This window comes from Pezoporus occidentalis, unplaced genomic scaffold (assembly GCF_034315485.1).
Source record: "Pezoporus occidentalis ecotype Australia unplaced genomic scaffold, CSIRO_AGI_Poc_V1 ctg34, whole genome shotgun sequence".
In the NCBI taxonomy this organism is placed as follows: Eukaryota; Metazoa; Chordata; class Aves; order Psittaciformes; family Psittacidae; genus Pezoporus; species Pezoporus occidentalis.
In genome coordinates this window covers 4,220,526-4,364,704 of record NW_026915376.1, presented here as the reverse complement: position 1 = coordinate 4,364,704, position 144,179 = coordinate 4,220,526, and the positions used below count along the sequence as shown (strand labels likewise).

Below are 144,179 nucleotides of genomic sequence, written 5' to 3'. Positions count from 1 at the left end.
CTCTGTTTGAACATACTTAGCCTTTCAGTGGTCTGGCTACGTTGTGCAAATATGGTTGCTGACTTGGCATTGTGACTAGTTACCAAATTCCCAAGGAGCGGAAAAGGAAGAAAACTTTCTTCAAAAGTTTCTTGTTATTGGAGAAAATAACAAACAAAAGAAAAAAAAATCTGGCAGAATAAAGCTGGCTTCAGCAACAAGCACATAGGCTTGAGCCAGAAACCTCTATTAACCTGTATTAACAGCAGGTTGAGGTCCACAGTGCAGAAAGAGTATGGCTTCCCAGTTCACCTGACGGGTTTAAGAGCAAGATTTGTTTCCCTTACAGGAATACTGTCTTGGATAGCAACAGGGACCAGTACATGGATAGTGTACGAAGCCACTACAGTAGGTCCTGGTATGACTTTAAAGCAAGGAAATATTTTCAGGTTTCCAGTGTCCCCACACATTCCAGGTTAAATGAGGCTGAGGAACCTCCCTCATACTTCTCTCTGCCAGTCCCAGGGCTTTCTAGTCTGTGCATATGACACCCCAGCATGAGAGCCATCACCAATGCACTGCCATGGACTCTTCCACATTGTCTCTGATCTTTCTTGCTGCCATAGAGAGGAAAAGACTTCAGAGAGGAAAAGACTTCTACTCCTCCTTTTCCCAAGGGTCAAGCCTAATGTCTTTGCTGTGATACCGAATGTATGAATGAACCAGTCCTACCAATTCAGCCTAAGAGATCAATCACTTTTGCCACTGTTAAAAAGTGAAAAGCAAACCTCACAAGACAGTTGTGAGGATACTGAGCTATGGGAGAAGAAAGATCAAGTGATGTTTCTTCTCCCCAGAGCCATAAACAACAGCAGCTGACACCAGAGCTCAGCCCTGGAAAAGACAACTTTTGTCCGTGCAGCCACCCTCAAGTTTGCAGGCTCAGCTCTCAAGAAGGAAAGTTCTTTGCAGTTATTGAAACAGATTTCTTTTTTCTGTCTCTTTGACAGGGTTGTCGTAAATAAAAGATCTTGGTGAAAGGGGCTGACTTGCAGAAAAAGATGCAAAGTGAAACTGAAAGTCCCCCTGTTTGAGTGAAAGCAGCATGGAGATACTGTACCAGACTTCAGAACATTTGAAGCTGGGCAAAAGATGTGTCCCATTACAAGAAAAATAAGAGTGTCTGAGTAAGATCAGGTAATAAGAGCTTAAAAACTTCTTGTATTCCCTCAGATCAGCCCTTACTCTATGCTTCTTTTTCCACCATCCTGCCCTTTCCATCATATGGGACCACTTTTTATTTCTGAATAGCTGAAATTTGGCCAGGTATACCAATAAAAAGTGAACTGCAGGGGTTTATGCACTATCTACTTCTTTAGTCAAGCTCTTTTCTGCAATCCTAGAAAGAGGCCTGAAGGGAAATGAGACTCCTTCCAGAGTCCAGCAAGGGGAGGGAAATAAAGCAATGTTTCTTCTAAGGGCTGACAGCAGGATGCTGTGCTCGGGAGATACCTTGGAAGCCGCTCTGCAGCTTTGCACATCTGTCATTCTGCTCCTGGCCAAAGAACAGAGCCATGGAAAATGCTTCCTTAACCAAACCCTAGATGGGCTGGAAAATCAAACTAATGCTGGTTTGATTTTCCACGAGAACCTAGAAAATCTGATCCCAAGCCCCATAGCATGTTCGAGACCATGCTATTTTTTAATACCACTTTTGGCAGCACATCAGGTGAACGGCAGATTCCATGCCGCGTCTCATTCTGCTTATAACTTCCAAGTCATCGATGTCACGGACATGGTGCCTGTCTCAGCTTTTCAGCTGCATGTTGATCCCACCATTTTCAATGCAGAAATTTACATCTTCATTTTGCCCTGCATGTGTCAGCAGCTGCGTGACCAGACCTCCTGCTGCTTGCAGCCAGCTTCCCATACACACATGAACAAATCTCTATACTCCCTGGAAAAGGTAAGGGCACCTTTCACAAGTTGGTCCTCAGCATCTTTCTCTCACCTAAAAATGGACGGTACCATGCTAAAAAGGCTGAGTGTGTGTCCATGAGGTACTCCACAAAACCCATCAGCAGTCTACTACCTTCAGTTTTGCAATGCCAGGTGTAAGCAGCTGGTTGCCTCTGTCTTCAATTCCTGATTCCTCAGCAAGTAAGTGATTTCTTGTACTTCCGTGGCCTCTGTGCAAGGACTGCAGTGGAAGAGTTCGCGCATGTTTGAGGGACCTTGCAGTTCATCTTGGTCTGAGCGCTCTGACGGGATCTTCTACGAGCAGAAATGCAATTCCCCTTCCCCTGATACATGTACACACACTGCAACAGTATGAGTTGGATCCTATTACTCCACTGAAATCTTATATCAGGCATCACAAACTGAACGAGTAATTACATGACTGGCATTTTAAACATCCCCTGATGAGTTTTTTATGACTGAGAAAGGCAGTAAAAGGGAAGAGGAGCTATAGTAAGTTTTACTTTTTGGCTTTCATGTTACTCAATTCTTCTCCACAGCCTTCAGCTTCCCTGTTTCCACAGCTTCTCTTACTTCAGCCAGATGGACCTCATCTACAGCTCCCTGATGCCAAGAAAAAACTCTGTCCAGGCATCCTGGGGGACACCCTCCCAGCACCATGCTGGGCAGGGTCTAGGAGCAAGGGAACACACCGAACAGATATCTTCAGACTGGTTTATAGTTTTTTACCCATTGCACAGAGGCTGGAGGCAGGATAAAACCTGGATCTAGAAGGAGGAGAGAGTTGCTTCTGCTCTGGACCTCTCCAGCTGTGGCAGCATTGTTCAGTGAAACATGTTCACAGAAGAGCCATGAAGTTTTCCTGTCTGGGCTGTGGCATTTGGTGAAAAGCAAGTCCTGATCCCAGAGAGACATTCTACCCATCTCTGCAGAGCCCCTGGTTATGGAAGTTAGCGGGCACCTTTGCCCTTGGCACCATCCAAATATCCCTGAGGTGTTTGAAGCACCACAACCACCCCATTTCCCAGCTCTTGCCTTCAGACAGAGGTGGCCTGCTTGCTGTTTGCCACCCACCACACATCCACACTGCTTTCCCAGGGTGGCATTTGTTGGCTTTGCCTCTCAGCATGTAATGTCTCACAGTGAGTCATCACCCCAGGGAGGCTGTGGTTTGTGCACAGACCTCAGGAGCTCCAGGATCTGCTCTTGGTAAGGTCAAGACATGGGCAGTGGGGAAAGACCCTCTACCTTCTGCTTTACGTATGGGGCTTCCCTCAGGTAGGGCAGGCTGCCTACCAGCACACCCTGAGTGCCTAGCAATGCTTTGGTCAATCCGTTCAAAGACAGGCAGCAGAAACTTAAAGGGCTTTCCCACCTCTGTGGGGGAAGTCTGCTTGCCTTTCATCCCACATGCAGGGGGAAGGTTTCAGGCAGCAAACATCAGGGCAAATTTTGGTTTCTTTCTTTAGTATTGTCCCAGACATGATGAGAACCACATCTGCTAGATGTGTGGGCTTAGCTGTTTATTTGAAAGAATGATTCTTTTCTATTTGACCACAGTTCCTTTTTAAAACCGTTTAAAACAAGAGCTTATCCTTATGAGTAATAAATACGTGATAACAGTTTCTTCAGCCTGGGATCTGTGCCCTTTCTGATAGGTGCTTTATATAACATTTATGTATTCAACCTAATATGTATAATCTAATACAATCAAATATATATTTACAATGTGCATTCAAAATTACGCTGATCTTTCTTCATGCCTTAATATTAAACTCTACTTTCCTCTTCTGTTTACCAGAATGAGTCAGTCAATAAATAATGGATGGCTGAAGGCATAAAGTATTATTTTTAGAGCATTTTAAAACTTATTGTAATTCATATTGCAGTAGGAGTGAAGCATCCACTGCTGTAATGTACCGTTTTCCATTCAAAACCTCCCCACAATGTTGGGGACCAGACAGCCAGTTACTTATGTAGACCAAAGCTAGATCAACGCTTCACCCAAAGCACAAAGGCTGCTCACAGGGTGATGCATGGCTGTAAAGGCAGCACTTTGTGATGAATATATTCCCTCCAACCAGTTCCTTCTCTTGCATGCATTTTGCTTGCTTATTTTAAAATCTTCATCAAAATAATTTTTAGCTTGGTACCCTGATGGAACAAGGTTCATGCAGCTATGGTGCCCAGCAAACCCACACCCTCCCAGCTTCTGAAGCCATCAGTGAAGGAGCAGGAGCTTTGAGGGATATTTAATTTATACCTGCTTTGTAAAAATTGCCATCTAGTTAAGGGAGAGAGAATAAAACTTCTCACCTCTCTCAATGTAAAGGTCCTGAGGGGATCCTGGACATGTTAAACATCAAAGAGTTCACAATGGACAGAGACATAGGAGAGGGACTAACAAATTCTACTGCTTACATAATTACTTGACCTTGGTTCTATCACTTTCAATGTCTTCAAGTTGCAGAGCCCTATGGAATCACCCTGCTGGCAGCTAGCACCCACCTCAAAACACTGAAGGTAGAAGAGCTGCTGAAAGGCCACATGCCAGTGCTGTGCTCAGAGGACACCTGTCTTCAGCTCCTCACTTCATCATGGGCTTTTTGCATCACCTCAGTGAAGAGGTGTTTCTCTTCCTGTCTGCTCCTCAGCACTCAGGTACGAGATAATAAATTTGCTTCTCACCCACCCCATGAGAGGCTTATCAGGACAACTGCTTTTTTTTGAAAGGTTTGGGAGCAGGAAGGATGACTTAAATACTGCTGGTGAGGTTATGGAGCACAATGGGAGCCAGAGTGCAAAAGAGATGCTGAGAAGAACATGGATCTCAGGTGAGCCTGCCCCTGCCCTGGGAGGAAGGCAGCAAGCAGAGTTCAAAGGCAAGGAAGCCATACGAGGAGTTGGGAAAGCAAGGAAAGGCACTGGGGTTTCTGGGGTCCTTTGGTGCTTCATTTTCATTTACTCAGCTAGCAACTAGCAGCTAGCATGGTAAGCTGTGCTCCCTCAGCTGCAAAGTAAACACGTGTGAGAGAACAACAGGATTGTGTTTACTATATGTAGCCAAGTACAGTAGACTTCAGAGGATAAAAATACCCAGTGGAAAAACACATGGGCTTAAGTAAAACTTTAACCGACAGGGGCTGCCTAGCCAGCAACATGTGTATCCTTCACAGGCTCTCCCGCTTGCAGAGAGCTTTGAAGCTCCCTAGGAAAACTGCAGATCTTTTTGATTAGTGACTTCACCCCAACCCTTGATAATTACACCACAGCTCTGCTTCAGATTATAAACTCATTCAATGCATAAAGGCGAAAGGGAGTGTGGACAGCCTGTGATGTAGGGAGAGCCCGTGACACCCCCTGCACAATCCATTGCCCCTAGACCTCAGCAGGTTCCTGCTCACCGTGGGCACTTGCTGATAAAAATTTAGGCAAGAGCAAAGGTCAGCAGAGGGCATGCCCATCCTTCCAGCCCAAAAGAGCCCAGAGAAAGGGCAAGGCTAGCAGGTGATGCATAGCATTATGCAGCCCAAAGGAGCTACTGCATAATGTCTGAACTCTGCAACTGGGCAGCACGGCAAGGCCCTGGCACTCACCTTCGACTTTGGGCAGCAGTTGCAGACTGAAAGCAACAGCTACAGCCCGGAGTCACTCTGGGCCAGGGCTCCCACTGGCATTACTGAAATGAATGGAATTGCACCCGCCAAATTACACCCACTCGAGCTGCAATGGATTGAGGCCCTGGTTGAACAAAACACTTAAGCACGTGCTTAAATTGAAGCACATGAGCAAACAATTTCGGGACAAATACTTACATGCTTGAGTGCTTTGCCAGGGAGGTGCTGTGCTCAGCAGCACACACCTGGGGGGAAGCAGTGCCATTTTCTAACATGGTCACTTTTCTGACTATATCCAGGTGAGAAAGGAAACTTTCCGCTGGCTCTGGGCCAGGAGGCACTTCAGGTATGTGTCAGGTCTTAAAAAACAAAAAAGAAAAAAAGAAGTTTTTTTAATCTTATCTGTCTCATTATCACCCTGACATTTGCTTTGGCTTTGAGTTCAATTACCTCTTGAATTGAACAAAGGTTCAGATAGGGCTGAGATAATAAGAAGTCAGTAAAGCCGATGTATATAGGAAATGGGGCCTCCCAGAAGGTGTTAGCCCATGCAAGCTGACCCCCAGTTATGAGTAAGAAAAGCTGATAAGGGAGAAAGCTATTAATCAATCATCCAGGAAACCCAGAGATGTGTAAAGAGGTGTCTGATGTTTGCATCTTACATGCCACCTGGGCTGGTACAAATACAGCAGACCCCACTTAGGTAAATACCTGTGCATCAGAGCACAACCAAGCAAACAAAGGGAAACCCTGGGTGGGAAAAAAAATAATGAAATAAACAAGGGAAATAAATATATCACCATGAAAGCCAATATTCAGAGTAGGAAACTGCACAATAGGAAGGACACATTACCAGTGACCAGAATCAGGGAGCAAGACCCCCATGACGCTCCAGGTGCTTTGTACACAAAGTAATTAAGTCTCAGTCTCAAAGACCCTTCAGTCCAACTAGACAAAGGTGGGGATAGGAAAGCAGGCCTAACATCTGCCTAACATCGTGTGTGAGCAGCAAGGGCTAGGAATAGAATTGAGAGACTGTGAGTTCTGGATGCCGCATGAATAAAGGATGGATCAGACTTGCAGCCACACAGACCACATCTGCACCACAGGCCTTTTATGGAGACCTTGCTGTTCCAGGACAATTTTATTCCATACCTTGGAGGGTCCCTGCCCCAGCAGGTCATAATCCCAGTTTTTCAGGAGCTCTTTCTTCTCAGACTGTTTTTGGAGTGGGCTCCTGCTGTGTAAAAACCAGAAGTGACGGGTGATTAGGAACTATGGCATCAGAAGGGGGCACAGGTCAAAGTATGACACTGGATCCACAAGGCAAGACCGTACTTTTGCAAAAAAAAGCTCTTTGGTAAAGCTGAAAAAGAGATAAGTAGAGTCCTCAGCAAATCAGGGACTGAACTGTTACTCTGAGGTGCATCTACAGCATTCCCACTGTGATCTGAGCACCAAACAAGGTTATGGTGCCCATTCAAAATCCACACCTGAATGAGAAAATGTAATTTTGAGACTGCACTTTGGAAAAATCCTGCTGACATTTTTGTTTTGGCTTTGTCAAACAAATGGAACAGAAACACAATCCTGTCAAAATAAAACATTAATTTCATTTTGATTTCATCAGCTTGACCCGTGTTATAGCATGCTCTAGAGTCAAAATAGTAAGACTGTTATGCCACAGCCTGTCATAATATTATGGCATGGCAATTGAATAGACAAAACTTTAAGACTTTTATACTATGTTATAAGAGTCAAAACAAATGTTTCAATAAGCCGGAAAGACTTGTACCTTCTTTGAAAACACTGTGAGAACTGATACCTTCCCGCAGACCGTATCCAGGGTATTGAAGTACTGCTTTCCCATGGAGGGGCACTCAATGGCCAACAATAACCAGGTCTGACTGTCACACGTCTCCAGCAGCTCCGCAGGGCATAATACTGGTGGAGCCACAATTCTTGCTGGTCTTTGCCTCCTCCCCGGACCTGTATTCCCAGAGATACAGCATATGTGTAGCCATTGCTTTTAACACGCAAGATACAGATGCATCTCACAAGAGCTTTTTGTGGGACAGTAAAGCTTGGGCAGGACCTTTCGCACCTGCTTTGCTGTCACAACCCAGTATATTTATATGTTCTTTGGGGAAAATCTCACAGAGATTAGAGCTACTAAGAGAAGTCTGCTGATTCAGGCACATGCTAATATCCCTGCTAATATCTCCCACTCAGCCATAGAGTTTGCTCCTACTAGCACCACACTGCTGCTCTTGCCTGGATAGCAGGGACAGCTTGATGCCCACTCTTGTACAAACACATTCGCAGACGTACTGTAAAAAGCATGTGGTTTTAAACAATTTAAGTTTCATCACTTTCACTGCCCTTCAGACTTCACCACACAAAAAGTTGAAGTCTCTGTTGCCTGTGGACTGCAGAGGTATTCTACAGTAAGCTGGCAAGCCTAACAGGTGAATGAAACGCAGCAAGCATCAAGAGAGATGTTCACCTGCAAGAATAATAGTAGGTGTTGAACACAGTTCTCAGAAGACAGTATGACTCTGAAGGGCTAGAAACAATGGCTTATTCTGTCTAGAAAACATAGTAAAGGATGAGCTTTAAGGAAGGACTGGGATAATTGTCCTCCAGATATATTTCACCTTGCAGCTGAGGTGGGAAAAGCTGCGATTACCAGAGATGCCCTGAGAATGAGCAGAAATAATACTCATTCATTGAAAGGGTGTTACATGATTGTGAGTCTTTGGGCAATTCCACCTTACCAACTTAATAACAGCATTTATGGTTATATTTCTTGGAATGGATTAGCACTCCCCTTTCTGAGACAGTATCTGCAAAACAGGAGCACAGCACAAAGCGGGGACAGGTTTAGAAGACCCCTGTGCTGCCACTGGATTTTTTTCCAGCACAGCCATTGATTCTGGATAGAACTTCCACATGGAAATTGGGAAGTAGGAATCCAGCACAAGGGAAGCAACAAGCAAAATCTGATTTTAAGAAGGAATATCTTAAACAAGTGAAGCCAAAAGATGGAAGAGGCAGGAAAGATTTGCCGTCTGCCAGGAACATTGACTTAACTCCAAAGATTTACAAGACCAGCAAGGTCCTCATAGAAACAGAAGAATCCCTTCAGAGTGATTGCCGTTTTGCCTGGCTGTATTGGCCACTTCTACTCCTCTGGAGTATCAGTTTGCCTGTAGAGCCTGTGCTTCTTGACTTACTAGAAAGGTGTCCTAAAAAAGAGAAATCATTGCTTCCTTGTCTACGCTCTGAAGACTGTTTTATAACCTGGCAAATCTAACCCCTTGGGCTGCAGTCTGTTCTTGGTCACCTTATTTAATGAGAGCAACTCAAGAAGAGGGTGTAGGTTGGCTGAATTCCTCTGGTAGCAACATCTCATTGCCAGATGCCATTTTCTGGGGCAGGACACTAGGGCTGTTTGTGCCGGAGGCTGGTCCTTCTTCATGGTATTAAGGGGTCAGAGGTCCCTGGGAAAGATGTATGGAAATGAGCTGATCCGCCTTGCAGATCAGAAAGGGACTGGATGCCTTCTTGTCATCCCTTGCTATTTTCTATGGTTGTCAAAAGTTATTAGGTGCACCAGATGAAGCTGGAGAGTCATTTACCCCAGTCATCATTTTCTGCCTAGTAGGAAATGCTTAGCTGAAAGCATATTAGACATAGACCAAAAAAGAGTCATCTTTCCATTCAAACATTCTTCCTGTTTTCAGCAAAGAGCACCAAAGGGGGTTCCCGAGTCTGCAATGCACCGAGTGCCTTGTGGTGTCTCCCACCAAGTGCCTCCTGACATCCTCTGAACCTTCAGCCTTCCATGATTCCCCACAGCAAGCTCCACCTCAGGCTGAGAGGACTCTGGCAGCATCCCAGGAGAGCACTGAAGGCTGCACAGTTCTGCCCTATGGAAATTTGTGGGACCCTGCTGAACCCTGTGGTGCCAGCTTCCTCTGCGGAGAGCACCTCTCCTTGCTGCCTTTGATCCCCTTGCATTGCTGCACATAGAAGGGCTGGGGTGGAGGACATGGCTTCTTACCTGTTTGTTTCCTCTCTCCGGTGCTGAGAGACCAACCATCCATCCCCATCAAACCTCAGTATCTGAGACATGATTTCCATTAGAAGTACTGTTTTCCAGCACTTTGTTATTTGTGGGTTTTGTTTATTTGTTTGCTGTACTTTGTTTCTGATGCCTAGTGTGCTTTGCACAATAAAATAAAATAAAATTAAAAAAGAGACTGTGCACAAACCCTGGCTTTTCCATCCCATTGCTCCTTGCAGTGGTACCAGATGTTGTCCCACAGCAGTCTCCTGGCTGCTGGTTCTAGGCATGACTGTCGCCTCCCATTCCAGTCTACTTCAGGCACAGCTCAGTTGCTGGCTCTCAAGACATAGGGCTGGTACATCTCCTAATTTCCACTTTGGAGCGAATAGCCCATGGCAGTACTGTAAGGCACACAGAAAAAAAAAAAAAAAAAGAAAAAAAAAAGAAAAGGAGCAGAGAAAATAATAGGTAAAATATTTTAAAGAGTATGAGTAATATAATGAAGAAATTTTTAAGAGCGGGAGGCAGTTTTATTGTAACTCTTCTCCATTATTCTGAACTACTCTTAAAAAGCACTGCATTGCTAAAAGCTTGTACAGGCCTGCCAAAGAAAATGGCTCAGATTCAGTCCTTCAGGATGGAGCCACGTTTGTGGATCCATCCAACATTTGTCCAAGCAGGTAGGTTGGAGGCATTTCTCATGGCTTGAGAGCCCTCTGAATTAGGCATTTCATAATGGTGTTGTTGAACCCTGAGCAGAAATGGGAGCAGTGATCTCAGGCTGATCTTCCCTGGTCACATGCAGGTGCTCTTAGTCATACGAATTGCAGGTTAACTGCTGGTAAGTAAGGGTATCCTTCTCCCCTGGTCACCTACCCTCTTTGAACAACACCAGCCATTTCCTGCAGGGTCGCCACAATCTTCACAGAAATGCAGACCCAAAGCTATGCATTTTATTTTGTCTTTTTTATTTCCCTCCATTTTTGCTTTTCTGCATATTGTTTCTCCTGGCTGCTGTCTGGCTTGCAGGTTGAGTAATACTGCTCCAGACCACACAGGGCCCTGGAGAGATCTTCCCTATTGTCCCAGGGCTGAAGGAAGTGGGTTTTACTCATGAATGCACTTAAAGCATCCTGGTGGTTGGAACAAGCAAACCATCCAGCTATACTAAAATAAAACTTAGGGAGTATTTTTGCTTCTAGAATTCCTTAGCTCAGATTTTAAGGAATAGTTTATCTTTGAGCACCTTTTTCCTGGGAAGTGAAACGTGCTTTAAACTGCATTTGCAACATATAGCTTAAATTGTACCATTGCTGCACAGCCTGGAAAGAGATATAATCCCCTTCAGGTTTTCATCACAGTCTTTTGGATGGAAATTAGAGTCTGCAGCTCCTAGTCTTTCAGTGTTATTCCCTGGGAAAGCAGATGCAGGTATCCATGCAGTGAGGACTAGCTACAGAGGACTGTGAACACCAAGGATTAAGCACCCCCACTGACCCCCACTTGTCTGGGTTATTGGAGCAGAAACGTGACTGGATGCAGCCTATATCATAGTGGAACTGACCAACTTATATATATATATATGTATGAATGTATTTATAATGAGATGGTAGTAAAGAACATACACATCAGGGTATTTTAGGCAACAAGGAGGCTAATTTGATAAACCAGATACTCTGTGCAGGCAGGATCTCCTTGCCTCAGACACCTTCTGCCTTCCTGTCATTCACATACCAAGAAACACAAGCTATAAACAAGTTCAGTTGCTACGGCTCATGCCTCCTTCTCCCTTTGGAGTGATCCATGCTCTTTGACTCAGGTCCAATTGCCCTCCTGCCTCCGGCTGCCCTGGCACTTGGGGCAGTCTGTCAAGGTCACCTCCCCATTGCTGGGCCAGACGCTGTGAGTGCTTGCAGCCATCCTCCTCATTCTGAGCATGCTGACCAACCCCTGGCAGGTCAGGCATCCGACAAGCCAAGAAGATCTTAGCCCAGCCGAGCTGGACTGTATCTGTCTGGATTCCTCCTGCGTCTCTTGTTTCTGGTCTCCTTCCTCCACTCTTCCTCCAGCCGCGATGCCCCTAGTCTGCCTAGGAACAGCAGAAGGTGACATTGCTGTTGGTCAAATATAAACCCAGAGTTGCACTCTGGAGGCACTCTCCACGGCTTTCTCTTGGAAGCAGCGCTTCGCAACGTGCCTCCGTGTACTCGGTCAAGCAGAGCTGAGGAGAAGACCCCGTGCATGAGCAGGTTTAGCAATACTGGTCATAGACACTGTAAGGTGCACTTTGCTTTGCCTTGCCGCATTTTGGCGTCAGAAGTTGAATTTAGCTGTGGGAAGTGTGTCAGTGTTTATCCTGCTTCACTGAAAAGCTGAGTTAATATTGTCTCTGATTACAGACAATTACACATTATTGTTTTAGTCTGGTTTTTCAAACTGCCTTTTGGTCCCTGCAGCAAGGTTTGGAGGGGCCAGTAGCAGCTTTTATTGGACCAACAGGTAGAGGCAGAAAAAACAGGCAAGCTTTCAGACACCCCCAAAAGGGGACATATATGGACAAAAATTCACCCATAATGTCTGATTCAGTAAAAGCTGTTGCTCTCCCTATGTCTCCCTCCTGAGTTATATCCAAAATACACCACACCACGACAGCTCCCAACTCCCAAGAGATACCCGAAGTCTGCTGTGCTAGAGTGAGTTACTTACCCTTTTGCAGGACTGCAGGATCTAACACGGGTTTCATCAGGACTCCTTGCACACAGCCTCACATCTGGCCTGGGGAGAGGCTTCCCAGGACACAAGCACTTGGAGAAAGAGTGATTAGCCAGGAGCCCACCTCCACCTCCTGTGCACAGGGAATCAGGCCACCTCAAAGGATGTGTACTGATGCTGCTCTTCCCTGGCATGTGTGGTTACCTCTGCCTTTGGCAATGGTCTTGCTTGTGCTTGGAGTGTCTCCTGGTTTGATTGTCTGTGGGAAGCCCAAAAGCAACCTCAGACCATGTAAAGACTGGACAAAGCCACATTGACTAGTCTGCCCCTGACTACTGAGCATGCTGTTGAAAGGTCAGCAGCCAAGGAATGAAAGGTGATGTGACAAAGCTTTGACAGAAGCCTCACCACGCATCTGTGCTGAATAAATCACCACCTCTTGGTCAAATCAGCCACCACTCTTGATGCTACTTCTAGAACCTCTTTGCAACCCAAGGTACACTGTTCTCTATTCTGTCCTGGCCCTTAAAACACCCTGTTGCAGCCCAGCCTCCCACCTGTAAAGCGCAACAACACCTTCCCAGGACTAGTTCACCAAGCCATGACACTCTTGTCTTTTCCCAGCTCCTTGTTTCTACACCAAGACACAGAAGTGCCTCAAACATGCCCACACTGGCAAGCAAAGACATCTGTGAGCTGACTCTGTCCATGCAGACTCCAGAAGCCCATGGGGCAGGGCATGTGAGCATGGACGTGGTGGGAAAGCCAACCCAACCAGCTGCTCTGGGTCTGGCCCCGAGCTCACAGCTGGCTCACAGATCTGTGTTGCACCAAGCAGGTAGGAACACAGCGCCCTTCGCTCCTCACTGCCTGGAGACGTCCTAGCTGCCCCCGCTGACTCAGCTTACCCAGAGTGCCCATTCATAGGTGTCTGTCGAGGCAGGGAGCTGCCTGAACGCCCGTGACCCCTCTACCTCACTGCAGACCAAGCCCACGCATAAAAACAACTTTGCTGCTTATAGCTCTGTGCACCACCTGGGCTTGGGGCTTCCTGACCGGCTGAGACGCGCCGGCACCACTGCTATTCAGGTCTCCTGTGGAGAAGCATGGAGGCAGGGGAAGAGGTGTTGGGGCCCCATGAGCTGCATCCCAGCCTATGCATCAGTCTGCACATGTTGTTCTTCTATAAAACAATCTTGTTCTATTATAAAAAGAAACAAGATGTCCATCCCCAACACAGCACCCTTCCTACTAAATTATAATGTAGATCAATGTAAAAGAAATTTCAATTTACATTTGACATTTATGCCCAAATTAAACTTTTTCTACAGAATTGGCTCAGTGACTCGGTGCAGAGCTGCTCCTTGGCTATGTATTTCCCAGTCTTCACTAGTTAGGTTACTAAAAAGAAAAAAAAAGATATTTAAATTCCTCTACCATTTTATTTAGAAGGCGGCTAAAAAGCTCCAGACTTTATGGATCCATTCTCCTCCTGGGGTCAGGAGGTGTTCTGTCTGGTCCTTTATAGATCATACTCACAAACCATCAAGTGAAGAGGAAAACATTCCCCACCGGCAATTGCCACTCGCATTGCCTTGAACTGAGAGTGGGGCCAGACAGGGCATAGTCTTCAATGACTGTCCTGAGAGCTTTTTCTAACTTAGAGAGCACTTTCTGTCTGTGAGCAAGACCTCAATCTCGGCAGCCTCCTCCCAAAACACCTCAGAAAACATGCTTAGAACTGTCTTTTGGAGAGGGAAATTTTGCATCCTCTGTGGAGTTTTATACATCACACCCTTCTTTACTTGCACAAACACAAAAAATAGCTCTCCACCATCAAACCTGTTTGGGCTTTTTTTTTCAGATCTCCAGCTCAAAATAAGCAAAACAATGCATGGGTTTTTTTAATGTCAGAAAAAGAAATATATATGACCCAAGGCTGAGGCTCTTTGCTAAGAACAGTTTTGAAAAAGGATAGTTCTAAAGGTCCAAAAATAGATTTTTATAATTGGAAGTGCCTGCAAGGGCCTAAGTATAGAAGGCTTTATTACTTCTCTGCTACTAGGTACTTAGGTGCTTCTCAGAACCTGCCATTAGCCAGGTCTGTTGAACAGGCCACACAATTATTTTTTTCATGAAAACGCTGGCACGAGCTCACACGCAGGGAAGGTGCTGAGCCTTTGATCCCGAGCGCCAGGCACATCCTTGAAAATGTCACAGAGTGACTCATGTGCCCAAGAAAATGGAGATCTGCTGAAGAAAAGCAGGTGTGAGACTGCTTCTAGCCGGGCTTTGTGCCGGTGGAGCAGAGCCGCCAGGGTAGGGGTGCTGGGAGAAGAGCCCAGCAGGGCAGGATGCTCAGCTCCTGCCGTGGTGGCAGAGATCAACTAGCCAAAGCTTGCTCAGTCTCTGCATTGGCCTTCTCCTTCATGCAGTAAACAGGACATTCTTCACCTGGGGTTTGCAAGTGCCATTTTGACAGGAGACTGAGTGACTGAGGACAGAAATAGTCCATACGCAAAAGGTGGGAAAAGGCGGAAAAAAAAGACAAATTCTTTGATTTGCCTGTTTTAACATGGCTGGTGTGCTTGAATAGGTGGTAGGACACCAGAATAGAAGGGATAATAGTGTGTCACCGTGCAGAAATACTTTGGGCTCAGAACATAAAGGCCAGAATTTTCAAAGTGAGGATCTAAAGTTAGGAACCTAAATCTGTCCAGGAGCACCATTAAGACTCCTGCCAAAGCCTGGAGAGTTTCAGTGCTTGTGAAGCACCCAGCCACTGATTTAAGAGACTGAGAACTTCCACTCTGAGCTGTAGGCCTAATCCTGCTGGGGGGCTCTGCCAAAAATCCCAGCACCACTACCTGGGTTTGAGCATCCAGATATAAGCAGGCTCAGCTGAGGGCAAAACAAAGTGGAGCACAATCTCGCTTTGAAGAGACACTGCTTCTAAATCTGCCTCTTCGGGGCGGAGGCTGCCTGGAGTATAAATCAATGGCCACGCTGCATATGTGTGTTGTAAATAAGCGCTGGAGAGCATCCAAGGGAGCCAGCTTCCTGGCTGAGGCGCCAAGAGTTGAACCCAGGCTCTCCGAAGGCTAAAGCATGAGATAAGATAGCTTGGGTTAAAAAGCTAACCATCTGTAGCTGGGGGCTGCAGTGACCCGTAGCTTCTACCTTCAGGCCATGGAGGGTTAGCAACATTTTCTTGCTGGTTTGGGGGACAGCTGTGTCTTTAAAAGGCTCCAGCCTAAACCCGTTGGAAATAAGGTTGAAAATGCCAGACCTCTGCCATGCTCCCTGAAAACCTCCCAGCCCTTGTTCACAGTCAGCTCTGCAGCCACTGACAAAGCCCCTAAAATTAGCTCCCAGGACCGCAGAGATCTCCCTGTAGGCAGAGGAGGGGACATGATGGGCACTGAGCTTTCTGCAGAAGCTGTGTTTGGAGAACATGTGGGGTTCATGGCTCTCTTACCTTCTGTTTAGCAATACTGCATCTTTCTGTGTGTGCAGCAGGGTCCAGGGAGCTCCACACAGGTCAAACTGCTCCTTGTGGGTGTGCCGGTGGAGGACTGCAAGAGGGAAGATGATGCAATGGGGTACAAATAAATGAAGCAAAAAAACAAAATACCACAAAAACCGACAACCAAAAGCCAAAGCTCCTATCTCACATTTTTGCCCTGTAAATACATCCGTGCTTAACATCACTATAGAGAGCAACTCATTTCCAGACAGCTGAGCATGGCAGATCTTTCCTAGTCCTCTGTCTGGTACCTGTCACCGTAAAAAGAGTCTCCCCTTATGGCCTCACGACTGCTTAGCCTCCAGTGTAGCCACCACAAAGCACTGTCTCTGGGTGGGGGAGTTAAATATATTACCCTCCCTGACACCCCTCATCTCCTGCTTTCCTGCCGTACTTTGCAAGGGCCATACTCAGCATCTGCTGCTTCTTTCTGGATGTGCATCCCCAGTTCCTCACATCCCCAAGCCCTCCCGGGGGGGCTGCTGCTGGGAGCCCCAGGACACACCACCAAGCACACCCCTGCAAGGGAAAAGGGTGGGGAAAGCCACCCCAGGAGCTGCATTTAGAGCTAAGATGCAGAACTGAAGGACACCTCCTCCTCCAGCTGGGAAGGGCTTGAGGAAGAGCAAGTGCTGGCGCCGCTTGCCGGGCCCTGGCTGCGAGCGGCAGAAGTCTGTGGCCACTGGATGCCTCTTAACATATTCCAGTGCCCTCAAGACAAGGTAAATTGGTGGTTGAGGCAAAACTCAGTCTTGTGTGCAGTTATACTGCGCTCCCTGAATTCTTGGTCAACCAATTTTTGTTTGTTTGTGTTATACACTCATTTCCCTTCCCACTTTAAAGGCCATTTTATACTGGCAGAAGGTGCCATGCTGGCAGCTCTGGTTGACCCAAAAGTTAGTTTAAGCCCTCAGACAGGTAGAGCAGAATCAGTGGCTCTTTTTCCCCCTTGCCCACCATGGCAGTGGCCCTGGGCTCTGCCTTCCCTAGGCCAGCCCAGAGGGTGCCTCTCCAAGTGGCTGTTTGCCCTGAAGCCTGTCTGCCAGCACTTATGCCAGAAGGAGCCAGCAACAGTTTGTATCACCATGGGTAGCTTCCTATTAGGTGAGGAACCTGACCCTGCCTGGACACAAATTGAATGCAGGGAGCAATACCCAATACCAAGCTCCATTTGACTCCAAATACGGACCAAATCTCCCAGGTGTGAGCGTCCTTCCTGCCCCAAAGGACAGTACAACAACCCTAACGGTAGGCAGCAGTGAGATACCTGCCTTTTAATTTCTAATGCAGACAGGCTTAGGCCCCAAAGCAAGGGGCTTTTTGTATCTTTCAACAGCTTTCCTACTTTTCTGGGTTTAACAATTGCTACCGTATCTTCACCTATTCACATTACTTACACTGACATCCAGCAATCCAATCTGCTAAGCAAGGGGTGACCCCTGGGACTCACTGTCAGAAGTAACTGTGTACCGACATTCTTTTTCACTATATTACATATTTTTTTGTTTTTCACATTCCTCGAGTATGCCCTTTTCCCTGTGTTCTGATTCAGCACAAAGACTGCTAGACCTTGTTTGTATCTATTAATCAGACTTCTCTCTCAGGCTACATCCATCCATGACTTTGCACTCTGCCCAGGCACTGAGTAAGCATGATCAAGACCTGTCTGTGTGCAGAGCTGAAAGGAAGCTGTTTTAAAGGAGTTATCACCTTGAAAAACCCAAGCTCAGGTTACTCTAGGGTCAGTGTTATCCCATGGGGTCTGATCAGTTCAAAGTTCAGACAGTATATCTGTATCTGGCTGCAAAATACCTTGTAGGCAGGCCCATAACCACAGGTCTGATCTAATAGTAGTCATTCACCTAACATCATTACAGTTTTTATTTTTTCCCTGACAGGTTTTTGTTAGTAAGCTTTGACAATCCCTTAATGAATCATTTCAATCAGTTCAGCTACCAGTTTGCTGCCTCATTTGGAGGCTTTCTGGCAGACTGACAAGGTTTAGCTTCCCCTTGTGAAGACTGGGTTCTTTGAAACCCACCCTGTTGCAATCACTTAGGCAATTAATAGTTCTGGTTTTCATTAATTGTCAGTTGATCCCATGCCCTTTATGCATGACATGTTCATCTAGTTCCCACTGTTCCTATGCTGCTGGTCCCTCCCTGTTGTTTGAAAGCAGCAGATAAAGTCATTTTCACGTTTTCAGCCCCCTTCATTATCCAGCTGGCTCCCCACACAGGGACTCGGAGGTCTCAGCTCTTATAAAGAGATGACAAAGTGCTCATGTTGAAAACTACCCTAGAGGAGAGTGTGAGCTCCAGGGTGAGCATGGGAGAGGGGAAAGCTGTGCCTTGTGGCACTGGTGAAGGAAAGCACAAGCAGTGTTGGACCATGCTCAGCTGCTTGCCTGCTGCAGGATGGACACTTGCCACCAAAGTATTGACACCTCCTTGGGGTTAAACAAGGTTGTACCCCATCCGCAGAGTGGTGCTCTGCTGGGTGCTCTAGGTAGGAACTCAGCCACTAATTTGCCCCAGAGTGGTTCAGATACTTCTGCCTAGCCCTTGGTAGAATATTTACTATGCCTTCTTATCACTTCCCTAGAAGTTTTTGTTGGAGCTGACTGATGCATTAATTCCTTCAGAATCTAACTTGGGGTTTTTCTACACAGTCCTGGAACATGTCCAACAGCATTAAGAAAAAGTCCCTTCCTTTCTCAGTCTGTTCTTTTGGGAAGAATTTAACCTAAAACCTGCACTCCACCTGGCACCGAGATGGCTGCACAGAGCCACCCTACTCTCTCCTGAGGATGGCTGGCAACTGTTGGGTTTTTTATGCAGGCAAAAGCATCCCCTGATTAGCTAATTGTCACATCTCCAGGAGCTTAAGTAGAATGAGGGAGAGCCAAGTTAGAGACTTGGGAGTGCTTTCTAATGCACAGGGTGTGAGGCTGTGGCACAGAGTGCCCAGGAAGGCCACAGGGCATGTTTAAGAGGAAGTGATGCACATAGCTGTACAGGGCCTGAGCCCAAGTGCCAGGGCCTGGCAGCACTAAGAGCACTCTAAGGTTTCTTCTGCCCCTGGTTTGCGGTGATGCTGCCCACCTTCATCCCAGTCTTACCACAAACGCTTTGCACCAGCTTGTTGCTTCCTGTTATGCCTTCTAAAAAATTCCCTTTCCTCCCTTCCAAGGTTGCATGCTTTGTTCTTTACCATACCTCTCACTGTAATTATATGTGTTTTGCCCATCCCTTCATTTTCTTGATATCCTCATATGGGAAGATGCTTACAGTGCAGCTGTGATTGGGTTATTTGTTAGTGCTTTCCTGGCTTAATCACATCTCTGCTGTAATTTCAACTTGACACTCCAAAGAGTTCAGCAAGGTGCTATCGATGCTGGATCTCATCCAGCCATGCAAACAAGCAAGCCTTCACTCAGGATTATCACCAAGAAATTCCTTCCTAGGATAAATGAATGGCTGAGGATGATGAACAGATATAGCTTGCCATTGTCTCGTGGTGTTTGGTAGCTATCAGAAAGTTTCTATTTCATTTAAATAGAATTTCTTATGAAAAAGCCCTTGTGAGCCAAAGCATTAGACAAAGGCCACATTCAGTTCCTCCAAAATGTACATGAAAATTGAATTAACTTCCTGTATGTTATATACAGTACCTGCACAGCGGAGTGACTCCCAGGAGGGCTAAGACAAGAACAATGTCATTGTTTGTTCCCCAGAGACCCCCTCTGAAAGTACCACCTGTGTGATGAGACCCAACATTCACCGCAGGACAGACCGGCTATGGCATGAGGCACAGGCTGAATCCAGGAAGCCCTTACTGCCTTGACAGCCTAAATCATGTGAACCCAACACAAAAACCTCAGAGCTGATGTCTGAAATCTCCATTTTGTGCTCTAATTGGCACACTTCTATCTCTGCCCCTGGATCCTGGGACCTCACTCTCCTCTCCCTCTCTCAACCAGAGTGAAGCAGTGGTCATTGACTTCTCCATACTTAATCTCACATGCGCCTCAATCCATAACAGATCTGCACATGCTTATCTGCAATATGGATGATTGTAGAATCCCATTCAGTTACTCCCCTCGTGATGTAAGGAAGCAGAAGGAGATGTCTGCATTGTTTGAACTGAACAATGTTCTTTCCACGCCTGTATCAGAAATGAGACCTCAGTCAGCACAGAGGCAACCCCTTGGTGGCTGGGAGGGACAGGAGGTGGGATGGAAGCAGGAAGAAGAGCAGAAGTCCTCTCTGCATTTTTCTTGGCTGCCCACTTGGGGTCTTCTCAGGTGGTGAGGTGCCATTTTTCCTTCACCTTATCGTCCTCCTGCTCCAGCAGCCTAACCAAAGGGTGAGGTGGTGATAGTGGTGGGCTGGGGCAGGGTGGCAGAGGCAAGGGAATAAGAGGACAGAGCTGCCCGAGGCCTTTTTGCCCTGAGGTCCTTGCTGCTTGCTCAGGGCACCATCTGCTACATCCTTGCTCACCCCTGTGTTTTTTTTGTTTGCTTTTAATTATAAAACTCAACAGCTCAACCAGCCTGTTGTCCAGATGCTAACTATCGTATTTGGCTGTAGAAGTAGAGGTTTATAATCAGTGCTGCATTCATGTGCAGCTATCCCACTCAAAGATTAGCTAATAATTGCAGTAACACATAACCCAGGCAGTGCTCCCTGCCCTGGGAAGCGGGCAGTCTGGCCTTGAGACAATATATCTCACAGGTGAGTAAACAAAAGGGAGGAAGAGCCAGACAGGAAGGCAGGGACCAAGGAGAGGAGAGTGATGCAAACACCTAAGTCCAGACACAGCAACCTCAGCAGCCAGAGGTGGAAACCACAATCTGGAGTCATCTCCTTATCCAGGAGCACCCCACATCCTCACTGCCTGAGCCTTGTCTGGTAGCACTCCTATGTCTTTCACTGTCCCAGGTTTTTCTAGGAACTCCCCCAGGTCTCTATCTGACCAGAGCTTGGAGCAGGAAAAGCTAGTACTAGAAAGTGTCTTTTTTTTTCATAGGGCATTTGGGAACCCAGCTTAGTCTGGCCTTTGTAAAATAATCCCAGGGATCTTCCATTCTTGCCACCACCTGCTAGCAAGGCAGGCACCTATCACATAGGCCAAGGTGTCAGTGTTTGGTAAATCCCACTGTTTGTCAGTGCATCCATGTGCCTACCACCCACTGGAGTCCTATTAGGTCTTTTGTTCTGAAAAGGCAGTGTTTGGAAACGAGAAGAAACACAAAACATTACTTACCAAAACAGACATTTTCTGCAAGAATAATTTACCATTAAAGTTTTGGGGTTTTTTTTTAAGGTGTGAGGAAAAATTTTTTTTGTGAAAATAGATGCTCCCCCCTACAATGGCAACACAGCAGCAAAATCTGCTGTCAGGATTAAGCTACTTTCAAGCAGGGCCATGGAACAGACAAGGAACATTTTTTCCTTCCTCCTGTGCTGTTTCATTCCACAGTTGGACAAGTGAGTTGTTGAGCAATCTGAAAACACTTTCTTCTGGAATATCGAATGCTTCCCAGGCTTGGAAGACTGAGTCTCTAGCCATGACAACTGTGTTTGGAGGACTGACTGACCATAGTAGACTTCCCAGAGGAGGTCTCCAGGCACATTAAGGTGTCTTTGCAGAGCTTTTCTGGCAGCCCAGCAGCAGGATAGAAAAATAATATTTCCCCAAGTAAAAACTACACCAGCTGTGGTGGGATATGTTTCAGAAAATACCATGGAAGTGAGAATGCAACTGTGGAAAACAGGAAGCTTGGGTGACCTCAGATTTCAGGGCTGATAGGGAATCCTTGTGGAGGAAGGGTAAGGTCTGTCTAACACTTAGGTTTCGTAAAGAGGGACTGGGTTTGGGAACATTTGTGTTTGTGAGAGAAAATTATTTTTGCATGCAGAACAGATAAGAATCCAAACAAACGGGGCTAATCCAAACCTTGCAGAAATGTTCGATATTCACCACCCTTTTGAGGGACTAAATTTAATCTCTGGCTTGTTTCATCCAGATAAAGCTGGCGTTCATGCTGTAGCAGAAAACAAGACTGCCTCCCCAACCTCTTTTTCTTTTTTCTTTTTTTTCTTCTCTGTTTGAAATGTTGTAGCTGAATGAATGTTTTTGGGTCAGGACACATTTTCAAATGCAAACAGAAGACAGCACACCCATTCCCAGTGAAAGACTGTGCAAGTTATGTACCTACCAAACTTTTTTTCTTAAAAGCTATCCTGCCTATAACCAGTAAAACATCCTTTGTGTTACTTTCATGCGAGTGCTCCTCTAGCTCTTTGCTGGCTGAACGAGGACTACGCACCATCGAAGCTGTTTGGAAGAATATAGTCCATGGAGTGTCAGGTCCCAGCTGTGACACAAAACAGCATTTGCGTCATTGAGAAGGAACATAACATAAAACTCTCAGTTTAATCAAAAGTTACATATAGGTAAAAGAATTAAAGTGCCACACTCTGGAAATGTCATCTGGCAAACAGTCACCTCTTCTGGTGCCTTTCAGGACCTTCTGGTGTGCCACAGACTAAAAAGATTGCTTTCATTTATTCCATGCCAGATAATAAAAAGTCAAATATGTGCACACCAAAAGACATGTATGCAATTTAAAAATTATTCCATCCTTACATGGTGTAAATCTGCATGGCTACGACTTTCACAAGTGGGCTGTCACTTAAGGTAACACCCCATTTCTACCCATAACCCACTCTCTATGAAAGTTTTGTGATTCTCCTTTTGGGACCCTTCCCAGAAGTTGAACGCATTGGTCATACATAACAGTAATAATTCCTCAGAGCTGTGGTACCCCTCAGTCAGACTCCTTTTTCTTCCAGATGGGCACAGAACAAAATGCAGCCACCTGAGCTGCTGAGCAATACCTTCTTGCTTCCAGTGTTGCAAATAGGAATACCCATTCCCAAGTACCAGCCTTTCTTCCCAGCCAGCAGCCCGATTTCTGCTTGAAAGCCTTACAATTGGATGTTTTCTAGGTGGATGAAGTCTTGAAACTGCCTTGGGGTTAAGCCTTCTGATTTAGGAATGGCTGCGTTAGATGCTATAGGGTTTATAGCCCCTTCCAATACATAGTCTTCCAGTCATTCGCATCTCAAGTCTTGCAGTTCACATCAGTACCAGAACTGTGAGCTGCTTTTAGCAATTCTCCACAATTTGTGGTTTGCTTGCGTACTGTGTCATGGGGTTTTACACAACAATTCCATCAGGAATCACAGACTTGTCACTTTTTCTCAGTTTGAAGATGGAAGAGTTGAGTTTAACTTCCCCGCCTCATTCTTCATCCTCTAATCTCTCTCCATGCCTTTTTTCTTGGTTTCCTCTATAATCTTGTTTTTACCTGTGCAGTTTTCCCTGATAAGAAACATTAAGTCATCTATAAATATACGTATTTATATATTTACTCATTTCAGAAACATAAAAGTGATCTAACCTCTCAAGAAAAGCCACACACACAACTTTTTTTGGCTCCATTTTTACTCAACTTTGTCTTGGTTGTAGTTAGTGGTTTGGCAGATCTTTGTGTATTTTTGGATCAAACACTTGCGCCAGGGAACACAAAGGGTCCTGGTATGAAATTCAGAGGAAGACCTCAAAGAGGAGTATTTATTTTTGTTAAAAATAGTTCAGCCCATCTCTATCTGTATTGAAATTGGCAAAAGAATGGGTATGATTTTCATTTTTTTGCAATGTTTCATTTTAAGCATTTGATAAAAATAGTCAATAACAAAAATGCCAGTTTATTTTTACTGCAATGCAAATTTTTTCTCTGCTGTTCAAGTCCTAGATGACAAATATAGGCCATGGGGATAGCATGCTAAGAGGAAAAGCAGAAGACTTTTCCTTCTCATTTCCACTAAACTGAGCATGCAACCAAAAGCCTGCTAAACCCTTCAACTGAGATCTTTGTCTTTCTCTTGCTTATACACCACCCCCTGACCCATCTTTGTATATTTCCGTGCTCATATATGTGCTGGTAACTTTTGCAATTATTCTGTTTCTCTCAGGAAGAAGTTTCTCTTTGAGAGGGAGCTTTGCTTGCCCAGTAGCTACCATCCCACCAAACAATATAGCCCAAGACATCATTTAAGAGGGGCACCTCTCAAGTTTTTAATGTACTCCTAGATCACATTCTCGTTTGCTTAATGTTCTGCCTTTGAAAATGTCGGCCTGTGTTAAGATGTGCTCGCCATCATGCTGCTTCACCTGTGAGGAAGGTGGAAGGCTAACCCTCCTGGATGCAGGCATCAGCTGTCAAAAAAACACTTAGGCCCACAAAGGAGCCATGTGGCCATGCAGATTTACACCTCTTGGGGACAAAAGCAACTACCCAAAATGAGATGGCATTTTAATATGGTGCATAGCTTTCAGGTCATCCATATCTGGCCTCAGATCCATGAGAACTGAGCAGCTCTGTCAGGAACATCTAAGGAACTCAAGCTCTGTAATCAGCTGTGACCAGGAGCAGCAGCCCTTCTGAGGACTGTGAAGGGCTGTGCTAAATACGACCATACAAAATTGTGTTTGGTGCCATACAAACACAGCAGAACAAAAGTTAATCCTTACCCTAAAGGGTTTTGATGAAAGAAGAAAAGATTCTTTGCAAAAAAAGCCTCACCCCAGACATTCAAGTGTAGAGGAATGAGTCATCTGGTCATCATGTTGTAGTAGTACCTGAGAAAGGGGTGATTTCTCAGGACTGTGGCAAAATCCCTCCTGCTACAGACCATTTAATGTGCTCAAACTGCACTGAAGCAGATCTTACATTAAAAAAATTACTCCAAATGTGTTTTTTTTTCCCTAGCAGACTGCTGTAGGCAGCATCTTGTGCCATGACCAGCACATTAGCACTGTACTGGTGGGTGTGGAGGACATCAGGAAATCACTGTGTGTATTTTTAGGCCACTTGAGTTCTGGCAGTATATACCCAGGGATTTCAGCTCTGTCAACTTCCAGCTATACCATCTTAAGCCATGTTGAAGGGAATGGATATAGTCTCCCATTTGATACTTTTCGCAATAAAGCCAGGGAATTCCTCATCAGTCACATTCTTGCTAGAGCAAACTGAGGTTGGGGAAGGGATAATGGCAACAATTTTGATTTATTTTTCTTCACCCAGCTAACATTTCTGATCTTCACAAAAGGGCTTCAAAACTGCAAAAATTTTTCCATAACGTAATGCAGTCATCCAGAAACCAGACAAATGAAAACCACAGGTTCAGCTGAAAGACTTTGCCTTTCTCCACTGTGAAGAGGGTTATTTCTTCTTCCCAGGAAGCATATTCAAGAGTAGACCATGCACACCACACAAAGGGAAGATCACATTTCCTTCCCAGGTTCCTTTTGTTAATAATAGTTATAAGCCAACACTTAGCCTTGGAGTCACATGTCTACTGGTGAGAGATGGGCTCTGTCTCTAATCCTAGTCCTCCTCTCCCATTATTGTTTCAATGACTACTATTGACTTTATAGTGCGGCTGGAATCTAGAAATGAATGGGAGAATTGCAATGGCAAAACTGGTGGGGCAGGTTTCCCTGGCCAATGTTGCAACAGGCAGAAAACCAAATAAATAAATTAAATAATGCCATTTATCAACAGCCAGGATCCAGGTCCTTCTAGGGTCACTGTGCACATGTGTTGCAGCTTCAAGACAATAGCCTCAAAGACCTATTGAAGTCTTGGAAGTGCAATTACGTTTCCACAGTCTCATTCCACACCTGAGGCTAGGCCAGTCTTACACACCCTCTAGATTCACCAGCAAATGCCCAGTTGAAACAAACTCAGCTTCAAATCTAGTTTATTTGGGTTTTTTTTTTGTTTTTTCTTTTCCAAAATCAGACTTTTTTCAAATTAGACCTTCAGATCATATCCTCAGATGCCACTAATTCAGCAGGACAGTGAAAGGATACCTTCAGGAGGGACTTCCTGACATGAGGGAGTTATTGTCATGTTACATTCTGGAGAGGAGAGCCAGAATGAGACAAACTACCTCATACTGTTATCTTGCTACCAACATCCAAGGGGCCAGATTCTCAATCTGCATGAATGGGTCCTTCGTATTACAGTCGTTTAAATGCATGAGCTGAGATTCTGTCCCAGGATCTTCCTCAGCTGATTCAGTGCTCCATCCTTATCATGATTTACTACATTCCCATCACATGAAGGGATTAGATTCTGCAAGGAGAGAATACAGCAAAGTAATGTGCGTGCATCTTGATCATCACTGGCTTTGCTCCTCTACGGGATAGGAAAGCTGCCCCAGAGAAGTATAGGGTCTCTTGTGCTGAGACTTCAAAGAAAGGTCTGAACTATCCTCTCTACCTCCTTGATACAGGCAGCAGCCACCCCAAACCACCTAATGGTTTACTCCAAGGATAGAGTGGGGCTGAGGACTTTTTCCCTATTTGGTCTGGGGATGCCTGGGTCTGGATCAGCGAATGAAGGGAGATGGAGACAAAAAAACAGCTTCTCTGACTGAAAAGGAAGGGATCCAGAAGGTACTCAGCCCCTTCCCATGTGGGTGGAGTTTCATGTGTGGTGCTGGGTAGGTAGGCAAGAGGAGTAACCATTCAGTCAAACTGGCCACGGACACTACAGCTCTCAGGAGAGGCAGCAGTCCAGTGATGAGTGTGATGATACAGCTTTTAACAAATGGTTCAGGAAACAACTCTGAATTTAAACAAACACTCTAGCCAGACCAGACAAAAACTGCTGCCAGCACAACTTAGTTCTGCTGCACTCTGGAAATGGCACCTCCTTAAAAGCAACTGGAGCCACTTACCCAAAATGAGCTTGCCTAAATTTTCTTTTGAGATGTTAGTAACCAGTTATCCCAGCAAGCGTTTTGGGATACTTCAATCAGAAAGACATAAGGTGCTAGTCTTAATATACCGTTATCCATGCACTGTTCAGAACTACAAGTGAAAATCTCTCAATTCAGAAATTTTTGCATGCTTTATAAAGTAATTTCATATATTACCTGATCTCAACAAAGAAGAACTGATCAGTGACCGTACTAGTGGTTCCCTGCATCCAAATAATCACGATTTGACTGTACTTTCTAAGTTTACACAAATTAAATCCAAGCTCAGTCCTACATGTGGATGGCATGAAGTACTGTGCGTGGATACTTACAACAAGTTCCATGAAACTGAGGGTGTTGAGAAGAAAGAATTTCAAACAAAAAAAAATAATAGTCAGGAACTTGTTCAGGGACATACTGACAGTAACTGCAAAATGAACTAAGAAGGATTCTTGAACTCACCAAGGAAATCAAATTGCGAAATGGATGAAGACATTGGCATGAAGAAAATGAGGTGGTAAGTCATATCCCTGGAGAAAATAACAGGGATAACTGCAGAATAGGTACTGGATTGTGCATTCTACTAGCAAGTCTCATTGATGACTGTAAATGGGGAAATTCCTAATTCAACGTCACATGGAGCAGCGCAGATAGCAGAAGATTTGAGGGACTCAAAGAAGACCCGGTTCAAATAACCTACTGACAATCCCATTAGCCCTGTCAGTGACAGAATGCAAGGTTGAACTGACTACTGTTTAGCTGAGCGAGGTGACGCTGAATGTCTGGGCTTTGCAGGGCACTAGGTTACATCCCCTCTATAAACAGGATGACATGCGTATTGCTGGTGAGGAGGGAGAACTAATCTTCCTAGCCTGAGTCTAGCAGCAGTCAAGGCGTTACACAATGCAAGAACTGTGGGTTAAAGAACTACAAACAAGCTTGGCATGTTGCAAAATGATTTAATCATGTGACAAAGAATGTGGAGAGAAGAAGGCTTCCATTTGTTTTTATGTAGCCATTAAGAGTCTGGGCAGCAGGCAAAAGGAATTGGAAATTCTCATTAGTAAGAAGAAATGTGATATAATCAACATTACTCAAATCTGCTGGTTCCAATTTGCATGATTGAAATGTTAAAATTACTGGTTCTAACTTGCTTAGGAAAGATAGAGTCCATGGAATAGGAATTAATGTACAGCCTCTGTGAGAAATGCATGGAAAGAAACACGGTGTTGCAGGGGACTTCCATATACTGGAAGCTCCAGGCAGCCACTGGAAAGCATCCTGATTTAGGGAAAACTATAGGCTGTTTTCTAACACAAGGAGCCATCATGTGGTAACTCTTCTGGACTTCATTCTGACAAAGATGAACTAATTACTGGGCTGAGAGTTGACAGTTGTCAAGGGAACAGTGAGGATGACCTGATTATATTCAATATTGGCAAACAGAGGGCTGCCCCTAACAGTTAAATGTGCACCCAGACTTCAAAAGAACTATTTTCTCAAACCCAGATTAAATTAGGAATTAACCTGCTTGTGAGAAAAAACTGAGACAGAAAAAAACGTGAATGAAAGTAAGAATGTCCAGGAAATTTGTATTAGATGGCCAACAGCTGCAAGCCCGCAAAAAAGAACGAGTGCAACATTTGACAAAAGCTTTGTAGCAAAGATGAGAGTAGTAATAAATAATAAAAATTAAAAAAAAACCCTCAATAAACAGGTGAGAAAATAATAGATTTCTTTTACACTTCAGAGTTTAAAAGTGAAGGGTTTAGACTGTGAATACCTAGGGGAAAATACAAGGCCAGGGGGACCCAAGGCAACTAGAAGGACATTTTCAGAAGACTATTCAGAACAAAGGAAACTGCAGTAATCACTTAGGTTTATTACTGGATGAAGATAGAAAAGCAGGAATGATAACATGAAGAGGCAGGAGTGGTTCAGTAAGTATTCCTGCTTTGGTGTTAAACCTCTTTGGAAGTCAAATGCCTGTTAAAGACAAAGCATTTCTAAACAAGCAGACCCAAATAATCTGCATTCAGGAATAATAAAATTGTTAGCTGAGGCCCATTGGGATTAATTTTGAAAGTTTCTTGTGAAACAGGAGATTCCAGAAAATGGAAGGGACATTAATGTGATGCCAGTTCAAACAGGGCAAGCTGGATGAGCAAGATATCTGTAGATCACTTACCCAAACACCAGTCCAAGCAAAATGGAAAAACTGACATGGGACTCAACTGATAAAGAATAAAAGGCCAAAAAAAAAAACCCAAAACCAAACAATTACTTCCCATAGCATGGCATTGTGGAATGTATGTCTCATTATATAAATGTAATAGGGCTGTTTTGATGAGTTTACAGGAATGGCCAGTAAAGTCACTAGTCAACTGCTATATGATAGTCCTTGATGAAGTATCTCCCTTAGCACCACATAACAGCCTGATTATGAATTAGCATAACCAAACATCAGGAAAGCTCAGGTGAAATGGCATGAAGAACAAAATGACTGACAGATTTAAAGCAGCTGTCAACAGAGAGCTCTTGCTGAAGGAGGATGTGCTGCTGGTGAGAGTGGTAGTAGGCTCTGGGCTCATCAACATTTTCATCAATGAGGAACGAGCTCAAAATTACCACTGGTAATCATTTGCTGATGACACAAAGGTTGGCACATGGGTAAAGAGTGTTGAAGGCATGGCAATCATACTGCCTGACTGTATTGCTTGATAAATTAGGCCCTTCAAACAGCACATATTTAATGAAGCAAATGCTAATAATACATACAAATATCTTAAGGGTGTGTGTCAAGCTGATGGGGCCAGACTGTTTTCAGTGATGCTCAGAGACAGGATAAGGGGCAACAGGTACAAACAGAAACACAGGAAATTCCATCTGAAAATGGAGCAAACCTCTTGAGGGTGACAGAGCACTGGAACAAGCTGTCCAGAAAGGTTGTGGAGTCTCCTTTTCTGGAGATATTAAAAACCTGCCTGGCCACGATCCTGTGAAACCTGCTCTACATAAGGTTTGAAAATCTCCAGTGCTTTACCACTTTCCACAGTGAAAACTTTATGTCCAGTGAGAAAATGCCCTTTCTGTAATTCATGGCCACTGCTTCTCATTCGTTCACAGTGACCCTTCATGAGAAGCCTGTCTCCACCACCTATTACGCAGTGGAAAACAGCAAGCAGCTTCCCCTTAGCCTTCAATTCTCCAGGCTGAGCAATCCCAGTTCCCTCAACCTCTCTTCACACACTGTATATGTGCCAGCTGCCAGCTATTTTAGTGGTCCTCTGATGGATTCTTGCCAGGTTATCAGTATCTTTCTTATGGAGCTCTATTTGTTTTTCCTATCTAAAGCCAGAGTGAAAGAAGATTTAAAGACATGAGGCCTCTGTAAGCCAGAAGGAAAGGAAGATCAAGGATCTACAACTGAAAGCTGAAGCCAGATAAATTGGATTACAGAGCGGGTGCTTAGCTACTACGCAGCCAGTGCAGGTGCTCTGTCTCTTGATGTCTTCAAATCAAGGCCAGATGCTTGTCTGGACATTATTCTTCGACCTAAGAGCACAATCTTGCCTGGGCTCAAGGCAAGGCTAACAAGATGTGAAATTGTGAGTTGGTGATATGTAGACTGCAGGACCCAACTGTGTCCAAACTATGAATTATTTTCAGAATAGTGCGTTCAAGGTCCTCACCACTGTAAAGTCACAAAACATGCCCAGACTGACTCATGGGAGAAATACGATAAGCCAAGAAGAAACCAAATACACTGTATATTAGATAGGAGAAAGAAGTTTGTAATAGTGAATGTCCCTGATTGAGTTTTCCCTGGTTGGACACGCATTGGCCTTCTGGGGCCTGTTTCTCAGGATGCTTTCTTGGACTCTCAGAAGAAGATCTTGCAACTGAATAACCTTTGGCCCTAAGAACCAGATGTTCAAAACATTCCAGTTCCTTAAAAATACGGTCTTCTGTAATCAGAAGCTTTTGATTGACTTGATGCCACAGTTTATTTTTTCATGAATATGTACAACATTTAAGTACACAGAGGTGTGCTTTGCACAGAATGTTTGAACACTGTTAATCAAAGGGTAGAGGTGGCATAGCCAGTCCTCAGAAGACAACTTCCTGAAAGGAGCTCCTTCTCTTGCTGCTCACTCACAGGGCCATGAGAAGAATCTGTGTCAGGTTAAACTGTACTCTCAGATTTAGGAGATTTACAGACTCAGACAGTGGAAGGAAGAGTTGATGTGATTTCCTTAAGCTTCTGTGATGCATTTGGCTTGGTATCACACAATATTTTTATTAAGGAAATATGTAGTACTAGGCACCCTTTAAACGATTAACAGGCCACTAATAGGTAGATTTTCATGGATTGCCACAAAAAAAAAAAAAAAGAAAAAAAAGAAAGGGATGTTTTGATCAACATCTTTAGAAATTTGACAGTTATCCACTAGACTGAAAAGCATGTGAAGACAAAGATCTTATATCTGGCAAGGAAAGAGGCAAGCTAAAGGCAAGGCAGCAGTCAGTGAGCTACTGGGGCAATGTACTGAGGGCTGTGATGAGTTCTCTGCCATGGAAAATCTTCAGTCAAGGCTGTCTGTTACATAAAAGCTCCACTGTAATCCAAGGAAGTGCAAATTCAAGGTTGCTCAGTAGCTTGTGGCATGTGTGAGATAAAACTAAATGATTCCCTTCTAACCTTAAAAACCTGAGTCTCTCTATTTCAAAGCTCTGCAGTTCTTAGCTTTGGAAGGGTTCTCCTTCTGCTGCAGTTTTTACTGAAGAGGTGATTGTGTAACTACCTGGTTCTCATGATCTGGCAAGCAAAGAACTCTTTATGGCTCTGAAGAGGGATCTTTTTGTTTAGTGATAGTGACTAGAAGCAGAGATGGCTGTATAAACACAACAGTTTGACATTGCTTGTAATATGATTTTCAGTTTGACATTTTTGAGACAAAGTTGTACCTGCCTTGGCTGGCAGATTGCTATGTGGGAAAGGGGAATTGGAGACTCATCAAACTGTAGAGCAACAAGCACCCAAGCCAAAATGCAGGATGAAGGCATGGTAGGAGGAAGCTGGGTATTTCATGTGAAAGTTTAGAACTCTTCTGATTGATTGTGTGGCCTTGCTCTCACTACTCAACAGACAGGTGGCTGTAAGGACTCTTGCAGCTAAGGCTCACTGCAGGGGTTTGGTACAACTCTCTAGGAGAAAGGTTGAGCATTACTGAAGTTTTACTTAACAAGTCCCTTGCTAGTGCAAGAGGATAGAGAATGAGCCTTACACAAGCTCTTCCACAAGTCTTGCTTTCTTGTACTTTGTGCTTGTGCCTTTTGGTCCTTCTTTACATTAGTTACGGACCCTTTTCTGAAAGCTATTTTCAGGACGTTAGAAGGTGTCCCACAGCCATACTACGTCTTATGTCTGGTGGTGCACAGGGTATACGTGTTCCTGCTGGAGAAGGCAACTGTTGTCTAGCTGTTTAATGGTAGGCTTGATGACCAGAAAGATACTATTATGCTCCTCAAGAGACACACTCTCAGGAGGGCCCCCCTTCCCAGGGCTGGCATTCCAGGCTGCAATCTGACTTTCCCTGCCAGGGCAATTGCTGAACCAGATCTTATCTCAGACACACTATGGTATGCTGCAGAATCAAATATATCAGACAAATTCAATCAGCTAGAACAAAAGGTTTGCACTGCTAGCTCAAACCTGCGTGCTGGGAAGCAGTGATTCATTCACATATTATGGAGAATCATGCAAGGAAACCAGTACCCATGCTTTATTACACATTAGGACTAGCCACATGCACCTTATACGTTAAAATTCAGCCTTCCTTCTACGAGAACAAGCATATGCATTCTTACTCTGTCATGGCCACTCCACTAGGCTATTCAGCAGGACAGATTCAGAATAGTAATAGCTGGAAAATAACCATTATATCCTGGATTTGCACAAAACTGTAAGCTCACTCTGCAAAGAGGTGACTTTGTTTTCCCCTCAATCTGGTTTTGATGTTCTCTTTTCTTTCCTTTTATGCAAAGCTCTCCACCCCAGAAGGCAGGCAAGCAGCCAATCCACCTCTCTGCCCCACTCCAAAATAAATGTTAGATGCTAAAGAATGCACAAAAGGGAACTGTGAAAGGATTTGTAAAAGGGTTGCTGTTTCAATTTTTTTTTCTTCTGATTTTGAGAGCATTTTTGTGTTTTTCACGGTGCGCTCTGTTGCACTGGAGTTCCTAAACTGTGGCTCAGCTTGACTGTCTGACAGGTCAGAGGACATCTGCCACACAGACCTACTAAAAATGCCACATGCCTTTCCTCTTGCTGCATTCCTCCTCTGATGAAAACAGCATACCACATGCCGATAAAATGAGCACTGCATTGAGACATTTCTCAAAAATATTGGATACCTCTGTGGTAGACCTGAAACACTGCTTGTTAGATGCATATCCAGGGTGATGCAGGTCTGGCATAGCTCCACCCAAGACGAGATTCTCATCTGGAAAAAATCCCTTGACTGCAGCAAAGCTGACAAGGTTTACAGTAGCTGGGGATATAAGCCTACAACGCACAAAATAGTTTGCGGATGCACTGGATGCTCTGCTTGCCCTGTGCAGTGCAGGGAGTCTTTGCTTGGTGGCAGCTCTATACTGGCCACTTTTCCTTTCTCTGAATGGGTACATCCCACCTTCTGTGTTCCAGGTTTAACCATTATAAGAAGACTTGGAGCTAATAGGGTTGAGTGGACATTGTTACTACTCTGTAAGAGATGCAGCCTAAAAAGCCACAATAGGAACATCAGCCTCTCAGCTAAGCAAGCACCATCTCAATGCACAGCCAGGAGAAGATGTGTAAGCCCCGTAGCACAGCATGTTTCCCATTGCGCTCTACAGAGATGCCTTTAAGCCTATGGTGTGGAGTCTGCAGTTTGGAGTGGGAGGTATGTGCTCCACACAGCTTCTCAGAGCTCAGAGAGGCTCTTGCAGTGCTGACGGTACAGTTTCATCTGTGGATGGGCAGTGCCTGAATGGCTCAGATCCAGGCTCCCTCACAAATAAAGCATGTGGAGATACTGAAACTCCAGCTGTTGTGCCCAAATTCCACTGTCTGCTGCAAGGAAAGACAGATCGCTCACAAAAGGGCAAGTGTGAAAGACTGGCCACAGAGATCTGTTCTTCCAAATCCATCAAATATTTCCATGTGCTCCATTCCAAAATATTGATGTGCTGAGCCTTGGGAGCTTTATATTTAGCAAGGAGCATAAATCACAGATGCAGGGAGCAGCTTCTGTAATGTTTCCCAGCTTATCGACTGTACTACTAATAGCTCAGAGGGGCTTGTAAATTGGACTGTGAACTCCACAGTGCAAACAGGAAAAAAAACTCCACTTACCTCTGGCATAGGCTGGGAAGTGCTTTCTAGTGACAGGTCCTCTGGACACTGTCAGGAACCTCCTGGAAAGGTTCCCAAGGAGCTGTGAAGTGTCAGTGAAACAAACGGGACCCCATCAACTCACAAAGATGAGGGCGACTCTGTTGCGTGGATATCCCTGATTGTGCCACTGGAGATCTGGGCGTAGGGTCCCTGTTACTGCTGCATCCCAAGAGGAGCCATTGAGCAGAAGAGTGGGGTAAGATAGAGGGGGAAGAAGGTGGTGAAGGGGGCTCCTAGCATTGTTTCTGGAGTCACAGCAGATGCACAGGAGAGCTAAGAAAACCCAGAAGTACACAGAGGTTTGACATATCCTTTTAAAGACCACAGCACATTTCCTAAGGCATTCTTTTCTATTTGTTTTGTTTGTTTTCTCAGCTAAGGAGCCTCACACAGACACGGATCCTATTCTTTTCATTGGAGAGTGTCTTGTAAATTTAGCATTTTGGATAAATAGCCCAAGAGCTCAGGAACATATACATGAACTAGATCAGCCTTCCCCTGGCTGAGAAGGTCATCAGCTTTCCAAGGGCATTCAAAAGTGAGGCACTGGTGTGCTGTTGCAAGGAAGGTCTGAGGCCTCCCCCTTTGTAATCCCTTGGTTTATGCCTCTGAATAACTCAGTGTTTTGTTTAATAATAATGCTTTGTATTCCTGTAGTTCCATCCTTCTAAGGACCAAGAACTGGTTTACCAACATCAAAGCATCTGTCCTTTTGCATTGAATTTTGGCATCAACTGATTCTCTTAAAATCAGCATTCTGACAGATTTTCCCTCTAGCAGCTTGTCGTGGCCTTTAAAATTTCTTTTAATCAGAATCTGAGAATGGGTTTCCTGCTTTTCTCTTGAGTTCACAGCAAAACTTGCCAAAAGGGAGAAAGTGTGCATCCAAAACGGCCACAGTAATACACACAAGGTCCTGCCAAATGCAAGGAGTGAACAGCCTGAAGGAGATCACCAAATACTTGCTTATTCACAGAGCTTCTTCGCTAGCAGCCAGATTATAATTTTAGCAATAGGAGGTACCCGGCTTTGGACAGATGGGATCTGTGAGCTGGCATGTCCCTCCCAGAGCTTCATTGTGACCCCATGCAGAGAGGCACTCGCATCGCTGAAGCAAACACAACTGTGCCCAGCCTGAGGATCTCCCTGCTGGGCTGGCTTCACAGGAGCTGCACTGTGGGGATACAATGCCATGATGTTACTGCATTCAATTATCTCAGATTTAAGCAAAGGCTCAGTTCTCTTGAAGTCCTTTGGGAAAACTGCCTCTCCATAATTTCCCAAGTCTCTGGAGTTTTTCTGATTTCTTCTTCTTGCCTAAGCTCTGTTTCACCCATAGTCCAGCCAGGATGGTCAGTGGAGCTTTTCCAGGTATTAATGCATGGATGTCCTTTTGCAACTGAGTGCAATAATCCCCCTGGACCTGAGAAAACTTGCCTGTAGTCTGTTACAGTAAGGGTTTTGTCAAGCCCTTTTTCCTTTGTTTCTTTAATTGTGCCCAGCCGTTACGTTATTTTAGAGCTGGCTACCCAAGCAGCAGCAGCATCCACAGTACAAATGTCTATAGGGCATAGCTTCTTTGTAACATACCCAAAGCTGACACTGTTGGCAGGCTGACAGGACTGCGCACTCTGGATACCCTTCTATTGTGCAATGGGATTTTACTCCATCTACTTTCCGTGAACTCTGTTAACATTGTGCAGGGCTCTGTTTGTGCTCCTGTGTCTATTTTAAAATGACACACCTTGTGGACTTCTGTCATTCAGAATTTTACAAATACTTCACCCTTTTTATGACATGTTGACTGTCAAAGCTAACAAAACCACTTTGTCATGGTTTTCTCCTTCTCTGTTGCCTCTGGTGGAGCTTATTTAACTCTTTCTGTGGTAATTAATCTCTACTCTGCAGACTTTCCTTACCACAGATCTAGAAAGACATCTACCACACACCTATGATCTTAACACACCTATGATCTTCTAAAGCTTGCTGTTCTAATCCTTCTTCACTGCAGCCACGGTTTTGCCACCAATGTCTTTTGTGTGGCACCAGCTTTCCTGGATATTATACTCTCAGCCCACTAGGCAGGGTTTCTTATATGTATTATTGCTGTGAAAGAAACCTTAGGAGTTTGGCCTCCCTGGTGCTGAGACCTGCAAAAAAAAAACCAGTCTGGTACAATAGTCCCTGATCCAAGATAGCTAACAAATCCTTTTCGGCTCATGTTATGTTTTAATGCTTTAACGTGACTTAAAAAAAATTACGGTGACCAGACCAAAAGCTTCCACTAGAGGCATTTCTCTGGGCACCTCCTGTCTGTATTTATTAGAGAGCACAGTTTCATAGCCCTGAATGTCATGGGGCTGTCGGGAGAAAAACCTGTCATTCACAGCCTAACAAAAGGAAGAAACTTCTCCTCCTACCCTGTATTAAATGATATTCTGTGTTTACAAGCACTTTCCAGGGCAATCACATAATGGAGAAGGTTATTCTCTGTCTGTTGAGAATTCTTTCCTGGGAATCTGTGCTCCTGCCACCCACAAACATCTAAAAAGCACAGCTCACGCACCCAAAAGCCAAAGTCTGGGCAGAAATCACAAGACTTCAAAAATACGTTTGGAAGGGAAGAATTATTTTCATTTTGATGCGGATATCAAGCATTCAGGCTCATCAGGTTGAAAGTATTAAACTTGCTTCTGGTGCTTCAAGCACCAGAAATATGCATTTAAGTTGAGGTAATCTTATAATTTAGCTAAACAGTTGCCTGATAATATATACATTGCCTCTTGATGATGCACCCATTGCCTTTTGATGGTATAAAAGGAACTGCTGGAGGGACGGAAGAGGGTGCTGTCAGCCTCGGGTAAAATGCATTTAACAAAGCTGATAATAACCCAGACACTGTAGACAAAATCTCTCTTGAGGGCTGGGGGAAAGGAAACGGAACAAGTCAGCTCAGCCCCAAAGCAGGTAGCAAGGCAGAAGAATATCTTCCAATTACCTGCCCACAGTGACTTAGCTCTAGCTCCATGGACATGTTACCTCCCCAAGAGATCTGGGTCTCGCTTGGAATACCCTCAGGCAAAGGAAATGGTGGTCATTGGATATAATCACCAACAAGATGTTTAAAAGCCAGAGGTGACCCCACAACCTCATGCAGGACCTTGCTAGCGTGCACAGAGGAACCCACAGGCAAGGCACAGCAGGAAATCTTTGGATAGGGGAGGCTGCTTGTCCCACCCTGGCTCCCTGTTCCAAATTCTTCACTATGTAGCACCTGGCCCTGGGCTGAAGGCCTTGCTTGGCATCAGATGCCCAGAGGCACTGCATGGCATATTAAACGTCATGTAGGCATGTGATCCTAAGTTGCTGGCAGCATCCCAGCAGAGTCATATTCCCATTGCATTCCTTGGATATCTCCCAGCCGCTGGCTTGAGAAAGTCACTAACCTTAGTATGCTTCATTGTTCTGGCGGGGTGTCTCAGTCCAGAGGGTGTCTTGTGATGCCTACTGACCACTGTGTGTGCACTGGCTCAGGTCATCCCAGAACCAGCTGAGCAGGTCGATAGGTTTCTGTGGCATGCACCGGTCCCTAGCACCCACCGCCAGGAAACGGAGTTGCCATGTGGCCAGGTGAGTATTTCCAGCCACAGCATCTCATCCTCACTCCCACTAACACCTTCTCTCAGGAGTGAGGAGAGGGGCCGTGGGCAGTCTAACAGTGTTTGAGCCCTAGCAAGGGCAGATTGGAGAACAGATTGCTTGGGGAATTAAAGGCATGGGAGCATGGTAGCAGGAGCTGGCTGACAGGCAAATCATTCTCTCCTCAGAGCAAGCACTGTTTATTCCCCATGCTGTCTGCAGCCCTCTACCTCTGAAGGCATAATGTGCCTGGGTACCATGGTGAGCACAGTGACAATACAACCGAGACATGATTTCTCCTCCTTGGCTCCCCTGCCAGCAGGGCTGGCCTGGTAATGTGGACACATAGCCAGAATGCTTTTTAGGGTCTGTTTGCCTTGGACTCAAAGCCACAAACACTGTTTGTAGCCTGTGGCTCTGCCACACAACAGTCCACACGCTTTTTCTCCCTGGGAAACTGGGCTGCTGATGTATCCAAGATCCTTTCCCAGATGTCTTGCCAGCAGCCACACCCTGTGCCAGAGCACTTATTCAAATAGGAAATAATCAGGCATGGGTCCTGGGCTGCTGCCAAGGCACAGGTCTGCCATTCTGCAGAGAGGGCCTGAGGGTTTCTCTGAAACACAGCTGCATAGGAACGAAATACCCAAGCTCTGGTCCTCTCGTCTTTTCTCCTCCTTCCCTCTGGCTCTGAAAGCAACCGAGCTGATTCTTTCATCAGATCAAATAGGCCAGTGCTAGGGGATATCCTCTGTGCTAGAAGATACCTCTGAGGATGGGAGAAAGAGAGCAGAACAAGCAAGCCCAGTCCCAAAGCAGGCAGCAGGGCTCAGAGATGAGCATGGCCAAGGTACTTGTGCTCAGCATCTCACCAGATGGGAAGATGGATCACTTTTAGCTCTATGTCAATTTTATTTGTACTGACTTGGGTTAGGAAATCCGGAAATGCTTCTTTTATTCAAGCATTATTGCATTTTTATGAGTTATTAATGAAACAACTGTAGGCTCCCAGGTATCTGATGTTACTAAAATCTTCATAAGCTTGGAGAAGCGGGACAAGGTTCAGTGACATTCAGACTACAGGTGGTAGCAGAGATTTCTCCTTTGCCTCTTTTTTAATGTACAATAAATAGATGTTACAATTACAAGATGGATGGAAAATATCCAGGACACTTGCAGAAAGCAGGTCCAGTTTAATTTTATCAAACTGTTTGACACAAAATGAAACTCAAATATACTGATGATATATATTGCTAGACAATTTTCCAGCTTAAATGAAATTACAAAGATATCATCGGAATATCATTGGTTGAAGAGGCTCTGCGCTGTCTTTGAAAATATGCAGAGAGGGAGACTGGCATCTTCTGTTTCCTGAAAGACATGGATTGGTAAAGTCAATATAAACTCCAGACTGTTTCTTTCAAGCAGTAAAGCAGAGGTTGAGATAGAACTAACAAAACAGCAAGTAGCCAACAAGCCAATCCAGAGGCACAAGGGGGGTTAGGACCAATTATTAAATACAGAACAGGGCATCTTGATTAAGGATTTTCATTATGAAGACATTTATTTATCCTGTGATTTAAGTAACGTTGAAACCCAAAGCACATGAGGTAGGGAGGAGACATAGGGAAGATGTTCAGCTGGTGGGAAAGACAATATCCTTCCAGTACTGGAGGTCTACCCCTTGTCCACTTCAAGTTTTCCAAACAAACAACTACAGTAAACAAACATGCATCCAGTGAATGATGTGAAGTCTACAGACTTCATGTTGCCTCTGCAATCTATATTCACAACCCTGAGCATATGGCACTGTACAGCACTTAATTTCACGAACACGTACTCTTTTTCCACAGGGCTTCCTCTGCTTTAACTGTATGCACAGTCACTCAAGTCAGCTATTTGCCTTCCTTACCCGGTGCGTGGTGTGCAGGCCTGTTTTCCAGAAGCAGCTCTGTAAACATCATTACTGCATTTCCTTGTGGTCTTACTCTCAAGTCAGAGAACTTCAAAAAATCAATGCATGTTTCTTCATAGCATGCATAGGAAAGGGGACGGTGCTGCCCCATAATAAAAGAGAAAGATCAAAGTTGCCAAAAGTTCCTTGCTATTTGTGGGTGCCAAAATGAATTTCCCAAAGCTGTTGGCAAGCTTACAGCATTTTAGACATTCAGTGTGCAGCTCCCGCTGATTTCCCCTCCAGGTGCGCATGCTCAGCACTGCAACAAATATTATCTACAGGAAAAAACACGGCACACAGTGAGTGATAGAGAAAGTCTGAGTGGACTCTACTGCTGCCTAGACAGGGAGGAGACAGTGTGTTTCTCCAGCAGAGCATCCCTCTGCCTCACCTATCAGACACTCCTCACTACTCTAGACAGGCACATCAGTGACACTGGTGGCACTCAGGGTAGTTGACCCAGAGTAGGTTCCTTTTCTGCAGCCCAAGTCCTACTTGGATTGGCCAGCCCTATGTGCTGAAGGAGGCAAAAGTCATACCAAAATATAGTATATGCTCATGTAACCAGAGAGCTGCCTTGAACACAAGGCAGAGACATTCTTCATGCTTCGCATCTCCTAACCGAGTGACCAGCCTTACAACTTTAACACAAAGTACTGCAACAAAACCCCAAATCTTTCAAATAAAAAATTGGAAAAAGTATTTTGTCAAATGGGTTTGTATTGATCATCCATTTTGTCTGCCATGGAAAAGTTACTAGTTTCAGTTAAGTAATAAATGTCTGCTGTCCAGATATGCTGGGTTAAACAAGCTTCTCTTTTCTTCATAGAACAGCCGCTGGTTAAAGGAAAGGCAGGGAGGGAGCAGGACACCCATTTTGTCTGGGACTTCCACAGCTATTTGCAGACAACAGATGAGCAGGAAGACTGAGGTGTCATGGGTTCAGTTCCTGGGTGCAGGCAGTCATCAGGACAAGCAGTTGCACACCATTCTGCTGTTACATGTTCCCTCAATTCTTTGCTTCTGTAGACAAAAGAAAAGATAAAAAGTATTAATAACAATCAAGTCCCACCTCCATATAAGTCCACAAACGATAAGAAACCGGAAGAGTCCAGTACCTCTTCTGGACAGATCACGTTACGTATATTTGCAGTGTGAGTCTGGCTATTTAATCTTGTAACAAAAGTGTCTGAAGAAAGGTCGGTTGCATTGTAGGTTTAAACAGTAGCTGATACTCATGGCATGAGTTTGATGCGCGGTCATGGAAAGTAGAAATTGCAATTGATTTTGCTAAGCAGCCATTTCAGCGTGATAGAGGTCTTTCCCGCACTCTCTGGGAAGCATCCGTTTCAGAATGCCTTGGAGACGTTACCTCATTAATTTTAATGAGCAGCCCAGACGTGCGTCTGACACAACCATAAATTGTTATTTCTGTGCGTGCATGTATGTATGCGTTTAAAAGAGCTCCCTGTGTTACCCCATGAAGGACCTGACTGTGTTGCGTGCTGACGTCCGCTATTTAAGCACACGTCACCTTGGCTCCGCCACACAGCTCCCTTTTATGCTTTGGCCACCCTTTGCAAATTACCTTCGTGCCTCTCCCTGCCATGCCCTGCACGCACAGACCTTCTTCCGTGTCTCAGAGAGGAGCCGGAGCTCCTCCCACTCCAGACACCACTCCAGACTGAGGCCACGCCATCACCCTCAAAATACCCTTGCTCAGGCACAGACCTGACAGCCATATATTCACATCAGTTCCACCCCATGCCCCCCACTGTCCTGTTTAAGCCCTGCAGTCCCCCAGAAGCCCCCTCAAAACCTCTCACAAGGGACAAGCTTAAGGTTGGCCCCGCACTGCAGGGCTGAGAGTGAACAATGACACTGTCAGCCCTAGGAAGGGGACAAATAAGGTGAAATATGACAGCTTACTCTCCTGTTTTCCCCGTCTGACTGCCCACCCTGCTCTGTGGCTGACCTTGGAGGCACAAGCCACCAAAGGAACCCATTGCTGAGGGAAAACCCCTCACTCAGAATATCTGTCGTGGGAGGGATCTGGCTTTGTACCTCCTGCAAATGAGCATCACGTAAAACTGGTGTCCTCAATGCAACCCATTCACCAGTGACCATGAGCTCAAATCCCAAGTGTCTGCTGCGGGCAGCGGTTGCTGGCTACTTAAGTGGCATTGCCACACAGTACAAAAGCCGTTTGTCCCTGCAGTGATGCCATTTTGTCTTACATAAGAAGCAGAAAGAACAGCAAAAGGTCACCTCCCATGGTACCTGTGCTCCTAAAATGCCTCCCTCCCACGTCTGCATTTCAAAGGTGACCCATTTCCCCTTCCTCTCTTTGCACAATTACCTTACCTCATGAGGTGCTTACTTGCTCTGGGGAGCAGCTTTGCAGCGTTTCTCATAGAGGTTCTCTGCCATTCCCTTTTCTCAGCTACTTGCTAGGCATTATACCACCACATCCAGCTATGGGCTGTTTTCAGCCCATATTTCTGACCCTATTCTGATCATCTCAGACTTGTGAGGAGATGTTTGATTTGGTTTTTGCAGGTTTCACTTTGTCCAGCTGCTGTCTGTTCATGCAGTGAATACCCCAAACTATGGAAAACTTTACCACTTCTCTCTGTCCTCGTAGGACAATTCTTGCACAGTTTGACAGTCACTTGGGTATTCCCACGCTATATATTTATGGGTATATTTATGTTGGTTTTAATCTATCTCATTAAAGGCCACCCACCAGCTCTTTTAAAAGAAAGGCTGCATCTGTTCAATGAACAAGTTACAGATCTACATTTGTAAACTTCGATTCAACTCAGATACTCGTGTGACTTGGGCTTCCTCCACTCTCTGTATCCTGGGTAGCATCTGCCCTTTTGTAAACATCCCAGGTAGTTTGGCAACACAGAATCTTTGTATCTTGTGTGACTGCATATGAGTGCATTGCCATTTTGTCTTACTTGTAAATATAGGAAGTCTCCTCTATTACTGACAGTATTTCAGAATTCGAGGGTGTCCAACTCATCCCAAAGACACAAAGCAGCCTCCTCTCCAGCCTGACTGGGTACGTGTAAATGGAAACCTGAAAAGCCACAGTTTTTGTCTCATCGTCAAACCTAGCAGTTTAAAGTCATTGTCCCCTCAACCATACGTGCATAAATGTACTTTGGGTTTGTATGGTTTTGCTGCTTGCCAAAAGCAACATATTTTGTTAAATGGAAAGTTTTTATTGAAAGTTTGTAACTAAATCTCCTTTGTCAGACTCATTGTTTTCTGTTGCAATTGCTTCCATGTTTATTGCAAACTAATCTGTTCTCTGCTTTCTGTTTACCCTGGCACTGTTTTTTTGTGCCCTGGTATGCATCTTTAAGTAGATTCACTACCACTGGCCCACTGCTTGTTAACACTTCCAAGTGCTGGTTTCACTAGATGCACGAGTCTCTGGTCCTTGTCAACTCAAGTCCATTTCAGCAGTAACCTCCTCTTGTGGTCAGACACCAAAAATCACCTGCTCTGAGGTCAGCTGCTGAACAACCATTAATGAGCAAGGTTTAGTTTCAGCCAGCAAAACTATAAAAAGGGTCAACAGCATCTCCTGACAGGAGGTCTCTTGTACAGTTGCCTCTGGGATGTTTCTTAAGGGCCAGAGAGCAATCGTTGTCATGCTGGAACGGGCTGCTGCTTTCTCATGCCTCAGAGATAAAGCCTTCTTCTACTTTCTTGAAATACCATTTGCTTCTAGACAAGCTCAGACCTAATGCAACCCAGTTCTTCTGACTCGTCACCAGGCTTTATTTTAACCTTATTGACTCCATCTAGGTTTAACAGATTTGTTTCCTTCTGACACTGTACAAGACTGTTAGAAGATCCCTGCTGCCAGGGATCCTGGAGTGGAAGGCCAGTCGTTCTCACATGGTGCATGTTGTGTGGAAGCATGCAAGGAGCAAATACCATGTCCCATTCAGACTGCTTGTAGCCAGGGAAGCAGTGGAAAAGCTTTCTTCCTAACAACTACTCTTTCTCTGGTCTTGTTTTTCATGTTTTCCTCTTTCCTCCATCCACCAGCTCTCTGCCTCCTCCTTTTCTCCTCACAGCTTCCAGTGTGGTCTCTTTTCTTTCTGCCTTCAGCCTTGCATTTAATTTTGCCTTTGGCTGACTGTGCAAAATTACCTCCCATCCAGGGAACAGCAATTCTCTACGCTTGGTGAACAGCTAACAGGACTCTGTCAACAAAGCTCCCATATGAGCAGTATGATCTTTGCAACCCCAGCTTTTTACATCAGATGGAGGGAGCTGCATTTCACAGAATATGGACTTGCTCTGAGGCTGAGATCTACTGTTTGAGTTTCCATCCCTCGGGTGCAAGTGAATCTGAGCTTAAATGGGACATGTCCTCCAGTTCCTGCTTCTAAAAGTAGAACCCATTTAACTCAGCAGATTGCCCAGATGGAACAGGCTATTTACAGCTGTACCTGAAGCTTTGATAAGATAATGGATATGTTGTAAATACCTATCATATTATGTTGCCTTTAGTTAGTGTTTGGGGATTACATGTGAAACAAATGGCTCCAAGGATTGAATAACATCTCAGGGTTCCCCCTTGAAGTGAGGTGGGAATATCATAGGATTGAAATTTGTTTGGTTTACTGGAAATTTCCTAGAGACCTGGTAAAAATAAACTGATTGGGTGGTAAATAGCATGTGTTGCAGCTTGGTTTCAATGCAGGGAGTCAGGGTGGGCCATTTTTCCACTTCGTTCATTTCATGTACATTTCATTAAGTGAGAGTGGACCTGACATTTACTGAAACTATTAAGGACCTGGAAAAAGAGTGAAGTGGAAGAGCTTAGAATAAGGAAGCGAGCAGAAAACAAGAGTGCACATCATGGGGGGAAGGAGAATGTGTTCTTCCTTCCTTTCTCTGCCCTCTCTCCTTCCCTAAATTTAGTCTTCTTTCAGAGTAAAGAGAAGACAGGCATTAGGTTTCCCCAAAGTTCTCCCAAATTCTGCTGTTGATGATGGACGTGGGAAGAAAGTGCAGAAAATGGCTATAGGAAGAGGGTTTTTCCAGCCCAGGTAGCTCTTATAGGCAAAACCTAGATAACGGGGATGTGAGGCAGGCTGGTCCGGAAAGGAAAAGATTGGCACAGGTCATCTGTACTGTGCTGTTGTTAGAGAATAGGGAGGATATCCCTGCCCACGGCAGGGGGGCTAGAACTAGATGATCTTAAGGTCCTTTCCAACTCTAACAATTCTATGATTCTATGATTTTCCAAGGGGATTGGGTGGGGGTTAGGGTAGCTCTTGTCAAAGAGGCAGGGGAAGGACAGCAATCTCCAGCTCTTGTCTGGGGATGGACAATCAACCCTTTCACTTTCTCTGCACTTGCAGACCACTGTTGCTCTGCAGTTCCCCACATGTCAGGAAGCAGCTGAGGTGCTGCTCTCCACCAACATTCATCATGGCTGATCTCGTGTCCAGTGAAATGCTTCACAAAGCACCCCTCGAGTAGGAGACCTTATGAGACCTGCACGTCATCGTGCTCATAGACCACACAAAACCACAGCCAATGCTGGATGGTCCATTTTCTCTGTCTCCCTCTTGGAGAGAAGGGAGATCCCATTAAAAGTGAAAGTTATGCTTTGCTGTCTGCCCCAGTTTCCTGTCTACATGAGTGCTGCAAAAGCAGCTGGTTTTAACCTTTGGGGCACCAAACAGCTCATCAGCATCTGTCTTGAGGTCATTAACAACGCATACATTTTTTTGCTTGTTTTAATTTAATTAAGCAGATTTTTCTATTTAATTGCTGAACCCATCCATTGTTTGGCTGTCTGCGTCACGGTGGTTATATTCACACAGGCACTCCCAACCTGAGCTGCTGGAAAAAAGCATCCTCTGAATGATGCCTGCAGCACAGCAGAAGACGTGGCTCTTTCCCCATAGGAAACCATAATCAAGTTCATATGTATCACTTAAATCCACCATAATGTCTGTGCATCCAGTAGCACAGACATTATACACATCCCATTAGGTGGAACAACTGCAAAGTGTTCGGCTCCTCTGACGTCAGAGCTGGAAGCACAGCAGAGCTGCTTGGAAAATCAGGAATATTTATAACGGCAGCAAAAGTTAGCAGCTGGTCTGTTACTCCAGGGTTCAGGAGACATCAGTTCCCATCCAGGTTCAGCCACCGTGTCTTCATTTTCACTGCCACCTTTTGTCCATCCTCTCAGAGATACAGGCTTTCTCCCTCATTAAGAGCCCATACAGTGCCTAGCATAACAGCGCCTTGACCCTGTGCAGCCCTAGGCCCTGCCTTCATAAATCAAGTACAAGAATGGGATTACAGCACTGTCACCCGACAGTAATAACATGTGCTCCAGGTCATAGACACTGAAGGGCAAGAACTGCTCATTAAGGAAAGGAAAAATACGGGATTTTTCACTTGACATTATCAGGGAAACATGTTCATTCATGTTTACAGAGTTATTGTAAGAGCTTCCGGCAACATAGATATCCTCTGATGGCAATAGTGAAACCGTACATAGCTGCTCCAGGCTGACCTCCAAAACTGAACAAAGCCCCCAAGACAGGAGGATTTGGGGCCTGGAGGAAAGCCCCAGGCAGCACTAAACTCTTGGCTGATGGGAGGTTCTGTGCTGCCCCAACCTGCCAAGCCCTCACGTATACCTCAGGTAGACCAGAGCTGCCAGACACAAGCCTCCCAGCATTCCTGCCCTGCTGCAAGTGACTGAGGTCCTGGGGCTGGATTCACGGGCGTTTTAGCCCCACTGCCAAACACTTCTGACCTTTTCCTACTTGGCTCAAAATGCAGCTCAGGGCCAGTGGCAAACTCTGCAGCCTCTGCCAGCCTCGAAGGAATTCTGGCCAATACTGGCACCTCAGCATAGGCCCCAGGTGTCTTGGTTTCACAAAGAAAAGACTTCCTTCTGTACTTTTGCAGCCTGCCTTTTGCGTTTCTAAATAAGAGATTTTCGTTCAAGTGGAAGAGCATTTGTAACGCACTCCCCAAAATAACCCATAAGCTGCTGCTTCTTCTGCAAGAAATAAGGTTCTCTTGGACTTGCAGAGAAACTTCGAATTATACAATTATTGAAGAACCAAGAAAAGGAGAGAGGGCAGACCTTGATGTAGTTCTGCAAGTCAGGTGTACTCAGATCTAATCCTGCTTGTGTATCTGTCATCCTGGTGAGACATCTGCATGGTGACAGGTACGGGTCAGGTGAGTTCTGCAGAAAAGGGTTGTGATTCAGCCGAACCAGCCTGGCATCCTTGGAGGACTGGAAGCTGAGCCCTTCACCTTCTGAAATCTGGGATATATTTTCCTATGTCTTGTTGGGAATTTGGCGACACAAATAGCCTGGGCTTTGAACTGGGGAGACTTGGCCCTGCGGTAGAGAGGAAGGCTGCTCCTTCCCTTCACTAACCTATTTGAAAGGAAGATCCAAATTTATCAGAGCTTCAGGCAGGGAAAAGGCAAAAGCAAAAGCAGGGCCCAAAGCTCCTGCGTTAGTGAATTAATGAGGGACTTGGGAAGACCTGAGTTCAGCTTGGTCAAATCCACTGAATAGTCTGGGGATGGTCATTTCATCGTTGGTTCCCTGGTCGTAAAAGAGAAGAAAACTTCCCTACCTCAGAGTAAATCCCTTGGTTCTTGTCAAGCACTTAACTGCTACAGCAGTGAGGGCCATATAAATTATAATTACATTGAGTGCCTGGTGCTGCTGCCCGGAACTAGCACTTCATTCTTTAGTGCACCAAACTTCTTTTTGGTGGGGAAATTAGCTGCTGCTGCAACCTTAATTAGGTTCCCTGTCTTGAATGACTCATTTCAGCATATAGAAATCAGTTTTCTTTGTCTCTAAAGGAAGCTTGAAATCATGTTTTGGAATTCAAACCAGGTTATATTTGCCCATAACACACAGCCCCCAAAGTCTGGTTAGGACAGGGTGGGGAGCCAGGGGTGTTAAACTTAGAAATGGATTTAATTAACCTTTACTGTTTATTGCTTGCTTCCAGAGTTCATCCAGGTTAGGAAAAGAACAAGGAATGGGTCACTCAGTGTTTACACGGGGCTTTTGAAGAATGGCCCAGACCTTTATTTCCCACCCTTGTTTCTTTAAACATTCTGAGTTTAAAGCTGTGGCTTAATTCTGGAGCCAAGGAAGGGGGATGTTGATTCAGAGAATGGTAAATAGGTAGTTGTAGGAGGCAGTATGAACCTCTCTGTGAGACCTTTAACACCAGCATATCCTAACTCTTAAGCTTGTTTCATGCAGGAGGTGGTAGGAGAGCCTCAGCAGAAGGGTGACAATTGAATTCTATGCTTTGTAGCATTTTGGTCATCTCTCTTCATACTTCCCCTGTGGAGGATGATTTTCACTCTCTGTGTGAGCTGAGAGGATAACAAATAAACATCTTGTGACTGTTTCAGGAAATCCCAGAGGTACCTGTCCTTGTAAGGTGTTTCTTTGCATCCCCTTCCATGCAGAGCCTGCGTGCCCTGACCAGACATCCATTTCCAACAGGAATGGACAGATCTGCCACATTCAAGGCAAGAGAGTAAAGTATTAACACAGTGGGACACTTTGTTCTGGTTCTGACAAAGTCTTTCTGCTTCTTCATATTGCATCTGCATCTGCACACACATCAGTACAAGCAGAGACAGAGATGTGAAGAAGGACCTGCTGGAGAGATAGGCTCTCTAGCCCCAGAGTCCTTTTGGGTTTTACTGAGCTCAGGAAAGGGAACGAATGGCCAGCCTAACTGAAGGAGGATGCCATTTACTTCTTTTCTCCCAAATGAGTCATCCCTAAATCAATGTTTCATTTAAAATAAAGTTACTGTGCACAATATGAAAAATTGGGTTTCAGTACCTGATGAGCCTGTCCAATGGTATGGAGCAAGAATTGGCATAACCATGACAGGAAGCTCCAGCAGTGGCTCTGAAACTTAGAAGCGACAGAGGAAGGTTTGGGAAATGATTAAGCCAGCAAATTGCACTGCAAGTGGGAAAAATGAAACACAGGACTTTTTCAGCCATTGATTTTTACTTTTTTTTTTCTCCCTGACTACATAAGAGAAAAGAGGAGAGGAGAGGAAATATGAAGGAAAATAAAACATGAAATGAAACAAAGAGGTTTTTTACACGCTTCAAAAGCAGTGTTTTGAGTTCAGTATGTAACAGATTCCTTCCCTGAAGACCTTCTATTAGATTTTTGGATGGTATAAGCCAATTTACATCCGTTGACTTTGGTGAAGTCACACTTATTTACCTCAGTTTGGAATCTTATCCCATAAACTAATGAAATGAAAAAAGAAAAAAAGAACAAGGAGGTCATTTGAGATATGCAGATTACACAGGACAAGGTTTTGATTCAAATGCTGTTTGTAGTGACAGCAGAGTCAGTCTGCCATAACTCTATCAGCTTCCAACAGGAATTTCAACAACTTCGAGAGATGATCTTAGACAGGGTACTCAGTAGGGTACAGGCACAAACCCTGTTGTAAAGAAAGACATGCCCTGCCCACAGAAGGGAAACGGCTATAGCAAACAGAAGGGAAAAGAATATCAAGTATCAGAGCATGCACATGCCTTTCACAGGCTGCCAGAATGTAATTCCCTCTAACAGTCACCCAGAAGATACCCCATCGTTTTGTAATGATTGCAAGCTGTGCATTGTGCTGGAAGTAGAAAAAAGAGGGTCCTTCAGTAGGGTGGGTGTGATCCCTGCGGACATGCTTTGTCTTTTATCTTGTTTTCACAAAAAGAAAGAAAGAAACTAAAAAAAAAAAAAAAAGAGTGGATGACCTTTGTGACAACCCTAAGCCATGAAATGCTCGTGCTGATTGCCTCAAAGAGAGACAGAACAGTTTCCTGGTGAATTAAGCTCAGTGAAACAGGTTGGAAAGATGACTTTACGGTTACAAGACAACTCGGGAGATGGTAAGCCAACACTTGCTCCTTCTACAGAAACAGAAACAAGAATAGTTCATTTCTCTTTGTAGATCTGTAATGTAATGGGAGTCAAGATGGTCTCTCGTTACACTTTTGGACAGCATCTGGGAGAGTGAAACCTCAGCCATGGTAAAGCACTTCTGGAATCCAAGTGAAGACGAAGATGTCATGGAAACTTGGATCTGGATGGTCCAAAGCATTCCTCCAGACTTGCAGTGGAAGGCCATGGAGATATTGCATGACAGTAAGTGGCAGTATTTGTAAAACAGAAGGGGATGAAAGCAAGCTTGCTCCTTTCTAATTATGGAGGAGAGCATAGTTGATTCAGCCTTAAATGGCCCCTGGAAAAGGAACACACAAAGAGAAAATTTCCACTTGGACTGAAATATTGACTCTGCTGGTGGAAGCCAAATTCTTCAGCAGATTAGATAGACTGATAAGGATTTTTAGATCTCCTTTGGCATGGAAAGCCTAGGCTTGAACACCTTCAGTATACTTACTGGGCATGTTCCAAAACATTTCACTACACAGATGCTGCAGTCCCTGTAAAAATTGAAGTGTCTACTCATAATATTATTGCCTGGGACAGAACTGTCACTGAGTATCAGGAATTATTCCAACATGTGCTTACTGAAGTTGCAACTGGGGAAAGGTTTCAATTAAACAAGATGAAATTTCAATTAAAAAAAAAAAGAAAGAGAAATAAAAAGAATAAAATCTCCTAATTATTACAGATGCTGACCTTAAAATGATAAATTTAATGTACTGGCTCTCATACGTGGTGTGTTCTTAAATTCATGACAAGGTTTTCACAACCTGTATGAAATGAATTCCCAAACACTGCCAAGGCAGAGTGACAACACAGAAAGGTTAACCATTTGTAGCATGTACTAGTATTAATCCAGGTTGCATTTTTGAGGCCTATTAAAAGCACCCGAGTTCTACTCTGATGCTTCAAGTGGTGACTCCAGAGCCCCACTTCACCCAGTACATTTCATGACTCAGTAGATGCCTGTAGAGCATGCAGAAAGCAATGAAGTAAAGAAAGAAAATGCTTGTATAGCTTAAGAAAACAGTGCTAGATCTTGCACATGATTGTCCTGATTTGCCCAGGTCTCCCTGGGGTTATAAAAGATGCAAGCAGACAACAGTTCCCTCTGAAACTGCAAACGCACACTATGAGCTTTGAATTGATGACCCAGGATACGATTTAGTCACAGCAGACATGCTGTTGAAAGCATATGCTCCACTTGTCAGCACATAACCTGATGATGTGGAACAAGCAGGAACAACTCATGCAAGAATGGTAAAAGCGTTGTGTGCTGCATCTCCTGAGATAGGGGAATCATCTAAAAACAAAACAATCATAAGAATGTGCAAGCGTCAGTGCGCACAACAACTGAAAACTTATGTACAAGCTTACTCCTTGTGTGTGCATATGCTTCTGGGATGAAAGATGCAGAAAGCAGGTGAAGAAGACAAGGACGACATACATAGCTGTGTCTAGCGATTCCTGCATTCATTTGGAGCCAGGGGTCAGCTCACCCTCCGACACCAATCACCCCAGCCACACTGAAACCTAAGCCAACAAGACAGATTTTCTGCCGCTGCAAGTTGGCATCTGTCCACTGACAAAAGCAGGTCTGTCTTATCCTTGGGTGATGTGAAGCAGTGTCATCCCACTAAAGTCAGTAGACTGACAGGCTCTGGAGAAATTCAAAAGAGCAGCAGCAATAGTCACGAGCTGAGATTTTGTCCCCCTCCCTTTTGTTTTACAGTAGATTAAGAAGACAGAGATTTGTCCAAGAAGACCAGTGAGGCACCGACAGCAGAGGGGAGGGGAAGGGCAGGCAGCAAGCCAAGGTAAGGAGCTTTGCTGGGCTTATTAATGTGGGCTTCAAGCTGATACTGCCAGAGCCAGCAGTGAGACAGGCAAGAAGGATGTGGATCGAGCCTTCCAAAGTGGCTTGGGAGGCTGAGCAAGCAGCTGCCACAAAGAGGGAGAGACAGGCACCAAGGGAATGGCTGTGCGTGGGTGAGAAGATGGCAGGCCCAAGAAACAGGGCCAAGAGGAGAAGGGAGCAGGACCAGGCAGCAAGATGAGTGGTGGAAAGTCATCTGTTGTCCTCTAACACACTTGTGATGTAACAGCAACAGGAACACCATGGGGCTTTTCTCACGGCACCATTGTGCTTCTTCAGTGAATTTGTTGGTGTGTTGAATTTAGAAAAGTCATATTTAAAAAGAGAAAGAGGGAGACAAGGCTTCAGCAGAGGTGGTACCACCTAATGCTGAAGTTGCCTAATACTTCTTATTAAAAGGCTGTTTTCAGTTACTTATAACTTTGTCACACTAACCATCTGGCCTGCAATTCCCCATGCTGGGTGACTGCCTCAAGCTGAATTTGTTTTGTTCATTTGTTTTTGCTTTTCTGCTTAAGTGGTGCTGCTGTTTCTGAGAACAAGAAAAAGAAAAATGCATTGTTTCCCATATGCTGAAACATTCTTAATGGTCTGTGACTCACATGCCTCAGAGCAGGGCTGCCCTCTTATCAAGGATGTGCTCTTGGCAGCCCCATTACAATCTACACCTCTTTGGCTACCTTATAAACCTCAGAAAAGTCAATATTTGCATTTTGTCTGCAGAAGAGGCAAGACAAGCACTTGTTTTCCCTCAAGGCCCCCTGGATATCTCTCCTGGGTTTTTGCTTCATCTCTTCCAGCTCCTCTATGCCACCATGCAGGAGATGTAGGTCCACACACGTCCTGCACTGGGACATGAGGATCAAGCAGGATTGCCTCTGCCACCACTCCTGCTGAGACCTCTGGCTGAAGGATAACTGTACCCACTCTGCCTTCAAAGGCAGAGGGAAGTGGAGACACAGACTGGAAGGAGTTGGGAAGTAGGAATGAACAAAAAAAATGAGGCACCAGCCAGAGCTGTAAGGAAGCAGGATGTGAGTGAGAGAACGTACAAGACAGAGGCATGGAGTTCCATGGTTCATGGGAGTACGTCACTCAGGATCTAAGTGATAGAGCAGGAACACTGAAGCCATAGGAAGTTCTCCTTTGGAGAGTCTGCGCCAATACGCCTCAATGTCCTGTGGCAGCCCAGGCTCCAGCACCAAGCCAAGCGTGCTCCTGTCCCTGCAGCCTGTGTAGCTGGTGGGCTGCTACCTTCCTGTCACCTCAGGAGGCAGAGGGCTGCAGATGTCCAGCTCACTCTACTCTGGTGACCTGTGCCAGGGTCTTTACATTGCACACTCTCTAATGGGTAAGGGAGAAAGCTCTGAAACTTTGATGTGGTTCCCCTTCATAAACCTATGAAATAGCACATGGAGAACTGTGTTAAAGGATCAGTATCACTGCACAGCAGAGCAAGGAAATGCTGGTCTGGAGGCTTTCTATACAGCATTAATTCATCGCCTTTGTGCCTGTGTGTTATAGTACAACCTTTAATTACATGGTCACATAGTGTCTTGCTGGGTTTTCCTTTATTGCCAAGCTGGAAGGGTGTGTAGGAAATGAGGAAGGGGATTGGAGGTGGAGAAGAGATGATCTGATCATTAATGCAACTGAAAGCTGCCTAGCCCTGCTTGTACCGCTGAGTCGTTGTGTGCTACTGCAATTCACTTAAATAAGCCTTTCAAAGTTGGCCACTACCTCCTGTTCTGTTTGCCAAGCTGTGGATGCATGGGGCCAGATTGGCAACAGTGCTCAGCATTCTGCATTGCAAGCAAAGTTGCTGAGAGCTGTGCCTTCAACATAAAATCATGGAAGTCCCTGGTGCTAAAGATTCAAGAAATACTGGCCACTCTTAGAAATTCCCGGATCCACAATCCCACTCTTCAGCTGAGGATGTGCTTTTTCCCTAGAGGTGGTTCATAGCGGGTTTGCCAGTGATTCCCTTGGGGTGGCTTCAGTATCACAACCTGCCAACAGGGATCTTCTAGGGACTGCTTAGTTCACCTTTCTTCTGTTGTCTCAGCTCAGTGTCCTGCCTGAAGAGGTTCTCAAGTGCTCATTTTATTTACTCACAAACCTTCCACAATATTAGACTTTCTAATCCGCACACAATTCTCCCTCCCTGCCCTCCTCCCTGGTCCTCTCAACAGTTCTTATTTTTCTTTTTCTTGTTCTTTTCTCTCAGTAGGTGCCCAGCTGTCACAGTCATAGAAAACAATTGGTTTTGTTATATATCTGCAACTTTGTTTTTCACAACAGTCACTTGGAGGGTAAATTCTCTGCAGATTTAAGTAACATGCCAACATCTAAACATATACAGCACACACAAACAAAATAAAACAAAAACAATCCCTCAAAAGGAAACTTGTGTAGTTGTAAAATGAACAGCAAGAGTCGGTGGCCCCAACTCTAATGTCTTTACCCTCATTTAGCATCCATAAAACAGAAGCGGTACTAGCTCCTTCCTCTTATCATAAAGTCTGGGGTAAGGGGAAATCTGTTCATGTTGGTGAACTTTTCAGATTTAACTTGTCACAGGAAAACCCATGAGGAAATGTAATCAGTTTGTGTTCTAGACAGAGCTTAAGTGCTGTTTAGTAAATAAGGTCTGAGGTCAAGTGATGAGAGTAAGAAGAAACTCTGAGCAGTTACTCAGTGAGCACAGTGATGATCTGTCCTATACCGTGATGATCCTGTGACTGCAACACAATGCAGACACATATAAAAGTTTGAATTAAGGCACAAAGAGCTATCATGACTCTATCATTTCTTATTTCTGAGCATTTCATGTTTCCAGCCTTGGTGGTTTTTTAGTGTCATCATTAACAGTTCATAAGGACACTGATAATATAAAAATAAGTGCCCATCTAGCTGAAATATTATGCACATTTAGAAAATAATTACTTGGTTATCCATTTGCCCTTGCAATAGTATAGAGCTAGACTTTATAGGATACATGCCAATACCTACTTTTGAAAGGCTCAGGCAAAGAGCCTGGGGAGATCACAGAATCATAGGGTGGTTCGGGTTGGAAAGGACCTTAAGATCATCTAGTTCCAAACCCCCAGACATGGGCAGGGACACCTCCCACTAAACCAGGTTGCTCAAAGCCCCACCTAATCTGGCCTTGAACACTGCCAGGGATGGGGCATCCACAACTACTTTGATCAACCTGTTCCAGATGGAGTTTCTTTACACCATCCTCACAGTAAAGAATTTTTCCTAATGTCTAATCTCAATTTCCCCTCTTCCAGTTTAAAACCATTCCCCCTTGTCCTGTCACTACATGCCCTTTTAAAAAGTCACTTTCCAGGTTTCTTGTAAGCCCTCTTTAGATACTGGGAAGCTGCTCTAAGGTCGCCTCAGAGCCTTTTCTTCTCCAGGCTGAACAAGCCTAACTCTCTTAGCCTCTCTTTATTGGAGAGGTGCTCCAGCCCTCTGATCATCTTCATGGCCTCCTCGGACTTGCTCCAGCAGGTCCAGGTCCCTCTTATGCTGGGTGCCCCAGAGGTGGATGCAGGACTGGAGGTAGGGTCTCACAAAAGTAGAGTAGAGAGGGAGAATCACCTCCCTTGACCTGCTGACTTGTGCACGTCACTGTTTAACTTGCCCCCATAATATTCAGTTTACATTTTCCCTTAACCCAGTTTCTTCCCCTTTTTATACCTTTTCATACAAGCATGCACTCTGTTAAAGACTCATTATCCTGACTGCTCAGAAACCAGTAAGTGTGAACAGGTATTAACATGCCCCTGCAAACACAGCCAACCGATACATAGCCAAACCAAGCAGGCTTGGGTCATTCTCCCACTGCGCACTTCAAAAACCCAAACAGGCTTGAATGATTCCTCCATACCCTGAGTCCCTGCTATTTCTTTGCTTTGAAGACCATCCATCTCCCTCATATGGTAAGCCACTGATTTCAGAGCAAGATCATAACTTCCTGGCCCTGTTTAGTGTGCTCTTTGTGCCAACAAGACCAAACTCCACTGACCGTCCTTGTGTTCATTCTGCAAGCCAAAATCTTATCAAATCTGCTTCATGTTTTGGCCCATCTACATCTTCCACTTGTTGAACATCACATCTGGCTTTAACCAACACACTAGCAAGTTCTTTCAATATCACATCTGCCAAGGCTTTTCCTCCCTTCTCAGGCTATGTATTTTGTGTTGATTAATAGATGTTTGTTTTGTGGGGTTTTTTCAAGGTTTTGTTGGTTAGTTTATTGGGTTTTTTTGGCTGGCTTTCTGCTTCTCCAAAGTCACATTGTATTTGTTCTCTGCCTAAACTTGCATTTGCAATTCAGCCCTGTTAAATAGCATTTGTTAATGCCATTAATGGGCTTTTAACTCCCCGCAACCCGATTAATAGTGGAGATACTGAGTACACCCAGAAGTAGTGTTTACAAAAGCATCCACGTGATTTTAGAAGCATGAGTCCTGTCAAATGTCTCCGCGTCAGCTTTGCCTTTGAAAGTGAACTTCACAGTCTGGCATAAACCCAGAGAGCTGGGAGCATGCTCCGTTTTTTGGGGTGGGGAGGGCTCCAAGCTTATCCCTCTGTAGCAGGACATTGGGGTAGGCATCACATCAAAGTTGATTTGCGTACATTGACATTTTTCCTTCCCTCCTTGAGTGCTAGCTTGTTTTCTGCCTTACATCCTGTTTAGCCACCCTTTTTTAATCCTTGTATTTTCAAGGAAGCAATGGAGACTCTCCGTCATTTCAGGCTCCATCTCATTTATGCATGGATGAACTCTCCAGTACTACTTGTTTTCACAACCTCTCTTTCTAAAATCCTTTCATCTTTCCTTGGCAGCAAGAACTCCCTTCAAATTCCTCTTGCATGTCCCTTTCCCTGCAGCAGGTAATGACTGAGCATTCAGATTTGGTTGCCTTCCCTACAGCAATGGATATTAACATATCTAAATAAATACACCTATTTATGCAGGAGCTAGACAGGTATCCACACAGACAGTGCTTGCTGTGTCCCTCTAATCATAGAATCATAGAATCATAGAATAATTAGGGTTGGAAAGGACCTGAAGATCATAGAATCATGATCACCTAGTTCCAAGCCCCCTGCCATGGGCAGGGACACTTCACACTAAACCATGTCACCCAAGGCTGTGTCCAACCTGGCCTTGAACACTGCCAGGGATGGAGCATTCACAACTTCCTTGAGCAACCCATTCCAGTGCCTCACCACCAGTAAAGAACTTCTTCCTTATATCCAATCTAAACTTCCTCTGTGTAAGTTTTAACCCATTACCCCTTGTCCTATCACTACAGTCCCTAATGAAGAGTCCCTCCCCAGCATCCCTATAGGTCTCCTTCAGATACTGGAAGGCTGCTATGAGGTCTCCATGCAGCCTTCTCTTCTCCAGGCTGAACAGCCCCAACTTCCTCAGCCTGTCTTCATACTGGAGATGCTCCAGTCCCCTGATCATCCTCATGGCCCTCCTCTGGACTTGTTCCAACAGTTCTGATGCCCACCTTCAATGAGCCTCACAAATGCCTTATCTCAGTTGAGCCACCCTCAGTTTGCTTTCATCCCCTTGTAGGGGCCAGTCCTAATTCTGAGGGAAGAACAAGATGAGACACATAGCTTCTTTCCTGGATTCCTCCTTCACGAAGAGATTGTTTACATCTCAGTACATCTGAATGATTTCCTAGAATGGCAGATAACTACTTGGTGCTGATTCATCGCAGCAGGAGCCACACAGAGCACTCACTTCACAAAAGCACTGAAGCTCCAGGGTTCTGCATCCTGCTCCAGATGTGAGTTCTTCCCAAACACTCATAAAAGGAGGAGGGCCTACCTTTCCAGCCAGTGTGTACAGAATTAAGTTGCTGCACAGTTTCCCATTGGCATTCCCTAACCTCAGGTCAGTGCTGACTGCCTTAAAACACAAACATGACTTTTGCATCCATGCCCTTGTTGATGCCCTTCAGAAACCTTGCTCAATTACATTGCATTCACCACCTGAGATAGTGGTATGGAGCTAGTGGGCCATCCGCTGTGCTGACATACAGAGACAGTTCCCATACCAGCTCTGAATGGCCAAGTCGTATTTCTCCAAACACAGTGTTAAGCTTGAATGACATTCATCAGTGATTCAGCAGAGACTTGATAGCTTTTGGCTGCTGCTTTCTTGTTGTTTGCATGGCAAAAGAATGCCATTTATCATCGTCCAGGAGCCTTGCCCATGATGGTTTGCTCTGAGGTTTGCCTATTTGACATAAACAGAATTTTCAAGGGATGTGCTAGATGAGCACATGCTTTCAGCTCCTCATGCAGTAGGAGAGGAGTGCTTTCTTGTCTCTAAGCAAATGCACGATGTCCTAGCAGAGCTGTTTCTCTCTCCCACTGGGGAGCTGCTTTTAGTCACCAGACCACTTGCAGAGACCAAGGTACAGAAATTAAAGGAGAAGAATCTCCAAAGTTTCTCCATGGAGTAGGGGAAGGATGTGATGTGACTGGCCACTGTACCAGTTCTCTGCATTTCCCTGCTACATATAATTAGGTATATTACAGAAGAAGAATACTATTTACAAGTCACAAGTTTTCCCATTAGCTGTTCACACAGCAAGGATTGTCTTTTTAATATGTGTGCATATATATACACTATACGTCTAAAGCTCAGTGCAACTGATCTCACACAGTTCAGGACCCTCTGGGTGCAACATGGTTATAAACACTATCTCAAGCACTGTTTTACAGTAACTTGGCAGCTCTTGTGGCTCTGCAGAAAGGGAGACCACGTCAGTGAACCCTGCTTGGTGGAAATTTAATGTGTTCAGAGAAGCTTGAGGGAATGGTGATCTGGAATGGCCTGTTAGCACACAGTTAGAGGGTGGAATTAGACCTACACCCATCTCATGGTGGCTGGTGTGACGGAGAGGGGCAGAGCCGGGGGATCCTAGTGCCATTTGGTACTTAGTGAACGTGTGACATAGGCTAGTCTAAGGGGGGATGGAGAACCACAGAATGCACCCAAGGAGCAACCCTGCAGGACTGCACACTGCTTCCCCATGGGCGCCTGCCAAGCACAGCCCTGCCTGATTTTGGACACCCTGCTGTGGGTGTGTTTCTAATAAAACAAAAGAGAAAAGGCCTTTATTTCAAGAAAAAACACCCACAAAGAAATTGAATAAATGCTATTTAAATCTTGTCTCCTTTTCATAAGCTTAATACAGAACACAGGTCCATCCCAAAATCCCAGCACACCACAGAGGGCCTCTGAGACCACCTCTGTGGGAAACCTCTCTGATGTGGCCCTGTCCACAAACCCCTCTGAAGCGCTCCATACAAAGGCAAAGGCAAACCAGCAGCTGCAGCCATGGAGAAAACAGCTGGATTTGCTGAAGAAAAAAGAACTAAAAAAAGTCTGTGTTTCTCTTGCTCATTAAAGTCTTTGGATTTTGCTGAAGAGAGACTTCCAGATTTAGCAAGGGAGTGAAACATTACCTGTTCTCCTGCTCAAATGCTACACTTCTGTGGGGAAGCAGAAACCTGTTAATAGGAATGGGATTGCTCAGGGAGGGCCCAGCCTTCCTCTGCCGGAGGACACCAAGGGCACACTTGTGCACTGCAAACATGGGCTGCGGTTGGATGAGCCTGAAACCTCCAGGGCCCGCAGCTTCCCTGTCAAATTGTGGTCTGACACTTCTTCAGAGTTTGGTTCAAGGAGGGAGGAGTGCACTCTGGGAGCTCCAGGGAGCTACTCTGTCTTCTTGGAGCAGTGGGGGACCTGAAGTAAGCAGAGCAATGGATGAGGAGTTTCAGTGCAGGACCCAACAATGGAGAGCATTTCTTCTATAACCACAACCCTCCTTTCCAGGGCAGGTTTATACACTACAAAGACCTACCTACCTTTACATTTTCCCAAGTGCTATGAAGTTTATTAACATGATTGTTACTACTTTTTGAGGGCTTTGCAAGCATGAGATTTAAGATTAAACCCTAGTTGTAACAAACTCTGCATCAGCTATACAAACCTGTCCCAAAGAAGAGACAGGCACAATGGAGCAAGGGCATAAATCACAACATGGGGTCTGAGGTTGGGAGGGGGAAAATCAGGAAGGTCAGAGTGGTTGGATGATAAAAGAGTTGGCACATTGGTGTCAAGGGCACAGTTTGTCTCTGATGGTGTATAACTCATGCGTGATCTGTCCCTATGAATGACAGCTAAGCTTCACCTCTGTTGCCTTCTCGTTTCTTCACCTCTCATCATGGCACTTACTGGAAGTGAAACTCTGATCACACTAAGATCAAGAGGAAAGAGAAACTGGGACATGGGTGTTTACGGCTTATTGTGTTTGTCAGCACCATAGATTAACATCTATGTCAATGTCCTAACCAGTGGTTAGGAGAACATCTGCCGATGTGTGCAGATGCATTGAAGAAATTGGTCTGGCAAGTTGAGAGACACTTAAAAAAAAAAACACACAAGGAGATCTGTAAGCAGGAGAGCTCAGGCTGCGCCGTTAAGGTTTGGCTAGTCATTGGGAGTGCAGCAGCGACCTGATGGCCGCAGCAAGACAGATAGGAGATCATCAGCTCCTCACTTCTCCGTAGTGTGGTGAGCATGCACATCCTCTGAAAGTCAGCATTGAAGTTAGTGGGCCTGGGAAGTCTGCAGAGTGGCATTACTAGCAAGGCACAATACCCTCAGGTGGTGCAAATCAGTGCAGCTTCACTGCGAGGTTAGGTGATGATCCATCCCAAAATTAGTATCGTTTTTTTTTGGCTGGTCAGTGTTGTGAACTTTTACCACAAGCAGAACTCTACCCTGTTGTTGTTTCGATAAGCAACAGAGGGTGTTTCGCAAAACGTTGTGGCAGAACACGTAAAGCTGGCCAGAGGGCTGTCAGATTTGCAAAACTGGGTGAAATGTTGCAAACAGGCAGACTGGCGCCATTGGACAGCAATTCCGAAAAATGAACTCCTGGACACTTCCCACTTTCTGTCAGGCGCCCAAACACCCTCCAGATATGCTTGTAACAGATAATCCTGCATCCCAAATGCTGCCTAGCCTCCAGGACCTCAAAGCATTGCCCCAGCATCTGTGAACGGATATAAATAATAAATATAGAAGGTTTATAAAAAGAAAAACAAAAAACCCAAACCAACCAAAAAACCAAACCAGAAGCCAGAGGTCTGACTATAAGCATTTAAAATAAAGCATTGGCTTTGCCTTCAACAGTTCTGCAGGAAACTTGCCATCCCTCAATGCCAATGACCGAAAATGCCACCAATATCTCCCTCTTAGGGGCCACCCAAAATGCCTGAGTAAATGTCCATGCCATTGTGTGATTCCTTAAAATAAAATGACTACAATTGTGGTTAGGCTTTAGCTATCCAGGAGCCACATGAAAGAACATAAAAGCCACAGAATAACTTAGCTACATTGTCTACTGGGGCTTTGCCAGGGCTATTTCTGAGACGATGAAATCTCTATCTCTGCAGAACTTCTGCTCAGTTCCAGGTTCCCAGTTCTCTGATTTACCTTGCCTGGAAATCTGCTCTATCACCTTGATTTCACTGGTGTTTGTTCTTCCACAGCTGAATCCTATCATGGAAATGTAATTAAGGATAAGCTGTTCTCTGGCACCAATCTTGCTTCAGAGGCCCAAGTCCCACCCCAAACCCAATCCAGTCTAAAGAAGAGGCAGTCTGTTCCAGGGCATTGCAAAGAAATGCATGGCTGTCCTGCTGAGTCACCCTGGTAGAAGGAGCCTTTGCCGTGCAAAGGTACCCAGTTCCGTTTGCTTGGTGCTTCATCACATGCAAAACAAGCCAACTCACCCAAGTGCAGGAAGGAGAGGAAGATCCACACTTTGTGGGATCAGCACAAGGGGATGGCTGTGCCAGTAAAACTGTTCCAAAGTCTTTAATTATCTGCCGCCGCGTGGCTGGCACTCGACTGCTTTTCAAATAACGGAGTTGCAGCAGCAGCAGAGTTCGTAGGAATTATTACCTACAGCCACAATCTACCCATTAGGAGACACTTCTAATGCTGAGAGACCCGCAAATGAGAATAAACTTTTTGTCTTGCAAGGGCACTGGTGGAATCCCTGCATTAGGGAGGGAACTCATAAAGAAGAGACAGAGCAAAAAGCTTGGGTCTGCATGAAAGGCATTTGAGAACTTTCTTTCAGACCTTCCTTCCCCCAGAGAAAGCAAGTGACCATGAAAGAGAAGTCATTTCCAAGGGTGACAAACTGAATTAGGATTGTAAACCTGCATTTCAGAAGTGGATAATGGGGAGGGCTTTCAGCAGGAGAGCATTCTAAAGCCCATCAGGTTTGAAAATAAGTCTTGGCTCCTCAAAGGTTTGACTCTATTAAGTGTTAAAACACACTAATGTCCACTTTTCAAAGCTGCAGAAGTTCCCACTGCTGCCTCCATGTTCGCACCCTGCTCCCATTCCTGTGGTCTTGCCAGGCTGTTGCAGCAGCCTTTGTGCCCTGCTCTTTGCATATCATTCCTAAGTTATTAAAGCAAAGTCGGCCAGCAAGCAGAGTCTGTTATTAGGCTCAGAGTCGGCAAGTACAGTAGCAGTGTAAACAGCAGACACGTCCAGAAGCTACAGTGCTGTCTTCTCTGCCTCCAAGGCTCATGCTTCTCTGCTACGCTGAATTGCTGAATAGTTTCAAAACTGATGCCAGGCCTGCACTATCCGGGCAGGGCAGCTGCAACCCCTTGCTCTAACCTAGGAGTTTTGGTGGCTGGGGAAGGAGTAGCCTGCACGCTTCACCTGCCTATATCCATAGTAAAACCTTCTCAAGTTGCTCCACTGATATGTGGCCAGTGATTACAAGGAGCAGGAGAGAGGGGCTCAAAGTTCTCTACTCTACACAGGGCACATTTACATCTTCTGCTGTTTGCTTGCCCATGATAGTCCCCAGTTAGCAAATATCTAAGGTGCCGTCAGGTAAGCTTGTGTAGAAGAGTCCATGTCCTTAAAGGAGCTGTTACGGTTTCTAAGCCGTTCAAAGAGCCCGATTATATGTTTTCTCCTCTTCTCTTCCCTCTTTGTCTCTTGAATTATGCTTTTATTCCCCATTATTTGGTTTACAGGTGCTTGTGTGCTGATGTTTACATCTCTTACGCTGCCTGTCCCTGCTAAAGACATCTGGCTCATGAAAGCCCCTTGGAAAAATGTGTTCATCTGACACATTTTAACGTGTACCACACACAACCAACAGGAGAACCTGATATTACCTGACACACTGTCCCAGGCACAGAAGAGTAAGGGGGCTGGCCCCTCCAAGTTCACCCTGGCCTGATCAGGAATTACACCAACAGGCAGGCAACAGGGTCACACAGCTGGACAGCTCTGCCCACTGCTGCCCAAGGGATCTCTTTCTGCTTCCATCTCCCTTCTGCAGTGACGGATAAACATTATGGAGCAGCTGATGAGGGACCTTGCTAGTGCTCCCCTATCTGGGTGGAAGGGATATGGGTTTCCTGCCAACTCCAGTTCCACAGTCATAGAATCATAGGATGGCTAAGGTTGGAAAGGACCTTAAGATCATCTAGTTCCAACCCCATGGAGCAATTTTAACTTTTACATAAAGTAGGTTTCCAGACACCCATACTGATGAGAAGAACTTGACAACACGAAAGTTAATGGCTTCAAAACTGAAAGGCCAATACATCCCCTGTCCAAATTACCTTACTTTTTGGTGCCTGTTCTCTTTAAGGCAAACTTCCAGGAGTCTGGCCTGGGCTCATTGGACAGCTGAGGCTGGCGATAGCCCGTTAAGTGGCACTCAGGCATTGTGCTGTCCTGCACAGAGGTGAACATTCCGGCAAATAGGAAGGCAATGCATAATGTGCTGTGCTAATTATACATATGGCTGTAACCAGGGAAAGGCCTATGTACATGCCAGTGCCTGGAAGAGCTTGGAAACACAGGCATGGTATGCAAAACTGCTATTCCTCTTTTCCCTTCTCTTCCCCATTCAAGGCACTTACATAGAACACAGTTAAGGTTGGTATTTATTTATTTCTTTGAATGAAAAAGAAAAGTTGTACTTGTGATTTGTGAGGAGAGCTTCCAGAAGAGGAACTGGAGCCCTTCCAATACCTCACAGTCTAGTAGTTAAGCATTGCCTGAATTGGGCACCTGGGAATCTCGCGTCCTGCTTTCTTCCACTCACTGGTTTATAACTCTTGGCATCTACAAAGGCACCTTGTAAATATTTATTTCATTGTTCTTCAGTATGTAATTGAGTCATTTGCTGGCTTACCTTGTTTGAGAGAGGAAAGCACCCTCAAGGGGAAGTTTTCTTCCCAGCTCTTCCTTGCCTGCTGGGGTACGATGGCACCAGCAGCTCAGTGTCTTCTGCTTCCTGACAGATGCTTTCTGTCTGCCTCTGAAGGGGGGCAGGTCACCTGGAAGAGATAATCTCTGCGCTGCCAGATCTTTCCTTACCTGTAAGGCACCTGCTTCATCTTCCCGCATCAGTGGTGCTCAGCTGGCTGCTACGTCAGCCTAAGTCCCAGTCTCACCTCCTGAATGAGCCAAGCCAAGATCTTCCACATGGCTAGTTCATGTGGGGCTGGCATGGAGGTGTGGTTTCCTCCTCCCAGCCCTCCCTGCTGAGAAATGTGGTTGCTAGTCTCAGTGGTGGTGCTCTGAAATTTGCCCAGCTACTCAGCATGTCCATGCTATCTATGTGAATGTGGCATATGCATAATGCTCTCCCCAGCGTGCCTGGGGTTGACTGGCTTTCCTGCTCATGTCAGTGTGATTTTTCTTTAAAGTGTTTTCCTATGACTATTACTTGAATTTAATGCACAGGCCAAGGCTTGTTTGATGCTCTGGCAGAAGCCCTGCCTTTCTGTTATATCTTATGTACAAAGTGGAGATCTTTGCTGCATTCCAATAGGAGACTGAGCAACAGATCTTCTGGTTAATCATTTATTGCTGTGTGAACCTGCTGAATAGCAAATATGCTAGAGAGGGGAAAGGAAAGGGCATGGCAAGAGATTAACTGAGGACAGTCAAAAGTCAACCAGAAAGGAGAGGGGATGAGGCTGGAAAGGTCAGGTGGCAAACAAGAAGGCTACTGTAGTGTAAACACTGCTTCTCAGCAGCACAGGGACAGAGGTACTGTCCTGCTCCTTGTTCAGCTCTTTCTGCTCCATGACCACAGGTACTGCAGGCTGAATGAGTAGCTATTGCCTGCAGCTGAATTCGGTGGCTAGTCTGCCTAGAAGAGCCTTTTGAATCCACTAAGTTTCTGTCACTTTTCCAAGACTCCGGTCTCTGCTGTGCTTCTGACAAGTGGAGACCTGTCATGATCCCTGTAGCCAGCAAACACACACTTCCCCATGCAAAGTGCCATTCTCACCAATGGCTCTGACTGACAGACCATTCTGGGAATGGACTTCCCCAATGGACCACTGCTTCCACAGTGTGGTAGGGCTGGTGGGACACACAACATATATCTAATAGGACCATAAGCAGAGCTTAAGAAGAACAAATGTCTCTCTCCTACAAACCCATAGGGTATTCACATTAGTCCTGCAACAGCTGAAGACCAGTGGGCCGGAACAGCACATAAACCACTGCCACCCAGGCAGTCGCAGATCACCCCAGTTAGATGATAGCTAGCTAGGAAATTAGACATGGTCACATGGGCACTGGCAAGATTTGTGGTGTGCTTTTACTAATCAGAGGATGGTGGGATGCTTGGCCCCATGGCAGCCATGTCTGTGTAGCAGCAATCCCATGCAGGCTGAGACAGGGTATACCCCCACTCTAAGCTCAACTCCAGCAGGGAAGCAGATGGAAATGGCACCCCAAAACTGAGGAAAAGGCTCCATTTTTTGCCTGTTAACATAGCAGTGGTATGATGGTGTCAGCGTGCTCAGAGCATGGCAGCAAAACACTGTAAGATGGGATGTCTTCCCAGAAAGCGGGGTGTTTGTTTTGAGAAAAGCACAATACTGGGTGAATGCCACAGTTCAGAGGGGGAAGTACCTCGGCCAACATAAACAAAGCAGTTATTGATATATCTAAAGGACTGAGCTTCCTGATTTGAATTGTCACCATCCATCAGACTCAATCCCCTTTTCTTTGCTCTCCACCTCAAGCGTTTGTGTTGATCCAGACACAGAAGCAGCTCTGAGAAGTCTAGTTGATCATCACACAGCTTTGCTCATGTTGATGGGGGAGGCTGTGGAAAAGCCCATGGTGCCGGCATGCTCGCATACTTCTGCTTTGCGGAGAGCAGTGAGCACCACTACAGCTGCCCTTGCTCCAGTCATTCTGGGATATCCCCATGATATGACCTTCGGCTTCCTTTGGGGTCATCAGTGGTGGGAAGGCTACGTTTTGGTGTCTTGATGGAAAAAAGTGTGAAGGCGAATCCTTTCCCCCATAGTTGTAGGTCTCCCCAAAGCTCATATCCTTCTGCTGGGGTGAAGCACAGAGCTCAGTTGTATATACCTTAGATGAGGAAAAGGCTACACCCATGCTTCAGAGGGTCAGCAGGAACAGCAAATGCACTCTAGCAGGGAAGTCTGTCTCTTCCTCATCTCTTGCACTGCACTGCCTGGCCATTGCTTTCTTCATTAATTACTTGAAGACATCTTACACTGTTTCCATCCCTCTTTTCTTGCCTTTTTGACTCTGCTGAGATGCAGTTGAGTCCTCCCTACCTTTTGTATCTTGCAACAGGCACATGCCACATAGATACTCATACAAGAATAACACTCCCATTTATGGGGCAGTGGTGCATCAAGAAATAGCACAACAGAGACACAGCTGAGCCTTTACTGTCTCAGTATCAGTCTTTATGCCAGCTGCAGGAAAATAGTTCTTTTTCCACCATCTGCTCGTGCCAGACTAGTGTGAGCTTATTAACAGTAGAAGATTTGCCACATTTTATTCTCTCTCCTGTAGAAGACACTGGTCCAGTTTTTGCCTGGCTGGGAAGGAGAGTAAGTTAGGAAGGCCAACAGGAAACCACTTCCCAACTAGACCAACCAGAGGGGAGTTTGTTACTCTTACCGCTTTTTAAAATAGCAAGAAGTGAAAGAACGAAATAAGCTATTGCCTATTTGATGGCCCCAGCAGGATTATACTGCTTCACAGTGTGCATGACAAAAACAAACATATATGTCTACCAGAAATGCTCCTCTATTTGCCTGAATGCAAGCACAAATCACACTGCAAAGTATTTTTGCAGTCAGCGTTCTCATTAAAAACAATTAAAATAAGCAAGAATATTTTGCCAAAGTTGAAAATACCTCTGTCAATTTGATTTGGGCAATTTGCCTTGCAGCAGCTAAGCACCAGCTGAAAACGACGGCACTAATCAAATAGGGAACCAGTATCTCCCTTTTCCTGTTAAAGGCTCTGCCAAACTATAGCAGAGTGTGAGCATTGTTGTGGGTAGGAGTGACAACAGGTGGATGAAGAGAAAAAGCCGGGGAAAATGAGAGGAATGGAAGTGGCATTACTGTCCAGTTGTTGTATGATTTGATTCCTGTAAGAAACAAAAAGTTCTGGCATTTCAGTTTTTCCATGGAGCCTCCAGCAGAGCAAGGGCAGCATCAGCATGGTGCAGGAGCCAAGGCTCCTTGCCACCCAGGCAGCAGCTGTGGTGCAACATAGCACAGCATCCTTCTATGATTGTTCCCAGCATAGACAGGATGTCTCTGCCTGAGTTTGAGGACCACTTCCATGGTTCTCTTTGCATGTGGTGTGTCAGAGATACTAAATGTATTAGAGAGTCTTCTCTTGGCCAGGACATGCTCCCTTGGCCACCATGTCCAGGATGTGGCTTCCCATCTGGCAGACTTGCAACCTAGCTCTTCACAGAACTTTGCTGGATATCCTGAGCTCCTCCCCTTCATTTTAGCCAAGAGACCCTGCAGGCCTCAGTGATCCAGCACTATGTTACATCCAGACACGTTTCTATCAGCAGAAGTACAAAAATACCAGACTTTCCATCAAAGCGCAAGCAAGCCATAGATGTTAGTGTGCAAACCTGGGCTCATCACAAAACAGGGCTGTGATCTGAAAGACATGATATCAAATGAGACTCAATTCCCTTCCAAGTAAAACAGTGCATGTGGAAAGGGATGCCACATACCTGAGGGTAGGTAGGAGAGGGAGGTAGCACCTGTGTGTGAGATGGCAGGGAAATTTTGGCCTCCAAAATCCTGATATTAACCCTTGCCTAAAACATTCTTGTTCAGACAGGGTCAAAAAGGGGTTTTCTTGTTTCAAAATGTACAAGAAATGCAAAGGTCATTACAAATACAGCAGTAAAAAGGTGTATGTCACCTCATGGCAGAGCTGGACCTCCTTCTCCCTTGTGCCAGTTCAGACCAGAGGGCCATGCATCACGCAGACGGTGAACAGGTCTTCTGCTCCGCCACTGCACAGGCAGAATCTCAGCCATCCCATTCTTCAGAGCTGGCAGCTGAGCCATATTAAATATGAAGATCTCTTCCTCAGGGACTTTCTAGGAACTTACTTCAGGAGGATTCCTGTTGCTGAGGACATGCATCAAAGCGCTATATATCCTGTGGGAGGAGAAGGGGAATTCTTTCGCAGACATCATCTCTTCCTTATGTAATTAATGAAGTCAATGGGAAACGAATCCAGACATGAATATTTATCTTTGGCTTCCTGGTAAGCGTTTCACTGCACTAATTCCCTTGGCCTCTTTCCAGTTCACTTAGAAAAAGACTCCAGATACAGTGGCTCCTCATAAGGACTTTGGTACCTGGGGACATGTAGCCTGAGAACCTGTTGACCTTCTAGTTGTCTGACTGGGCTGACACATGTATCTTCATCTAACCCATCCCCTAAAGACTCACCCCTCAAAGTAGCATTTTCCATAAAGAGTAATACTGCCACAATTCCATTAACCAGCAGCGCTGTGAAACTGCGTGCTGGTTCCTTCCCACACACCACCCTCATCCCACGGAGATGTCTGAGGGGGTAAGATGGAAAGGCATCTGTCAGCACAGCCACATCAGTTTTGACATCAGCAGGACACAGGCCTTCTGTGGGCCTGCTGCACAAGGGTGACTTTCATTGCAGGAGGCCGAAACCATCAGGGCTTGGGAAGGGACCACAGATGCACCCCAAGGCAGCATTAAAGATGGCAGCCTACTGTGTCTCCTGCTTTCCCCATGCACTCTTACTGCACAATCCTCTCCAATGCAATGGTCTGGGGGAAGAAGAACACAGCTAAGGTCTCCCTAAACAGATCCCATGTCCCCGCTGCCAGTGTTCCCCTGCACAAGGATGCTACTACTTACTATGACTTCTTACGTGTGAATGAGCCACAGTCCTCTACAACAGAGCACTTCCTCAGCCCACTTGTTTTGCACTAAAGCTCTGCCCAGGCAAATTTGCAAAGTCAAGGGCCACTAGGTTAGGAAAGCATTACTTCTCCATGTAACCCTACTTTTCCTCTATCCAGGTACAAACGCTATAATACAGACGTTACATGCAAAAGGTAGTCTGCTTTCACCCCACAGGCTTCCTGTCTGCACATAACAAAGTATTATATGCAATCTGCACAGGCTCATCATTCTCACCTGCTTTACCCATGTTTACCTGCCTCTCTCTATCCACTCTCTGCCCTGAACATACTATTATTAATTTCCTGCTGTAGTACTTTCCCAAATGTACTTGATTCTTCATGGACATTAATGACATTAAGACTAAGCTTACGAGATTAAGCCTCAGACTTTTGGATCATCCCCCAGCTTGGTCTTCTGCTCAATGTGGATTTCCCTGGTGTTATCTATGGTCCCTATGTTGGGAAAACTGACTGCCTGATAGCAGCTCCGTAGTTAGTGAGCAGAGGCAGAGATCCCGTAGTAGGTGACCCCAATCATCTTCTTGGTTGCAGGTAAAGGCTCTCCCTTTTGGGCCAGTTTTGTGATGCCTGCTCCTTGCCACCCATCAGTGGTTTCTTGCCGCCTCTCGGTGGTTTCCCCTTCTGAACAGGCACTGCTCAGCAGCTCAGGCAGCACCTTCAGCCTCAGCCCAGTGTGGGAGGATGACGTGTCACAGACTACACAGCGGTAGTTCACCAGCAGTTGACCAGAGCTGCCCACGTAGTGGGAGCAGGAAAGCAGCACAGCAGCAAGCAGCAGCACAAGCTCTGCTAGGGTAATCCCTTCCTGCCGGTGAGTCAGACACTTTAACCTGCTCATATTACCTCACACAGAGGTTACGTGATTCAGATGCTACCTGATCACTTGATAAGTGTGGTAATGCCTATCTAATTGTGTGCCAACAATGTCCTACTAGTCCCTGAAAGTGAAAATTTCACGTGGAGTGTGATGGAGAAGCAGGATTAATCCAGGTGATCTCTCTCTTCAGCTCCTTGACAGCCTGAGCTAGTATCTGGTCAATGGGGAAGGGAGGGCCACATGTCAGAAAATGAGGGGAAACGAGATGAAAGAAAGGTTAGAAGATACACATCCAGAAGAGGCGAGTTGTTCAGCATTTGGGAGACAGAACTGATAGGAGGCAAGGTTATGCTCCTTGCATGTGCAAAAGTCTGCCACAGAGAAGGGAATAAATTGTTCTCACTGCCCACTGGGGCTGGACAAGAGAACTGTAATGAGTTGGTTCTAGACAGTGGGGGCCAGATCTCCTCATCAGGAAGCTGTGGTCTAGTGCACAGGGATGCCACAGGAGGTTGTGAAACACATGTTGCTCACGTCTAGTTTAGGCAGCACTCATCTTGGGGCAAGGGGATGGAGCTAGTGACCAGAAAGACATTTCCAGGGCACCAGCAAGGCACCTGCTTTGCCACTGCTTTCCCAGATAACTGGGACAGAATAGTTCAGGCATCCCTCCCTGTACTCGAGGCTGGAGAACAGCCTTTTGCTCCAGGACTATCTATTGCTCTGTTCCAGCCACCTTTTCCTCTTGTGTGTCACTCACCTCTATCAGTTCCTCATTTTCACTGTCATCTCCTGCTTGCCATCATTAGTCCACGTCTGTGATCTTCCCTTTCTTCCCACCTCCCTTCTGAACAGCTTCTGGCTTGCTCCCCCCAGTGCCTCCTCCTACTGTTCTCCTCTTCACCCACCAGACCCTTAGTTCTCCTCTTCTTCTTCTGCCTCCTGTCTTTCTACATTGACACTCAGGGTGATCCTCCCCTACATTGTCTGAAGTCACATCTAGCCATGAAGACATGGAAAAGAGACTCATCACAAGTTCCCACACACCCCAGGCTCAGCGCCAGTGGTGCAACTGCAGAGAAATCCTTGCTCAGCGAGGAAGGATCCCTGAGACAGCATCCCAGGCTCTCCTGTGCCCGCAGGCTGGCGAAAGCCCTGGGAAGGGCTGGAATGAAAGCAACGGAGGCACAGCATTGGCAGAATTTAGCAGACAGACTCTTACAAACCTTTGCCAAGCAGGGGCACGCCAAGCTTTTTGGAACTTAAAGCCTGGTTAGCTCTGGGTCGCTTTTTTTAACAAGGGTAGAAATCAGTAACATATTGATCCCTCGCAGAGAAAATGTCAAGGCCTTCCTCCAAAGTACTCAATGAAAATGCTGTAAGAAAGAAAAGATTATTACAGGGCAAACCAATGTCATTTTCCTAAACTTATTCTCAGAAACCAATGAATCATTTTAGCCATTTTTTTCTCTATTAATTACTGAATTAATCATGCTGAAGCAAGAGACCTAGCATGGAAAATTTTAAGTAAATTAGTGACTGGCAATGTTGGGAGCCCCTATAGGGGAAAAAAAAAGGGCAGAATAAGACAAAGATGGCGAACGTCACCCATCGCTGCCCCTAATATAGAGATGGCATTTGCACAAAAGCAACTGCCCCTCCTGTCGAAATTATCAATGTGGTCATGCTAGTACCCACTTGGTAGGAGTTTTTCCTGAGTAAAGGCTGAGAAAGATACTGAGAAAGAGCATGATGTTGCCTGATAAAATAATGGTACAAATAAGAAAGTGCAATAACACGGACTATTGTATCTTATGAGATCTGTGCTTCCTTGTTGGTCAGAAAGACTAGGTAGTTTACAGAGCACATGAGATCAGGAAGTCCACCGAGATGTTCCTGGCACAGATTAGTCACAAGACTGTCTATCCAAGGGTCAGTCACACGTGTGGTATAAAAAAATGAAACAGTGGCAGTTGACAATCTGTTGGTCTGTGTGCATAATCGATCTGCACTGTAATGTGCCATGGATCACATTGTACACACATGCATGCCCATTCTCAGACTGAACACCCTCCACGACAAGAAGATGGTTTTTGTGCAGATCTAAACAGCAAAGTACAACTCCGAACTGCAAAACAGAGAGAAGGGACCTCACTGAAGAACTTCCAGCATCCTGGCAAAATCGCCATAAAAAGATCCTTGAGGAAGAATTCACTAGAAATACTTGGAGGGACATATAGAGACCATGCCTCCTAATTGAGAAAGGAAATGCTAAACCAGCAGCCCCAGACTGTTATATCCCTGTATAGATTTGTCCCCAGAGAGGGGATAAAAGTCTTAGCTTTATAAAATCAGCAGTTCTGGAATACATCATTGGAAGGGTCATGTCTAGCAACGCAACTTTTCGGTCAGCAGAAGCAGAGGAAGATAGCACCACTTCCACCAGCCTATCAGCAGGAGATAGATGAGGCTCCTGGGTAGACATATGCAGAACACCCATGCTAAGTGTGATAAAAGAGAAACAGACATTTGTCATTAGTGATACCGTTAGATTTGCTGCCTCTACCAAATGCTGGTGACCTAGAAAGTGCCACCTACGTCAATTGGTTTCTACCAGAGAGAACATTTGTGTCCTGCTTATATGGACTTTCCTTTTATTAATTTTCCTACCCACTTTTACATCTTCAAGGCAAGCCATCTAGATTACACTTGTACCTTTGCAGCAAAACCCAGAACACAGGGTCACTGCCATGAAGGAAGAAGACTCAGAGAAGTGTGCCATGGGAGACCATGTGGGGAGAACAAAAAGGAGAGATTTTCATGAGCAGTCACAGAGAATGAGTCCACCAGTGATAACTGAACCTCAAATCTGAAAGCATGGACCTATATTAGATAGCTCAGCAATTCATTCACGTGTTGCCAAAGCCCGTGGCATGGTTCCTGTCCTTTTCACTAACCCCGCAGTTGGATTTCTCTACTCACAGCGCATACCAGTGTAATACAGTACGGGAAGGAGGTTCAGGACATAACACACAACGAGCAGCAAGTTCCAACAACTTTCTCACCATGCTGCATGGTATTTTTTGCTTTCTTCAAGACTCCTTCTGCTGCAGACTACCAGCAGAAGAACAGGCATAGAAATAGAGAGTGTTAGTGGCGCCTTCCCCAGAGAGATTTCACACTTCTAAGGCACAAATCAGCATCACTTTGATCAAGTGCTGTGCACCGTGTATGGTTAATGACGATACAGTACTCCCTCCTGCTCTTGCTGTCACAGCGGCTCTGTGAGCCTAGGAACCAGAGGTCTAAAGCTTCTCTACAGCAAAAAGTACACTCTGCAAACCAGAGCATCAAGGTCCTGTGCTGAGGCATCTCATGTTCCTCCAGCACAGCAGGCTCACAATAAGGTTAATCCTACACCATCTTCACTTCCAGAGCCCAATCCCACCACATTCCTGCTTAGACTGCTGAATGCAGATGATCCAGTGTGTATCATCATCACTGTTACCACAGAAGGATTCCCCTGTGTGGAGTGACTTCTCCACCAACATTATCTACATGGTACACCTGTGCCTTCCACTGCACTGCAAAGCAGAGATCTCAGTCTCATAAACATTGCAGGCATTACGCACTGCCACATCAAACATTGTCCCTGCCACCTCCTGTGTGATCCATATGATCTGTGAGGAAGCAGAAGCCTTATGAGAGCATTCTTAAGCATGAGCACCAGGTCCCCCCAGGACAAGAGATGAAATATTCACTATGACTTACTAAAATAAACCAACCCTTCCTTTTTTGGAGCCAGCTTGTGAGCATGTAGGATGTGTGTAGTCAGATTAATGTCATTGCCAGATAACAACATCTCACACAATAATGCAGTGTGGAGAGCCCCAGCAAATGTCAGTTAGTGATCACTGTCATATCAGTGTATTGCAAAAAGTGACTGCTCTGTTTGCTGTTGCCCCACTGATTTTGTAGAACTTGAGCACTTACCCATGAGCAGCCTTTAAGACTGTGCAAAGGGAGCATCTCTTTCCTTTTGTCCGTGATCATACCTTTATATCAAGTGACTGCAAGTGACCAGAACTGAAGCCACACAGTGAAGCAAGCCTGGCTTAGGAAATGCAGTCTGGGACATACGAAGTGTAGCTAAACACTGCAAAAGGGCAATACTGTGGGGTTTTCTTCCCTGGTATTTAGGTGGCTGCAGTAGGAACCTTTGGAACTCTTTGTTTTTTCCCATCATTTTCCCATCTGTACTCTCTACAACCCTTCCTCAGGCAGACTCAGATGAACACAAAAGTGACCATGAAGATTTAAAACTGTCAATGTAAATTGATTTATTTCTGAAGTAGAGTCTTATTTCCCATACTGCTTTGCACACTCATTTTTATGCAGGGGAAAAGACCTTTCGTTTCATGCAAGTGTAAATAAATGTCCAGTGCCAGGCACAGCCACCATAAGGTTTAGCTCTTTCATGCCATGGAAGCAGCCAAAGGAAAAGGCAGTTTCACAACAGATGTGAAGATGTCAGATGCCCCCTCATACTGGGAAAGACACAACCTTTACAGCATAGACTTAAAGCCAAGAGAAGTAGTATTTTAAAAGGTAACAAAGGATTGACAGCTGCACTGTCAATAATAAGATGGTAACAAGCAAGGCCATGCAAGAGGAACGTCTCACCCATTACCCACGTAGGTTCAGGGAGTGTCTCATCCAGATCCATCATCTGCCCAGGTATTTGAGCACTGACGTCAGCAGCGATCAGCGCTTGGTAAACATCTGCCTGAGCTGGGGCAGTACGGCCAGACCTAGGGGTGGCACAGAAAGCGTAGGCTTAGGTTGTACCTACGCTACTGCAGGAGGTCTGAGAGCTGCAGCCTGCAGCCAGCTTTTGGGCAGCCAATTTGGGTGTGCAGAGCAGTGCTTGCAGGCTCTGCAAGGACCCTGGCAGAGATTGCCTTCCCCTGGAGGAACCTGGCCTCCATCGAGCATTTGCTGCCTCACGGTTGTGTCTTTGCTGCTGCTGCTGTCACCTGAGCCACTGAGAAAACAAGAATGCTCAGACAGCCTACTTATGCTCACTTGTGCTAGAGTCTGCCAGGTGTCCTTCATCTAAAATGAAGGGGAAAGCCTATCTGGTAGCCCATAAAAGACTTTCTAAAGAGGCTTCTTCAGGAAAAAAAAATAATCTAATATTGTTTAAACTCTGGGGCTTTGTCTTCCACAGCTGAAGACATACAACATCAGCAACATATCAAGTGATGATGGAAGAAAGACAGAAAAGCAGGAGAGATGTGTCATGGCCCAGTCAGGGGCTGAAGGAGTGTATTATGGAGAAGTCAGCAGACTGGTACTGGGAAAACAGGCGCTTAATTCCCATTGCATAGGCCCTGTATGACACTGAGACACACATTTCCTCTGTGACACATAGGAAACAGTTTCAGCTGCCTGAGCTTCAATTCCCTCTCTGGAATTGGGATCATCTGGTACTCATTGTTCCACTTGTCTCTCCTAAGGACCAGTCCCACTGGCATTCAGATGCTTGCCCAAGTGTTGTCATCATGGGGACCAGCTAATCAAACCCTCAGGAGAGGCACATCCCAGCACACTGTGGCAGCTGTGTTGGAGGAGCTTCAATCCATGAAAACAGAGCCTGTGCCATGCTCAGTGCTTGTAGGGCTAGCCTGAGGAAAATGGTGGGCACAGCAGAAAAATGATGGGTGGGCTGGTGACTGCAGCTTCTCTGGAGGCAATCGGGAAGGATCCTGCTATGGTCGTTACCCTGGTAGCTAGAGGTGTTATCTGACACATGTGGGACTCTCTCATCCCCCTTGTCACTTCTGATGGCGTGTATGAACAGCCTGCCTAGACTTCTCTCCTCTGCTAGGCTCAAAATGCTGTGTTGTGCCTCCCCATGTGCCAGATGAAAAACACTCCAGAAAGATTTGTTCCATATACCTATGAAACAGTTCACTATGAAGCTCCACTTTCTCAGAGACTCCTCAAAAAGTGCCTCACTCATTGAGAGCGCCAAGTGATGATGCTCCTGAGACATCTTACATTCCTGCTACGGGTCTGGTTAAGCACCCACTCAGCTGCCAAACTGCAAGTTACAAATTGTGAAGATGACTCTCCTGCCTTGAGGTGAGCACCCTCTGCCCCTGAGCATCCCCTTGACAGCACCCAGGCACCCCTTTCCTCATTGCTGTCATTGCTGCAAAGCAAAGAGAAACACATTTGCAAAACCATGGGTGTGCATGGAGGGCTGCTGGATAGGGTGTGGAGCAGAAACGCGAAAGGAGGACCCAGGGAGAAATCATCGGAGCAGATCCTCCACTAGAGTAAATTGAAGTGGCCTCATTGACTTTGCCTTGCCCTGGCTAGGTTACACCTCCTGTGCCATGTTTCCTGAAATAGGGATCCACATGTCTGGCTCGATGAGAGCAAGCTGTCCTAGCAGCGTTTAGAAGCTATGTAAGTGGAAAGCATTTTTACACAGGCTAATTTGACATGTAGCATTTCAGGAACTTACAATTTATTCCATTCACATTTCGAACCAGAAGCAGCATCTTTATTTTTATGTTCTGTGGGGAGAAAAAAAAAAGAAAGAGAGAGGAAAAAAAGAACCCTGAGCAAATAATAACATGTGTGGGTGGGTTGGTGTGTAATACTGCAACCACAGGGCTACACCAGCATTTGGTCCCATTGACCTTTTTGCTCAGATTAATGTAATTACTCAACTAATGACAATGGTCTGTTGTGTTACATCTGTGGATTAGCCCACAGAAAGAGACATGACAAATACTTTATAGTTAGGCATATGCAGGTGACTTTAGACTTGATCCAAAGTCTAAGGACAGACTGTTCTTATATGCAGAATTATTAAACCTTGATTAAACCCCAAGGTATAGAAAGACAGAAAGATGGAGAGGTAGCAAGATAGGTAGGTAGATCTATAGGTAGTTTGATAGATAAGTTCTATGTACATTAAAATGGATCTAGTTGAGAAATTTCTGCTGTGATCTTTTTGAGGGTAACAGACTTTCTACAAATATCAACAGGTTTTGTTTCCTAAGGACTTTTTTTCTTAAGTTTTCCACCAGGAAAATCAGAACTGTATATTTTAAATCAGATAATTCAGTGTGACTGACTGTATGTTATGTTGTTGACCTGGCCCAAAATACTCTCAAGTGCATTTGCATTTGACTGTGATGCACTCTCTCCTGAAGCATTTGCATTTCTTTCCCATAATAAAACAGTCAGCCTTTTGGTTCACATGAGGAAATGGGCCTACCATTAAACCTGAGTTGTGTGCCCCATACAAATATTGTTTATAATACAGAACAGACTCAAAAGGAAGCATTCTGTTAAACTGAACAAACTGACTCACAATATTGACCTGGAAAAGTCAAATAATCCATTCCCACAGAAATGTCAATAAAAGCAATTTACAGGTGCAAACATTTTAGAATGTGTCATTCAGAAAACTTCTGTATTTTGAATGTACATTCCATGTTTGTCATAAAACAAATGCTGAAGCATCTATTTCATGAAATAGAAATTCTGGTTTTTATCCTACTCTCCTGCTGCGTAGCTGCAAACACACACACACACAAAAGGTAATATTTTCCTAGCTCAAGTTATACTTACATACTTAGTATTATTCACATACTTAGTATTGACTGCCTTTAAACGAATCCTAGAAAACTTGCTGCTTGAGGTTGAATATTGCATCTGTGCAATATTTCTGCTTTCAAAGCCAGAAGTGCCCGCTGAATGCTGCTAATACAGATTTTCTCTTTACAATGAATGAAACACCTGGGCTGAGACACAGAAGACCTCAGGTCATAAGATTTGTGGCATGACAGAACGATATTAAACTTTGGAGTTTAGAATCTTTGAGAGCAAGCCCCAGGAGCTCACTTGACAAGCAACAAGGTTCATCCCCAGGGCCAAGCTGTCTGTGAACCCTTCTGGTGCTGAGCCATCTGGTCCCAAGGCTTTCCCACTGTAATTTGCACACCCACAATTTGATATCTTTTGGGGAAACAGGGATAGGATATTTTTAAGATGTGAGAGTTCATACTTTTACATCTGACTCTTCTTAAGGATTAAGAGCTCTGCCAAATCCAAAAGAGACATTTGTAAATATTCACCAAATCTGGTGCAGTATAGACTGAAAGATGGAGATTTAACTAATGTGCTAATTTTGAGCTATGTGTGGAATAGGCTTGGTGTTGTTTGTTGTCCTCTAGGGAGAAACAGATAATCCCAGCAAGAAAAGAAGCAGGAGCTGGAAGGAGACCTACAAACCTAAGGGTGAGAAAATGCAGAAAGCACTGGCACCCTAAGCAGGTGGGTGGAAGATTGGAGGTATGAGGGAGGAAGCTAGCATTTATGTCTTATTCACACTGGTTTCATATCAGACTTATCACCCAGATCTTCAGCTAAGGGATAATTTGAACCAAACCTTCAGCTAGTGTAAATCAGTGTATCTCCATGTCACAAGCCCTGATTTAGCAACAGAAGGATCACAGAAAGTAGAAAATGAGTTCTTCCCTGTGGACTGCTTAGTCAGACTTCAGCTATCCCTTGGTCACATTTGCCCTAACCTCTTTTTAGATGTTCACTGCCTTTCTAGTCAGTCTAAAGGAAGCTAAGAGACCATATCCATGGTCTAAACTGGTACATGCATGCATTAGCACTACAGTAGAACCAGCTGATTATTTACTCCTTGAAAACACATCCTAGAAATACCTGTGGGGCTCTCATTTCCCTAGTAGTTTGGATGTCTCACTTAAACCTCAGAAGGTAACAAGTCCCTGACGCTACAAAACTGCCTCCAGCTTTCCCTCTAAACACCACCTGAGCACAGTAAGCACAAGAATCCAACAAAACAAAGCCAGACAGCTTCCCACTGTTATTTTAACCCAGGAGAGGAGATGGAGGGAGGGGGGTGAATGAACCACTCAGCATACGCTGGGAAATCATTTAGTTTTGGCTGATGGCCTCTTGTGGCTGTGGTTTCCACAACATCTCTGTATTCTATCTGTGTCAAGATGGAACCAGCCTCCTGAAATAGACTGAACAAGCTAGACGGGAGCTATTTTAATACCTGGAGCTTATTCTCTTTAGACTTTGTTGAGTGAGGGGAGAGAATGGAAGAGGAGAGACAACAAGCCAGGGTGATGTTATTTTAACACATGCAACAGAGCTGTCAGAGCATAGCAGTTTGACTGCCTCAGCACACACAGCCCCCCTGCCCCATCACTACTACATGCAAGGATGCACAGCCTGAGCTAGCACCTTTGTGGACCAGAATTAGCCTGGGTTGTGTATGCACACACACACATCATTCTGGAAAAGTGTCACGGTTTCCCTCGTGTCCCTTGAGAGGGAAAAGTGAGTTAATGTCTCCAGAAGGGTGAGTGCAAGGAATGATGGATGAGTTGACAGAAAGGGAGGTGGACTTCCCTTACCCAGTATACACACAAATCACTCCCCTGTCACTCCACGATAATAGGTTGGCCATCAGAGTTCTGCTCAGAAAAGGAGGACAGCTTCTTCTCATCATCAGATGTTGCAGAGCAGGGAAGGGTGGCAGGATAGTACGCTAAGCAATGTCTCCAGAATACAAGGTGCTTTTTTGCACTTGCAGAGAGAGTTTTGATACTACGGTGCTGTGTGTTAAGAGGGTAGGCTTCCAGGGACTTCATCTCCTGAAGCAGTACAAACCAGTTCTTTCCCCACGCCTGTCTGGATCCTGGTTTCATTACAGCTCAGACCACAACTTCCTCTCAGTTCTTCACTGATTTTGAAGCAATAAATAATATGCCTTGAGAATGTACTCTCAGGTTGCCAGTGTTGCTTTTTCAAATCTCAGTGCAGGAGAAGGCTTTAACATATTCACTTGGAGTGTTTCCCTACATTTCTGTACAGAAGAATAACATTAAATTCACCAAGAATGACATTAAATTCACCTTGAATGACATCAAATTTGTCTTGCTCATGGCACACTGTGCGGAGGGCTTATCCCCTCCATGGCAGTCTCAGACTGGGTTATCCTGATTTATACTGGGCCCACTGTGTCCTGATACAATGCAAAACAACGTACCAGCTCTATCCCTGACACAGGACAGCTCCACTTTCTTTAACAGAGGAGAACAAAGCCATGTAGCACTTTATATCAGCTCCAGACTGGTCAGAGAAAAGTTACTTCAAGTAGGGTATTCCTCAGGAACAGATGAAGCCACTTTTGCATCTTCTTCCAATTGCTAAAATCCTAAAGGGGGAAATCTTTTGCTGCCCCAATGTCTGGATTCCTCTTTATCTCTGCACACCCTCTGTGTTGAACTAGTGCCTGAATCCCTTGTGACACCCCTACATTACAGCAAAAGAGCCCAAAACCATATGTGAAGCATGGTGCTCCTTCTTTCAAGGTTAACTTTAATTTCTTTACCCTTGCAATCAGACCTCCCCAACACAGTCAGCCAGTGAGGTCATCTTCTCTATCAGATGGAAAGAGCTAAAACGTGACACAGGAGGTCTCAGCTCCATTGGCTGCTTATCTCAGTACCTGCAGCCAAAACAGAAAGCTTACTCAGGCTGCCAAATAAAAATACCTCTTATGGGCACATTCCTTGCAGAGTATGTGAGAGAGTGAGCTGAGAAGACAGCTGGGGAGGGCAGCAAGCAGCAGTCCAACAGAAACAGAAGAAAGGATAGATTAGATAGATAGATAGATAGATAGATAGATAGATAGATAGATAGATAGATAGAGATTATTTAGTAGGTGAGGGGGAAAACCACAGGTGAAGAGCTATGAAGACAGAGACAAGTACACAGGTCATATAGGGATCACACTGGTTTTGCTCGCAGTAAATGTCATGGCAGACAACACAACTGTATGTTACAGTGCTTTCTTAGGTATGCTCAGCGAAATCCTAGCCCTGTTGAAGACTATGGCCAAAATCCCATTGACTTCAATAATGCCAAGACAAATGGAGCTGCCCCATGTCTCCCGGGACTCAGCTCTGGCCCCTGTCAAAATCCCTCCTGCAAGCTGATCCTTCTTCTCCAGTTTCACCCATCCCACTGCCAGAACCAGACCCAAAGGGACAAGCAGAGGATAAGGGTTCACAAATGGCCAATATGTGTTTTTCCAGTTTTCCATGTGTGGTGACAAGCAAAGCAGGCAGCTAAGAGCAGAATTTAGCCCCTGCAGCCCATCACCCTTCAGAACAGTCTTCAGCCCTAGCAGGATTTCATTCTCAATGTCACTGTACCTTGTCTCTTCCTAAGGAAAAAAAAACAACTCCTAATTATTACAAAGGGTAGCTATAAGGTTCCAGATAGCTCAGACCTTTATCCAAAATCACTGAACAAAGCACCAAAGTTGCTCTCCACAACTACCTGAGATTGTAGTGAGATGGCGGTCAGTCTTTTCTCCCAAGTAACAAGTGATAGGTAACAGCCTCAAGCTGTGCCAGGGGAGGATATTAGGAAAATTAGATTGGATATGTAGGAAAAATAACTTCACAGAGAAGAAAGGTTTAGTGGTGTTCCTGGCAGTCCTGGGGTAATGGTTGGACTTGATTATCTTAAATGTCTTTTTCAACCAAGTTCATTCTATGAGTCTATGAAAAGATTCCCACTATCTTTGGAAAGCAAAGTGTGAAGTGACATCGGGCTGGTATAGTGGCAGAAGCATTGCAGCCAGCAGAGGCAACTCTCACAACAGAGTGGAATGCAAGAGCTTGCTCTGTCTTATTTCTCACTCTGATCTGATCACGCAGTGATCAAACCGATGCAATGTGGCAGCACATAAAACCTTCAAAGCGTTAAGAACTCCTTGCAGGCCACAGCCACCACAGGACATGGTGTTCCCAGGACAGCTGAGTTCTCCGCATTTTTTGCCTGGCTTCCCCCACCTCACCTTGCTAAGTTCAATGTCAGAGCCATTAACTTCAAGACGTCCCACTGCAAGGACCAGGATAACTGCAGGACCAGCTACCACTTGAGATGAACATCATGTCTGACAGCTCGACTTCTCCAGCATTCGGGAAATCTCAGCTGCAAGATGAACCTTCCACCAGCTGGTTGGAACAGACACAGCCTCGTAGATGGAGTGAGCTTCTACAGGAAGACACCACATGTCTTTCTATACCAAATATGAGGGCATTGGTTCAAATTACCTTTTTCATCCTTCAGAAAAAAACAAACCAAAAGTGAAAGGGAAAATACCGCCCTCCACCATACTTCAGCACAGCAAGACATTCCACTTTTCCTCTGACAACCACTATATGTCCTCATGCTGCTCTGGTGCTCAGAAACTGGGTCATGAAGGGGTTCTAAGGATCACTGCACAGAACCAACTCAAAGCTTGTCAGCATGATAGGGAAAAATGAATTTTGTTTCCCTGGAACAAACCACTGGGACAAACGGGTGACAGAAGTTCACCTTGCTGCTCTTTCTGCACCTGGATTTGGGGGAAAATATGGTCTCCAAGTCTTCTCAATACCTGCCTACCACAGGATCCCAAATCTACCCTCAGCAGCAGTGAACAGCTTGGGAGTTTCTTGTGCTATGGCATTGGCAAAGCAGGCAATAGCTTATGGTGATTTTGCTGCCTTTGCAAACCAGTTGTTTGCCTGTTTTGTCAATGTTTAGCGTGAGTCATATCACCAGTTAGGAGAAAGAGAAGGGGAAGGGGACCTATGTCCAATGCAAGAGGAAGCCCTGTTTTACACCCCTGTGGCTCTGGCACTTCGGTTTCAGTGTGTGCACATGTGCTTACACCAGGTGATTTGTTGACTTAAATGCTACCATGGACATAAGCAGCATAAGCGTTGCCTGATCACGAATAGTTGTCACCTTGTGAGGCACATGTGCTCAGAACCAGGTGCGTGTCACTTCAGTAATGTGGAGAGTATTACTCTGACTTGGCTATAAAAGGAAGGATTGGGGTGGTGGGGGGGTGCTGAGACCCAGGGAAGATATGGACAGTGCAGCAGGTACTGGAAATTGTTCTTGGCTCCTAGCAGCATTGTTTGATCTGTTCAGTGGGTCATGTGCCAGCCAGCTGCCTCTCTACGTGTGTTTAGGCAGCTCCTGCATGTCTGAATTCTCCTGGCCAGCTTTAAAGATTGCTTTAACTCTTTCAGCTGCCTTGACCTCCAGAAGGCAGGCAGTAGTAGAAGAAAAGGAATAAAACCCAGAAGGGCTGGAAAGCAGCGCGGGGCTTGAGATAACTGAAAGTAGTTTTTGGAGTGACAAAGGAAATGGGGAATTTGCTGGGACCCTCAGGTTAATTGCTGTTGATAAAAAGTTGAGATCGTCATGCTCCTGAGAGGTGTTTCCTAACATATCTTTGCTGAAAACTAACCACGGCAGCCTCTGCTCTCTCAAGCTTTGAAATCCTGCCATGGAAACCTGTAGCACAGGATGAAGAGACAAAAGCAGCAGCAGTATATAGCACAACCTGGCACTGAGGATAACACTGGCAGGGAGAGGTTCTTACGCTGTCATGCCATGCATCTTCAGTTGCATGCACTCTTCACAAAAGCAAATACTAAACCTAGAAAGCCTGGAAAAAAAAGTGATACTGTTCACCAAAGCTTGTGGCAAATCTGTGACTGTGAATCATGGCATGATAGAGGCCTGCATGGACTTTCCTGCTAGCAGAGAATAGGACCAAACTTCTGCAGGAATGGAAGCATCACAGGACAGCCAGGTGATCAGGCGCAGTCAGTGTGGGTTTATGAAAGGCAGGACCTGATTGACTAAGCTCTACTTCTTCTATGACAAGGTGACTCAGTGGGTGAGGGAAAGGCTGTGGATGTTGTCTACCTAGACTTTAGTAAAACCTTTGGCACTGTTTCCCACAAAGTTCTCCTGGAGAACCTGTCTGCTCATAGCTTGCATGGGTGCAGTGTTCACTGGGTAAAATACTGGCTGGATGGCAAAGCCAAAGGGAGGTGGTGAGTGGAGTTAAACCCAGCTGGCGGCCGGTCACAAGTGGTGTTCCCCAGGGCTCAGCGTTGGGGCCAGCTCTGTTTGATGCCTTTACCGATGATCTGGATGAGAGGATCGAGTGCACCCTCGGTAAGTTTGTAGATGACACCAAGTTGGGTGGGAGTGTTGAGCTGCTGGAGGATAGGAAGGCTCTGCAGAGGGATCTGGACAGGCTGGATCAATGGGCTGTGGACAGTGGTATGAGGTTCAACAAGGCAAAGTGCCAGGTCCTGCATGTGAGCCACAACAACCCCATGCAACGCCACAGGCTTGGGGAAGAGTGGCTGGAAAGCTGCCTGGTGGAAAAGAATCTGGGGGTGCTGCTCGATGGAGCTGAACATGAGCAGCTTGTGCTCAGGTAGCCAAGAAGTCCAATGGTATCATGGCCTGTATCAGAAATAGTCTGGTCAACAGGGCCAGGGCAGTGATCATCCCCCTGTACTCAGCACTGGTGAAGCTGCATCTCGAATTCTGTGCTCAGTTCTGGGCCCTTCACTGCAGGAAAGATGTTGGATTGCATCCAAAGAAAAGCAACAAACTGGTGAAGGGTCTAGAGAACAAGGCCTCTAAGAGGAGGCTGAGGGAAATGCAGTTGTTTAGCCTGGAGAAAAGGAGGCTCAGGGGGGATCTTACTGCTCTCTACAACTACCTGAAAGGGGGATGGAGCAAGCTAGGTGTCAGTCTCCCATGTAACAATCAATAGGACAAGAGGAAACGTCCTCAAGTTGAGCCACGGGAGGTTTAGATTGGATATTAGGAAACATTTCTTCACCGAACGGGTTGTCAAGGATTGGAGGAGGCTGCCCAGCAAAGTGGTTGAGAAACCGTCCCTGGAGGTGTTTAAGACTTGCAGATGTGACACTTGGGGACATAGTTTTGTGGTGGACTTGGCAGTGCTAGATTAACAATTTGACTCCGTGATTTTAAAGGTCTTTTACAATATGAATGATTCTATGATTCTATGCCTGAATTCTCTCCTCTCTCCTGTGGCAGAAGGTTGCACTATAAGGCAAAACAAGCCCAGATGAGCTGGGATGCCAATCTCCCTGGTGGGTATTAAATCAGCAATGACAAGCTCACCTGGAAGTCTGGGTATTGGAGAACAGCGCAGAACAGTGGAAAGACCCTTTTGCATCCAGTCCTTTGTTATAGCAAACAACTACAACACATGAATGTGCTCAAAAGCACCTTTGTAAATCAGGCTGACAGGTGAAGTCTATCAAAATAACCTATCGGAGTGGGAACTCCACTCTACAGCAATGAGCATAGTAGCAGGGCAAATCAGACTGCAGTCAGTGTCAGCAGCCAGGATGGATTTGTGAGATCAGGACATCAGCACTGTTTCTGCTAAGTATTTGGATAAAATATCAGAAGCATCATGCTGGGACAGATTTTACCATCGATAAATTGTTTTTATAAAATTGTAGCTTTAAAAATATGAGGAAATTTTATCCTTGTTAACCTGTCATGCCCCAGCCCCATGTGCTACTTTCAGCAGAGACAAGAACCACTCCCTTGCTCAAGCTTTCTACTGTCCACACATGCCACTTAAAAAAAAACCTATATTGCTGGTTTTGGTTTTTTTTCCCTGAGGGAGGCAGGGGAGAGAACATTTAAAGATCAAGAGCTGAGAATTCACCATATCAAAGTCGCTTTTGGGTTGACAAAATTCCCCTTGTTAACTGGGAGCAGCCTGCAAGGAATTACAAGGCAAAATCAAATATTTGAAATGCTTATTCCTATTGTTACACCGCTCTGTTTGACTGCTCTGGCAAACCTGTCGTCAGTTACAAATTTCTTCCCTGTGCCAAGCCAACCCAGCAATAATGAAACGTGCATGCTCCTGAGTTACCCCAGGTTCCCTGGCCTCCTGGCAGCTATTACACTTTCCTACCTGTGCCTGTGGCAGGGCGGTGCTTTGAAACGGGTGCATGTTCATGGCGGCTGCAGCCTGTGAAGAAGACATCTGGCCACATGCAGGCTGCTCACCCACGCTCCACTGGCACGCAGCAGCCTCAGGCTGAGCATCCAAGGTGAACTCACGCTCAGCAACCACGGTGCTTCTGTCTCATTCTTTCCCACACCTCATCCCCCTCTACCCCAGCCTGCCTGACCCCCTGGACCCCACCACACCTAGCCCTAGATGAGCATCTCGGTCCAAGCCAGTGAGGCCATCACTGCCTTCTTATGAAACTCACTTACATCTCAGTTGTCAAGTGATAAAATATCTCCCAAGACAAAATGCCTTCTACACTGAATGGTTGCATGGCCTGGCCCCAGAGTGACTGCATGTTTGTCGAGATCACACATGGCCCTATGACTTCATCACTGATGATATCACCAAGCGTTAGGACAGACTGTTACATTCAGGGGATAAGAAAATGTCAACAGCCTCCCACCAGCATCACCACCACTGGGGGAGCCTGGTGCCGTGTTGCATGCCACCAGCAGCCAAGCAGCCCAACATGACCCCCCGATTTCCCCAGCATGCACACAGCACCATTGAGAACGTGTGTGGTGTCCGGCGCTTGTGCTCCCATGCCCTGTGGACTCTGGAAACCCTGCACAGCCCGTGATCTGCCTGCCTTGGCAGAGGTGGCGTAGAGAGAGCCACACCTCAGAAGTAAATATCTGTTGCTGAGAGCCATCCCTTTCTCGTATTGGCTCCCAGGAGGAATCACCCCAGGTTGGAAAGACACCATCCTCCTCACTTATCACTTGCAGCAGGCCTGAGTCAGCAACTGAGGTGATGTGGGTGCCCCGTAGCAGCAAGCAGCAGCTAGCTGTCTAATGTCTATGGCATGCATTACAGCAAGTGGCATGCAGTACCTAGTTCTCCTCCGTTCCTGCAGTGATGATCACCTGCTGCTTGCAGGCACTGAGGACCAGAATCTCCACTTCTGCACTCTGCAAAAAGGTGGCCTAGCATGGTTTCACCCCAAAGTCCTGAAAGCTGTAAAACTTGCATAAGCTAGTGCCAAATACTTCTCAGGGAAAACCAAACCCCTGGGTTTGGATTTGGGATGTACAGTTTTTGAGGATTTCCTCTACATATCAATGTGACTTTCATGTGGTACATGAATTCACACATAAAGGGAATGGTCCCATCTGCAGCCCTCAGACAGAGGACACTGGAAAGTTCTCAAAAGCAATGTTGTTAGAGTGGGATAAAAATCTCCAGATGTGAGTCCCGAGCACAGCTTATTCCTGACCATGTAGAGCCTTCAGAACAAAACTAATTCTAATTTTTCTTTAGGCAAGGTCAGGAGTCACTCCCATACAATTCTGGAAGAGACATTTGTTTCATGTCAGCAGAGAAGAAAGCAAAGTCTGGCTTTTGCCCTCAGCGATGTCATATCTTTGTGGGTGTGTGTCACCAGTGTTGCAAACTGGCAGGTCTGTTGGTGTACCCAGCGCTGCATTTGCATCCTGGATTCTGGTTCTGAGTTCTATCTCATTACTTCCAGCGCAAGCAGCACATGTAGCTGGGATGTCCCAGTGGACCTTTTCAGGAATGGAGAATGCCCAAAGCTCATTAGCAACCCTTTGAGATCAAGTAATGACATAACATTGAGGAGCTGCAGAGCGATACACAGTCTTCAGAGGGAGTGCATGCAGGGCCTGCAGATGCCCTGAGGACTGCACGTGTTTGGACATGCTCACCTGGAGGCATGGTGCAGTGCAGTTGCCACCTCCAGTGTACATTGTTAGCTCTACCTGCTCTGCCTGGGTTTTCCTTGGTTGAGTGACTTTGAGTTTCTTTCACGGCTCAGGATGTTTCCTGTGTGTTCCCTCTGCTGGTACTTTGTTAGAAGGGTCAGGCATTAATTTGTGTGGTTTTGTAATTGACGTGCCTGCACCTGGAGGTCACAACAGCAATTCACACCAGGAAGAATGAAGCACTCAGAGGAAAACCTTGCTCATTTTCCGCACCATAAGGGAAGTCTCTGGACACTGCACATGACTCAGACATGGTCCACACAACTGCAGGATTCTGGCATCAGCCTGGTGGTTTTGCAGGGCTGCCTGTTGTGCTCTAATCACCTGCTCTCATCGGGCAGCTGCACCAGCATGATGGGTTTTCCTGCCTCTCCAAAACACAGCACTGGCCAGCGGGCATGGCAGAGTTTACTGCTGTCATTTTTCTGCATGGCAGACATCCTGTTTGTCTGTGGGAAACTGCTGCCTGGGAGGAAGTATTGACTTCCTTGTTTATCCTGCATACTACCTTTTCATCCCATCATCACTCTAAATCTCAGAATTGAGATTTTGAGATTGCTCAAAAGGCTTTGAAATTCACATGTTCAGCAACTTCACTCAAGAACTGCAAGCTAAAATGCTCCTCAGTGCTTCAAACACATTCAGTTGCTTCAAAGCATCCTTCAGAGCTTCCCGAGTGGGTACTACATCTGACAGCAGTGACCAGAAAAAACACTGTTTGCAGCAGGAAGGACTCAAAGAATTGGCCTCTTCACCCAACTTTCAGTAAGACAGTCCCCAAGAAGATATTCTAACACATATGTCTCCCTTGGAGATCCAGAAGTTCAAGCAAATTTCTGTGCCAAGTGCTCACCAGACCTGGTCCTTCCCTTGTCTGTCACTGAACTTGGGAGTGATGCCCAAAGAAATGGAGGTAGGTTTTGTGGCAGCTTTAGCCCTATGTTCCTAGCCTGGATCCCAAACTTCTGTAAGCTCAGATGCAAATACATAACCTGCCCACCAGAGCAGAGAAGTTGTGGATCATGCTTTTGTAGAAGCAAGGACACACAAATGCATACAAAGGTTATGGGTGCCTTTCTAATGCCCTGGTGTTTTCCTGCACCAGGTGGAATGCAGAGAGGGGATGGGCAGCCCTCTGGGGACTGCACAGACAAGGAGGTTGTTTCACTCACTTGGCATCTACAAGGACACAAAATGAGTGTGATAGCATCAACACAGGCTCTAACTAATGTTTTGTCTGATGGACAAAACCCCTCTGGAACTGAAAAGAGAGACTTGGGAACTTCAAATGAGGATGGTGATACAAGCTGGCAGCCAAAGAGGGGAAGAGAAAAGTCCAGTATATATATATATATATATATATATATATATATATATATAAGTCCATTATATATATATATATATAATGTAGCCCTAGTCCTGATTTGTACAAGAATGGTACAAATCCCCTACCTGTCTCCATCTGAGGAATGTGAGATTGTATAGGCTGCCTGGCTCACCCAGCCTGGTCCTCCGTTCTCTCAGGCACCACATTTCAGAAATGTATTAAATTCCATCTTAAAAGCGGATGGGTATTTGCCTGGAGTAGAAGGCTGCTCCAGAGCCAGCCACTGAACACAACTCCTCCAGGGTCATAGCATGTTTAACAGAGGTCATGAGCTCACTGGAAAAGTGATTGCAGAAGTGAAGCTTTGGCTAGAGGTTGAGTAACCATCAGAAGCATTATTGAGGCTCCTTTGACTTTCCTTCCTAATTCAATGTCTTTGGCCTCTCGTTCACTGCCTTTGTGCCATTTAAGATGGAAGAGACAGCATGCATGCCCCAGTAGCTACTCATTCATTGTTTATTTTTTTATTACCTGTTTGCCTTAAAATTATCTCAGTCTGTTTTGCAATCCCCAGACTCCTTCACAGAGAAGCCTTAAAGTTACCATGTAAATCACAGATCTCCTCATTCTATATACTCAGACAGGGAGCAATAAAGAAACTATAAAAAGAAATTTGTCACTTTTTCAGCTTATCATCTAAGTGTAATTTGATGGTACTTTACACAGGAAAGAAGCTGACCTCTTGCCTATACTATTTGTCTGGAAGAGGAGAAGAAAGATGGGGTTTTAAGGTGGAAAATTCCTGCAAAAGCAGCAAGTTAATGGCACAGAGAGGTCGAATGGCCCAGTTGCCAGGCCTAGGTTTCACCCTGGCTCACCTCTGCAAGGAGAGGAAAAACACGTCCCATCTATCTATGGTGCCGGTTGGAGGAAAGAGTTCAGAGCAGCAGGGACCTTGATTTACAGCCCAGCTGTCCTCACTCATAGGACATGATCAAAGCATCAGCAATCCCCCACTGGAGTGATGGGAAGAAACGGCTGACTGGCTATCTGCTTGGCATGTTCAGCTCTAGCATGAGGCCAAGGCAAGCGCTTTGTTTTCATGGACCAGAGCTTCTCAGAATGGCTGCTGAGAGGAAGTGACTGAAAACTAATTCTCAATTAAGTTGGGGAGCCAGTAGGTGGGAAGTTCCACTAAGGCCAAAGGACTATAATCTCGTCTAGATGTGACCTTGTGTTAAGAAAGAAAAGGGTGTGAGACATCCTGTCCCCAAATTTCCTGGTGTGCCCTGGAGGAGGTCATGGATCTGAAATCTTGTGCTCCTCTTCCACTGTGGGCTGATTCACCCATTTGGAGACCCAGTTACCACAACATGTGCAGACACCCCACCAGACAGAGCAACTTGGGATGCAGCCCTCCACGTTGACGTGTGGGACCGGGCCATAATCCTAGTGTGGTTATGTGATATGTGTGTCCTCTCCGAGGCTGCAAGTCATGAACCAAGGCTGCACTCAGAGCAGAGATGACTGGAGTCTCCTTACTCCTTGACTGCAGCATGCAAAATGAGGACATCAGCAGAGACACAGCTCTACAGGGACGGGCAGCTTAGCATCCTGGAGGAAAGGTGTAAGGCACAGGACATGCCTGGTGCTGTGCTATTTCCAGAGCATGGGGATGAACGGTTTCTTTGGGATTTGAAGGCAGGGCTTGCATGTCTGTGTAATTGTGCTGCCAACCTGAGTTAGATGGCACAACACAGACCCCTCACACACATCGGTGATGTCTGGCTTACCAAGCCTGCCTCACCTCTCAGTGCGTGCTTGGAAAAGGAAGGGCTTCCACCCATATTAAGCAGATAGACAGGAAAACTGGCTGAAACGATCCTCGTGCTAGCAATCCCACAGCTTGCCTGCAACCCCAGCAGCACCGACTCCAACACAGCATGGTGTTGTGTGTGTTGGATTATCTCATCTTTGCAAACGTCTTGAGGAGAAAAGCAAAGAAGGGTCTTTGTGGAAATATGTTGCAGGTTGCAGCTGAAGGGGTGGCTCCAGGACAGCCTCTGGAGGTGCCACTCGCAGCCTACATAGGACAGCACAGCCACGGAGCACGTGGGCTTCATAAAGATACTGGGTCCCCTCCCCAGGGAAGGCTGCCAAGGAAGCTGATTAAAGCCTGGAGAGATGACTGACCTTCCCTGGTGAGCCGGGGGGAGAGGTTAGTGGGGAAAGGGGCTGTGATTTTGGGACATAAATACGAGCTAGAGGAAATAAGGGAATCCTTGAGTCGCCAAAATGACAGACCCAGCCAGGAGGGATGCAGAGAGGACAGTCCCTGTGGTAAGTACTGCTTGGGCATATATAGGATGGAGGTAGTCCTTTTGGACAGGGATAGTTTTCACTTAGGACCAGTCCTGCAACCTCAGCTGTGACACCTCAGACTCCCAGACTGGAAAATACAGCAAAATGCATAATTCTACCTCCAGCTTGTTTATTCCTTTGGTTCCTCCAACCACCTCCTCACCTTAGCCTCTAAGCTCTAATCCTCCACATTTACATCATACTGCCTCTGAATGGGGATCACTCTTAACCTACACAGAAGCTTCCTTCTTCAGACCTGCTCTCACCAAAGAAGTCACAACCTGAGGCCCCAGCCACCTGCGCAGCCACCTTTCCCTAATGCCAGCACCCGCATGAGGGAAGTGGTTGAAACGGAACACCCACACCTGGTCTTGACCCCTGGCACTGTTGCCATTTCCAGTTTTATTCAGTATGGTTTCCTGGATAAACAGCTGTATTTTCCTTTCCTGACCCTTCATAAATATTATTTCAAGAGTTCCTTTGAAACTGTGTAAACAATCACCTGTTTTCCACCTGCACACAATATTTTTGCTGTCCTTTAATATGCAGATTGGTCGTCCTAGTTCCTGCGTATGTTAGCATTCCCCTCCAGTGGCTCTCACTTCTGTTTACCTCTTAAACAACAAGTTATTGCCTTTCACTCACAGCCTTGAATTTCTTGCATCCCAAATAATTTCATGGTATTTCGGTCACAACAATGACAGAGGTTTCTTACAGCGCTGGAGGCCTGTGACTACTTCACATAGATATCAAGGATCCTGTCAAAAAGGCCCATCCTGCCTGGGTTTTCTTCTTTGAAGAGCTAAAATGCTAAACCTTGATGTCTTCTATTACTGTAGGATTTGAGTGAGAGAGGGGGAACCTCCCTTTAGGTGCCTGAAAGTTTGCCTTTTTCCTAACTGCGTGATTTGGTCCAACCATCCCTGCAGGTATTTAGAAGACATGTAGCACTCAGGGACACGGTTTAGTGGTGGACTTGGTAGTGTTATGTTAACGGTTGAACTCGATGATCTCAAGGGTCTCTTCTGACCTAAATGATTCTATGATTCTGCAAGTAAAAGGCATACTTTCTCCCCATGACTATTTATTTATTTATATTCTTTTATCTGCCACAGCTACAACACAAATATGGGAGACTGTAAATGTGAAGGGATGGGGTGAGGCAGCAGAAACAGTCACCCCATCTATATTTCAGGACTTAGTGCAACCATAAAAAACATTCCTGATAAAATACTGGAAGTAAAATCAGCAATGACTGCATCATCATCATCATAAAGGCACCGAGAAGTCAACCGAAAGCAACCACAAAGGGCATTCTCAGAGGCCTCCAAATTTTGCCGACATACTGCTACTGCTATCTTTTTTTGTACATATTAGCTGCCAGCCCATCTTGAGCAACCTCTCTGAAGCAAGCTGTGGACAAGTGTGGCAGCCAGAGGCTGTTTTTCCTCTGCTCTTGTCTTCTGCTTGAAGACCTTTGCTCCCTCAGCAAATCCTGACAAACTATATGGCACTTGAATGAACAGCTTAACAGTAAACACAGAGCAGGACCAAAGGTGAGGTAAACAGGAGGCCGTGAAAAGCAAGCAGCATAGCCCAGCAGCTCTCAATGATCCGGGAACAAGGGGCAGAGTTGAGGTCCAGGAGTTGGACTGAGACTGATGTTTGCTTGCCCCTGAGATCACAGGACACTGTTTTGAGGACCCTTTCCACAGGGTTCCTGTAGGAAATTCACTGGCTGTTAACAGCAATGTAGAAGGGAAGAGCAAGACGAATACCCACTGCCTGGTCATCCATCACCCTGGCTTTGTTAGCAGGAACGGGGTCCTCCTGTGGTTTATCCTCCCTCCACGAGCATAGCTCCCTGGGACAGGAGTTTTCTTTCACCAGGTTTGCACAACACACAGATCCAGAGAGAATCAGTGGAAATACTTAGTAATAGATAAGTGTTGTTTCTCTAAGAGCAGGCTTGCATCGCTCTTGGCAATATTTGACAGAGCCAGCTTCAAAATGCTTGCCCTGGCCCAGGAATGTGGAAAAGCTCAGCAAGACCACACTGGGAAGGCGCCTCATTTCTTGCGGAGGAGGCTGGAATCAGTTGCTACCTCTCAACAGCCAAGGCTACCTGCAAGACCTGAGCTCACTTGCCTTCCCCCCAGCACCTCCACGAACACATGTGGCTTCATGGTGCAGTGAAAAGAGGCATCAAGGGCACAGCCATAGATCCAGAATGACTTTACCAGGCGATATGCGCTTGGAGCGCTGCAGCTGCATCGCACCAGCTGCAGACCTGCCAGCAACATGTTGGTGAAGCTGCTTCTGCATTATAGAATCACAGAATAGTTTGGGTTGGAAGGGACCTTCAAAGGTCATCTAGTCTAACCCCCCTGCAATGAACAGGAGCATCTTCAAATAGATCAGGTTGATATTTGTCTCCGTACCACACCTAGAAGGGCCACAGCTGAAACCAGTGTCTGCAGGCAGAGCAGGCTGGAATGCTTTTAAACACAGCTTTTCATCCTAAAGTATGTTGTGATTAAAAGCATTGTTTTTAATAACCAGATATTGATGTCAGTGGAAATTTCCTCTGGCAAAATATATCAGTATGGGCATCGTCTTTGCTCTGGGTTGAGAAATACGCCTTCATAAATACATAAAATTCAAAATTTTATCCCAGTTTTCATGGTAAAGCTTTTAACTGCATGAGAGCTTCTCAGCTTGCACATCCCCATATGAAAGACTTGAAATATTGGAGTTTTATTTCCTTCCTTAAATCATGATGGGCAGCTGTTATTTATTACTAATTTAAACACCTTATCTTTTTTCACAGATCAAAGTGTCTCCTGTTTGTTTTGTAATGAAGCAGTTTGACACTTTCTGTGTTTGACTTTTTGTCAGACTGTTTCATTGCAAAACAAACAAAGGTCGCTTTGATCTGTAGAGAAAGATAAGAATTTTTTAATTAGTACTGTATAACAGCTGCCCTTAATTGGGTTTAAAAATAGCAGAATGGAAGGCTTCAAACCTCTTGCCATATATTCTACACTAAAACTTTATCCTAAAACAGGCAGCAATCATTGTAAAACATGAAAAGGGCATGAATTAGAATTTTTAGCTGACGTTTTGAAATTCTGAAATGTGAATGAAATACAAAATGCAAAACCCAAGATCCCAAACTGGAAACTCTCTGAGAATCCATTTTGTAAGGAAAGTCCAAAAAAATACTGATTTGACTTGCAAATATCTTTCAGAATTCCTCTTCCCAGGGAAAAGTTGAGGGCCTCACCCTGAAAATTAACAGGCTAAGAAGAACTTACATCACTGGCCCAATTTTTTGGCATGTTAGGACAACCCATGGCCTTGGTGTTTCCCCAGCTCCTCATCGCTTCTAGACACTGAAATAGCCACATCTGTGAGATTCATATCTGCTGCTCTGAATGAACATTGCCTCAAGCAGCAGAGTCCCAGTCTTGGCTGGCACCTAACCATGCTGCAGATGAATAGCAATAAAGCATCTTTTGGCAAGGAGACAGCACTTCTTTCCCGTCGGGTTCACATTTTGATGCAGCCTTTCCAGAGGCAACCACCCCTGAATTTAGTCCCCCTAACTCTGGGTTGGGCACCAACTTCAAACACCAGACTCTGAATCTCTGCACCAGCTCTGTATCAAATCTGGGGTCAAATCCAGACTTTCAGCCCTCTTCTCCAAACCAATTCCCCAGCTGGGCGATAGCTGCCTAAGGGAACTGCTTCATGCTTTCTGATCGCAGCGGCTCCCAGCGGCAGTGATTCACCCAAAAATCTTTGTCTCGAGGGGAACGCCGATGTCTGCACCAGATGGGCGTCTTCCCTGCTGCTGACTCCTACCCCTGGATTTTGCTCCTGCAGGGAGCCAGATGAATGACTACCAGCTTTCACACGTCCCAAGGCCAGAGGCATGTCTCATTTCAGCGAACTCACCAGAACACCACCACCAAATACACCCTCTCTTCTGAGAGCATCGAGGAGGGTGGTCTGTCCCACTCACCACTGCAGAGGTCCCTGGCACAGCTAAAGGACCTGCTCCACATGAAAGGGATGCATGGAGATGGGAGGGATGGCAAGGGAAAACGGCAGTGTCCCTCCCAGCAGCCCATCTCCGCTAGGAGCCAACAGCACATGCTTCATGGGAGGTAGTAAAACCCTCATAGTGGACAGTTATGCAATAGGCTTCCTTGTCTAGCTCGCAGCAATTACTGTCGTGCGAGATGAAGATTTATATCCCATGTAGGTTTTTATCCCAGCTGGCGTAGGGGTGGATGATATTTTTATTGCTCCTGTATGGAAAATGTGAAAGTAATGTCTTCCCAAGCTCTTGGCCCCAGTCATATTTTCAAACAGTGAATTCCACAGGTTACATACTGAGTAACACAGCATGTTCGTTTATTAGTATTGCAGGTGCAGTATTTTAAGTCCTGAGCTTTTTCTTTCTCATTCTGGTATTTTAAAGAGGTTAAATAGCAGGGTCTTGTATGCCTTCTCCCTGCCATTGTTCTTTTCATACCTCTGTCACATCCCTCTCACTAAATTAATGATCCTAATCTTTTCTTCGTGAAATTCTCCTAGGTCCTCTAATAATTTGGATCATCTATCTTTAGATATCTTCTATTTCTGATATGTCTTTGAGAAAAGTGACAAAATCTGTGCACATCTTTTCAAATGTAGGCATCATTTCGGTTCATAGGAAGGTATTATAATGCAACCTTTTCAGCGTTAGCTTGCTATTGCAATCACTGTTGCTCAAGGAGCCTTAAAAGGACCTTGATGTTTTCCTGAGTAAGAAATAATTAATTTAGGGCCTGTCATGTTACATAAGTAGTTTAAATTGATCTTTCATGTTGCATTACCTTGTACCTACCCATGCTGAAATTAAACTGCCAGCTGCCTACTCTGGAGATCCTCACGCTCTCCCCTTTCTGAGTCCTCTCAGCATCATACATAGCCCTGGAGCGCAGGGTCCATGTTGGGTCTTACAAAACCAATGCCCATGGCCCAGAGAAGAGCAGCAGGTGCCACACAGCCCTCTGGCAATCTTACAGTGAAGTGCAGTGGGTAACGTATCGGCCATTCTCCACCCACTGCTGGGGAAACAGCCACTGAGTGTTGCTGCTACAGCACGAGCAGGTCTGCGGGGAAGGTGATCTGGGCCCACAAAGAATGGTTGCTATCTGAGTGGCTAAATCCTGACCTCTGCATGCCCACAGGGATCCTCAGGCACTTTTAGTCCAATTTCTGCTTAATTCTTGCTCGGTACCAATTATAACATTTCTGCCAGTCTTCTCTTCCACAAGTCCTGGTGACTGCTGAGCAAGATAAAGCCAAGTCAGTAAAGCTCAACTTGAGAGCGCAAGGTTTAGCAATCCCACTCCATTGCTATATATTTCTTCATGAGTTAAGCTAGAATTTGGCACATAACTCTAGCTCTGTACATTTGCTCCCACCTGAAACAGCCGCCTGTGGGGCTGCTCGTCTCTTTACGTTAGCTATTTGGTTTTAATTGTCATCACTGACTCAGCACAGGCTGGAGGAGTTGCATCAGCAAAGTTGAGAGGAGTGGAAAGTGAGTTGGCTGAACCTGGATCACGAAAGATCTGTACGCTCTTCACAGTGACAAGAAAGAGCAGAATTTAGAAGACTATTGGCAAGGATCTATAGCTCATCAAGATTTATCTTTTGGTACAAGTTCTTGCTGTCGTGAAAGGGGTTTATTTAGAGTTATCTATATAAACTTGGCCAAATCCTCAGTAGTTATAAATCAGCATAGCTTCAATTACTTAAATGAAGCTGTCAATTTACAAGCTAGATAAGTATCTAGCTTGTAGTACATTCTTGAATCAAACCAGATCACCTCCTTTTCATAAATACCTGGCTGGCAGTTTTCTCTCCAGGGTCTTTGCAGACTTTCCCATCTGGAATCTAGCAGCCTCCATGTTCTTGCTGTCTTGCTGGGCATGAAGTAACACCTGAGTGTTAGCTCCATAAAGAAAAAAGCAGCACACATGGTTCTTTTACAACAGAGACCTATTAGCAAGTCAAAGCAACAGCTTGGAATGGTGGAGGCACATACGTAAGGAATCTGTGGTATTTGTAAGAAATGCAGATAGCAGAAGATTTGACTTATTTCCAAATACTACAGCAACTGTTCCTTTTAATGCACAGGGCTCTGCTCAGCCGATTGCATTGCCTGCAATAGCAATGTATTTATGGATGGCTGGAGGCAAATACACAAACCTTGCAAGAAGTTCTTGCCCCATATGCTACAAGGATAATAATTGTTCCTTCAAATCATCTTTCACCAGCAGACTTCTGGGCACTTTGTAGACAGCAACTTCAGCATCAGGGAAACCCTCTGTGAGGCAATTAATTGGTGTTGCTGTACTAAAAGAGTGATTCAGTAGGTTTCTTTAGGACAGTGGGAAAGGCAGGAATTAAACTCCACTAACCCACTTTTCTATTCCAGGCTACAGTCACTTCCCAAGCCTCGAACTAGAAGCCAAAAATCCTAAGTCCCATCACCAGCTACAGTATCTACTTCCCTTTTCACTGGCAGAATAATACCTGCATCTCTCAAGCCCTGAGTCCACCCTTTAAACCCTACACTCTCTGTGGGATGTCACACAGAAAGATGCCTCCATTTGTTTTGAAATTATATAAACCCAGGATTCCCCTGGTCATGTGGTGGAGAGCAGCTTTCTGCTCTTCTGTTTGCTTTGGAAGTCTCCAGGGGAGATTCCTGAGACGAGGAAGAAGCCTGAGCTCTCAGAGACAGACTACTCAACTACCCTGTTTGGTCAAAAGTTGGATAAATTAATTGCAGTTCAATCTGAATCTCTGCTGCATTTCTAGTGGTGGTGTTTCAACTCAGTCTACAAAAACAGTGAGTCCCATTCCAGGTGACTTCTCCTTTGCCTGTTTTCTGCTTTCCTCTTCTCTACATCACATAGATATTTTTGCTGGTTTTCTACTACCCATTGAACCATATCCCCCACATCTTTCGCCAGGTCTTACTCATCCTTACCCTAACTTTTTCCACTTCCTTTCTAATTATTTCTCTAAATTCAGTCTGACTTAAATGTAAACTCTCTTGCCTGACTTCAGGGTATCTTTTGTTTTCCCTGATGCTGTTTACTGCATCTTTCCTTACCTCGATACTCCTGTGCAAAGTTCCAGATGGCATTAGCTGTGTCTGTTCTCCAAGGTGTAGGAGCATTTCCCACTTTATCGAAGTCCATATCCTGGCCTCATCCTGATCTCCCACTGGGACAAAACCTGGATATACTTGGTTCTCAGTCTCTCTCCACTCTGCTCATGCCTTAATGTCCACAGGAATAAGACCAAGTTACCTGGGCAGGAGGATACATCTCAGTCATACCTCTGCTCTGATCACTCATAAGGCACAGGAGCAGAGTCTATACCTGGTCCTGTGTACCTACCCATAGTGTAAACCAGGTTTTCGTGACTATACATGAACAATGACACAGGAATGCCACCTAGCCAAATATCTATACCCTATCGTCTTGGAATAACTTCAACCAGATATTGCACATGAGATGTGCTCAGCATCTCTAAACGTAAGATCAGCTGAGCCAAGAACTGAGATAGAAGACCCCCCCCCAATCAAAAATACAAAAGATGGTACAAATACGGAGCCTATCACAACACAGCAGGTCAGTATCAGATTAGGTACACACCAGATCTCCTGATTGTCCCCACTGGTGCCCTCACCACAGACTACATGTAATTTCTCTTTCCTTACTCTCTTCTCATCCACCTCTCCAACCCCCTAAGCCACTCCTCTCCTTTTATTTTAAGAGCTGACTCTGCCATTTGCCATCTATAAGGTGACATACGAAAACTTTCTTAGAAAACAGTCATAAAAAGAAGAAGAAAATGAAAAAGAAAGACCCAATGGAGAGCAGAAAATTACAGTGTCTGGGCCGTATTTACAATAATTATAATTATTATAAAGCACAATAGGGTGTAGAAACCCATAATTCTCCTGGTGCTTTCTGATTTTTTGATCTATGTTTAGAATGCACATGCCAGAGAAACAGTCAGAAAAGGAATGCTATGAAGTCACTTTCCTCTCTGTGTTGTAAAAGCACTGGGGGGAATATTTGTGTCTGCAGGAGCACTGGGACAAACATCTTCAGAAATGAGTCCGTCATTGTCTCAGGGTGACGTACGACCTGCTATAGCGAGAAAAGAAGCCCTCTCCTGACACCACTTCACAGGAAGAGGACCTCCTTTCTCTGCCTCCATTCATGTGTCATTTTCCTAGGACCAGACATCTCTCCCATTTCTGATGCTTTGCTGACCCCGATGCCAGACTCCACACCAGCAGCTGTGAACTCCAGCCCAGAGAAATGCAAACTTGGGAGCTGCTCCCTTCCTTACCTGAACAAGTCGAGGTGGTATCTATCTGAAGACCTCCTAGTAGCACCTGAGGCAGTCTGACTAACATCTACCCTATGGGACTCCTTCTTTCCTCATTCCTCTCCCACAGGCAGAAGTACACACGTAATGCAAGTGGTTTATTTTGCTCACCAGGTATCACAGCCAGAGAAAGTGGCTTTGAAGAAATGCCTTCATATGTAGGAAGGCTTGTGATGGACATTTGCTCCTGCAGATAGTTATCTAGCCTACCAGAAAGTTCTCTTTCCTGCCCAGAAGAGCCTTCCTCATTTGACAACAATACTGTTGCTCATTTCTGCAGCTTTGCTCTTAAATCCCATGTAATCTCTTCAAGGAAAGAGGCTAAGATCTTCAATTCTAATAGAAGGTCTTTTACATGGATAAAAGCTCATATTCTTACCTAATTCTGCACTGCTGCTCACCTTGGGGCCAAAGCAGTTCATTCTGATGTACTCTTAGTCAGGATGACAGTATGAGACTTGTCTCCTAAGCAAAAAAGAAAGGTCTCTCCACACAGCTCAATTATGTCCACAGTAGTCTGTGTTGTTGGAAAGTATATGCTTCAGCTTCCATTACCTCCACAGATTTCCCTACTCTTTCCCCCATTGGTTCAGATTCTGTCCTCCATGCCCTGACTCTTTAGCTCTGCTGTCCTGTTCCCCTAAGCAGCACATGTTCCAGCTGGTATGATATACACCAACACCTTCTTCAGGGCCACAAACACAGCAAAAGCAGCGTTCAAAGTGCTATGGAAGTGTTATACTCTTTCAGGGCTACCCAGAGAGCCTGGGACACCTTCTTAGGCCAAATAGCTGGAAGCAACCACTAGACCATAACATGGCTATCACTGTTTCTATTGCTATTGTTTTATTGCTTGTCTATGGCTGTTGCCAATGGACACTGAGGACCTTTAATTGTCTATACTAATGAGTGGGTGATAAGAGCACCTGAATGTGAAAACCCACAATGAGTTATGACTGGGAAACCTGTCTGAGTAAAAGAGCAATGCTTAGTGCCATCTGGGTAAATAGGTAGGGAATCAACAGGGACCGGCTGTGAAGGAAGAGGTGGACTGTGGTTTTGGACAGGAGTGAATATATTCTGCCCCCAGGCATCAGTTGTGGTTGGGGCTAGGTATAGGGATCAGCTCTGTTCATTGCACTTGTTATATGTGTACGTACATGTATGCTTGTGTGTGTGTTTTTCTTTGAATGTTACACATTTTTGCCCAGATATGGGAGGGTAGGACTGCAGCATGAACATTTGTAACCAGAAGAAAATAATCCTTAAAATATTTATGCTTACCTGCAAAATTCCTCCCAACCCTGCAATACATGTCAAGATCAGGCTCAGATAAAAAGTCATAGGATTACCCCAAAAGTGGGCTGTTTCATATGCCTTCCCCAGGCATGCCCTCTCATCCGGTGCAGGCACAGTGAAGAAGAAGGATGGAGAAGCACCGAGACACTCAGAGAAGGGCTTCTTCTCAAGCTTTGCTGTTTCCTAAGGGACAGGTGGAGAGTTTTGCTCAGAGCCTTCAGCAGCCAGGACGAGCTTGCTCTGTGCGAGGTAGGAAGGTTGCCAAACCAAAGAGTCTTACCCCAAGGAGGGCTGAGAGTCACGCCTGCCCAGGTGTTCCTGCTCTCTCACGAGACTGACTCCCACCCCACCTCAAATGAGACAGCCTGAAGTAGGGAGAGAGGGTGATCAGATAGATGCACATAGAGGTATCTCAGATATGCACCTGCCACTCAGACAGCGCCAGGGAGGCGCCGGGCAGAGAGGGAAATGTTTTCTTTTTCTGACATTTTTAGCGTGGATAACAGTTCAAGCAGAGCAGAGGAGCCCAGTGATAATGGCTTCTGTTGCCTTGAGCTAAGCTGCTTAATTGCATGGGACTGGCTCTTCTAATCAGGGAGAAAGGTGAAACACCACCTTGCTTGCCCCAGCTGACTTTCCTCAATGAACAAAGCCCATGAACAAAATGCCAGGTGGTCCCCAAGATCAGAAATAGCTGAAGGGGGCAAAAATAGTCCCACTAATGTGATCCTGTGGGAAATAGCATGTGAGCACACATACACTAAAATGGCTTGCAAACCAGGCTGAACCTAAAGCCCAGTAAGCCATGGTCCTCCCAGCTCACTGGAAGCGCATTGCTCCTAACTTATCTCTTCTCCCCTTCATGCTTCAGGAGCTCTGGGGAGCAGCAACAGCTCCCAGATGGCTGCTGGTATCTAGAGGAAACTGCTGAAACAGCTGAAATCAGGATCCTTCTTCCACTTTGGTTTCTCACAGTTCAGGGCCATTTTCTTTCACCCTTGTCCTTCCCCTCCTTTGCAAGACCTTGTCTTTTTTCTGTTTAAAGAACTTGTAATCACCATGAGATATAGCGTTCTGCCAGGATGTATAACTAAAGATCTTGATGTACCCCAAATAATCGTGGGTAGCAGAATGGAATAGCTCAGCAAGAAGGGCCCCAGCCTGGACTGGTCTCATTTGTATGTCCTGTCACTCAAAACTGGATGATACGGGATAAAGCCTTGGTCAGTGTGAGATCAGGGCAGAGCTGAGGGGTCTCACTGACCTACGAGAATGTGTCCTGCAGCAGACAGAGAAGTGTAAGTAGCCTGGTTTAATTTTACTTTGGAGCCACACTCAAGGCAAGGCACATATCCAGGGGTGGGTTTTGTGCCAGTCCAGGCCCTTTGCCCCATGGCAAATTCTACATTAGTCAGGAACAGAGTACAGGGGGACTAGAGCCCTGTGTGGAACCTGACCCATGGTCTTCTCCCTCCAGTGACTGATGCAGAATCAGATACCACAACCTCCCCAGGTTTAGTGACTGATGTTGTGGTCTCTCTGGACAAGGGGAACCCACCCGCAGGTACACAGGAATGTGTCACCACATCACTGCCATGGCTTCATGTTTATCACCAGCATCAGCGACACCTGCCTGCCCCTGGCTTCAGTGGTGTCAGCACCCACCGCAGACAGTGCCACCAGCCTTTGTCTGCTCTCCAGGCCTGCTTTCTGGCCCATGCCCACCTTCCTGTTCTCCCACCCATGCCCCCAGCTAGGACAGGCTTTTCCTGATGAGCTGTTGTCCGTGCCAGGAGAGGAAAGCTCCCTCCTGCAGCCCAGGGATGAAGAGGAAGGGTGGGCTGGAGGGTCCCTGGCCCTGGGACAGGTCCGGTACCATGCTGTGCCAGAGCCCTGCCATGGAGCTGACATGTATCCATAATGCAAACACCACGAGACCTGGCTTCACATCCTGATGCTACACCTCACCCAACACGTGGCCCTGGGCAAGCCTTTTGCCACTTCCTTCTTTCGGTCTCCTTCCCTATCTGCCTTGTCTAATTAGGTAAAAGCTTTCCTGGGTAGAGATCGCTTCTTCCCGAGCAGTGACTCGGGGTGGCTGGGAACACTCCTAGACACAATTAACTCCCAGCAGAGCAGGCCCGCTGGGTATGATGGTGTCAGCAGGAGCCAGCATCCCTGACGCAAGCTTTTATCTTGTCTCAAGTAGCAGGCAGCAAAATCTCAGATCTTCTGTGGTTTGGTTGGAAGGCCAAGGCTCCCCACTGGAGAACCAGTCCCCAGCCGAGGTCCCCTGACCTTAGCATGCCAGCAAAGCGTGGCTTCTGCAGGACCTGCAGGAAGCATCTCCCCTCTGAAAAGCCTTGGGGGCTTGCTTCAGTCACAGAGCAGAGGCTTTCTCAAGCTTTGGTGCTGCTAAAGGAAAGGCTTTGCCTGTTGGCTAAAGACAGCATGAAGAATCCTGGAGCTCAGCCTATCTCACAGGTAGAGGGACACAGGCAGCAGGGAGAGAGTGACCCTGGCATGGTTATTACAAGGGCTTAGGGCTGCTCGCCTGCGTCACGGTGGAGATAACATCAGCCTACTGAAGACAGCCTCAGTGCAGCCTAATTGCTCCTGCAGAAGGAAAATGTGGGCCCCAGGAGCCACTCAGGCTCTAACTAACTGCCAGGCAGTTGTACTGGCAGGGACTGTGTATCCCAGAGAAATGGCTGCTGAGGAGGGATGCCATGGGCAGCCAGCACGGAGATGAGCTCCATTTAAACACCATGAGCGATGGGTGGACAGAGCAGTACTCAGAGGAGGAGGCTCAATTCTCTGTCTCCTGCTTCTCCCTGAGGAGGGGGCTGCAGGTTGGGGTGCTGTGCCAAGGGTGGTGGTCACCATCTTGGAAGGAAAGGGTAAGGGCTCTGTTGAAGGACGAAGAAGAGTTGAGAGGAGGGGTGTGATGGCTGCTCGGAGTTTAAATGGGGGCACTGCAAGGAATCCACAAGCACACAACATCTCCCTCAGTCCTTCACTACCCGCCTTATTATTTCATTGCTGTTTGCCAGTAGATTTGAAGACATTAAGAAGAGAATGTCATGAGACTACCACAGCTACAGACATTGCTAACCTCAAATGCAATCACCACAGACAGCACTGCAGGATGGCAAACCCGAGGTGTGCGGACATACCAAACCCAGACTCTCCTCACTAAAAATCCACATGCTCAGGATGTTTCCGACATGGCTTATAAATAACACATTGGCCTTAAATATTCGGAAACCCACAGTTATGTCCTCTAGGATTCAGGCCAAACAAAATAAGCAAACATTTTGAGATTATATAGGTCTCTGCATTTGAGAGCTGTGTACTAAAAGTAGTAGTGGCAACAAATGTAGTGTTCTTTGTCTGCCCAGCGGGCATACAAGGAGTAAAGTGTGTGTCAGGTAATGTCCCTGCTAAGACTGAAACTGAAGCTGGCTTCAGCATGTGTGTTCTGGGCATCTTCCCTTCCTCTCCTCCTGCCTGGAGTCTTTCTCCCTGCTCTGAACCGCCCAGCAGCTTGGATTGTGACTTTGGCAAGAAGCGCAACAGGTCCCATTTACACTGGCCAGGACCCATGTGCACTGACCAGGACCCACACTGTCACAGTCCTATCAACTGCAGGACAGGGAGCTGAGCTTTGTGGAGCTTGTGAGGCAGCAAGAGCTCAAGCAATCTTCCCAGCAAGGCCTTGAGCTCATTCACAAAACAGGAGCTCAGATCCCCACCAACCCACAGGCTCACCAAAAGGAACCTGGAAATGATCTGAGGGAGAGCACAGATGGAAATCATTGTCATCAAGGAGGCCAAGAGCTTTGCAGGAAGCACGAAAGGATCAGATGTTTCAATGGATAAAAGAGAACATTCAGAGCTACATGAGATAGAATTAAAACATAAAAGATGTAAGCCCTCTTGCTGCGGGATACAAGCCTGCCCTGACTGACAGGGATTAAGACAAAATGACACATCTGAGCAGGTTGTTTCATAATTACCTGCATCCACATTTCCTGCCCCTCTTCCCCGCAGTGTCTGGCACTGGCCCCATCCCAGAAGCAGCTCTGAATTAGACCACTGGGAAACCGGCAGGAGTGGAAGGAGGCTCTGCCGAGGGGAGATGAGGAGATGAACTGAGAAACCTCAACTCTGGTAGAGCGCACTCATCCCCCTCTTGTTCTCCTCTTTATCCCCACCTTCTCCCCCTTCACTTCTGCCGAGGAAAGCTGTTGCCAAAGCAAAGCTCTGATGACAGATCAGCCTGCTTGGGATATTTAGGTAGGCAAGGGAAAAAACTAATTTTCAGACCATCTGTCCTGTCCAAAGAAGAGCAGCCTTTCCCAAACTGAACTGACTCCACGCAATGGCAACAGTAAGCAACATGATATTAAACAATAATAAATCAAAGCTGACATCATTTGGAGCACGTCCGGACCCTCCCCTGTGGGGGTATCACTCTTCTGTGTGTCAACAGAGGGAAAAGAAAGCAGAAAGAAACCTAATCTAAATCCAACAAAAGACAGTGGGCCTAGGATCATGTCCCTGAGAGAGAAGACCCCTCCTAAAGACTTGCTGAGGGCATCAGGAGGCCAGGAGAGAGAGGTACAGGGACGAAGGATGGAACACGATGTCCTGTGTCCTTTGTGGCAGATAATTGTCTAGAACAGCAAAGCCACCTTCATGGCAGAGAGCTGGGACCATCCATCCCTGGTACAGCACACAGCACACCTTTCTGAGCCCCTGCCTTTCCAGTGAGATCCCTTCTTCCAAATTGCAGGAGATCTGTGCACCTTGGTCCCAGCCAGCAAGCCCAAGAGCTCATGCATGTATTGGAAGCAGCAGAGCAGAAGGGGAGCACTTGTGGTGGCTCCAGACTGGAGGATGTAGTGGGATTTTTGACAGGGATGTGCCAAAACAGTAGTCCAAAATCATGAGGATGCCTGGAGAGACATCCCTGACCCGGCTTTAAACTAGCTCAGGACTAATGGGAGAGTATGAGCAGCAGCACACAGCTGAGCTTGGCCTAGGAGGCATCTGCAATGCAGACACCTCAGTGACACACTGCTACTGGTACCCACAATAACAGGCAGAAAACTAGGTTAAAACTCAGACCAAAACCCAAGCTCATTAGGGTGTGTTTACCAAGCTGCGATCCCACCTCTGGAATGCAATGCGAACATACCCAGGGGATGACTGGATTAAGCTATCTCCTTGTAAAATACTAATGGAGAAGTGATTTAAGGGAGTTTTACTCCAAGGCCAGCCCTAGAGCTGTACACTAAGCACCTCAAAGTAAACCTACGTTCAGTATCTTACCTGGGAGCAGAAAAATTAAGCCATTTTCCCAGCAATGTACCAGCAAGGGACACCAGTGCTGGGGCTGTGTGCTGCAGACATGCCTATTGCTCATGTGTCCACTCCCCTAGGTTGGGGTATTTATACCAAGACACATAGAAATCTACTCTCTCTCTGGTTTGGTGCTTTCTCCAAGGTCATGTCCAAGAAACCAGCCAACAGGCAAGGGCAAGTTGGCAGGTGGATGGTGTTCAGGGAGCACACTTTCAACCTAAAAGCTGAGGGCATCCCCCAGATGCAGCTCTACAACTGTGCTACAGACTCTGCCAGCCCAGTGCAGGGCTGTACACAGCACACAAGGACAGTACCATCCTTGGGCTACTTCAGCCAGACATCGCACACATCAGGGTGGATGGGTCTGAAGAAACCAGAGCTCAAGGCAGTGGTTGAAAAATGAGCTTTGGATCACATCGCTGACAAGCCCATCAGGATGAAAGAGCTACTGGGAGCCTGGAGCTGGGCTGGCAGGGGCTATGGGGCAGGAGAGAGGGGCAAAAGCAGGAGGCCTAGGGCCAGGCTCAGAGGGAATCCAAAGGGATTAAAGTGATGGGGTAAGGAATTTTCCCTGTTACCTTGTTCTCCCACATCCCTTTCCCTGGCCATGTCCACTCCAATATAATGACTTGGTTCCAGTCATGCTGGAAGCTCTTCAGGCTGTGGACTAATCTTCCAGAAATGCTGCAGAGCTCCAAGAACCAGGGATTATGATGCACAGCGCTTCTCCCTCTGCTGCCATCACTGCAGACACCGGGATGTGCACACGGGAAATGAGATGATTTACAGCAAAGAGAAGAAATAAGGTGCTTTAGCTTCTTCCTGTCAGTTTTAATGGGCTTCTCGTAGGTGTGTCACCGCTAATGAGTGTTGAGTCACGCTGGCCAGAGCTTTCTCTTGCACAACCTGCTTCCCTAGGTTGCTCTGTATCTGCCCTCTGATAGTGCTATAGCTGATGACTGGGGCAAGCACCACTGCCAGCAGCAGGTTTTACGCAGTATTTGCTGAGCTTTACCAGAACGGGACCTGATTGTTTCCCTCCGGCAGCTGTTTGCTCGGCCAGCTCACTGTTTGCTCGCTGCCCTCCCTCCCACCCCTCCAGAGCCCTCCGCGCTGCCCTGGCCTCGCTCCCCGCAGCCGCCAGCGTCGGGGCCGCTTTGCTCCCCTCTGACATCACCCACACCCCACCCCGGCTCCCCAGCGCCCGCGGATCCACTCCCTGCCCCTGGGCTCAGGAGGAGGCACCCACCTCATCCCCTCCCACCCGAGCTGCGCTGCCGGGGCCAGCGCTGGAGCCTGCGAGTGGAGCCGGCTCCTTCCCGCTGGCTCGGACCCTCTCCCATGCAGAGCCCTTGCGACATGGCACCAGCCCCCTCCGGCCCTGCCTGGGCATAGGCTAACCCCAGCAGAGAACACACCAGTTCGAGGCAGGGATGGCTCGCACCACAGCCAGGTGGAAGCAGATGGGAGCTTCACTACAGCATGACTGGCACCCATACACGCTTCTTTTTCCTTTCCCTTCCTATTTTTCTTCCAGGCTGCAGGAAGAGGAGTGACACATGGTGGGCAGAACATAGGCACCCTGCTCAGGGCCATTGATCCCACCAGGACTTCTTGATGACCTCTGTGCACAGAGGAGCTTGAAACCTCCTATACCAGGACTGTGAGTCCAAAGACACTGTGTAAGTAGGTAGCAGTCCCTTGCTGATTCAGCTAAATGAACTGGCACATCATGGAGATAAAGCTGAAGTATTTTCACTGACTTACACAGGTCCAGAGATCCTGTTAGGTCTATGGCAGGCTATGAGAGCAGGTACAGGCTGTCTCTGAGTCTCAGTACCTTGGAATTGCAATGAGTGGAAGAGGAAATTCCTTGTGGGGAGGAACTTGGATCCTGCCTAATGCACCAAGGAGAGCAGAGACCTTCCACCTTGTGACAGGCGCAAGCTGCAGGGCTGCTCAATGTAGTGCCTTACGCCAGTTTAGACTCGTCTCTGAATCCGGCCTTCAGTCTCCGAGTGGCTCCACATGCCAGGGCACAGTGTCCCAGCATTAAAAATACCAAGGCTGACAGATAGTGTTTATTAATAGCACAAGTGGTGTTTATTGCTGAGCAACAGTCAGCAGCTCGGAGGTTACTGCTGCTACAAGCCAAGGTCTGAGAGCATTGCCACATTGCTTCGGTCTCAGGGGAGAGAGGCTCCATCTTTGGTGGCAGAAGCCATGGGGATGGGGGGCGAGGTGGGTGCCTGGCTGCCTCAGGGACCTGCTATGTGCAGAAGAGGGGGTTACAAGCAGAGCATCCCGATCTGAGGCACAGCACAGCCACCATGGACTGGGGGATCCCAGCTCCTCAGGGTGACCTGCACAGCACACAGCAAATCTTGCGCAAACAGGGGCAGAACAGACTTGCCAGCACTGAGCATCCTCTTTCTTCCCATCACCTGCACTCTGCTATGCTGGAGGCACCATCCCCTGTCCATGAACAGTTCTGGTCTTCTGAGGCCTCACTCAGACCTACATGTGCTCCTTCCTCCCCTTGCACCCTTCTTTGCTCCTGCCCCTCACTCCAGGCACTTCCTTCCAGTCCTTGATCTTACCCTCCCTGCAGACTTTGTGTGATGATTTGCACTCTCTAGGTTTCTCTCCAGAGCCACGCTCCATAGCTCTTACCAGTTTATGGCTAGAACACTTCAGCACTAAAATGTTACATGCAACAAGCCACTTTGTTCTGTTTCTTTGAGTTTTTTTCCCTTTTCTCTGTCATCACATGCAACATGTGGGGGTCTCCTAGAGAACATTAGCCCTGGCTTCTCTCTTTACATATTGCTTGAAGACATTTGCAGCTGGGAAGCTACTCCACCCTGCCCACACGGACTGCTGCACACCTGGAAACATTACGTGACTGCTGAGCACTTGTCTTAATCAAAGTGTGACTTTCCTCTGGAGCCACACAGAGGGCTTTGCACTGCACACGGAACTTTGGCTCGCCACTCGCTGCTTGCTATCGTGGAATCTCTGAGCGCTCGACAGAGGCTACCAATTAATTCTGCTTTAACGCCTCGACATGAATTCACTCACAGATCATCCCCCAGGGTAGCTCAGTCCTGTTACCACCACTGCACTGTTATCACTGCTGTACTGTTATCACCACTAACAGATTGGGAAACTGAGGCACAGATCAGAGCAGTGATTGTCACCGCTCTTCACAGGGCTGTGAAGACAAGCCAGGATTCCTGGCTCTGGCACAGCACCAAGGTACAGGATCTGCAGTACATACTGCACACAAACCTGTAACTTTTAGCTAGTTTCTTTCACACCACGCCAAAGCACAGAGTTTGGCAAAAAATCTTCTGTAGAGGCTGAGGCTTTGGTTCCTGTTGTCTAAAACATGCTATCTAAAACTCCCTCCATTCTCTGTAGTAGCCTCCACGCAGGTTTCCTGTCATTACACTGCCTTCCATCTTTACCTGCACCATCTCACTCTCAGCAAGTTAGAGACCAGTTATCCAGCGCTAGCTAACACCTCAGACTCAAAGGATCCACTGCTGTTTTGTGCAGGGCACACTCTGCCTGACCACTTGGACTGGGAGAGCAAAGGGCCTGGTTCAGAGGTACCCACAGCATGAGTTTTGCCACTAACATGTTCCATGTTCTTGTCGTCTGAACAAGAAAATAAGGAGGCTCTGGATGCATCGGAGTCCCTGCACACGGGCAGGTCTGCGTGGAGATGCTGGGCAAGCGCACAGACCTCTTGTGCTCCCAGCACAGGAAAAGCGAGGTGCCTCCTCTCCTCCCTCAGGGACCCCAGCTCGGGTCAGGGAGCCAGGCCATGGATGTTTAGTCTGGAACGGTCTGCAGGACACGATTTGGTGGTGTTCCCGTGATACTTCACACAATAAGCTTAGAGAGGACAATGCAGTTGCTTTGTGAGACATGGTGATGCTGTGTCTTGTGACACAGCCTATTAGCAGATTGGCTAATGCTGGGTGTGCAGCTGCTTTCTGTCACGGGAAAGGCTAAAAGCAGCCAGAATCCTGTGATACCTGTGAATCCTGCTTCTAATTACTCACAGCAAAACACACTGTGCTCCTGGTTTTCCCGTACCCGAGTACCTTGCACACACATGAAAAATAAGTCAACGACCAGAACAAAAATCTCCCTTTATGCCTTACTGGAATCCTGCTCAGTAAACAGGATTATGCTTGAAACAGGCTGTGATAGAGACATGAGGACAGACAGACAGATGCACACATGCCTTTTCATGAGAACAACTTGCTAAACAGCTGAATGGATTTTGCTACCTCTGGATAACCCCAGATGCCTCTACACCCCCCATTTAAAACATTCTTCCTTTTCACAGGGTCTGTCTAGCAACTTTCCATCACTGCCTAGTTTTGCTGGAGTGGGATGCGAACAGGCCCTAGGAGGGAACATAGTTTTTCCCTTAATTTCACCAAAGCCAAGATTTCCCCTTCTTGCTGAGGGTGGCTTGGTGGTAACGAGGATCCCAGCAGTGAACTTCCTGTGAACTGATGGGAACAGCCCTTCTCCCGGAGCGAGGAGACAATATCTGAGGGCTATGGATGGAAAAAAGAGGTAGTTGGCTAATAAAGAAAATTAACCCAGTGGACGTGATTTGCCCGCATTCTCCAAGCATGGAGTTCTTTTATAAGGCTCTCCGCAGAAAGCTCTTAAGGATAACAACTAATCCCTGGATAAGGGTCAAAGTTCTTGCTGGGCATTAAAACTTGGTGATGTGATTAAAGAAAAAGTGAAAACTGGCTGCTTGGAGCAGAGCCTCCAGTGAGGAAGCCGCAGGGTGCCAGTGCTCTGCTTGCTGCTGAATGATCCCAGGACACCGAGAATGAGGAGCTAATGGGTTTGGCTCATGGTGCGTGGATGTCTGAAGAGGCTGAAGGGGATGTAAAGATACTTTGGAGTGAATCAGCTCACCAGCCCTCTGAATGGGCGCCTGGATAGGTGCAAGGTGACGTACCCTGGCACAGAACAGCCAAAACTTCACCTCCTCACCAACAGGTCTTGAAGGTCCCCTCTGGAAAAAAATATTTAGCAGTTGCTGTGGATACCTCTGATTGGATGCCTGGGTTTGTGTGAATCTACAACCCAGAAGGCAAAAAGGGCTCCAGTGACTTAAAACTGGGAGAGAAACTATAAAAACTACCCACAACAAGACAAGGACGTATATACAGCCCTCTTCCAAGCTTAGCAAAACTCTGAGATTGACACCACCAGAAGATGGGGTGGGGATTAAAAATAGGGTGGAACCTGGGTGTAAAGGGATATGGTGAGAGCCTGGAGAGCAGAGCCTGAAGGGTGCCCAAGGGGACACACTGGCAGGATTTAGGCCAAGAAGGAAAGTCATTGCTGGCAAATCACCTGCCCAGCTGAACCCCACAGTGCTGGAAAACTAATGCAACCTGGTGATGTTTGCCTTCTGAGAGTCTGGAGTACATTGGGGTCAAGCTGGATTTGATTTTTTCATGAGTATGAAGGATTGAAAGCTTTTTGGTTTGACTAGAAGCAGGTAGCCTTGCACACTGCATGGCTTTTGTGCTGGTGTAAGCAGCACAAGAGTCTCAGTGTTGGCCACTCTGGACTTTAGCCTCTTTGTCTGCATGGTCACCCCACACAGGGGTGGCTCCATGGAGCCAATAGCCATGGAGGCAGCCATGCGACATCTCACGGCTACCTGTTCTGCAGCAGAGCTCTCTGTGGCACGGGGAGGCCGAAGAGCTGCTCCCTAGGTGCTGGTGAAGCTCTGGCACTCCTGCAAACCCTACGTGTGAGTTTTCCAACACTCAAATCCATTCACACCAGGGGAGATGTGTCCATGGAGGTTTCAGGAGGTTTCATAACTGGGAGGGTTCCCTGTGCCTGGCGCTGCCAGATGATCTCAGGCCTGCCCCACCCCACTCTTGACACAGCCTATTCCTCCTCATCTTCCCACCTCACAGAGCATCCCTTTACTGACTGACCTCGTCACTTTTGCACTGTCACCTGCCTCCCCCAGTCACCAAAGTCCTTCCTGAGCTGGGCACTGCTGTTTCCCTTTACACCCCTGTACCCCGCATGATCCTACCCCCTTTCCCAAAGAGCAGATGGAAGGAGGTGCTTGCTACCAGTACCAAAATACATGTTGAGATTCTGTCTCCAATGACAGAGCGGAGCAGGAAGACATGACTGCAGCTGGGACTGGATGGTGAGGGGACAACAACCTACCTGCTTTTGGGGAACGTACACAGAGATGCCTCACAATTTCAGCAAGATGGGAAGCCTTCTCCTAACTGGCAATAAAAAAATAAGCAGTGAATAGCACGTGATTGTTGGTCAAGAGTCCCAAAAGAGAAAGATGGAGAAATCAAGGCAGGGAGGGAAAGCAGAGCAACCAGCATCCCAGTTCACTCACTCCCCACACCTTTGCTCAGCTCTATAGCCTAGGACCCACTGACTCCCATTGCAGCTGTGCTATGCAATTCCTATCTGATGGTGAGGGAGAAACACAGCTCACCAGGTGATTGAACACAGCTACGTGCAGGGCCACACCTGTGCCCACACTGCAGGGCATCACCACCACCACCAGTGCTGGGAGCCTGACTCAGCTGCACCAGGAGAAGGTTCCCCCGTTGAACTCCCCGAGCTGGCACCTCCAGCAGCAGCGATTGTGAATTCCAGCACAAACTGAGAAATCCTCCAAAGGGATTTAGAGAGATTAGAAATGAGCAGGAAACAAAATGAGATTTAACTTGGGAAAAGATAAGCTAATGTATCTGGGGCAAAGCTGCTTTGCGGTGGGAGGGAGGGGACACCCTGGAAAGCAGAACTGCCAGAAGAGGTTGAGAAAGAGCAACCATGGAGAGGTGCATCCAGAGAGAGACACAAGGGGTACGTTCAGAGCCAGCTGCCTGCTTCCTCTTCTGCGGTTCTGGAGTGATCCACCTCAGTGTGTTCAGGAGTAGATACCTTTTGAGGGAAAGGGATTGTTACTGTTACATATGAAAGGTGTTGGGAGGTGAGGAACAAGAATGATCGAGGGCAGAGCTCAATGAGCTAATGCCAGGGGCTCTGAAGAGCCATTTTATGTCACTGGCCAAGAAATGTCTGCAAAGGAAACATGCTGAGACTCCACAAGCATCCGAGAGGTCTATGTCAGAGAGGAAGGGAACACATCTATTGACACGTCTGCAAACTTAGAGCAGCAGGGTGAAATTAAGGCAGAGGAAACAGAGGCTTAAAGAACACAACAGAGCCCAGGCAGTGCAACAGCTCAGGCTGTGGGGAATGACCTGCACAAAGACAGGCATGTTCAGAACAGCAGCACATTTGCAACCGGTTGACAAGACCACCTAAACCCAGAAGTTGCTCCTCTTGGGATGTCTCTGAGTTCGTGACTGGTCCCAGCAATTCAGCAGGGGTGTGGATCACACTCAGTCCCACAGAGTGACTCACGAATGTCACAGCCTCTTGCACTTACATCCAGCCACCCCAGTGGTACTGGTGCAGAGGGCAGTGCCACTCCCTGACTCATCAGCACCTCCTCCAGCAACCCAGCCAGTTCTCCGAGGTGCTGTGTATTGACGAGGTCCGCGCTGTACGTTCACAATACAGTGCCCTGGCAAGCCAATACTGCAAGCAAGAAATTGGCCCTGAGCCTCAAGACCAGCCTCAGATTAGTCACCGAGTAACTCAGGATGATCCTATGACTCACAATTTATGGTGCCTGCGGAGACTGGAAGCAATCAGATCCAGTGCTGTTGACCCCCCATTCGCCGCGCTTCCGGAGGTGAGATAAATCAAAAAAAGTAGGAGTTGGCTTCTTATTCCCCAGGAGCAACAGCAACCTTAGGAGAAACGTGACCTGCTCAGGAGGCTCCAGGCTGCTCCTCCCAGACGTGAGGTCCTTGCAATGCAAAAAACCAGAAGGCTCTGAAAAGCTGGTACCTGGACTGGCCTCCAAGCAGCCAGATGAGGGGCTTCTTGGAAAGGAATAAGCTCATCATAAAGCTCTGTTGGGGCTTTTGCTTCTGCACTCATGGAGTCAGAGCCAAGCACAGGCAGGAAGGGCAGGGAGGGGTGCTGGCAGGAGTTTGACGACACAAATACATACTCCCTGGGTATCGATATGTTTGTGGCACAGTGCTTGCAGGTTCCCTGTAGGTTAGAAGGACAGGTAGGAGAGGCAGTGAGATGGCAGCTTGGATGCCTTTCCAAAGTGTACACCATGTCTCAGGTAAGAGTTATGGGCAAGATGAAGGTGAAGGACTCTGGTCAGCTCAGGCAGTTCATGCTTCTGGCCTTAAAAACTCTGAAGAGGTGATGGAACTAAGTTATTTGCTTAAGGTGATCATCGAACTCATCTTGTGCCACGTCTCTCGAGTTCCCTGTAAGGCTTGCAGCTAAGGGATTAGGCCTCTCTCCCTTTTGCTTGGATAATGCTCCCAGGGCTGCATACCAAAGGGCTTGTGTGAGACACATTCTTCCTTCACCACAGACACATTCAACCAAGATTCATTATCATCTAGAGCCAAAGCTTCTCACCTGCAAGGCACCACACATGACGCAAGCAAGCATCCCATCGTGCATCCCAGGTAATTTTGGCATTACACAGGCCTCCCTGGAGAGTGCTCCACGTGAATTGCCACTCATCAGCAGTCCCATCGGGGTGCTCAGCAGAGCCAGGTGCCTTTCCCAGCCCAGCTCCTACCACACAACACGCTCCAAGCAAGAGCACACCAACAGCTCCCAGAATAGCTGGCAAAGGAGGTGTCAAAGTAACCTCCCCAGCTAAACCCTTGCCATGCTGGCATCAGGCTTGCAGCACACCTTCCCTCTGCTATGCACCAGGCTTGGCCAAGAGACAGATAGGCAGCAGAGGTACGTGGTGCTAAAGGCACATAGAAGCCCGGGGCAGCAGGCTGCAGCAGACAGCCCCAATGCCTAAGGAGATGCTTGGACACTCTCAGGTTAGGGAGAGACTGGGCTTTCTTTTTGACCCCCAAAGAAGTGTCTGGGGCATCTGAAAGAATGACGTAAAAATGAAGAGCAGGAACCAGCAAGATTAGCCCCATATCACAATGTACAGATACAGCCCAGAAGTGAAGATATTTCCTAACATGTGTCTCAGCTCTGAACCCTCAGCATCACCCACCTGGATGTATGGAGGCAGCTCAGGCAGCAAGCTGAAAAAGTCCTTATGGGAAGGAGGCTTTTTTGGCCTTGGGAGGCCAGCCTTAGGCACATGCCCAACAATCCCATTTGCCTGTGTAAGCCTGCAATTCCCTCACACAGACAGTGAGCTCCGGGAGAGACTTCAAATCCCCTTTCCTGATGCAGGCATCCAGCAAACAACTGCCATTTGAGGGGGAACTTGACCCTTGTCCTCCCTGTGGTGCAAAGCCCCCAGGGTCCCCACAGCTTCCCAACCAAAGGAAAAGCCTTCCCCAAATCTGTGGTCAGGCACTCTTTGCATTCCTTTCACTCCCTCCTTTGCTGCTGGTGCAGGGGATATCACCTCCCAGCTCTTATCCACAACTTGCCACCTCCTGTGAGATAAAGGGTACTTGGCTGGAGGTCGAGGCACAAGCGCCTGGTCCCTCTGGGTTGGCCAGCAGCTCAGCCGCCCCATTGTTCTGTATGGTGTCAGGTGCTGTGGGGCACAGTGGGAGCCAGCAGCTGCCTGTGGGGTGGCACAGTGCCACTGGGGATGCCACTGGGCCCATGCTGGCCCAGCCCCGACTGGGGAACTGGGACCAAGCACAGTGCTTGCACAGACCTGGACTGCAGATCTTGTGCTGGATGACAGGGATTAGCCTTAAATTTCAGGTGTCCCAAGCACAGAGAGGGTGTCTGCACGCTGACCGCATGGCCTGGGATAAAAATACCCATCTCTCATTACCAAAAATCCTGCAGGCGAATGGTGGGGGACATGTGAGACAGATTTCCTTTGGGCTCCCAAGGTCCTTCGTGGGGACTGAGCTGAAGGACAGAAGCTTTACGGGCATTCTAACATAGGCACTGCAGGCAGTGATGGACCTGAAGCAATGGCTGGCTGACTTACAATCAGCAGCATAAGACATCAGCAACAAGGGGTTAAACCAGCCAGCAGGTGCCAAACGGGAAAGACAGAAGTAGTTTCCAACCAAAAGCACCATTTTTTTCCACTGCCATTGGGGTTTTCTGGGTTTTCAGCCCAGGGCACCCTTTTCTGCCTTTCACTGTGCCTCCACAATTTGAATCCCACAGAATAGGTGAAGCAGGCTCGAGGAAAACACCAGCCGGCTGCCTGCAGATAACATTTTGATCAGCCAGCCCCCAAAACACAGATGTGACTGGAAGCCTTTGAAGCAAAGTTCTTGTGCGCAGGGTGAAGGGCTGTGTGCCGAGATCAGAGCGCCTGCCTGCAAACCTGGCCTCACTCCATGTGTCCTTGCCTCACCTCAGCACAGGGCTCAGGTGAGCCAGGTCCCAGGCAGGCTGAGGGGCAGCCACACTCTTATGTTCCAACCCCTGCAGGAGCAGTGTCCTCACTCAGGCACAGCCTTTCCAGCCAGGCTGAGCTCCCCTCCAACACGGAGCTGCGCATGGCGCCCCTCACAAGAGGTGACAGCCCAGCCACATCCACCCTGGAGGATAAAGGAGAGGAGCTGGACTGCTTCCAGGGCCCCAGGTACCTCATTCAGAGCTGGCTTGGGCAGGTTCTTGCTGCAGTGGTTTGAAGCAGCTGCCCCAGCTCCACTGCAGCCACACAGAAGAGAATTTTCTGAGCAGGCAGAGCTGTCCCATCTGAAACATGCCATCCACCCAGGCACGGCCACTGTCTCAGAGCAGGTGGCTATCATGTCAACCTGGCTCTGCAGATGTCCAGCTTCTGAGCTCTCAGAGGTATGAAAAGAGTGGGAGGCAGCATACTCTTATCCTCCAGGCGACAGGAGCGACCAGCCCAGCTCACCATCCATGGCAAGGTTTGACGTGCTGCCACTGACAATTCAGACCTACTGTACCATCCATCCAGAGTAAACTGGGTTCGCTCATGCTGAGATTTCACATTCAGCTCAGCTGGAGGGAGCAACCTGCTGGTTTCAACCTTTTCAGTTTGATGACTTGTAAACATTTCCCAGGCGACAGAAACAATGCAGGTCTATTGAGGTCAGGCTCACTGTCACCTCGCACAGCCATTATGAAACAGCCCATAGATCCTTGCAAACCAAATGCTGGTGATGAACACGCAAAGGAAGCAACTTTCTGGGTTCCTCACGCAGCAGCATAGAGAGACAGCCCCTGCTCACCTTCTCACCTCTCTATTGCACTCGAGATGTTACTGAACAAGATGAACCAGAGCATCCTTGAGTACTTGTCATCTTTCCTCCATTCTGCCCTTTGCAAAGGCTGTGACTGCAGATCCACCTGTTGAGCTACCAAAGTCCACCCCAAATAAAAGCCAGATCCTTCACCTTCATGACTGAGGCAGCCATGAACTCAGTGGTCTGCACTAACCCAGGTGAGTCGCCTCCCAGACATCCAGAACATCCTGTATGCTCCTTTCCAGTGTGGCCAGATGACGGACATGATACACTCACCTCTACGGCTGATTAAGGAAACAACACCGCTTCCAAAGAGCTTTTCCTCCCAAAGACCCCAAAGCATTTCACAAGAGATGCGATGGTATCAAAATCCTTCAGGAAATGATGAGCACATTCAGAGCTGGACAGTTCTTTGTTCAGCAATGTCCAGGATGGTGAGGTCTTGCTGAGCCATCGCTGACAGCGGGTTACACACCCTGCTCCAACAGCAAACACCAAGTCCATCACCAGTGACAGGCAGGCTCAGAGCATTGCTTTCATCTTGGATTGTAAGATCCACCAGGAACGCATCTATTTGTGCTTGTACAGTGCCCAGCACACAAGGCTTGGCTCCCAAGACAGAGGCAGGCCTGGGACCATCACCATGCTCCTTGGCATCAGACAGGGAAGGAACCCAGAAGTCCTGCCCCTCACTGCTGCCCGTAAGACCACCCTCTTCTCACAGAGCAGGGAACTCGGGCCAAGCTCCACACATGTATTTTGGTGCCTACCTCCCATTCATCTCACCAGGCTTAAAGTACCTAGATGCTTTTGGAGGCTCTGGGCCCAAATCCAAGAGTCCAGCTGGCAGGTTGCTGGTGCCCTGTATCCGCCAGAGGCAATGCTGGAGGCACTGCTACACAATGGAAGACAACCAAGATGCAAGGCAGAAGGAGAAGGCAAAGGAAATCAAGGTCAGAATTAAATTCTTTAATACAAAAAAAAGTTTGTTTGTCGTCGTCGTCGCTGTTTAAGATATATCTGTAATTTCTTTGTTTAAAAATAAATATGTACTAAGGAATATCTTGAAAAAATTCACTAGACACAATATGTAGTGTTAATATCTTTTTTCCCCGCAATTATTACAGATAAACAGTAGCACCAATAAATAAAATGATAACAAATATTAAAATTAAAAAGGAGAGAGATTCAAGATGTAGAATTTTCTATTTTTCCTGTTTCTTCTTTTTACATATATAAAAAAATCGTAGCGTCTATTTAATCCGAATCACACATATACATAAACATATATATATATACAAACACATAGCCAAATATATATATAGTATGTAGATGTATATCTAACTCTTGTCTCAATAGGAATGTGTAGGGGTAGGTGTTAGAGAAATTAATTAAATAACTGCCCATAACATGCTACTGACTCTGCCAACAATTGGGGAGAGATGGGACGGGACAAGGGGAAGGTTAAATTTATACACAACCAGTACAAATAAAAAAAAAAAAAAAAAAAAAGAGGTACGGCTTATAAATAGTTGAAATTAAATATTAACAAAGAATACTGAAAAATCCCTACTCTCTCATTAAATTATCTGTTTAATTTCTAATTTAAAAAGGGATATTAAATAAGTATATAAAACACTTTCTCTTCCCTCCCCCCGATCGGAAGCCTCTGTCTTGCGCACGATGCAGCATGAGTATTACACATTGCAGATGCAAGCACCCACCCGCGTGTTTTGCCTCCTCCTGACAGCCACCAGTCGGATGGGGAGTTCCTAGTGGTTAGTAGTCACTTGTGAGTCTGTTTTTAGACTGTCTTGTCTTTTTGGAAGCTTTCCGTGTTGTACATTATCAGGCGTTGAAAATTCAATTGCAGATGATGTTTGGCAGCATTCTGACACAGACCGAGTACCTTTTTGATTATTATTATTAATAATAATAATTTTAATCACAGAACTAGATTATATATATCCACATAGATGTACAAACACGCTTTCAGGGGGGTGTGTGTGTGCGCGCGTGTGTACGGTGGGTTTCACATACACCACAGTGTATATTGCAGATACACACATAGCCAAGATTCTTGGACACGGCTTAGGGATTCCGGCTGCCTTCACATTTGATTCCCCAGCCCAAGACATGGAAAAGGGGCCTGATATTTACAGTATGTCATAAAAAAAGAAAAAAATCTTCACGTTCTTAAGGGTCATTCACACCGGGCACATAAACTGAAGGCAACAAAAAATGTATTCTATTCCCCCCTTCAATCTTGGCATACATATATATTATTTTTTTTTATATATATATATGTATAAAAATAAATATATATATATAAAAAAGACAGAAAAACACAAGCATACATACACACAGACACAAATGCACACATTCACATACACACACACCCCCCTACTGTGTATATACTTTTGATTAATATCCCTTTCCAGAAATGTTCCATAAGCATCTTGGATGCTCTTGAGTGGCAGCTCTGTGCATGAAGAAAGCAGACAGTGCTGAATAACTGTGTGGCTATGCACCGGTCCCCATTCTTGCTTCAGCACACTGTAGGCCTTGTGTCCTTTTGCAGCCACCAAGGGCGGGAAATCTAGATTCCTGTGATACTTCCTTGAATGGAAAGTTAGTGTGCATCAGCTGCCCACCATCCTTAAGAGAAGCCAGCACGTTTCTCTGGCAAAGTTTCTACAGCGAATAAAGTCAACGCAAAATGTACACTGACATCCCATGTCCCAGCAAGGCAGGCAGGTTATGAGACGAGTAAGGGCGAAGGTTGGGGGAAGAGAGGGGAGGAGGAATCCTTGATCACGGAGATGGCCATTTCCTTGGCCTTTGACCCATCGCACCCTAGGATGCCGCTCTTTGGAACTCCCTGCCCATCCTCTCCATCACCTCTCCTCCCTGTCCCAGGCAAGGAGAAGGTGGTCTGTGGTACAGCACACTCTACAGAGAAACAGCGGAGGCCGCACAAGTCAGTTAGAGTTAAGAAGTTTACACCCAGCGCTTCTACTCAAGTCCAGTCTTAGCTTGTTTCTTATGCCCCAAGTAGCCCGCTTGTGTCCACAGCAGTCGAGTATTATCCAGTGAAGACACCAATAACATTAGCAATGTTAAAAAAAATAATCAGTATATATATATATTTTATATATATGTGTGTGTGTGGTTAAGATATACATATATGTATATATAGATGTGGTTAAAATATATATACATATATATATATGTATATGTATGTATACACACATATATATATATGCATGGCAAAACCCATCAAATACACCCCTATAGTCTTCCTGGCTCTGTTATTTAGCAGCATGAAAAGAAAATAAAATAAAACAGTTCAAAACCCAAAGGTGAATTCTGTGCGGCGGGTGCCTTGGGGAATGTTCCTTCCGGAGTCCATCGTCCGTACTGAAAGTGCTGTGCTCTACCGATCCTTCATTTTTAGGGTTCATTTGGATTAGTGTTTTGTTTTTTTTTCTGTCCAGGCGAGAAATCAGGCTCCAGAAACAGGGCTGTTCCCCCTTCTTTTCCGCTGCTCACCGTCTCGGTTTTTCACATCTGTTAGAGAGGAGAGGGATGGCAAAAATAAAAGGAGGGTTTAGTGTTTGTGACGGGGGTGCAGGTAGGACAGGGAAGGGAAGGAAGGGAGGTGGCTAATGTGTTTAAGCACATGGTGTTAAGACATGGCATGACGTCACTGGTGGGGTGAAGTGCTGTGCAGATGAGGCAAAACACCTGAGAACCTCGACCCATGAAGAGGTCGATGAGTTCTATTCCCCCAGGTTCACTTAGGGCAGAAAGGGGGTACTGGTACTGGTACAGGGGGAAATTTAGGAGCAGAATCAGAGGCTTCCTCACAGATGAGCCGAGTGACTTTTTTGCACTCTCACACCATGCACACATAGATACACACAAACACACAGAAAAACAAGGCTAAGCAATGCATGCGGAAAGACGCATTCCCTCAGCTCCCCACCTAGCCTCTTGTTTAGGTTGGAAGCAGTGCAGACAACAAGGCCTCATGCAGGAAAGAAGGTAAAAAGAAAGCGCCTCTCATTTGACTAGCTGCCATGAGCAGGAGTTAGCACCAGAGAAAGCAGCAACAGCCTGAAGAAGCAGCAGGAGAAACGAGAATTCACCCTCCCAGGTAGGGTCCAATTCTAATTCTACAAGAAAGAGCACGAGCAACTTCACCTTAACTAGCTTTTTATCTGGAAACAGATAAGCTACACACTCCTATGACTGCTTCCTATCTTTCTGGCCAACACAGCAGCTCTGGAAACCTCCCTTAATGCCAATTATCCCACCAAAGACAGCAACCAATAAGAGAAACTAGTAAACTCCTTCTGCCATCGTGACTTCTTTGGGGCATTGTTTTTAATTTGTATTTGTTACTATTTCTCACCTTTCAAATTCTGGAGGGTAATTTCCAGCTAATCTGGAGGTTGGGGAAAGTAGAGAGGGAAAATTAGGTCCAGTCTCACATGCCAGGGGTTGCTGGGAGAAGGTTAACTCCAGAAGCTACTCTATTCTGGCTTCTACATCAATGGCTTTCCCACTGAAATAATAGCATCCCAGAAAATTCCTCTGTATACAGAGCAGTTTCCACCACAGTGGCAGCGCCAATGCCACTCTGGTTTGGGCACAAAGCATTTTCACACCAAAAAGAAATACATGCTACTTGCATCAGCCTCATTCACCTAGCCAATTCCAGGCAGGGAAACAGAGGCAAACGGATGCCTCCTCTTTCAGGGTGTAGCCACAGAGGACCCTGTATCTCTCTCCCTTAGTCTGTCCCATCCAGCCACTGCAACACTCTTTTACCAGGAGGAATCTCCTAGATCTCTGAGAGAGGGACCTGAGTTCAGGGTCACAGCCAAGGGCTCATTAGCAACCCCATTTCCATGTCTCTCTCTGGTTAGGTAGAATGATCCCACACCAGAGATGCACTCACAGCTGCTGTGAGTCAAGAGACCCCCGAGTTCACCAAAGCACTCAGTTCAGAACAAGGAATCCATTTCTGCACGTGTCTATGCCACAGATGGTGTGTGACAGGTAGCACTCAGATGACACATGCACAGCATGGATCTCTGAACAAACACTAACCACACAGTGTCTTCGTGTCTCCCATTCAAACTGCAGACTTCTGCCTGCCTTCACCCAGAGACAGACTTAATCCTGCCACATTTCGCTTAATGCTGAGTGCAGCCGCCCAAAACACAACTCTGGCCAAGACATGGAGAGGGAACTCTGAGTACAGTGCAAGGGGCCAGGGTACTCTCCCTGACTTTCAGAAGAACGAAGAGACAAAGGAGAATGTGGGGAAAGCCTTGATGGAGGATCCTGGCCTGGCTTTCCTCCTTCCGCATACAGCACTACCTACAAGCCACGTAAAAAGGGCTTGGAAGGCAGAGGTGGTCAAATCCTAGTCAGCTAAGGGTATTTCTCTATCCAACAGTATGCTCAGAGTTTGCATACAGGTAATGTACAGAGGGCTACAGACCCTCCTCATGGCTACCTCAGCAAGACAAACTCTGTTCTACAGGAAAGGATACCTTAGATACAAATGCCCTGTCTCCAGGAGCCATCCCCATCCAAGTCCTGACAGCACATCTGAAATGCACAGCTGCCCTCTGACACAGGGAAACTCTGTCCTCATCTCAGTTAGCCCTTCTGCCCTCTGGCCCACGTAGGACAGCGAAAAGAAGTAGTCACACAGCACTGGTGCCAGAAGTCAGCAGGAAGCAAGCTCCCCCCTCTTTCTCTTTCTCTGTCTTTCTCTTTGTGTATTTCATCCTTCAGGACACAAACCTGCAAGTGCGCTCGTTTAACTCAAGCTGCCTCGACTTGCAACGTGAGTCTGTGAATTTGCAGGAACATTTACAGGTCTGGGGATCTTGTACAAACAAGTGCTTTCTCCTCTCTGAGCAAGGCTCACAGTGACTGCAAAAAGGCAAAAGGAAAGATGTCTAAGCTACAGCGCTTCAGCAGAAAGAAAATACACATGCAACACCCTAAACATCAAAGCAATCCCTCTGCCCCCTCCCACAGCCCCCATGCCGCCCACTGGAGCGTCGTGGGCTGATGGATTTTCCAGCAGCACCGCGGCAGCCCCCGGACAGCACCCCCTTGCATTAGCGTAAAGAGAAAGAAAAAAGGCTCTCTGCACAGTATTCACAAATGCTGCATTGGATCCATAGGCACAGGCCAGAGGGACGAAGAAGGGGAAAGCAAGGATGGGAAGGTGAGAGGTCCCAGCCAGCTATTGACATATCAATGAAAGGTGTTCTCTGAAGTGGGCTATAAGAGGCCAGCGGCTAAACGAGTTAAATACACAGGGTCTCTCCTCCCCTGAAAAGCAGCTGGGCTGCAGCATCAGATGACTACTCCTGCAGCCAGCACTGCCCTCCTTTCTGACAGCCCCATCCCAACCTTGCCACTATAGGACACAGGAGTGTCCTGTGAAGGGGTCGTAAATTTACAATGCAGAATTCTGTGAAACGTCGTGAGAGAGGCAGAGCGAAATGGACAGAGAAAGACAGGGAGATAGAAGCCACCAAACGCAGCAGAGAGAGGAAAGGAGAGAGCGAGCCCGCCCGGTTCCCCAGCACCCCCTCTCCAGCTTCCCGCCGTCCCACCTCTCCTCTCCGCCTGTGACTCCACCAGACACGCACGCACACACACGCACACGCACACATGCACGGCAGACACCAGCCTCCCTGTTGCCAGTCACCGTAGCAGTGAGGGCACAAGATGAGTCGGGGGAAGCGGACGAGAGAGTTGCAACCAGAACGTGTTGAAAAGAGGGTGCAGAGCGCTCGCCCACCCGTCCGCACTCCTGTGCCTTGGGAGAATTGTCACCACTGAAGATTAGAAAGCCAAGCAAGCTAAAGCCACCTTCCCTGAGATGCCCTCAGTGCCAGAGCGGTGCCACCACCAGTGCTGCCCCTGCAGGATCTGCAGCCCACCAGTGACTGGGAGGGGAGGGTGAGATTTGCATGAGCAGCAAGCAGGCAGATTGCTTTGGGGAAAGGGAGGGAAGAAAGTCTACAAGCAGAGGACACAAACGTACAAGCTGAGTGGTTTGTACCGGCCTTTCTTGCGCTTTCTCTTTTGACCCTTCCCCTTTCCTCGCTTTGATTTTCTGGAAGAAAAACAAAACAAAAAAACAGAGAAAGAGAGAGAGAAGGAAAGAAAGGGAGAGAGAGAGAAAACAGAAGAAAACGCAAGGAAGAGGAGGAAAAAAAATACAGCCATGTGCCTTGCTGGGAGGGGGAAGCACATGGGGCAGGACTGGATGGCAGGTCCCAAGGCCGAAGCATAGATCTCCACCTCGCACACACATTCACCGGCCCTTCTGCGCTCCTGCCAGCACCACAACCAGCCTGCCCATGGCCAAGCCAGTGCCAGGAGACTCAGAGACCAGCGCCAGCAGGGCTTCTTCCAGCAGAGGCAGATCTGCTGCCCCTCCAGATCAGAGGGGCAGTGGGGAAGGGACAGGGTGTGAGGGGAAGGAACAGAAAGCTTTGTGAAAGCATCACGCAACCGCAGGGAGTGCAGACAACCGTTCCAAGCGACAAGCATGGGCGCACACTGACGGACAAGAGGCAACCTGAGGGGAGAGGCTCTCCCCAGGGAAAAGGAAACTGCTCTGACCTGATGCACTTCCCAGCACCAGGCCTAGGAGGGGGCAGCCAAGCTCCAACAGCTCTGCTGCCAGGGTGGTGGTGATCCTGCCTTGGGATGGAAGCAAAGGGGGCCTCGCCTCAGCACCCTGCAGACAAGGGGTGAGACCTCGTCTACACAGCAGCACTGTGTGGGAGAGTTATCTAGCCTGAAGGCTCTGCTTACCCATCCCACCTCCTGCGTGTGGTTTGGAGGGCTCCAGGAGACCTCACCGGATGTCTGCTAACCTCCCCTCTGGCAGCCTCTATCCTGAACACTGGAGGGGAAAAAGGGAGGCCTGACCTAGTTATGACACCCAGGAGATAACCAGCAAGCAGCTTTCAGATTTTCCCTCCTTTCCCTCCTTCCCATTGCCTTCCACGTGTATCTGCCAGAGAGATGAGCAGTCGGAGCCAAGGCACTGACTCCATTCTGAAAAATCCACCAGTAGCTCCTGACTCTTGGGCAGGCCTAGACACTAACAGTGGACCTCTACAGGCCAGTGAGAGCGCAGGGAGAGAGGGAGGCTGGAGCCTGCGCTACTCCTGAGCCACATTAGCACAGGACCAAAGGAGAGACATGCAAGGAGAAGGCCCTAGGCAAAGCACCAGGGCTTGTCAGGCAAGTGAGCCCCAGCATTGCAGTAGTTCAGCAAAGGCTCCCTCATTCCCTGGCACAGCCCACCTCAGGAGGAAGCTGTGATGGGGACATGGGGGACAGAAGGGAAAGCACCACAGGTGTTTCTTAAGCCCTGTTCAAGTCGTCTCACTGGAATGAGTGTCAGAGCATCAGCTCGCTCCCAGCCTCTGCCCTACATGTCAGGAGTCACAAGGAGGCGGTGAGGGGAGGAAAATCGACCTGAAGGGAGGAGAGGGGCACCAATATAACAGGACTTTCAATCCAGCACAAATCAAAGCACACCAGTCTCTCCCATTCCTTCCCTTCCTTCCCCAGGGAGTGCAGAACCAGCAAAGAGCGGACAAGGTGCTGTTAGAAGAGGAAAGGGAATGCAACGCAGTCCAGGCTGGCTGCTTCACCCACACCCATCCTCACCAGAGTTCACACAGACCCAACTCACGCACACCTTCAAACCACAGAGCCACGCAGACCGACCACCCCCGGCATGGCCCTGCTCAGAGAGGAGTGCCAGCTGCACACAGCCCAGTGCAGCCACGAGCAGATTTCCAAGGGGAGGAGGAGAGGCTGGAAGGCAGCTAGAAATACACAACCCCCAGGAGAGGGGTGAAAGAAGTTCTCTCACTCTCCCACTTGCTCTCTGCTCAGCCTCATCTCCCAGTATTCATTCACTTCCTCTCCCAACTCCATACTTCTGACCAGCAGAGCTGCTACCCCAGCCATGCAAAGTCCAGCTGACTCTCACCAGAGAGGTCACTTTCTTTTCAGTATTGTTCCACATTTTGTGATTATCCCTGCAGCTACTGCAGGACAAGAGCTTATTTCACTACTTTCCACATCGTTTTTACTTTCGGGAGGAAGGAAAAGGAAGGTTGTGCCTTAACCTCCTTCAGGTCACAAGAGCAAATCCATCAGACTGATAAAACTCTCATGAAAGCCTCCACCAAGACCCAGACAGGACATCCACCTCCCTTTACACCCTCCCTGGCCCCCACCCAACCAAAACCAGAGCCACATCCTGCATGGCATCTGTCCTGCCTCCACCAGACCTCTATTGTCACCTCTCCGTGTAGCCAGCAGAGTTCCTACCCAAGCTGCTGTGAAAGAAGCCAGCAAGTACTCACTCAAGCAGCAAGAAAAAAAATTAATCATAAAGAAAGGCAGCGATTTGCAGTAACCAGAAACACCCCAGGAAGAGGGAAGGGAGATTAGGGGCTGCACCTTGAATCCATTCTGGTAGGACACACAAGACGGGACCTCCCTGACTCAGGATAAAGCATCAGGAATGACTGCCATGACCATGGGTCATGCAGGCTCCAAGAATGGGGTATGAAGGAATAACCATCAGATCTGGGTTTCTGTGCCCACCTGGAATGGATTCAGAGTGTCGCTCCATGCACTACCATATGCCATTTCCAAAAACACCTTCACCAAGTAAATACCTCCAACCAAAGAAAAGGGCAAGGGGCAGTGGGGAGAGGAAACACCAACCAACCACCAAAAGAGAAAGGAGGAAAGGCTTGTCACTTACTTTTCTTGTTTGTTTTTGACATCTTTCTTTGGTCTGTGGGGGAAGAGAGAACAAAGGCCTCATTAGAAGGGAGCTTACCACATACGCTTCCAGTATTATCCCCAGGTCCCACCAGGTCCAAGGAAGGACATGTACAGCTGGCATTGCAGGATGCCCATGGCAGGTTTTGTGGTCCTTCTCAAAGTGTTTACTCTCCTTTTGCATCCCACTGGCAGTCAGTGCCAAAAGACCCCAGGTTGCAGGCTAGTACTGTCCACCTGTGATATCTGGAGATGGAGGAGCTGCACCAGCAAATTACTTCTTTTCCCAGGCTCAGCCATCCCTCTGCAAACCAGCTGAGGAGACTGCAGAAGCCTCTGGACAACAGTCCCAACCCAACAGCAGAAAAAGGAAAGGCTCAGAATAAGTTTATTGCAAGAGGAACCAGTGCTGCTCCATTCTCACCTGCAGTCACATTTACTGTGCTGTAAGAAGCTCATGTGCGCTATGTGCTGACTCTGATGGGGTTTAATTCTCATGATCTGGAATGAAAGAAACAGAGAGGGTCACTGCCCATTCACTATTTATATTCACAGCTCCAAATCAGCCTGCTGCACAGCAAAGCATTTGCACCCCAGGTGTTCCTGGGAAGAGCATGGCAGAGTTTGAGCTGGCTTTGAAGCCCCATTCTCCCAGTCAGGAAGGTCTTTGATCACAAGCAAGCAACACCACCAGACTCATGCCAAAGCTCTGTTTGCTCATGTATTCAAGGTGCCAGCACTGGTGGACTGCCTTGGAGAAAGCCATGGGAGAGGGCGTAACACCATAGCAAGGTTCTCACTGAGCTGTCCCTGGTTGATGCTAGAGGGATGGTAAAGGAATATCCAGCTTGCTCTCACGTAGAAGCATGCTTTGGCTTAACACAAGGGCCCAAGCAAAAATTCCGTATCTGACTCCTTTTACCTACGCCACCATTCCTTCCCAGATGATATATCACTTTGTCAGTGACTTAACACACAATGTAAATCTGGTCATATGTGGTTAAAGCAGCCCTGCAGGGCCAGATGTTGTCCATCACCCAAGTCCCAGATTCCTCCAGGGTAATTGTATTAGAAGCGATGCATGTATTGTCACAGTTTCTCAACCCAGAACCTGACTGAACCACGAGCTCTAGCATTTGCACCAGAGATCTGCTCAAGTGCCTCTGACCCCTTCCAGGCATGCAGGTATATCAGCCCAAAACTGTGATTCAGCAAGGAATGGTAGGAAGACCATCCCCAGCTACACCATGCTCAGACCCAAGCTAGCGTCTGCAAGTGGAAAAGCAGTATAGGGAACCATGGAAGGACACAGACAGGTTCCCCACCAGAGTTCAAACACAGCTCAAATGACATGTAAAAAGAGCTCACTGGTTAATCACTTAGTACTGCATGTCTCTCATTCATATCATAAAGTGATGGCAATATTCACAGTGGCCGTTCAAGAGGCTGAAGGAAAAAGTAGGTGAGGGAGCTATGGGTTAAGGGTAATGGACAGCAGCACCACTGTGGGCACAAGTTAGGATCCAGGCTGCAGACAAGGGAGGTGACAAAGCTCTCTAAAGCAGAGTTTGCATCTTCCCCAAGTGCCCAGCCTTTTCTATCACAGCCATCTCTGTCTCCTCCAAGGAATGAATTCAGCAGCCTCCAAACAAAGGAGAAGGATGCCCAGAGGCAGAAAAGGCTTTTCCACTTGACACTGAAGCAGTGTGTTCCTTAGAGCCCCTTTCCACCCCTGCTGTGCCAACGTAGCTAATGACTCAAATCCCCTGCTCTGTTGGTAAAGGCTGACCTCACATGCCCTCCGGGAGAGAGTACTGACAGACTTTCCCCTCTTGCACTACCCAGCTGCTTTCAGATCAACAGCTGTGTGGACCAAACACAGAGTGAAGGTGCAGCAGGGGCCCAAGGAGTATCTTCTTTGAGGCTTTAAAGGTAAGAGCATCAGAAATGTTCCTTTGCATTATCTTAAACATGAAGTGCTCCTTTGCAGAAATGCTCCTTTGCATGCTCCTAGCAACTCTATTTGGGCACTGGCAAGGTCAGAGCCAAAAAAACAGATTCTCCCCTTAGCCTTGATTAGACATGGGCAATTCATCTTTTAACCCTCCGTGGTGCAATGCTGGGCACAACGGTTAGGAGAGAGGTTAGTCCTCCTGATCTGATAACCTCCAGTTCCCTGTGGTAAGGTGCCCTTCCACTGAATTAGCTGGGAGCTGAGACTTGGAAAGGCTGTGATGGCTGACTTGCTTCCTTTCACCCAAGCATGCCAGCTTGCAAGTTGGGCCCTCACCTCCATCGTGACGTTGTACACATCCACAGGGACACATTCTAGGCCCTCATCGCCGCAGCAACCCGCACATCTCATCAGAGGCACACAGGATGGCTTGAATATGTACTCCACCTCATCAGGGTACTCCTGGAAAATGTCCACCAGGGTCTCAATTGTCCTGCAGAAGCTGCGCTCATAGACTTCCAGGAATTTGATAACTAAAAGAAGGAATGGAGGGAACAAGTTAATGCAAACTTAGCTCAAGAACGTCTAGTGCTTCCCCACTTAAAATGAGACAGACAGTTGCAACACATCTACCACATGCTCTTCACCAACAGTCTTGCAGGCAGGCCTAAGTCCTTTGCCTCTACCCCCTACACACACACACAAATCAAGTGGGCACAGAAGGAGACAATCTTCTTATTGCTGCTTTAGGGCAGAGGCAAATTAGACCACAGCTTCACTTATATTCCGTGCTATCCCCCATACCCTTGGATATGCTGCCACGAGCCATACTAGCTCAGCCAAAAGGCACCTGAGGCTGCTGAGGATAATCTGTGCTCTAGGTTAAAACCCTTCACCAATTTGCCTTTTATCACTTTTCAAAAACAGCCAGTGGATGCCCCAGTGGCTTTTAGAAGGCAAGGGAATAAGCCAGAAGCATCCTTTCTACAGCATTCAGAGCAGAGACCCTTCCAAGAACAAGCAGAAGGTTCTGAACCATGCATTCACATATCTTCACTCTTCCAGTCAGCCACTTCTTTTGCTCATGCAGAACATTCACCTCAGCAGGCCACCTCAGAGCCATGACAGCACTTGCTACAAGTCACAGCCTCTGTGTCTCCACACTGACCACTTTCCCAGACCAAGGAATCAAGCCACCCACTGAAAGACTGAAAGCAAGCCCACAGCACCCCCAGGATTAACCAGACCATACACTTGGCTACCAAACCACAACGAGGCAGTGCGGGAGGGGGAACAGGGTGGATCTGCCATGATCTCCCGCCTTCCCTACCAATGGAGCAAACACTAACTGCTTGCGATCTGCACTGATTTCACAAGCGTTTCTCAATGTTTCCCAGTTTCTTGCCAAAGCTTCATTCTGCTGCTTGGTCAAGGGTTGGAGAGAATTAAAGAGATGAGAAATAGGATAGATAAGTACACACACACACAAAACCCAGCTGCTAGTACAGTTCTGCAAACAGTGAGTACCTAGAGCCCACCAGGCCTCCTAGCTCTACCAGCACACAGGTAAAGGAGGATGTCCCAAATGGAGCAGAGGATAAGAGTACACACAAAGAGATAGTACCTGCCCATGCTGTTATGCACTATAATGATCCACCTGTACAGTATGCAGAGTCCTACAACACCAAGGTTGATAACTCAGAGTGATAAGAGCAAACTGCTTGCATCATGGAAAAAAATGGTCTCCAGTAAGCGTTTCTGAAGTGCCCTGAACTTGTGACAAACTGGCATAAAGGTTACTTTGCCACAAAAATGCAAAAGCTGCAGGGCTGGGAGCTCACAGCCCGCAGTTAATTGTTGAGAGTTAATTCTAGGTCACACAGAGCTGACAGTGCCACAGTCCTGAGAGCGGGTACAAGAGGGGAGGAGCTTCCATCCAGGGAGTCTGAAGTGTCAGAAAGCGTGAGCAGCTATTAAAAGAGAAACTGGCTTGTGAAAAGGGAAATGTAGCCTGGCAGGCATGGACTGCTTGTTGGTATTCCTCGTCTAGAAGACGGCATGTTTCTGTTCCTTGTCCTTTCCCTTCCTCTTTCCTCTTCTCCTAACTGCAGTATGCCTCCTGTCTATTCTTCTACCTTGTCTGTGGCTACCTCCTTCTTCCTGTTCCACTTCAGAGTGACCTTAGCCACCGTGTATATTCTAACAAGTTGAACAATTTAATACGTGGGAAATTCTGTAGGCACAATGACAGTGGCTGAACTGCACTGTTGATCATTCACACTGTGCCAGCAGGAAGGATCTGGGAACTCTGGCAGAGAAGGCACAGTTCTGGACAAAAATGCTTGCAGACCTACGTCAAGGGGAGGGAGGGAAGAAAAGAGGGAGGGAAAGTGGCAGTTACCTGTGCAGATCAAATGCTGCTCACCGCAGTAGTCTGGGGCATAAAGGAGGTAGAAACCGAAACAGAGTCAAAAACTGAAGTGAACCTGATTAATGTCTGCCATGCTTCCTAAATGTTTGCACTGCACAAACAGCTGGATTACACCAGAGAATACCGACTACAGATTGGCTGCAGAACAGCACATTCAACTTCTTTAGCAGAGCCTTTGCTTTCACGGCTGCACCCTCATGACTATACTTGAGATCTGGGAGATTTGTCATGACCAAATCCTTTCCTTAAAGAATCTAGGAGATTTTGCCCTTACTTTAACATATGATGATTTTCCAAAGTCTGAATTAGCCTCTGGAAAGGAAATGGGGAATCTTTCTCCAGCGGCCAGTCAGAAGATCCTGCCATGGAAGGCTTTGATTTTGCTGGACGCAGAGCATTCACTCGTACACTGTGAAACGCTCCATAGTTCATTTGCACAGTTAGCACCCAAACCAGAGCACATGACTGAGGCACAGTCATCCTCACAGCAAAGCCCTGCCCCTGCTACCATACCTACACTTACTCCCATGTACTGGGAGTCATATTCCACACTTTGCTGGGCTGATTCAGACTGTGCTTCCTTTCCATTGGTTGTGCCAGGGACGGAAGAAGGTCTGTCTTTCATGGGGAAACATAGGAAGGTCACTGAAGGACTAATAACACTTGGCCTGTTCCCTTCCTGCAATTCGGGCTTCAGCCCACGTTTAAAGTTAATCCCGCATCTAACCCACTCTCCTACCCCTCAAAACACCTCCAGATTTGAGTCAGAGGTTCTTCTTTGTCAATGGAGGGGGAAGTAAGGTTAAAACCCAGTCCAGGCCCACATTAACTCTTCAGGGCAGGCACAGGCACAGCCACAGCAGGCAGGATTACGTCCAAATTTGGAGCAGTTGAGTGGGAACATGCTATACTAGAAAAGGAACAAGTTCATGATCACTCTGCCCCCCTTGCCATCAATGGCTTAGCAGCAATGCAGACATACTGTTCTTTTAAAAATAAAAGTGCTGCCACAAGTGCTGGTGGTTTCTTTTATTTATACCAGAAAATCTTTTCTCGTGGAACAAAGAGTGTTTGTCTGCCTCCTCTACAACTTCCCGTGCCACAAAACATGTGGAAGGCTCTCTTGAGCACAAAAGGGTAGGGGCTGAAGCTAAACTTACAGTCTCCAACCAGAATGAATCCATCCCAAATAAAAACCTGTTACAGCTCGACATCTCAGGGACAGCATGAAAAGGCCAAAGACACAAAATCACCTTTTACCCCAACCCCAAAGCCTCCAAAAGCTTCAGTGGAAGGAGCTACAGGACTGTCCTTGTGGAACACAGGCATATCATCGTCCCCTCTTTGCAAAAGAGAAACTGAGGTACAGAGAGAGAACCTCCAAGGTCAAACAGCAGGATGGAAGTAGAGCCAGGAAGGTGATGCCAACAGTCTTGATTTCTAGCTCACAGATCTATCTGCATCGCAGAACCAGAAATAGCACCAAGGCAACAGCACCAAAGTCTCACCCCTCACATTGCCAGACTAACTTCTCCCGCAATCCCATCAGCCTTCCTGGGACAGGGAATTAAATTTGATTCTTCTCCTCCCCAGGAAGTTAGTCGGACAGAACAAATGGCACAGATGAGGACACTAGCTCCTTTCTACCAACAGCAGAGGACTGGCTACCAAAATAAGCCTCACAGCAGGCTCCATTTTGATCCCTCTGGAGTCACTGAACCTTCTTCTGTTGACTTCAGCAGGAGCAAGGGTCAAGCGCAACAGGCGGCAGCCTGCCAGCAGATTTTGCCCGTGCAAAATGGACACCTATCCCAAACACAGCCTGCCACAAGCCCCTGGCAATGCACGCTTAGCCTGTCACACCAATAAAGTTACAGAAATTGAAATCCACTGCACCACCACCAAAAAAGCCAATGTGGGCCCACACTGCTAGAGCCCTCTGCTGACCTCCAGATGGAATAACGCGGGAGGTCACCACCCGCGGGGACCCTGCAAGACCTTCGCCAGACCCCGCCACGCAGCCAGCGGTCTGCTCCGCTACGAAGGTGTAGGGAAGACACGGTCGGGATGGTCTTAAAGCAGCTGATGATCACCTCAGCCTCAAGGCTCCAGAGTCCACAGCCCTTTAACCCCACTTCTGAACTGAGGACTGCAGACAGAAGGCCAACCTCCTGCAACGCACTGGGGTCCACAAGACAGGGCTCCTGTGGGAGGTGTCACTAACGATCCTGGGGGCTGACCATTCTCTCGGTCTACACTTAACTGCACAAACCAACAAGGCAGAGGACAATGCCACAGCCTAGCCTCTGGGCAGCTGGACAGACCCAAAATCACAACAGCTGCTGAGGCACCACCTTGTTTCCTCACCAGGCAATTGCCTTGCCCCTACTGGACCACAAGCAATAAATTGAGTAGAACCTATCGGATCACACTGCTGTCTCCTGAATCTGCTAAGCCTGCTAGCTCAGGCTGGAGTGAGAGGGTGTATTTTTCAAGCCTGGCTCTGTACAGCACTAAGCAATAACCTAACTGTGGGGTACCTGGGACTGTCAGGAGCCACAACTCCAGAAAACCACCCTGGGCTGCCCTTCTCTCCGTCTCTCCCCCAGAGACCCGGCTGGAGCCGGGGCGTTGTTTTAGGCTTTGTTCAGAGATCAGCCCTGGCCACCCAGCCGGGCACCACCACAGTGAAGATGACAAATCCCTTCCTACAGCACCGTGGCGAATGCCTAGCAAACTGTTCGCCGCTACTCAGCTCTTTGTGTGCGCGAGCATGTGTGTGTGTGTATATATATATATATAAATGAGCGTGTGTATGTGCACAGGCGCACGCACGCAGTTTTCCTCAGAGTTGTGGGAAACCAGCAGTGGGCTGGGCTGGGCCGGCCCTGCTGCACGCCCCGGCCCCACGGCAGCCCCGGGGGGCGGCCCCACGGCCACCTGGTCCCCGCACCCCGACCCCCGGCCGCCACAGCCCCGCAAGGCGGGGGGGGCGCGGCCCATCGCAGCGAAGGGGTTAATGGCGGCGGGCCCCCGCTCCCGCCGCCGCTCCCCGGGAGGTGGCGGTGTTGGCCGCCGCCGGCTCCCGGGGCTCGGGCCTCCTTCCTCCGAGGCCCCCGCCACCCTGCCCGCCCCCCGCCCGCCGGGCAGCCCCCCCGCGCTTACCTTCATTGGGTTTCCGCTCCCCATCCCCCAGGGCAGGAGCTGCCTTCGACAACTGCAAAGATAACAGAAAATCGGTCACCACACGGAGCCGCGGCGCGGTCCCGGGGCGCGGGAGGGCTCCCGGGCAGGAGGCGGAGGGGACGCCCCCGAGGTGGAGCCGTTATATTCCCCCCGGGCGGGCACAGAGGCGCCTTTTGTTCCTCCCGTCCCCCGAGGAGCCGAGCGGGACACGGGCGGGACGGGCCGGACCCGCGCTGAGGGAAGGGGCAGGCGGGAAGGCGGCGGCCGGGCCTCCAGCGCGGCGGCCGACGGAGGCCCCGGAGGGAGAAACGGGTCCCTCGGGAGCGACCCTGGGCGGTTTTAAGCCAAAACCAGCAAGCAAATGTGGGCCCAAGGGAGAAAAGTAACAGGAGTGACCTTCTACTGCTGACATGACCAGTGGGGCCTGGGGAGCATCGCTCTCCTCCCCTGGCTTCCACTTCCCCTGGGAAAGGCGAATCCCCTCTGGAGGGCACAGGGGAATGAAGGGTGGCCAGGAGCAAAAGGGCATCGCTCCCCTGTCAATGTCACAGATGTCTGTGCTGAGCAGCGGTGGCCAGCGAGGCGCTGGTATCTGTCCGGGTGTCAGGGCGGTTATCTGTGAGAGCACTGCTTTGCCGACAGCACCGCCAAACTGCCCAGGTTTCCTTCCTTTCCTCTGGAAGGGCGGGCAGTGCACACCCTCACTTAACGGTGCCGGTCCCCAGCCTTGCATGGCCATGCTCCCGTTCCTCTGCTCCCTGTGGCTTCCCCTGGGCAAAACCCAGGCAGGCCCCAAGCTCTGTGTTCACTCCTGCCTTCTGGGGTGAGGGGCATTTCCAAACCGCTGACGCAGGCAGGAGTGGCGACAGGTAACCCACCCCCAGACCGGGATGGAGAAGCGTGACACCACTGTGCTAAGGAAGTCTTTTTAATTCCAGGTGAACCAAAAACTCCACTCTTCCTGCTCTGCATGAGGGCTTTGGCTCTGACGTAACTTTCCAGCCAAGTCAGGTTTCCCCCTGCTGTTCTGTTCTGAACCAAAACTGAAAAATGCCCAGCTTTCTTCACTTCTCCAAGCTATGTTGCCACCTGTGTGACGCCATCCACCCCAGAACCTGCTGTCTTTCAGCAGAGGCCCCACAAGAGAGTGGTGATACATACAAAAATACTGCTTCATCAGCGATATGCTGCATTTAGGCTTAGAAAAAGGCCCTCTGATGTCGTAGCTAGAGACAGAACTGAGCACACCAAACGAAGTCCACCCCAAGCTCACAACGGGAATCCACCACCTATGATCTTCCAGGCAGCCCCATGCACAGGGCAGCACCACCCTCCGAGCAGCCCAAAGTGTCAGCTTTTAAAAGGAAGGGGCAAGAGAGCCAACAAAGCCCTAGAAGCCCCTTTCCCAGCCGCTCCTTTGTGTCTGTGCACAGTTCCCTTTGTCTAAAGCCTCCTTGTTACTTATTTCAACTGAAGTCTTTCTGTACCTGGGCACAACCCAGCAGCCCAGATGTGTGCCACCCTGTACGTGGATCTGTTTCTTCTCTGGGGAGGAGAGGGTTGCGTGCGCAATCTCAGTGCTGGGACAACAGTTTAAAAATCAGGTTCCTAGAAACAGTTTCATTCCTGAAGTGTGAAGGTCACTGCAACAGCAGGAACAAAATGGAGGCAGTAGAGGTTGCAGAGGCCTTCCAAAGCCACTCAGTGCCTGACAGCCTAAGGGTCAAAAGAAAACCGCATCAAGGGCAGAAACGCTTCAGTCAGTGTTGGAGCACAGGAACAGGATCACGAGCCAAGTCAGTTTATCCAAGTCACAACACCTCCAGGACCTTTTGCAAAGCGATTTTGGGTTCACACACAGAATGACCGTGATGGACCGTGCAAAATTAGCTCAGAGACACTTTGAGGGTCATTCTACCCATTCTCTATGCCAGGCTGCCCAGCCAGCTGCCAAGCCCTCTGCCTCCTTGCATGCACATATAGTGCACGGGTGATGGGAAGCAGAAGCAAGCCACACACTTCCACTGCTCACCTGCACCCAGCCAGCACCTCGCCCTGCCCCTGATGTACTGGAGCAGAAAAGCCTGAACTCCTGGGGAACTCACCTAGACCTGGGTTGTGATCCCACCCCAAGGATGGGAAACGAGACCAGTACCAAGTCTGTAGAGGGCTTCCTAACATTCCCAGGGAGTTCTCACCAGAAACCCAAAAGGTTTCCCAGAACTCAGTAACATGCTCTCTGCTCACTATACCAAGAAACTCTCCTGCCCTTTTGGCAGTGCCTTTCACCTGCGGCTAGTGCCCTCAAAGCCCATCCACCAGAACAGCAGGCAAGGCAGGGGCTTTTGCCTCACCTTAAACCAGTCTGCTACATATCAGTCAGGGCAATGGGGAACCAGAAGCGTTCCAAGGGACAAGGCCTGGCATGCCCTTCGGTGGGAGCCTGAAGGTCACACTCTCCTCTGCTGGCTTTTGGCATTACCCAACAGCTCTGCAATACGATTTCCTTCGAACAGATTTTCAACATTTCACAGAGGTGTGGAAGCAATTCCTGGGTTCAAAAGCAGGATAAATGACCCCAGGAATGGGGCTGACCAAGGGGAAACTCCTTTCTGTGCCCTTCAGAGGTTGCAGCAAATGGGTATCCCGCAGTGGAGTAAAACTCTCCCTAACAAATAAACCTGCACCTTCCCTGTCTCCCTTCTCCCCAAGTCCCTGTCCCAAGCACATTATACTCTGAAGGGAGAGAAAAGGTTAATCATGTCATTCCTCTCTAACCATCATCCCCCCTCACCACTACCACCAGCACTCTTTCTCTTCCTTCCCCTCCCCCTAATCTGTGCAGGCTCATTAAAAGAGCTTTGTAACTGTTTAGGACTGGAACAAACAATCCATCCACTTTGAGAGGGACTCTGGGACAGGAGTTAAGGCACTTTTCGTCTTAGGCGCTAGAAATTCTCAGCGGTTTCTGCTTAAGGGGGGGGGGGGGGGGACAGGACTCACTGCACTCCTTCTCTATTGTACGTGCAAATAGAGGTCAGTAATCCTGAAAGCTGCCAGCACAGCCAAGGCACCTCTGACACGAAGCAGGGCAGACAGGAGAGCAGATTTGGGGTTGCTCAGGAATCAGCAAACCCCTCTGAGATGTCAGCATGGGCTTCCCTCTTCCTGCTCCAAAGGAGTGCTCCCTCCCAGCCTATCCTCTGAGCACAGACCTGGAGCAGCAATGGGGAAGGTGACCCGCTGTGCTCTAGCTGCCTAAAGGCTAGAGAAGCAGGTTCTGGTGGCTCCCCATCGTGGCCTGGCACAGAGGCACACCAAAGGCAGGGAGCCTGGTGGGTGTGTGATCATTAGCAGTCTAGTCACAGGCTCATTCTCCCTCCCTCCTTGTCTGATCCCTGCCTCTTCCCTATGGCAATACAGCTGGTGTGTCCAGGTCCCTCTGCAGTTCAGGGCAGGAACAGAAGAGTCCCCAGACCCTCATCAGGGGTGACCTGCCACTAGGTTCTCATCAAGACCACAGACAAAGGAAGATGGGGAATGACAGACCATACCCTGTTCTTTAGGAAAAGGGGGGGGGGGGGTGGAGGGGGGCTGGAAGGGGACAACAATGCAACCTCTCTGACCCCACGGAGCTGGAGGACTGCACTGCAGCTCAGCACAGCAACACATGGGAGGGTGGCACTGCAAAACCACCTTTTCTACCCTCTCCTGTGCAGGAAGGCTGTCGCCACCAGCAGAGGCAGACACCTGTGGCATCAGCACCACCCAGCCCCTACCATGGCACAATTTCCCACTGTCCCTACCTGGCTGCAGAAGCGACCCTAACAATAAGTCATCCCCCTGCCACCTTCACCAGAGAAGCATTCCCTCCTCCTTTGCCTTCAGGAAAGCTGCCCGACACACACTGGACCCCACTTTCCCAATGCAGCCTCTGCCAGAGCTTTTATTTAATTCTCTCCAACACGCCTGGCTAACTAGATAGGTTTTATTCAGCACGACAGCCAGATTAACAGTACAGATAAATATTATCATCAAAGCACAAAACCCTAGACCCGGCGTGAAGAGTCATGCCTTCTGCCATGCCCAGAGACATTGTCAAGCTGCCTACGTGAGATCTGCTGGTATTTCTAACGTTCCCATCACCGTAGTGCCCAGGCGATCAACGGACAAATAAGGACAGAACTGAAGGGCAAGACCTCACCATTGATCTGCCTGAGCACTTACATGGCCTGCATTGCCCAGCTATCTGAACAACTCGCATGTCACAGCATCCCCCCACCCAAACCCACCGACACCCCGTTAATTCTTCTCTACTTCTTTTCCCACCGTTATCCTCTCTCTCATCGGCATCATCCTCCTGCCCAGGAGAACTGGCAGCACGAGGCTTTTACACAGCTCCTGAGGACAGGACCTGGACTCTACCTGATCTGCCGCTTCCTCCTCTGGGGAAGAGGAAGGGGAGGGGAGAAGGAGCAAGGGGAGGGTTAAAGGGTATTATCACTGCACACGGGTACAGAGTTGTCTAACCTACAGCCGGGAACAGACACTGCTGCACAAGTTTACTGAGGAGCTGGGAAGCAAAGAAATCCCCGGTTTAGGTGACGGTGGAAAAACTCTTGAAGAGTGGAAAGAATTGTCCCATGAGCCAAATCTGGCAGGCAGGCAGCACGGAGCTGCTCTGTGCCACACTCGAGAGAGAACTGCGCCTCGGTTCCCATCGAGCACAGCACAATGTGCGGCTGTCACCGGAGAAAGTAGAGATATAACAGGCTAGAAACAAAGCGTGCAGTGCCTGCATGACTTCGGTTACAGCTGAAATGGCTCCTAATTGGGGAGTTACCTTCCAGCATCGGTGCTGAACAAACAATGTGAATAACTAATTACTTTGCAACGTTTATTATCACGATTGTGGGAGATGATCTGGCCCGCGTCCTCTCCAAGTGCCAGGCAGAAATGGCAGGAGAGAACTAACCTGTTATAGCCTTTAAAACATAATCCCTGCCCGCCTAGCGAACAGCCACTTTCACGTGGGCACTCTGTCTAAACCCTGTAATATCTCTTGGCAACACAGCCCTCTTGACTCTTTAGAAAAGGCAGATTTAGAGGAGAGGTTTCCACAGAACGCTTTTTTCTTTCTTAAAAGAAAAAAATAAGAGAAAGAAAAGAAGGAAGAGTTGAAGAGTTGGTTTCTAATCCCTCGGGAATGACAATGAGGCAAAAGTAAAAGTGATCGAGGAGGAAGAGAAGAGAAAAATGCACGTTTTTTTAACCTCGATGCAGGAGATATGTATTGTGATTTTTTTTTTTTTTTCTCTCCAATCTGGAAGAAATTCAGGATCCATTTTGTCCTCTTTGATCTCTATTTGTTTTTCCAGCTAGGTATTTTGAACTCCACTCGGCAGCACGAACCCGAGCTGGGACCTAAGGCAAATACCGCCGAAACACCCTTTGCAATGTCAGGAAACCCGGGGACGGGAGGCGAGGCTGATGCAAGAAGCCAGCGCGCTGCCTCCCTACCCCGCGCCAAGCAGCGCCCCGGCGGGACCCCCGGCCCCGCCACCGCCGCCCCGGTGAGAGCCCCCCCGCTGGGGGCGTGCAATGCGCGCACACGTGCGCGGGCACTCCGCACGGCGCTGCCGGCCGCTCCGAGGGGCTGCGAGGAGCCGGGCAGCGCTTCTCCCCCCCCCCCCCGGCCGCAGCGCTGCACGCACGTGTGTGCGCTGCGGGAACCCACCGCACCCGCTGCCAGCGGCGCGGGGGCATCGCACCGAGCAGGTGGGAGGCGAGGGGGGGCGAAAAAATAAAAAGAGGGGGGTAAAGTCTTTTCCATCGCGCCGTCCCACACACCCTCCCCTGCCGTACGCGGGGCACAAAAGCCCCGGTCCCGCGCAGTCCCCGCCGCTTACCTCCGCGCTCTGCAGATAGAGCAGCGCCGCCAGCCCCCAGTGGATCCAAGTGAGCAGAAAGTTCATGGTTGCCGGCGCACGCAGCGGAGCGGGGCCCGCCGCGCTCCGCCTCGCCGCCGCCCCGCCGCCGCCGCCCCGCCGCGCTCTCGCCCGCGCCTCCTCCGTGCCCGCCGCCGCCGCCTCCTCCTGGTGTGTCGCCGACCGGGCGCTGCGAGGTTCTCCGCGAAAAGGAGGGTTCCTCTTCGGGGTCTCCGGTTTCACCCCTCCATAAGCCCGGCTCTCCGCCGGCCCTCGCTGCTGCTGCTGTTGCTGTTGCTCTCTGCGGGCGCTCCGCCGGGCCGAGCGCAGGCTCCGCGGCCGCCCAGCCGCCGCTGCTCGGCCCCCACCGCTGGGCAGTCCGAGCTCCACAGCGGCGCCCGTCCGCGGCCGCGCTCCCCTCGCCGGGGCAGCAGGCACCCGCGCCGCGCTCTCTCGGTTTCGCGCACTCACGCCAAAGTTTGCGCGGAAAGTTTCAATGCATCTCTTTGCCTGCGCCCCCTTCTCTTCGCGGTGACTGCCTCCGGCGGCTCCCCGAGCCGGGGTCGCCTCCCCGGGGGGAAGGAAGGGGCTGCTCCCGCCGCCACTCGGCCCGACCCCTCTCCGCAAGTCGAGGTGGTGGCGGCGGAGGGGACGAACAGAGCGCTTTCCTCCTGCCCACTCTGTCTCTCTCTCTCTCCCTCTGTTCACCGCTTAAAAAAAAATCAGAATAGTAATGTAAAAAGAAAAAAAAAAAAAAAAAAGGAAAAAAATCCAACCTGGCTCTAGAGAGGGAGGGAACTGGGGCGGGGAGAGGCTCTGCAGGAAAGGGAGGAAAAAAAATCCCAGCGGATCAAAGTATAGATGGGGAAAAAATAAATTAACCGAGAGGATAAAGCAAGGCGGCAAGCCAACAGCAGGTCCCGGTGCCCGGGGAGGGCTCTGCTCCCGCGGCGCGCTGTCCCCCGCCGGCACGGCGTGCGCTCCTCGCCCCGGCGCGGCGGCTCCGCGCAGCGCCCGCTCCCAGCGCAGCGCCCACCCCGCCGCCTGCTCGCCGGCGCTCTGCAACTGCTCGGCGCGGCAGCGGGGAGAGACGCTCCGGCAAAGTCCCACCCTCCTCGGCTATTCCCCTCCCTCCCTCCTCCCCTCCCATCCCTTTCCGCGATGGACGAAAAGGCCACGGAGGTAAAGGGGTGCGCGCCCCCTCCGCCGCTCTCCCCGCCCGCCCCACGCGGGACCGCAGCCCCCCGTGGCTCGAGCATTTCGCCCCCAACCTCCGAGCCCTGCCGTGTTCCCCCCGGCCGCCGTCACTCCGCCCGTTCTGCCCTGCCGATGGATGCACGTTCGGGTCAAAATTCACCTTGCCCGTGGGAATCGCTTCAAAGTCCAGCAGAGCCATTTGGGGGGAGGGGGCAGCAGGGGACAAATTGCCATCACAGTCATCATCTGTCCTTCCCACTCCCCCATCCCCCTCCCCCCCCCCCCCCCCCCCCCCTCCGAGGGCTTCGCTTTTCAGACACAGGGATTTCTCCCTCACCTACGTGCCAAAGGGGTGGAGGAGGGATCATCCTCAGCTGGGTTTTATTTCTCTGTATGCAGTGTCACCACCCTTGGCACAGTGGGCCTGCCTGAGCGGTCCTCCGGGGTGCAGAAGGGTGTCCCCGTTGAAGAGGTGAAGACTCTTGCCAGACAAACCCCACCCTGCTTTCTGGGAAGGTATTCGAAGGGCAAGCTTTGTCTCATAGAGGTTACTGCAGGCATCCTCCAACTGAGCTCCCTTGCTCTGGTCACAGGCAAAATTTCCCCATACGGGATGTACAGTAACAATATGCTTGTGTCAATGTATACAAATCTCCCTCCTGCCACCATCCTCTGAGGATCTTGGGTGGTGAACCAAATGGAAGTCCAGACTGGCAGATTCCTGGGGCTCACCATGGGCTGGAGGAAGGGGAAAAAAGGACATCGAAGAAAGAACAGGCTATATTATCATTGGAAAGCAGGTATTCCAGTGCTGTGCCACAGACTGCTACTGACACAGGCAACGCGTTGGCTCTACAGAGGCACCTGCTGGCTGAGGGAAACTACGAGGCATAAAATACAATTCTTTGCTTTCAGTAGATCTTAGACCTCTTCTTCCCTTTATTTTTGTTAAGATTTTGTGTCAGTGCAGTCTGTGGGGATGTCACCGGGTCACACTGACCCCGAGGAAGGCTGGGACGTGAGCGACAGGTCTGTCCAAGCAGGGAGCGACTCCAGCTACCGTCTGGCCCCTCCATTGCCCCGCTGCACAGTTGCACCCCCGGTGATGATGGCCCTTCCTTCTGGGCAAGGGGAGAAACCCAGCCTAGTGGAACCCTGGAGGAGAATATAATCCCTTTCCCCTCAGGGATCACTTTTCTACAGAGTGGTGGGTGTTGTTCAAACATTGCAGAAGAATCCCTTTTTCTTTGCTTTCTCCATTTTTTTTTTTTAACCAATTGTTGCAGAGGGTTTCTGACAAAATACATATTAATAGAATCATTGAATTTTAGAATGGTTTGGGTTGGAAGGGACCTTCAAGCTCATCTTGTTCCAACCCCCTGCCATTGACAGGGACACTTTTCACTAAACCAGGATGCCCAAAGCCCCATTCAACCTGGCCTTGAACACTGCCAGGGATGGGGCAGCCACAGTTTCTCTGGGCAACCTGTGCCAGGGCTTCACCACTCTCACAGGGAAGAATTTTTTTCCTAATATTCATACAAAATAACCAGTTTCCCATATTCAGACTGCAATTGTCAAAAATATTCTCTAAGAGATAGTGAGACTTCAAGTCCCCACTCCTGAGAAAATAGGGGATTTTTCACAAACTAAAGGTAAAGCCAAATTAAAGCTCCTGGAGGCAAGAACCACTTCCGACTGTTACAGTTTGCTGTGAGCAGCTCCTTCCTTATGCCAGGCCTCTGCACTTCAGGCCAGCAGGAAGCAGATAACTCACTAGGTGCTTTTTATTCTTTAATTGGTAGAAGTTCTTTGGTGCCATTTCCCCTCCTGCTG

The 144,179-nt window shown here is 47.3% G+C and overlaps 1 protein-coding gene and 1 long non-coding RNA gene across 10 annotated transcripts; both read right to left on the bottom strand.

Moving 5' to 3' along the window:
• Positions 1-94,460: 94,460 nt before the first annotated feature.
• On the bottom strand, positions 94,461-108,176 carry LOC134169236 (uncharacterized). Of its 2 annotated transcripts, none has more exons than XR_009966826.1 (5): positions 107,713-108,176; positions 105,113-105,221; positions 97,224-97,332; positions 96,547-96,661; positions 94,461-95,201 (listed from the first exon to the last, which is right to left on the bottom strand). It is a non-coding gene; the product is annotated as an uncharacterized LOC134169236 (long non-coding RNA). The 2 variants fall into 2 exon arrangements; XR_009966827.1 differs by having other exon boundaries at positions 97,224-97,303.
• A 10,556-nt stretch (positions 108,177-118,732) lies between these two features.
• On the bottom strand, positions 118,733-141,853 carry VEGFA (vascular endothelial growth factor A). Of its 8 annotated transcripts, XM_062629624.1 has the most exons (8): positions 141,129-141,853; positions 135,199-135,250; positions 129,939-130,135; positions 128,073-128,149; positions 127,629-127,661; positions 124,869-124,940; positions 123,608-123,739; positions 118,733-121,354 (listed from the first exon to the last, which is right to left on the bottom strand). In XM_062629624.1, the coding sequence occupies exons 1-8, from the start codon at positions 141,192-141,194 to the stop codon at positions 121,333-121,335; spliced, it is 651 nt and encodes a 216-aa protein (XP_062485608.1). In that variant the 5' UTR covers positions 141,195-141,853; the 3' UTR covers positions 118,733-121,332. The 8 variants fall into 8 exon arrangements, 4 of the variants coding, with proteins under 4 accessions (XP_062485608.1, XP_062485610.1, XP_062485609.1 ...); XR_009966823.1 differs by lacking the exon at positions 123,608-123,739 and having other exon boundaries at positions 124,869-127,465; XM_062629626.1 differs by lacking the exon at positions 123,608-123,739.
• Positions 141,854-144,179: the final 2,326 nt, after the last annotated feature.

Coding starts and splice junctions, on each gene's coding strand:
- VEGFA (XM_062629624.1), bottom strand. CDS start 141,194: ATGAACTTTCTGCTCACTTGGATCCACTGGGGGCTGGCGGCGCTGCTC. Junction 130,136..135,198: donor GGAGCGGAAACCCAATGAAG/GTAAGCGCGGGG, acceptor TCCTTCTTTTAG/TTATCAAATTCCTGGAAGTC. Junction 124,941..127,628: donor GTCAAAAACAAACAAGAAAA/GTAAGTGACAAG, acceptor TTTTTCTTCCAG/AAAATCAAAGCGAGGAAAGG.